Source organism: Polypterus senegalus, chromosome 9, assembly GCF_016835505.1.
Source record: "Polypterus senegalus isolate Bchr_013 chromosome 9, ASM1683550v1, whole genome shotgun sequence".
Classification (NCBI taxonomy): Eukaryota; Metazoa; Chordata; class Cladistia; order Polypteriformes; family Polypteridae; genus Polypterus; species Polypterus senegalus.
This window is the reverse complement of record NC_053162.1, coordinates 119,617,427-119,738,344: the sequence shown is the minus strand read 5'-3', so window position 1 is coordinate 119,738,344 and position 120,918 is coordinate 119,617,427. Positions and strand designations below refer to the sequence as shown.

The window sequence follows — 120,918 nt, the reverse complement described above, 5'->3', positions numbered from 1 at the left end:
CAGCAGCCAGGGTGAATTTGTGTTAAAAATCTCCCTGTGCCACTCTACTCCTCCATATTGCACTGGTTTTATGAGTGGTCACTATTTGTTGGGGCCTCCAGGAAGCCAGTTCAGCCTCGACATTTCGGCACCACATTGCCCTAGCAACGCCCCACTGATTGGGGGTGAGTGGCGTGAAAAGTGTTTAGAAAGCCCCACTGGAAGAAAGAAGAAATGAAAAGAAATGGTTTGTGTATGTATGTGTGTGTGTATTTGAGTATTCGAATGTTTTATCTCCCTGGTGTGACAAGAGGCACAGAGGTGTTTGACTGGCACCTAGCAACGAACCAAAAACTGACAGGAAGTCATTTATTCTTGTGTAGCTATGCTGCTCAGAAAAATAGAGATGGTTATGTGATTCTGTAACCTGGCATCTTCCTGTGTGCCTGGTGGTATACTTTATAAGGGAAATTTAAACACTTTAAAATTCTATAATATTTTAAATTAAAACAAGTATAATTATTAAATACTTCTGCTTTGTCTGGACTATACTACTGTATATAGTGGGGGGTGAGGGGCGTGTTTATTATAAGATCTGCATCTTGACCTCATTATGGGATGGATTCTTTGGCAACTGCACGTGTTGGACATTCATTAGGCAGCATGAGTTACCAAGGCAACAATACCAGTTGCACCCCCCTCCCCCTCACCACACTTCACACTCTTCATACTCCTGTACATTGCCAACCTTCAGAGACTCACTCCTAGGCCTAGTGGGAACCTGGGGGAGGGATAGTGTCATTTACCGATTCATACTGTAAAAACAGGAAGTAGAGGGGGTGTGGTGAGGTGTCAGAGTGGGGGAGGTTGGTTGTCTGCTTGCCAGTGAGGGAAATTCTGCCTTTTAGCTTCCCCTATGCACAGCCCGAGGATTCATTTAAAATTTTTAGTAACGACACCTAGAATAAATTAGACACTCAGGAAAAAGAGTTGTATATGGTAGATGGGACAGTACCAAGGTAAAATTGCATTCTGATAATACCATTCAATGTGGATTGTATACTAAATGCAAGCCCTTCCCTTAAACATACTCTATAGGTGACCCAGTCTCTAATATATTACAAAGAGGTCATTTTGGGTCTCTATAGAGAATTACCAGAGGAAAATGTGGTACACTTCCAAACAATGCAGCCATATTGGGGTGTCCCCCAACACACATTACAACAAAACATTTATCCAGCTAAACAAGGCAAAAGGAATAACAAAGACATTTATTTAATTCAAAAGATCCTCTGACATTACATTTCTATGTAAGGCATTGAAGGTACAAATTCTTTAGAATTCAATCTCTCTCAGCTTTTAAACTTTTCTTTTTGATTTTAGAAGAGGGAACAGAGCCACTGTAACGTGGATCAGCATTGAACATCATGGGATATACTAATAGTGGAATATTATGGGATGAGCTTTGTTTTTGTAATCTGAGAGGGCATATTATGGGATGGCATGTGGGTTGTCTCTTGGGTAACCGGTCAGTTACTGAGAAATATTATGGGATATCTGTGTGGCAGCTGGCATATCACTAAGGGGTGGGGGGTGGGGGGGTGAGTGGGGTTGTGCAATGGTGTTGTCATGGTAACAGACTGACGTTGACATTGGATGTCTCAGCCACTGTCATTCGCCCTCACTCTTTTATATTTTGTTCTTTTTCATCTTATTTGCCTCTCATTCCCCTATACACAATATGCAATGATATTCAGCATTTTCCCATAAGGAAGAATATGCCTAATTAAATCTAGGTTATCAATCTATAATGATTGTCCAGTTGCAAGTACACTTAGTACATCTATTAGATAGATAGATAGATAGATAGATAGATAGATAGATAGATAGATAGATAGATAGATAGATAGATAGATAGATAGATAGATATTTTATTAATCCCAAGGGGAAATTCACCTTTACTCAGTAATCTAATTCAGAACTGTGGAGAGTAAACACCTATCCTAACAGTATTGGGTTCAAATCAGGAGCCCATCCTGGATAGGATACTTGTCATATCCTACAGTTGAAAGATTTTTCAAACAAGTAGCACATTGGATTCTCTTGTTTAAAGAATATTGCTCAAATGGCCAACAACAATTTTGCAGTGATTTAAATCTATCTGGTGTTGTGAAAATTGTGAAGTGGAAGCTTATTCTGGACTGTGCATGTGCAGGCTATATATTGAAAAACTGCATGAACTCAAGTTACAAAAAAGCAAACACAACCTTACTTATCTATTGAAAATTTTGTACCTGAGGGAATGCTACCTTACTTGAATCTGAGTTAAAATCCCCATAATAAAGAAGCCTCCCTTTCACCTTGTTTCATTTACTTATTGCATACTATTGTTTTAACTAAACATGGTTAATAATCCTCAGGGAACAGATGGTTGCACAGTTTGCTTCTTTGCGGGACATCATATAAACTGAACTGACCATGTATTCATTAGGTGAATAACAAACAGATTAGCTAAGTAATGGTTTTATTGAAATAAACTCAAAGAATAATTACACAAAGCATGAATGTAACTGAAACAGACAGAAACATACACCCCACTTACCCACTGCTATGCAGGATTATGGGCTGTCTATCAGATTGGAAGGCTTTATCAATTTGTGATCTACCACAAACACAATAATGTTGTCAAAAACATGTCTAGTATTATTCTAAGTCATTCAGTTTTACTTTTGGATGTATTATTACCACTATTTGTATTAATATTTATTGTAATTAATATTACTATGACATTATCATGCCGCTCTTTTGTTGAGTGTTTTCTTAAAGATGGTTGTCCTTTCTTTGTGATGTTTTCAGGAGCACAGCCATATTGTTGTTAGTAATGATGCTTATTGCTAGTTGCATAAGATAATGGTGACATAATTGCATTATGTCATCATATCACCATTTAAAAAGATGGTGCATTGCAATATTTTGATATCAGTGTTTTGATCAAAGAACAAAGAAGATCTGTGCATTAAAATGACTTAAGAAAGAATAAGGAATTTATTATAGATTTTTCTTTTCACTGTGGGTTTTTCTCTCATTTTGACTTTTCTCAAAATCAGATTGCTTGAACATTCCTTTACCCCTGCCTAACTAACAACAATTGTTCAGGTTTGCTCTGATAAATGCTGACATTTCTTTTATACTAATTATTATAATAGATAATCTGAACTAATTTCTTTTTAGAAGTAACTCCCCAAACACCTCTTATACTCTTTTTTATATTGCTTTGTCCTTGCTACCTGCTTTGGTGAGTTTCTCACATTCTACCACTCCTGGAAAAATTTTTCTCTGCACAAAGAGCCCTTACAAGGCCCTGACTGCTTCATTTCTAATTCCCTGGAATGAAGAGGTGCTCTCCCCATATCTGTGTTCTGTACAGACCCATCTCCTGTTATGTGCAATCCTCATGCTAGTTGTATGTTCAGTGCAGTGCCACCTTTAACTCCTGAATGTAGTAATTTGTTTCATTCAACTAATGGATACACACATAGTAAATAAATACTTCATCTTCACTATGGCACCCACATTACACAATGCATTCTCTCTTAATTTGTTAAATTATATTAACACTTAGTGAAGCAAAGTTATGAACTATGAATTTCTGTTATGCTGGCTTCTCTTAATTTATAAGTTGGGATGCAGTCAAAAATCTGTGTCTGTTAGTTTGTGCTAACACCTATTTTGGCCTGGTGATGCATAGTACAGGTGTTTAGCATCATCTACAGGTTATTGTTATTGTTATAGTGGTACTACAGCTTGTGGTTTTCTATCTTCTGCTTTTCTTGTGGGGCACATCATGTTGATAGACACTCCTATGACTTTGACTCCATGGGTTCTCAAAGTTACTCCTACAAAATTATACTTAACTTTATTAACTTCTGCAGTTGTGTAGGCAGTATCTTAAGATAATGACCGGATGTGTGGCACTCTTCAATCACAGGGTTCTTGACCTCATTGGTTGCTAAACTTAGTACTCAGCTTTTCACCTTTAACAAAAACATAATCTTACTTATGGTATACTGAAGTCATCTTCGATCAGTTTACACACCCCTTCTGTCTCTGTCACCCATATTTTTAGCTCTGATGTTCATTCATTGTTATCACACTGCTCAGCTCCTCATTTAAAGGTACATCTTCATCCTCTGTTAGAGGCAGCATGTGTACATATCCATTATTTATTTATTTATTTATTTATTTATTTATTTATTTATTTAATATGCTCATGCAAATTCCTGATTTGGTGGTTTAGTTGTGCTACACTTACATAATTATTTTATCCCTACCTGGAACAATTATTACAAAAATTATTTATTTTTTTTAAATACAATATTTTCTTTAAAGTATAGTAATTTGTCTATAACTGGTTTTAGTTTTATATGTCTAAATATTTTTGTCCAATGGGCTTCTACAATGATTTTTAGAATTTGTCAAATGATTAATTACGGTTTACAGCATCATTTGATTATTTTTCTTTCGGTTTTCTTTTAAAATAATGATGAAGCCCGATGTATAGCAGTTTCTCCAGGGAACGTCTTTGAAAATAAGCTCTTAAATATATATTTTAGAATTTTTTGTTCAATTATCTTGCGGTAAAAGAGATACAATTATCTTGATCTGAGACCAATTACAAATGAGATGTGCAGAAGTATTTGATTTATGTTAATAATTTGCAGATATGCAATTTTTATATATTTCTTTTAATTATATCCACTGAATAATAATAATAATAGCATAGCATAACATTTCTAAATGGTCTCATCCATCAAAAGGAAAAGAATTACAGAATTCCTTTTCTTTTTGAGTATTAAGAGCCTTGAGCAGTGTACACAGTAATGTAGAACTTTATTAAAGTATATAATGTCTGAAAACAAGGTGCTGTAAATGTTGATAGATTATGAAACTTCAAAGGACTGCAGTTTGTGTTACCTGACAAAGTTTACATATGGTGGTAAGTAGAGTGACACAAAAAATTGGCTTGTACAGTACATACCAGAGACATTAAATGGATACCCATTTATTAGTCTCAACAGAATATGACTTTCTATTCATAAAATCATAAGGAACAAGTAATTTTTAATATAGTATTGACAGTGTAGATACTAGAAATAAAATTATTTAGGTAGAATTTATTCTTTTAGACCACTTACATTTGAGTTAACATCCCTGCAAGTGAAAACGTCCTCCTCATTAATTAACTGAAATTTTTTTTTTTTTGCAATGTGTATTGCATTAGATTTCATTATTTCCAAACCTCTAAAATGATTGCTATGCTGGGCACGTTACAATAAAGACTCAATAAATCAATGAAAGCCTGTAGTCTTGCACTGCATAATCTGTTATTCAAGTAAATCACAAAGTCAATAATGGAAATGTATAAAGAATTGATCCTGATAAAGCTGATTTCCTATTTGCCAGGTTAACTACTGACATGTGCAAAAAAAAAATATATATATATATATTTCTTGGCTGATGTAAGATTATTTTTAAGTGTAAAGTTAAAGGTCTGAGAGCCACATTGAACGTTTCACATACCATAGCCAGCGCTAGAGTGGATTCTTATGTATAAAAAAAGTTTTGACAATCTATGAGTGCACAGCCAAAAGTACAATGTATACAATGTGGCCACAAGGAAAAAAAAAAAAAAACAGGTGTTTTGGATTGAGAAAAAAACAAATATTTCTGTTTTTTGTACTACAACAGATTGAAAAAGTGAGAAACATGGACAGAGACTTCTCCAGAACTCACCATTCCTGAAAAAAAAACATTTGTACAGCCACCAGTACTGTCAGGTAGTATGATAATTGACTGTCAAAATGCAATAAGCTTGTAGCACTTTGGAAACTTCAAAGTGTTCTGTAAAGCCGAGAGACAGTCATGTAATCTGTCATCCCTTGTGGTTGCTAGTCATGAAAGCTGACAATCTCAAGGTGAGGATATCAGCCACAGTATTCAATAACATTGACATGCTCTTAAACTGAAAGTCATGGAGTATGCAGCTCCCCTAAGTATCAATATGTGAGCTGAAAAATTAAGTAGATAGCCATCTAGGGTTTGTTTTTAACCTTGCATTGAGTACTACTTGGACAGATCCCGGCTCCCTATAACTCTATATCATAATAAGCAAGTTTTAAAAATGTAAGATTGAATGATTGCTTTACTGTTAATTTCATCTTTCTGCTGTATTCCTTTAAATAAAATTCAATGCTTTTTCAAAGTTTTTTAAGTTATGGAAACATTTTTTGTCTTCTGATGTGAAAGATGTTTAGAATCAGATGGAAACTATTTTTACATGTATCTCCCTACAAACTACCTTTATATTCAACATAATTTAAAGAAATTACATGAAACATCATTTAGTTTCATATTTCTATACAAAAGTAATCATACTATCAAACTTGTAATCTGTCATTTTTTATCTTATATAATCATTAACAGCATGCACCAGCAAAAGTTATGTTTAAAGTTTTCAAAACAGTATTAAATATAACCATTGAATAGTTCAAAATTAGGAACATATATATAGAAAGGAATATACCACTGGTAGACCCAAGATATACCTGATACCCAACAGACTTTTTTACAGAAAGTGTCCACAGCAGCTTAACAAGTCCAGTGTAGCTATTGTGTAAAATACCAAAACTGGATTTAGAGCAATTGTGAAAGGAACACAAAAGAAGCTTTACAAATATAGCACAATTCAAAACAATGCGCAAAGTAAAAAATAAGGTACAATATATACTAAAAAAATCTTAGTAGAGTTTCCAAAAATGTCTGAAAAAACAGCCGCATCATAGGACTGACTTTGGACACTTCAGAGGCAGTTGTGGAAAAGAGGATGGCCGTGAGGCAGTTCAGTACTTCCTCCTGATGTCCCAACCTTCTCTGCAGTCATAGTCATAGGAGAATAGTACAGGCTTCAATATATTAGTTATTTTCAGCATAATATTTACTGTATTATATGTTTTAATTTATTGTCTTATATTGTGCTTTAGTTGGTATCTTCAAATTGTATGTTTTTGCTGTGGTATGTATGTAAATTTCCACTTGAGGATTAATAAAGTATATCTAATCTAAAGGTAAAATTAAACAAATCTTTATTTTGTTAAATCGAGTGCTATGCAAAGACAAAGTAAAATAGCATAAAATCCCATGAAGGACAATAAACTGCCATGTAACAATAGCTACTCAACAGTAGGTGTCCCTCTTTAACTGTGTCAAAGACATCTCAGTATAGAAATGCATGCCTTTTCTTAACTCTACTTTTATAACTTTTTAACAATTATTCACTCACTAATTGACCCTTTGTGCTGTTCACCTTCAGTGCAGTGACATGATTAGATGCAGTGATACATCTGTGACTGCACAGTTCACTGACAGTCTTCATATGCTTTTACTTAGTCTAAGTGCAGTCAAATATATGTTGATAGAGGGAGAGTCATACAGTATTCCTAATTTAATGTTGTACAACATGCACGACAAAATTGCATCAAAATGTAACGCAGAGATCTCATTAAGAGTCTTGCTAAAGGTGAAATAATGACCTTACATTGTTTTTTTTTCCTTGCTGTTGTTGAATACATTAAATCAATACCAATCTGTTAAAGAGCAAAGCAGAATTTATATTTTATCTGTGATAAGTGACTCTCTTGCTTTCAAGTAACTTTTTTAATTTTAGGTTATGTTTCTCAGCTTCTCCAGCTGATGTTATAAATCATTCTGTAATATATGCAAAAAAACATTTTTATTACTATGATTTTAAAAGTACCAGGAAATTGAAGAAATGGTTAACAGGAACAGTGGTCAGATGTAACAATAGCCCTCAACCCATCGCCTGCAATAAATGAAGCTATAACTTCTTCTTAACTGAAGTTCAACAGATTTGGATGAGGTGTATCATAAAGTCAAGATAATTGTGATTATGGCAGATTTTAATGCAAAAACATTGATACTGAATGGGAAACATTTATTTTTTTGGAATATCTTTACTCTCTGCTAGTGAGAACAGGACTATAAGCAAATAAGGACAGTGTTTTCTGAATGAAAAATGCAGGTCAATATATTTTTCATTCTAGTTTATCATTACAGATCTTTGCTGAAGTGAAAAAAGGTAAAAGATCATTAGTGCAAGAGGTACAAATAATATTTATTCATAGGAATGCTTCATTATTTCTATGTGAAAGCAGGGCAGATTTAGCAGTGTCCTGGGAATTTACCATAGAGCCACTTCTCTGACAGCTGGACTTATAAGGCATTTGTTTCTCAAAATACACACTCTGATGTCCTTATCCTCTTATGCAGTTGCACATCTGGCTTTCACCTTCTTTTTCTGTCCTGGTCAGATCCAATTTGCTCTCTTCTCTCAAGACAGTTATGGATACATTTGTTTGAAATGTTCAATTTCTTGGCAATCTGTCACATGTAATAGCCTTCATTCTGCAAAAAATAAACAAATAAATAATATAGACTGAGATGTTTCTTGAGAAAGCTGTTTTATTTTGTCCACATTTTGAACCCAGAACAGATCTTTAGGATTGTCTGTACCTTCCAATGCAAGTGAGTGACCAGAACAGCTGTTTTTAGTGGTGTTAATGCAATTAAATAGGTTTCTCTAATAACCAATTAGCATGTAAAGATAACTAATGAACAATAAGCAAGTTTACCATTAATAATAATTCTTTGCATTTATATAGCGCTTTTCTCACTACTCAAGGCGCTCAGCAATTGCAGGCTAAGGGCCTTAAAGAGCAGAGTCCCCTTTGGTATTTACAGGATTCAAACCAGCAACCTTCCGATTGCCAGTGCAGATCCCTAGCCTCAGAGCCACCACTCCGACACCTAAGGTGTTCTCACATTAAGACAGTGAAGCCATTTTAAACACTTGTAAATTTTTAAATCAATTTAATGATGCCTTGATAAAAAGGTATTAAATTCTAGCAAAATCATTAAATTTGATGGGTGACCACAAACATTTGACCAGTAGTGTAATTAAGAAAAACAATGAAAATTTGAATTTGCAAAAATGTATTCAATTACAAATGTACACATGTATACCATTTCCATTAGTAGAAAAAGTACACATTTACTTATTTGGCTGATGCCTTTATCCAAGGTGACTTACAACATTTATGATACAATTGGTTACATTTCTTTTGGTTTTCCAATTGGAGCACAGGCAGGTCAAGTGACATTCTCATGGTCAATCAGTGTCAGTAGCGGAATTTGAACCCACAGCCTCAGGGTTTGAAGTCTTGTCTCTAATAACTAGTATTTCCTCCTTTGACAGAAACCTCAAGCAGGAGTTTCCTACAAATGTTTACCTGCCTGTGATATCACAGGCCATTTCAAATCCTCCCACAGGATCTTGATAGGATTCAGATCTGGGCTTTGACTTTGCAGTTCCAGGACCCTGCATTCCTTTTTTCAGCCATTCCTTGTTGTATGTACAAGATGGTTATGTTTAGGGCGATTGTCATGTTGTAAGGTTCTCTTTTGGTGGAGCTTCCACTTTACAGTATGTCAGATATTCTCACATTTTCCTCAAGTGCCCTCTGGTACAATGAAGAATTCATAATAAATTGTATGATGGTCAGCTGCTTTACAGTTGCTATTAGGTTCCTATATTCAAATGCTGTCCTTGGTTTTTGCCAAACATGCCTTCTGGCACTGGTACTATGCCTAGGTGTCCATGGGTATACTTTGGTGTTGCTCTTAAGTTCTTAGAGACTTCTTTAACCTTTTTGAGTTCTGCTCTCGGGCTGAACTTGTCAGGGGACCTGTTCTGGACATGTTGGCAGTGTGCTAGATAGGGGGCGCTCTCGCTCCCTTGAACCCCTGTCCATGACTCCAGACACTAGGTAAAAGTCCAATCCTTGACTTTATTAATTTGCCACAGTGTACAAAACACCTTCTCCTCCACTATACTCATATAAACTCACAATACACAATCAATAAACAATCCTCCAGCTCCCAGACGCGTTGCCACCCTTCCACCCAGCTCAGCTCGCCGTCTGGGAGCTCCCACAGTTCTTTTATATTCCCTGACCCGGAAGTGTTCTCAATCCCCAGTGATCCTCAATCACTTCTGGGTCAGGTAAAAGTTATTTTCTTCACCCCGGAAGCCAGTCGCTTTTCCTATGTTCCTATGACGAACTTCCGGGTCATAGGGCACAAATGAGTCTTCGGTCCTCCCTGCAGCACCCTCTTGCGGCCCCTGAGGTATCCAGCAGGGCTGAGGATAAAAACTACATCGTCCATGATTTCCTGCTGGTCTTCGGGGCACCTCCATACTGCAGGGAGGGCTCCATCTGGTGGCCTGGGGGTATTGGCCGGGATGATAAGCCGGCCAAATATCACAGCAGTTATTTGAAATCTCCTTCACTTGTAGATGATCTTCCCAGACAGTGGAATGGTTGATTTCCAATTGTTTGGAGATGCTTTTAAATCTCTCCCTAGACTCATAGGCATCTGTTTCTGAAGGGTTCAGAGAGCTCATTTGATAAAGGCATATTAATAATACACACACACACAAAAGAGAGCAAACCAAACTAAATGTCTGAGTCTTAAATAAGTCAGGTTTCTCTAAGATCCACTCCAGAAATGTTGTAATCATTTTTCCATGATGTGATTCACCTGATAATAACTTTAGGTATTTGAGCTAGTGATAAATGTAGAGGTAGACTTACTTTACACACATGCAAAATTTGCATTTATCTTTATTTAAATTATACAATGAACCAAAAAATGTAACCTTCTGTCATTCTAACCATTTAAATGAAAATCAAATATTGATATGTCCACATATGTTAAAAAAGAAAAAACATTTAATGTGTGTACTTAATTTTTCAAATTAATATGCAAGTTGTTTTTTGTCATTCATATAATTTGGCAAGGCTGAAAAAGTATATGATGGGTGAGTTTAGCTTGGTAACATTTAGAGTTATTGGTCATGGGCAGCTCCTGCTAATCTAAAGGACAACTTCAAGTCCATATCTACAGGCGTGTTTAAGTTTATTGCCAGCCTCTAACTCTCACATCCATTGAAACTTGTGAAGAATACAAAAAAATGAAACTCATCTTTCCTGGCAGATTTATGTATCATGTTGGGTTTGTGGCTGAGCATCCCTTAATGATACAATAGGAGATATCCAAAGCATATGAATAAATAACATTGTTCCATAAATGCAAAAATGATTCTTCAATGAAATTCCGTATCTTCTAAATATTTAAGGCCATGTCACATTAGATGACTTATCAAGTGATTTTTAGTGGTTGCCTTCATTTGCATAATTTTACCAAGTCAGAGGTAGCCGGTGGCATGCTCCTATGAAGGAAAGTTGTGTAATCTGACATACACAATGATTCATTCCAACTAGTCCACAACTCACCCTGACAAAATTAAACAAGCCTGATTTTGTCTTTACTTGTAGGAGTCAGCTCTAAAATATTTGAGAGGATGGACCAGGAAAGTGAAGATCAACTTGTTTGGGAAAGACAGTATTAAAGAGAAAGAATGAAATGATCCATGAGTGCTGACAACCAATGAATGCTTATTCAGAAGTATAAATCATATATATTTTGGACCTCACAAACAGAAGAGGAACTAATCTGTATAATATCTCATATTTTATGTACCATGGCAGAATGGAAAAAAAGAAAAGGGCAGAGATTGCCGGTGAGCTTGACATACCCTTTAACAGCACCAGCTCCAACAGGTAGCACAGTATTGGCAAACAGAAAAAGGGGAGAGCAAGACTGTGCTAGAAAGACATCACATAGTTTCTAAATTTGACATGCCCAATGATTTCAGTCATTTAAATTGATATGGTCCAATGATAAGATCAAAAATGCAGTCAGCAAGACTGGCACACTCTCCAAGAAGTTGTGTACATCTTCCATAAAACATTGTGCTATTTAGCCTTTCTTGAGATACACCAGATTAATAATAATTTAGACCATCCATGGGTGACCCATCTCAGATCAAATAAGGGTACCACTTGTTAATAGGAATCCAATTCCTTTTGGTGTTGGATCTATAAACGTCTAATCTGCTTACCAAGTCATTGATTACCAAGGCACCATATATACTGTACAGCTCTAGGCTTTAATACTTTCATAAGATCCTACTCAAAGTTTTTGTAGCAGACTTTCCTTAATTAAATGGTATGATTATTCCAGTAAAAGTGCTTAAATGTGTGAGCTTCTGACCAGGTTGGAAAGATACACTGCACTTGTGAAGCAGACTCATGTAAATAACAGCACCACTCTGTGGTAATTAATTCTTAACATCTATCTGCATACTCAGTATGCTTTCTTGTTCTTCATTCGGCTGCTCCTGTTAGGGGTTGCCACAGCGGATCATCTTCTTTCATATCTTTCTGTCCTCTGCATCTTGTTCTGTTACACCCATCACCTGCATGTTCTCTCTCACCACATCTATAAACCTTCGCTTAGGCCTTTCTCTTTTCCTCTTCCCTGGCAGCTCTATCCTTAGCATCCTTCTCCCAATATACCCAGCATCTCTCCTCTGCACAAACCAATGCAATCTTGCCTTTCTGATTTTGTCTCCCAACCTTCCAACTTGAGCTGACCCTCTAATGTACTCATTTCTAATCCTATGCATCCTCATCACACCCAATGCAAATTTTAGCATCTTTAACTCTGCTACCTCCAGCTCTGTCTCCTGCTTTCTGGTCAGTGCCACTGTCTCCAACCCATATAACATAGCTGGTCTCACTACAGTCCTGTAGACCTTCCCTTTCACTCTCACTGATATCCGTCTGTCACAAATTATTCCTGACACTTCTCCACCCATTCCACCCTGCCAGCACTCTCTTCTTCACCTCTCTTCCACAATCCCCATTACTCTGTACTGTTGATCCCAAGTATTTAAACTCATCCACCTTCGCCAACTCTACTCCCTGCATCCTCACCATTCCACTGACCTCCCTCTCATATACACACATGTATTCTGTCTTGTTTCTACTGACCTTCATTCCTCTCCTCTCTAGAGCATATCTCCACCTCTCCAGGGTCTCCTCAACCTGCTCCCTACTATCGCTACAGATCAGAATGTCATCAGCAAACATCATAGTCCACGGGGACTCCTGTCTAATTTCGTCTGTCAACCTGTCTATCACCATTGCAAATAAGAAAGGGCTCAGAGCTGATCCCTGATGTAATCCCACCTCCACGTTGAATGCATCCATCGCTCCTACTGCAGACCTCACCACTGTCACACTTCCATCGTACATATCCTGTACAACTCTTACGTACTTCTCTGCCACTCCTGACTTCCTCATACAATACCACAGCTTCTCTTGAGGCACCCTGACATATGCTTTCTCCAGGTCCACAAAGACGCAATGCAGCTCCTTCTGGCCTTCTCTAAAATTCTCCATCAACATCCTCAGAGCAAACATTGCATCTGTGGTGCTCTTTCTTGGCATGAAACCATACTGCTGCTCACTAATCATCATCTCACTTCTTAACCTAGCTTCCACTACTCAGTCCCGTAACTTCATGCTGTGGCTCATCAATTTTATTCCCCTGTAGTTACTACAGTCCTGTACATCCCCCTTATTCTTAAATATTGGCACCAGTACACTTCTTCTCCACTCCTCAGGCATCCTCTCACTTTCCAAGATTCCATTAAATAATCTGGTTAAAAACTCTACTGCCATCTCTCCTAAACACCTCCATGCTTTCATAAGTATGTCATCTGGACCAACAGCCTTTCCATTTTTCATCCTTTTCATAGCTGTCCTTACTTCCTCCTTGCTAATCTGTTGCACTTCCTGATTCACTATCTCCACATCATCGAACCTCTTCTCTTTCTCTTCTCTTCATTCATCAGCCTCTCAAAGTACTCTGTCCATCTGCTCAACACACTCTCCTCACTTGTGAGTACGTTTCCATCTTTATCCTTTATCACCCTAACCTGCTGCACATCGTTCCCAGCTCGGTCCTCTGTCTAGCCAATTGGTACAGGTCCTTTTCTCCCTCCTTAGTGTCCAACCTCTCATACAACTCATCATACGCCTTGTCTTTAGCCTTCGCCACCTCTCTTTTCACCTTGCTTCTTATCTCCTTGTACTCTTGTGTACTTTCTGCATCTCTCTGACTATCCCACTTCTTCTTTGCCATCCTCTTCCTCTGTATACTCTCCTGTCTTTCCTAATTCCACCACCAGGTTTCCTTTTCCTCCTTTTCTTCCTCTTTCCAGATGTCACACCAAGCACCCTTCTTGCTGTCACCCTTACTACATCTGCTGTAGTTTCCCAGCTGTCTGGTAACTCTTCACTGCCACCCAGTGCCTGTCTCACCTCCTCCCTAAACTCAACCTTGCAGTCTTCCTTTTCCAACTTTCACCATTTGATCCTTGGCTCTGCCCTCACTCTCTTCCTCTTCTTGATCTCCAACGTCATCCTACAGACCATCATCCCATGCTGCTTAACTACACTTTCCCCTGCCACCACTTTGCAGTCTTCAATCTCCTTCAGATCAACTCTTCTGCATAGGATGTAATCTACCTGTGTGAATCTTCCTCCACTCTTGTACATAACCCTATGTTCCTCCCTCTTCTTAAAACACATATTCACCACAGCCATGTCCATCCTTTTGGCAAAATCCATTATCCTGACCTTCTTCATTCCTCTCCTTGACACCATACCTACCCATCACCTCTTTGTCTCCGCTGTTCCCTTCACCAACATGCCCATTGAAATCTGCTCCAATCACCACTTTCTGTCCCTTGTGTACATTGTTCATCACTTCATCCAACTCACTCCAAAAAAGGAAGATGAACAAAATGGACTAACAGTGACATAAATATTGACATTTTCACATCATTACTGTTAATAATTAATGTGTGGAAATTTTATTTATACATTGAAATTTGTATTAAATTTAAAATAAGCTATAATTTGGATTTGTTAATTACAAACACTATAACTGTTATGTCTATTGATAAGAGACTGGCCAAATGGCATAATATTTGATGGGATGTTCCAGGAAAGTGAAGATCAGTTTTGTTTGGGAAAGGCAAGGAATAAAATACTAAAGAGAAAGAAAGAAATGACCCCCAAAACCAAAAGCGTACTAAAAAATCTGTGTCAAAGTATTAAGCCGTAATCTATGCCTTTCTCTGTCTAAACTATGATTGCAAAAAATCATTGAAATTGGTACTTCTGATTCCAAGATAGGGTAACAGAGTGAGTGACCGCCGTTTTATGCAACACCTCTGTTGGCTATGTTATAGCAACGAGAAGCTGTCATGACTAACAATAAGGCCACAACCGTAAAACAGTACCACAAAATGGCAATGTCAATCAGAGAAATGTGACACAAAACAGCAATTAACAAATGAAATTCATGTAGATGTCAAAAAATGCAAAACCCCACATGAGAGGCAACTACATATTAAATAATGAAATCACACCAACAACCTGATATATTGTGATTTCAGAATTTAATGTACAGCATAGTATATTTTCCGTCAATTGTCTGTTGATGAAAATAAGCGTATATTGTGTAATGTTGTAACATGTTTTCTGAAACATGATTAAAGCAAACAACTGTATGGGTGGAATTTAACAGATTATACTCAATATAATGCAAAAATTATGACTGAAGAAATTAAAAAACCACAATTGCACTTGGGCAATTTACAACTTTATGACAATAGCATCCAGCACACTATGCCAACCTTCAATTCTGTGTTGATCAGTTTTACATGTAGAGATATTTTATTATGGCGGCATGGTGGCGCTGCTGCCTCGCAGTTAGGAGACCCAGGTTCGCTTCCCAGGTCCTCCCTTCTTTGAGTTTGCATGTTTTCCCCGTGTCTGCGTGGGTTTCCTCCAGGTACTCCAGTTTCCTCCCACAGTCTAAAGACATGAGGTTAGGTGCATCGGTGATTCTAAATTGTCCCTAGTGTGGGTGTGTGGGCTGGCGCCCTGCCCAGGGTTTGTTTCCTGCCTTGCACACTGTATTGGCTTTGATTGGCCCAAGCAGACTCCCATGACCCTGTAGTTAGGATATAGCAGGTTGGATAATGAATGAATGGATATTTTATTATTGGTTGTGAGCTCCTCAAGAGATTGTTTGTTTTTTTCATATGTTACAGATATGCAGGTTGAAGTTGTGTCTGTGTGTCTGTGGGAACGTATTTGCATGTACTCACCATGCATTTTATTCCATCCAGGATTTATGCTTGACCTGATCCTGTTGCTGGGAGGAGATAAGCTTCAGTTTGCCCTGACCCTGAATTAAATTGAGCATATTATGAAAATGTCAGCTAAAATTTTAAATGATTTTTTTATAGGACAGATAGGAATGGATAAGCTATAAAAGATAAGCTAGATACATTACAGTCCAAGTAAAAGAAGGCTTGGGCCCTAAAAGCAATAAAAAGTACCCCAGTGCTGAAAGTAATCAAAACAGGAAAACACAGAAGGAAAGGGTGAATGTATTAGGGTTAAGTTGTGGAGCTCATAATACTCCCCTGAGTCTGAATACACAAGGTTATGTCTTTAAGAGGAGTGACTTGCTTCTAGACCACTGTCCCAAATGCAGTGTGCCTCAAATACCTCACTCAAATCCTGTTCTTTTCCTATCTCTATCCCACTAGTCTCTGTATGTTTTACCTCCCTGACAAGTGAACTGTTGCCATTGGTCATCTGTTCATTCTAAGTTCAATGGATCCCTGGCTGGTTTTAAACCTCTCTCAAGGTTTACTTCTGATGGTAGTCCCATAATTATTTATTGAACCAAGAATACCTTTTGAAAATGCTGTGTCCATCTTATCAGAACACATCGATAAGTTGTATGCATCTTTCCTTTCTTCAAGCATGGTATCTTTGGTAGCTCTAATAATAAGCAGCAGTGCTGCACTTGTTTTATATTTCAAAGAACACAGTATTTTTGAGTTACTTCTTATTTAGAACTCATTTTCAAATTTTCCTGCTGTTTGGGACTCATTTCAGAATGTATTTTATCCCATCCCATTTTTGTTTATGCAACAAAGCAGGTGGGTCACATGACTGTGATTGTCATGTTTGTTACATCACCAGACTTCTATAAATTTGGCTGTGGCTCCATTTGAAATTATCCTTCTGTGGATAAACATAAATTAATCTTCAGCATTAGTTTCCTTTTCCAAGTAGGCCAAGTGCTAGTTTAATTTGTTTTAATCTCTTTTTGACTGTGACATTTATTTTTGATTTGCCCCAGTTATTTGGTCACTCGCTATATTTTTGATCTCTGAGTATGTCCTTTGCCTGGCACTGACTAGAAATCTGGTTCATGTTATTATCACTGTCTTTTCGTATCTCACAATAACTTCCAGAGATTCTGTTTCGTCTCACTACATGGGTTTGCCCTCTGTATTCATTTATACTTTATCTTCATTGTTATGTTCTTGCCAGTGTCTCACCCTTGGCTCCACTCCTGTCACTCTTTTTTATGCTCCTCAACCCATTTCTTAGTATTTATTAATCATTTGCAATTCGGTGTGAAGCCATTAATGATGGCTTTTCAAATTGAGCCAAGGATCTCAGGTATTCTGGTACCTGAGGAAGATGTTAACTCCTTACAGGCATCTGAATTCTGAAGTGGCATTAGTTGGTTTTTCTGATGTGTTCATTGCCATCAACATCAAACTTCTCTAAAAAAAATATTATGTAGTTCTTTGTCAACGGGTTGGAAAATGGATGGATGGATGGATGGATGGGATATTGGGGATTTTTGCATGTGTTATTTAGAGATATCTGGTATTATTTTGTCAATTAAGAATTGTGGGTTCTCCCTGTTCAGTGATTTTAAAAGCTTTTCTTTCCATCCACCCATTATCCAACCTGCTATATCCTAACTACAGGGTCATGGGGGTCTGCTGGAGCCAATTCCAGCCAACACAGGAAACAAACCCCGGGCAGGGCGCCAGTCCACCACAGGGTGCCCACACTAGGGATAATTTAGAATCACCAATGCACCTAACATGCATGTCTTTGGACTGTGGGAGTAAACCCAAGCAGACATGGGGAGAACATGCAATCTCCACGCAGGGAGGACCCAGGAAGCGAACCTGGGTCTCCTAACTGTGAGGCAGCAGCACTACCCACTGTGCCACTGTTCTGCCCTTATAAACAATAAATGGAAATATTTAGTATTTTGTGTGGCAGGTGTTTTCAGTTGGTTTTGGTTTTTCTCCTCAAGTGCTGGCAAATTGCCACTCCTGGACAAAAACAAAACTGCTTTTGCTGCTGGCAATCTAGCATTTAAGAATTGTAATCTGTTTAATCAATTTTAGATTGTTGTGCAACAAGTATAGTTGCAGGTGCATCCCTGGAGAGTTTTCAAGATAATCCATGTAGTCCAGCTGGGTTCACCCCAAAAATGCTCTCTGGAGCTGTCATTTGTGTTCACCATCCACAAGGCAAAAAATGAAGTTCAGGTGCAGTACCAATCTGGTGAAAGACAACATAGGTGGGACAGACGCAGGCATTCCACACCATGGTAATTAAAAGTCTTGAGATCTTTTAACTTTACTTCTCTGGAGGGGGAAGGACCCAGAACTCATGAGGGAGGTTGGAAAATGCATGTTAAATATAGTTGGACTCACCTCTACACACAAAATTGGCAATCAACTCAAACCAATTGGACTTCTAAATCAAGGGCAATATGTAGAAGATCACTGGCTTGCAAGATGATCTACAATGTGTTCTAACCTTTCTCAAATAGTGCTTCTTTAGGGTAATGTTCCAGCAGGAAAGAAAAAGTTATGTAAAATCTGTAGGAGATCAAATATTATATTACCAGTTCACAAAGACAGCAAAATGCAGCTGCCTGTATTGGTCAAATGTACATAAGGTTCATTGAATATGTGTTTTTATGGAATTACCCAGGAGCAGAGTTATCATTGGCCACTGGAGGAAGCTCTAAGAAAAGGAACCCTGGTATGTTTATGGGCTTCCATCTGGTGTCTGGTTACATAACCATGCCATTTTTAAAAGGGCCTACCATCTTCAGTTAGAGAGTCTGGGTGAGGGAAAGATTAAGTGATGGATCTGTACCAAAGAAGATAAAGGGAGGCTGTCATCAAAGCACATCTGACATTTCAAGAGTGAGTAGTTTAGCTTTAAATTTAAGATAATTTAGCCACTGGTAAAGGAACTTTTATGTTTCAGTTTGAGTGGGGGGTTATAACTCCCTAAGTTGTGTTTTGATTTATGAAGATACTTCTCTCATTTAAGAACATTCTAATGGTATTTGACTTTTCTATTAAAAAAAAACAAAAAAAAACCTTTGTTAAATTTGGTCTGTAGTGGTTACTAAGGATACAGGCTTGGCAATGGAGCAGCTTCATAAGGTTACAGTGTCCATCTCCTGTTCTGAAACTGCCACAGATTGCCTTGTGTGGATGTGGAAATATTCACAGGCTTTTGGCTTTGTGCTGTAAAGACATAGCTTGTTTCATTTGGCTATAAAATTGCAAAATAAAAATGTGTGTTGCAGAGAAGAAATCTTTGTTATTTGCATCTGTGTCCCAAATAACCATTTTGAGTATTTTGCCTTTTTAGAGACATCGAAGGGCACCATCTACTGGGAGACTTTAATGTTTATGTAGGGAATTATGGGGCCACCAGTAAGGGGCATGGTTGGGAGGAACAGCCTTTCTAATCCAAATCTCATGGCTGAAAATTTACTTGATTTGGGTGCTAGGCATGGATTGTTAATTACAAACAACATGTTCAAACACAATGTTGCTAATTAGGGTATCTAGTATAAGAGTACCTTTGGGCAAAGGTCAATCGTCAACATTGTAGTTATATTGTTGGATTTGAATCTGTGTGTTTTTGAAAAGGTGCTGAGCTGTCAGCTGATTACTGGTTGGTGGTTTGCTGGCTTACGTGGAAGGTGTTCTCACTGGAAAGACATGGAAGAACAAACATGTGGTGACTACTAGATAACCCTCTTCAGTATAAGTTAAATCGCCACATTCATCCTTTATGCGAGAAATATCACAAGTTAATGATAGAAGTATCAAGAATTAATGTTAGGTCAGGGCAAGTCAGGTTAGGTCAGGTCAAGTTGGGTAGCATGCACTGGTACAATGGGTTTCTGCACCCACTGCACAACGAAACAGGATCCTGCTTGGCAACCACCTGTACAGACACACAGTCTAGTTCCACCCCCAATAAATTACCATCTATCTGCTGCACCCAGCCCCAACAATAAGGATCCTGTGAGCTGGATCAACCTTGTGGAATCATGTCACATGGTTGTAGTGTCGTAATTAACACTTCCTCACAACGTAGGTAATGTGCCTCATTTGGGACTCTGTGAGAGACACAGTACCGAAAGAGTCCAATACTCGCCTCAGATCACTGGATAGTGTCCATGTCTCACAACCATATAGCAAAATAGGAAGCACCAGGACTCTAAAGACTTGGACCTTTGTCCTTTTGTGAAGATATTGGGAGCATCACACAAACATTTCCAGCGACCTCATGACTCACCCAACCCATGCTCTCCTAATCCGTCTAGTGACTTCATAGGAAGAGTGATCAGAGGCATGAATGTCACTGCCAAGGTAAGTAAACCTTTCTACAATGTCAACACTCTCTCTGCTGACAGACACACTGCTAATGGCTGTCTCCAAGATGTCATTAAAGGCCTGCATCTTGGTTTTTATCCAGGACTCTCGCAAACCCAGGCACTCAAACTCCTCGCTAAGTTTCTCAAGAGCCCCAGTCAGAGCCTCTATTGACTCCGCAAAGATCACAGGATGTCCCACAGGGCAGCTCGATCAACTGAGTCAAACACTTTGCGAAAATCGACAAAGGCTACAAAGAAACTCAGCCGATATTTGCATTTGAACTCCATAAGACCCCTCAGTGCCAGGATGCAGTCAATGGTAGACTTCTTAAGTATAAAAGCAAACTGCTCCAGTCGCTGGTAGGTGAGGAAGTGATCATAGATCCTTTTGAGGATGACCCTAGCAAGGATCTTACCTGACACTAAGACCAGTGTTATCCCCATGTAGTTGCCGCAGTCCAGGCAATCACCCTTCCCATTCCAACTAAGGACAATAAATTCTATTTTCCAATCAGCTGGGGTGATGCCTGTCTCCCAAATGGAACCAAAGTTTGCTTGCAATGCAAGGAGGACAGCCTTACCACCAGCCTGGAAAAGGTCATCCCAGATACCACAGATTCCTGCAGCGTTTCCTACCCTCCACTTGTTCACCACCTGTGCAATCTTAGTGAGACTGGGTGGTTTACAGCTAATTGGAGGATCAGCCTCAAGAACCGTGGACCCACAGTTGTCCAACGTCTTAGCTGAAGGATCAGCTTTAAACAGCTGCTCATATATAGCCAGCCCAACGGGTCAAAACTGCAGCATCATCTGTAAGAACCATTCCATCATCTGCCCTAACTGCAACTCTCCAAGGAACAGATTCAGATATGTGTATTGCTTTTTGATTCCTCTTTAAGCAGAATGTGGGTCACTAGACTGTTGTGCCCTCATCTAAGAAAAAAAATCTGAGAAAAATCAAACAACTAAATGCACCAACAACAAAATTTATTTTTTTTAATAGATAAACATAAATATGGAGGCTATCACACTGCCATAATAACTTGGCAGCATGGCAGTGATATGGTAGTGCCAGGATGTCATTGCCTACAGCACTATACTCCTGGTAAAGCAGGATAAAATGGCAATGATACAAATTACAAAATGGTGGTGTGGTGAAAATATTTCTAAAAATATAAACATAATTAAAAAATAAATTAATACATATAAACAGTAGAAACAAAATTAGGATAGTCAAAACTAAGATTCACAACAGATAATACAGCAGTAACAGAGCATCTGTGTCTTTAATCAGCATTAAAAAAGCAAGCTTAAAATGGAAGTTGATAACCTCCCAGCAGTTAAAGATTTATAGGATTATTTTGGAAGGTGCTTGTAATGGGGGCCTTAGAAGTAACACAGCCACCCATCAATCAATTGCTTGAAACCTAAATTGTCTAATTCGAGTTTGCAGAGTCAAAAGCCTCTCCTAGCAGAAATGGTGTTGTTACAGTTTTATAATGTCTTGAGGTAAAGGTTCATATACAGTATAGGTCCAGATATATTTTGTTTGGAGTTACTAGTCATGTGTGTTTCCCTCAGTATCTATTCTGCTCCCACCTCAGAAAATGAGATGATTCTAATGTGGGATAGAGAGAGAGAGAGAATAGCTGTTTTGCCTGAAAAGTCTGAAATTAAACAAATCATTGGGACCAGATGACATTTAATCTAGAGTTCTTAATGAGGTTAGTGAATACATACAGAAAATAATTATTTGACACATATTTTTTCAAAAAGTCAGTATAGATTTGAAAAGATCTATGTTGTGTTGTTAAAAAAACAAAACAGTGGTCAGGCCTATCCAAGTAACTATAAGCTGGTCAGCTTATACTATTGTAAATTAATGGCAGCAGTTAGAAAAAGATCAAATATTACATGCAGAATATGTGTATTAGTGAACAGTTCACATAGTTTTAGATGGGGAGATCTTGTTTCACTAATATGCTGGAATTCTGTCATGTAGTAACAAAAACATACAATCAGAAATATGCATATAACATAATTTATTTTGATTTTCAGAAAGCTTTTGATCCCATATGCACGGATTATGATCTGACTAAGTTATCATTACTTGTTATTTGGCTGACAACTTTATTCAAGACAATTTACAATATTTGAGAGATGCAATTTATTACAATTTTTTTTCTAATTGCAACACGGGCTGCTGAGGTAAGCTGCTTATGGTCACAAGTGTCAGTACTGTGATTTGAACTTACAACCTCAGGGTTTTAAGCCCATAGACCTAACAGCAATGCCCCAATGCCTCAAAAGAAAAGAATTGCATTATATGTTCATTTTAAAAACTAGGGGGCTTTGCCCCTACTCACTTCGCTTGCCAAACCCCTCTGGTATGGGCCACTTTGCATCTCTGCTGCTCTCGTATGTGGATTTCACTTTCACCAAACAGCAAATCTTTTAATTCTCACGGATATGCCTCTTCATTGGAAAGAAACACTACTTTTCCCTGATGGCAACATGAATTAGACGATCTACAAGTCTCCGACTTAAAAGTTTAAATCCAAACAATATATTCAATCTCTTTTTGCTGTTCTGTTATTTCACTGTTTTTTGCGCTAATGCGATCTTTACTATCATTTTTTTTTGAGACTTTCGAATTTTACTGCTTTTATTATCTCTAACTTTCTATGCATGTGTATCGCGCCAGGATTTTTGAATTCTTTACAATGTTCTACTTTGTCATCAACTCTTTGTCTTCTATTTCCGGCCCCGAGTGTGGTTATATCTCTTGGCACAAAGTTTTGCTTCGTGGCACATGAAAGTATCTCTCTGAAAAAGTAATGTCTCATTCCAGGCTAAAAAGTCTTGTCTCGTCCCAGGATTTTTTTATTATAATAGAGATTATTTCTGCCTTTCCTTTTATATTCCAAGGTATTTCTTTGGTTCTTTAACAGGCTGAGTATGTGGGATCCAGTTCTTTCATTTATTTTCTGCTTTAACCTTATTATTATGATTATATTATTCATTTCTCTAGTGGTGCTGCGTTGTTTTCAAGGGTGTTGCCATTTTGGCAGCTGTTTGTTGATAGTTAAGATGCTGCTGCTAGAGACAAGTGACAGGAAGTGGATGGTGCATAACATAACCTCAAACTCATCCTCATTTAATGTGGATGTTGGACTTTCTTATCCTGTTCATTATTTTATGAACAGGATATCAAGGAATAACAGAGGTTTGTAATGTATTCAGTTTTGGATCATAACAGTTGTATCAGCAAAACATGAGAAAGTTGAAACACCTTGGGTTCTTATTCATGAGTGGAAGTAAAGATGGTCATGAGTTTAAGACATGGATCTGTGCTATAGCAGCAGTTTTATGAATATTGTACTGGACGGTGATACTAAACCTTCAGACAAAAATGCCAGTCTACATTCCCATCCTCCCCTATGATCAACAGCTCTGTTAGTAACACAAAGAATAGATTATGAATACAATCAGTTGAAATGAGGTTTTTGCACAGGGATGCAGGAGCTCAGCAATAGAGGAGGTCAGCTGTTTTTCTAGATCAGGAAGAGTCATATACTTAGGTGTGGCCCACTTCAAGAAGACTGCTGAGCAGACTAAAAACATGCTGATGTTATCATTATATATTTTGTTATTATATTCCAGTGCAACTTATCTTGTAGTAAGTGTCCTGATGTGCTAGTGCAACCACATAGAGGTAAAGTGTCATCAAGAGTGTAGTGACATTTGTTCAAAACATAAAATGGTGAAATTCAGAAGGGAGAGTATTTTGGTGATATTTAAGAGGTGGGGAAAGGGATGAGCCACTTCACCTAGACAGGGTTCCAAGTAACTGATCATATGCTTAATTGGATGGCAAACCTTGGTTAGTTTTATTGTCTATCATTTTGGTACTTTATTTTTTCTTTTGTTTGTTGAACTGATAAAATAATAAAGACATTGTTATGGCAGTGCCTTCCTTGGCAAGATTCCAAGTGTGGAGACATGCCCTCCTCTTCACAATACCTTAGCTCTAAATGCTGACAAAGTATTTGAAAGTTATCTCATGATTGTTTTGCACTGAAGACTATTCTTCTGGACTGAATCTGTATTATGTTTTAAAATGGCTCCATGATTAGAGTAAGGTGTGAAAGGCAGAACGTCAAGTGATGGGGTCCCCTCTGACTTTTGTTTTTAAATGAAATTCTAGTCTTAAAGCATCCATGGCCTAGATTTGGTCATTGTCTTTTCTATGTATCATCAACTTATGGCATTTTAAAAAAAAAGTTTAATGACAGTCTTCAGTTTAGGTTACTTTATTAGGGACATTGCATAAATTATAGATGGTTGGACACCTTGCTTTCTGGTATAGCAGTCAGTAAGACAGCAAGACAGGGTTAATCACAAAATCAAAAACAACACATTTTAACAATATACTGTACGGAAAATGCCAATGGTTGTCTGAGTATTACACAAAATGTGTGCACCCCCTGGCCCTTAAAGCTTCATCTTGGTTTGAATAAACAGCTCATGTTATGAGCACATGCAACATGACTCATGAATTGGACGTCTAGCACATGGTGGGCTCAAAATTGGGATGTGACTCCTTCTCACAGCGAGCATAAATGTGGCAGGTTGCCTCGACTTAGCTGACATGAAAAAACAACCGACTGATCATGCCAAAGGTCTGGCACAAAAGCAGAATGGAAGTGCGGGCATGTGACATGCACATGGCATTGCTGTCAGGAAACAGAACATACTACATGGAGCACAATGAAGTGGCCACTTCGGGTCCTTCACACTGCAAGTAGCGGCACAGACGTGCACTGTACTCACCATGACAAACATCAAAGCCTCAATGACAAGGCCACAACTACACCACCGACCACTACAGACAGTGAGACACAAGACACAAGTTAATGACACTTGAGTCACCTAACGGACATAGAATGCAGCCACAATAAACACTGTCAGTTTCCTGGGCAAACTTACACTTCCATTGCAAAATTAAGTCATATACATCAGTTGACCAAGAAAAATAACAAGGTCTGCTACCTCAGCTCAGCATCAATCCAGAAAAGCAGGAATGGTTCCACTGAAAATATTTGGTGCATACATTTCACATGAGTTGAGATGGGAGAAAAAAGAAACACCACACATGTTTAATAACTTATCATGTACATGCCTGTTCAGGTTAAACTCCTAAGCAAATACTTTCATGGCATAAAAATACAAACATCTCTCATAATTCAGTTAGACAAGTACAGGATTTGATTAAGACAGACAGCCCTTACACCCTAGATTTTAGGTAAAAAGGCAAGTTGAATAACAAGAAAACCTACATGCACAGTCAGATGACAGACTAGTGCAAGTAGTTAAAAAGTGCTTCCTCTCGATTTGTACACAAGACCAACGACATTATGGCACACAGTACATTTACATTTGTTGAGCACAATGTAACTACCAAAAGACATTATAATTTTCTCAAGAAATGCACTGTATTAGTATTTACAACAAATAGCAGTATCAATAGCTCATTATATTTTGCAAATATAGTAGCCACTGTGGATGATATTCCAGGACATGGTGCCTACATGTTTAAAATTCATAATCAAGTTTAACATTATATTGGAGGACGACACCCCTAAAAAGACCAACCTTCAGCCTATGCCATTCTTAACATGTAGATCCTAATGAAGTGCATAGACAATGAATTTATAGGCCTAAAATAAAGACATCTCTCCTCATTTGCTTCAAACGCTACAAGTAAGCTCCAGTGATTAAAAATAGGAGACAAGTTTGAAAAGAAAACAAATAAAAACTATAGACAGAGGGCAGACAAGTTCACAGAGATCAAATGTACTGCCAAATGAATTTACACACAAGACCAATGACTTTACCACATTCCAACATCAAATGTTACTGTTGCTGGTGTTCACTACAAACAATAGATAAATATCATAATAAACAAGTTTAGTCATTTCCTCCCAAGGATTGTTTTTCTCTCCCTTTAATAATAGGAACGGAGAGCCACGTGCTCCAACAGTAAGTAACTAAAAGCTCACTATTTAATCTATTAACATCTACTAAGTGTAAAACTAATGAATGTTGAACTTTCCAGCATACTTAAATTTCAAGGAGAGTTTACTCAATCTTAATGAGAATTAATTTTTTCAAGACTTACATTTTTGCACAAAAAGTATTTCTATTTGGTTTTTCATTTTTACTGATTGTATGACCAGAATGTAGAATGTAGAATGGCGATGTAGATTAATAGTGTACAGCTATCAGTGATTATGACTAAAGAGTGTAAATTTTAGTCATGACAAATTTAGTCAGAACTTATCACATTATGAAATGACTGTATATGATATAGTAAAAAGTTATAATGATTGAGGCAAAGAAAAGTTTTGAGGGAAGAGTGAATAGGAAGTGAGAGAATGAAAGAAATTAAATTTACAGTTGTCCAAGCCATGGCAGAAAGGCAATGAAGATTGACGCATGCAAGTCCTACAACAGAAAACCATGATTTGAAGAAGAGCATATAAAAGAAATTAATAGTGCATCACTGATAAAAGTACAGGCAGAAAAGGATAAGCAGCAAAAGATGTTTTGTTACTTAAGTTCATATATTTCAGGCAAGACCCTCTAAAGCAGCGGTTTTCAAACTGGGGTCTGCGGTCCCCTAGCGGTTTCGGTGGGGCCGTGAGAAATGATTGCATATTTATACTATTTATATTTTTATAATTATTAACCTTTACCATCCGAGGGGAAGTAATGATATGATAAATGATATGAGAGTTGCACTGGCCAAAACAAAGCCAAACATAGAAGAACTGGTTAAGGCAAAGCAGATGCATCAATCTTATTAAAATTTTTACTTAAATTTAATAACTAATATGTACATAATATTTTCTGAATACATAATTGTTTGTCAAAAAATGTTTTATTCAGAGCAGCCTGTACCTATGCAGTGCAGCGCAGTGGGTATGTGACACCCTTGTGCAAAGTATTTGGCGCCCCCAATTTTCTTGAAATAATAATGATTTTTTAATTATTAATAAAAGGGTCAGCAAGCCATCGAACAATTTTTAAAGGGGCCGCCACAGAACAAATTCTAAAGAGGTTTGAGAACCGCTGCTCTAAAGGCAATTGCTTTAACAGTGCTCTGCCACGGATTGTCACTGGTGCCACCAATCCCAATGGGTCAAAGAGGCTGTTAATTGTAGAGAGCACCCCACAGAGAGTAAAAGGCTTGTCATTTACTGCTATCTTAAAAGTGAAGGTGTCGGTGCCGATGTCCCAGTATATACCTAGGCTTCTTTGTTTTGGGACAGCTTTGTTGTCAAGACCCTAAGTCCTTTAACCCGGTAGCCAATCCCTCAGCTGGAAAGGCTTGCATAACTATGAAGCTGTTTGAGTCAATTTTATGCAGTTTTACGTTCCGCTTTACCAGTGATGCCTGGGTGCTCTTTACAAAGTTAATAACCTCAAATTCTTTTGGGAAGCATGAGTCCATCATCTATGTAAAAGTCCCTCTGGATAAAATAGCATGCATCAGGCTCATTCATACTCCTGCTCATCTTCATGTGCAGCTCCTCAAAAACCATAAATTGCTGCCAACAAGAAAATGCTTTTTCTGAAAAAATGCACACCCATGCGGTACTATTGTATCTTTTTGCTTAGGTCATTATTTTTGTACCAAAGAAGTCTTAGTTCCTTAGTTCCTTCCAAACTATGAAGTCATAGAACATTTGTTGGATAACAGAAATTATTGCAGCAAGTTCTTTCCAGAACCTAAGCAACACTCCTATAAGAGTATTGACAGTCAGTGCCAGAGAAGAAGATGCTATTGAGAGATGCCACATTGTTGTGCACGATGTAGGTGATACATCCTGAAAACTGGCAAATACCTAAACTCTTCATTTTCTTAGACTGGAAGCCTTCTATCAGCATGCTTATTTTGAAAATCTTCCCCATAAAGACAACAAATTGCTCTTTCATTTCTAGCCTTTTGTTTAAAGACTGTTGTAGTGAAGTAAGCCAGGAAAAGGCATGCAATCTGTTATATGGAAGCATTGACCAAGGAAATCTAAAAGGCAAGGGGGCAATCCAACTGTTTTGTTCTTTTCTACAGAACTCTTCTTTCTTCGTCATTAAGATGAGCTTGTCCTCAAAGGAAATTGCACATTTGTTGTCATTTTCAGTTTTCATAAATACAGTGTACCCAAGTTGGTCCTCTGCCTTACATTTTTGATCACCTTAATAAAGACTCCATTACTTGACGCCCCACCGTAGCATGGTTTCTCTTTCACTATTCTCTTTCATATCTGGCAAGGAAAAATAAAAGATTTATTCTACAATACATTTGCATTAAAAACACTTATATCTCGCTTGTGAGTTTTATCAATACAAACCTCTCCCACAATTACCCATCCTAGATCCAAACACTGAGCAAAGGATGCATTGTGGGGTCTATTGATTTGTTGCCTCACCTTGTGTACTCTTATCATGTATCTTCCCAGAAAGATTAATATTTGATCATCTGGATCCAGCTTAGGGATGTAAGGTACAACAAGTCTTAAGTGCTCAATAAAAAGGGTCGCCTTTAGTGAAGGAGTCTCAGCTCCGTAACTCATTATTCCGTTACATTTCATACATGGAGAAAGCTCCAAGCACTGTTTACCATTCATTGCATCAATTTGGAAGGCAGTTATTTTCCTGTCAGTTATCACCGCAACACAAATACAAGTCTTCTTTAAATATGGCATCAAGCTATCCTGGATTCCAGGCAGCTAGAAGAACTCAGATTTGGCCAGTTGATCTTCAACGATAACATAGCTTTTGAAAGAGCATTCTTGTTGACTTTGTGGGTAAACCCATAACAAGCATAACTTTGAACAGGATCAAGGAGAGAGGCCTTCTCCATAGACTTAAGTTACCTCTGGAGGAATTCTTTCTTGCTACTCAGTATCTGATTTGATCCTGTGACGTATGAAAGATGGGACAGTGGTGTCTGGATACGTAGCTATGCCTTGTCAATCCTTCTCACACTCACTACATTTTAACGATACTTGAAATTTCTTAACCAAATGAGTCTGAGAACAGCACCTGATAAACTGTATCTCTTGTATTCCTATAGAAGTTTTTTATGTTCTGAATTTGTATTTATTTTGAAAACTCTACATTTAGCAAATGGATAGAGTTTATTGTGGACTGAGCAGTACTTTGATGGACCATTGCACCCTTTTTTCTGCATCTTCTGTGTTTGTTAAGCTTGAATTATTTGAAAACACTTCTGTCTTATTACTAGATATATTGGCCCTCAAACTATCATGTTTTGATAGGGGCCATTCATTTTAGATATGACTACTGCTGCTATTTGACCAAATGAAGCCAGAATCATTCCTTGCTCTGCACTCACTGACAACAAAATTAGTGAAGAAGGAACCAGCAGGGATCCACTTTTCTTGTAGGCCTGAAGGCAGCTTCTCAATTATGGGATTATTCCCACACGGAGTATCGGATCCAGGATCCATCTTCTTGAGGAGATCACCATGCCTCACGATTTTTATATTGCTTTGGTTTTTAATCACCTCTGGTGCAGTGTAACACTATTGGAGTCTCGTCCATGTCAACCAAAGAGCAGCATGAGGGTTGATAATATGGACAGATTGAACCCTTCTAATGCAGTTGGATGATTCTTTTCCAAGTCATTTTACCAAAAGATCTAATTCTTCACTGGCTATTAGATATAAATCCTGAATAGCACCAAGAAAGGAGGACTGTCATGCTTGGAAACTTTTTGGCTGATCATCACACTTTGTGAGTCCTGTGTTTAGAAACACTCTGCAGGCCAGATACTTAGCAAAATCAATCATATTTGCAGTTTGAGCTTGACAGGCATGAGTTGAGTTCTGACGTGTGCATAAACTAGGTTCCCGAGAACAGACAGACTGACCTCATGAGGGGTTTCAATGGAAGAAAGCAATGAGAGGTTCATGGTAAAAAAGTATGCTGCTCAAATGTTACTGGGTTTCCACTCTCATGTGTCCATCTGTGTGTCTTAGAGGTAAAAATATTATCATGATCATCGCTTAAAGGACTTCCCGCTAGAGCCTTCAGTTCTATGAATGATGATGATTGCATTGCAAGGTGAGATGGTGAGCTATGCAGAAGAGAAGCAGTGCAACTGGTGCCAAGTTGAGCCTGTTTCAGACATACTCTTCAGCTTGCCAGTGGACAGTCTGTGGTGAGATAAAGTTTCTTACATTCTATACTTCCTGCAGCTTCTAAAACTTCAGCTTCAGTAAGAGAAGCAGCAGCTTCTTTTTCTAAGTTCTAAACCCTCTAGATTTACCTCTAGAATGGTGTTTTACATATCCAGTCTTGCCCTGTTTTTTTTTTTTTATTACTACAGTATCTCCCCTTTGCAAATGACATTTTGTCATGTACATCCTAAACTACTTCTCTGGCTTTGGCAGCAGCACTGCTGAAGATTTGAAGGAAGAAGTGCATTTAGACACAGTCTCTGATAGTCTTTTCTTCCTTTTTATTAATTTGGGGTTTCATTATTTTAGTATCAAATATATGTCTTTTCCTAACTTTTGTGGCCTCTGTTTGTTTAGCTTTTCATTGTACTATTCTCTCTACATGCTACTTCCCTAGTATTGATGTGGATAAACAGCAAGCTAAACTGTAATGAAAAGTCTGGAAATGAGTATCGATATTTCTTTAATTAAGTTTCCACAATACATAGATGAATAGGAATGAAACAGTATAGAAATAAAAAACAGCAATTAGACTTACAGAAGTTGTCTAATACACATTCGATCAACAACTACACAGCAATATATCTACTACATTATCAGAATAATCATGAAATACTAAAAAATTTAAACTTACTTAAGACAATAATATTTTATAATAATAATAATTAATAATTCTTTGCATTTATATAGCGTTTTTCTCACTACTCAGAGCGCTCAGCAATTGCAGGTTAAGGGCCTTGCTCAAGGGCCCAACAGAGCAGTCCCTTTTGGCATTTACAGCATTCGAACCTATTTATCGATATAGAATGTCAAACATTAAAAAAATAAACTTACAGTCATTGATTTCTGGGCCTGTAACAGGAGGACTGATAAAGATGGTGTCTCCATGCACCATGTGTTTAAAACTGCCCTCCCATGCAAAGGAAAAATGAATCAGAGAAAACTACTTACGGACCTATTCCTGCATCATCAAGCAACTTCAAAACAAAGTACCACACATCAGTAGCAAGTTGATGAAGCACAGTCGTAGGCATCCAAGTATACAGATTCACTTCGAAAAATCAAATGACAATGGTAAGAATTCATTAGGACAATTAAAGCAGGTTATTTTAAGGGTCCATTGGAATGTTATTTTGTCTTTGTTTTTTATCTTTGTTCTGACATTTTCTGACTCTGACCACCTACTTCTGCAAATGATCATTCTTTTCATTAATTTTGGTAGAGCACATTCACCACCTACTGGCTTATACATATTAAAAGACACAGGCATTATTAGTTTGGCTCAAAGGAAGCAAAGCATCTTGCATATATTGGGAAAAGGTACAAGTTGTATAGCAAGTGTCCAAAGGGTATAACCTGGGTGAGATCATCCAAAAAAAGAAACACATACAGGCTTTCTTAGGTCTCATGGGTTCTTAAAGAATGCTACTTTCCCTCTTTTCCAAGACAAACAGTCCAGCTAAGGCAGGGACAACTCCAAGGGTCAAAGGACATGGTGTCTCACAATTTACCTTCAACACTTGAAGCTGACCATGCCTTTATAGACTTAAAATAAGCCCCTACATATATACCCATCCCCAAAGTTATTATTACCAGATATTCACCTTTTCTCTTGGAATATTTGCATCTGAGACAGAACTGTGAGTATGTTTAAAAGAGAATGAACATCATCCTGTAAAGTACCTCAACCAGAAATTGTTCAAAAGGGAACAGTGATGTGCAAGCATGGAATATGAATCATTTACAGTAAAGTGAGCTAACAAGCAACTAAGTTACTACCTTGTTAAAGCAGGTATTTACAGCAAACCATACAGTTTCAGGGTACTTTAATGTAGTTGCTAATAAAGTAATAATGCAGATAGTTTCTTCTTTGCTATTGACTTTGTGGTGGGGCTGCACTAATGTCTATGCAACTACACACATGTGACAATCAATTGATTTCTATATTGACTTCAGGACCCAGTTATTTAATTTTTTGTATCTGCTTCCCCCATCAATGGGAGTTGCCATCCTCCTCTTTCAACTGTGAGGCAAAAGATACTAAGTGACAAACTTAAATGTTGGTGTCATATAAACATTTTTATATTATGGTATATAATAAATTCCAGGGTCACCCAGGACTGATTTCTACTTTTGTGCAGGACCCAAAGATCCCAACCAAGGTTAATGGTTTAATGCCTGTGTGTGGTTTTGCGTGTGTGTGTGTGTGTGTGTGTGTGTAATTGTAATGTATTTATGTAGTGCATATAGGTATACTGTGATTTGATGAAAGGCTTTTCTTAAGAGGAGAAACTCAAAGAAGCTCCACATAAAACACTATGCAACTATATTTAGCTATGTCTATAAATTAAAAAGTCCCATTTGCAAGTTCATTAATTATGAGTATTTAATTCAAAGGCATATCTGACCTAATTTTAACAGCAGCAGTCTTCCTACAAAACACTACTACTGTAGATGTAAATATATACTTTCATGACAGGGCCAAACCCCATTCAGCTACAGAAAACTCACTTGTATTATTTTTAGATTATAATGCATCATACAGTGTACACACAGAAGACTAGATTCCTTGGCTGCTCTTGTGGTCCACAGAATCAGACTAGTACTCTCTTTGTAGATGTCATGTGAGCTAGGCCTTTGAAGACTAAAGGGGTTATTGTAGGTAAATTTAAACTGTGCAGCCTTATGCTGGTCCATTTTCAGAGTACCAGGCAGGGTACACATCCTAGACCGACAACGAGCAAAACAATTACAGTTTGTAAGTGTGACTATTATGGGATAGAAGAAGCAGCACTGCTCATTATGGGATGGGATTTTTCTAGACTGCTTATTATGGGATGTTAACATGTGGAGGGGGTGTGCTTTATATTATGGGATGGAGTCAAAGTTAGGTGGGGCTGATTATCTTTCATATTATGGGATGTCAGAGGCCCGCTTTGTGTCTTTCTGTCTCCAGTAACTACACAGGCTGCGAAGTGGTGTGTGGGGAGGGGTGGGGAGGGGGTTCAGGGAGGCTGAGCTGGGAGGGCTGTTATTATTATGGGATGCCAAAGGATAGGGGAGTCAGAGGGCAAGGTAGTATGGGATAGATTGCTTGTTAATGCATCTAGCTTTGATCAGTATATACAGAAATGTGGGGGAAGGGATTAAATCAGAGAGAAAGCTGGTATGCTTGGATGTTAATTATATGTGGGTTTTTTTTATAAATATATTTATTTATAAACAAACACATCTATATAGATATTTAAATATAAATGTAAGTTATGTACAAATATGGATAATAAATGTGTATATGTATATATGTATGTATATGTATATAGTGTATATATATATAATATAATGTATATATAGACGTTTACTCTGCACTCTATATACTGTATACATATCAATCCATACATTTAGATTTTTCTTAACCCACTTAGTCAGTTTCAGGGTCATAGCAGGCTGGAAGTTATCCCTGCAGATTCAGGTGATTGGTAGAAACCTATGTAGTAAGTATACATGCTAATACAAAGTACTTTTAATATGGTTCGTATCCATACAATTATATATATTATAATGTATGCCATAATCAAAAATACATGTGCTAAACAAAATACCACAAACAGATTTATTACCTTATCATTATAAAAAGTACAATTGGATATTTTTAAATACTTAATAGGCTGGAAAATTGAGAATTTATTGCAAGCCATGATGTTTTTTAATTATTGACAAAGGAATGATTTTCTGTCATAACCAGCTCATGTAATAAATGATTCAGTTGATTTTATGAGTGAAAATAACCACATTTGTTTCAAAATAGAGACACTGAAGTATTTGTACCAAATTGTTTTATGAATAAACAGGTGAAGTTGCAAGGAACGTATAATTGCCTTTTGTTTATCTTTGAAAGGCAATGCATAAAAACCAGCTTGTGATCTTGAGATTGAGTATAGATCTAGCACGACCTTACAATAAGACTAAAGGTCAAAAAGTTGTGATTTAACTCTTTTAGGGCTAATTTTTTTTATTTCTTATCTCCCAGGGCTGAATATTTTTCCAAAAACTAACATTTTTAAAAAAAAGAACACAAAGCAATTGTTTAACATATCAAATCAACAAAAAATATTTACTTTTGACAAATGTTACTGTCTTGCATCTTGTATGAGCCTGCATACTCTATGATTTCACATACATATCACATACATTTTACACAGCAAAGTCCTGTGATGGAACCAAGAAGCAATGAGATCTTTAAAGGCTGAACTTTTGGAAACCATCTGACATAATCACAACAAACTGTGCATGTGATCAGCTGGTTGTCAACACCAGTTGAATTTCAACAGACTTACACCTGGACAAGTAAAAAATGATTGGTTTTGAAAACATGACCCTACTAAAACTTTCTTTTCCAGTTCACCTTAATGTTAATAATATAGCTTGATCGAGAAATGCAGTTATCCAAATAAGTATTGGGAGGTCATGGAAGATTATTAAAAGTACTAACTGAACCTCTTTTAGTGCTATTGGGGATCAAATGTTTCAGGAAAGAACAAAAATGAACTTTCACAAGTATAAAGTTTTATTTATATGAATAAAATAGTAGCCACTATGTTATTTTTTTTGGAAGTTGTATTTGTCTTAATGCACAATGTCCTTATCAGGCCAGGACTGTAGATTATGAGGATAACATCACAAAGCTGGAACACAGGGACCTGTTTAATAAGGCAACTTGGATTAATTAGCAAAATGCTGCATTTTTCCAATTTCCTATTTTAAGCCAGTTGACAGGTGTAAAATGTATAATGTCAAGTTATAAAAGGCATGAGTTGATTGTTGCATTCTGGAATGATACCTGATGGACTTGCATTTTGGGGAGAGTTATGATGCCTGTCATGTTCATTATTAAATCAGACATGTTTTGCCTAGTTGACAAAGGGACACAATTACAACTAGCTCATTATATGCCTCAGTCAGGATTATTATGGACTGTTCCTAGGCCTGGATGCCTGATATCAGTTGGTGTATGGAACGCTGCGGTATTATGGTGTGCTCTTGGTGAATTTGACTCCATGTGATTAACAGGAGGTGAAGTATTATTATGGGATGCAAAAGTGTGAGTGGAGATTATTATGGGCTGTTGGGCCGTGTATCTCCTTGGCAACATCAGTTGCTAGGGCCGAAAAAAAGAGGGTGGGTTATTATGGCCTGGCCGTCGCCAAGGCAACATCAAGACGGGAGGGGGCATTATGGGATGTCCTGCTCCCTTTTTTTTCTTCTCACTCTGTCTGCCTCTCTCATTTTCTACCCCCTTTTCTTTGTGTATGGGTCCGGCGGGGGTGGCCGAGAGGAGAGAGGAGCCATCTTATACAGCGGACTGAGTGAGCAGAGGTGCACATCGGGCAGGGCGACAATTGACCTAAGGAAACTCCAGTTTACTGCGAGTATCTCGGAGGGTGAAATGAAAGAAAAATAAAAGGGAACGAGGCACAAATTGCGCCTTCCAGGAAATGTACTTCATAAGCCGGCTTCTAGACGTCAACTGGGCCTGAGAGGACACGCGCCTGTCGAACATTTGGATAAAACCTAGATAATCAAGTCTTTTCGGAAAAGAAAAACGCTACTGCTGAAGAGACCGGCTTGCACTTTATGATGGTGACTCCTGTTAGTTAAATTAACAGTTTTGTTCGCAGGGACGAAAGACGGAAAGCGGTAGAAGAACGCTTGAACGAGTGGGGAATTAATTGGCATTTTGTATTTAAAATATAAAAATAGAAAACTTATTTTAAGTTAACACTTTCGCCTTCTCGAGGAGCACGTTTTATTGTATCTACTTTCCTCCTCCGATATCGATTTGTAGTGTTTTGCTGACGGGCACTTTAAAACAAAGAACCCCCTCCCGCTCACTTTCTGCTCCCCCCCCACCACCACCAACCCAGCAACACTTTGATTAAAGGCAGAAAATGTCGGGCAGCGAGGACGACATCCAGGACTTCTGTGAAAATGAGGACCGTTCAGGATTGCAAGCAGGTACGATAGCTTTACTGCTTACGTTAAGTTCCGGTACATGCATTTTGAAACTCTTGTATTTACTGTCTGTATATTTTTATTTTGGAACGAAGAATTTTATATACAATGTTCGTAAAAATACACACAAGAATTTATTTTTCATTAATCCCAAGAACATCACGAAAAACATCTGTATTTTGTTTTTGTACTTATTGTTCAAGCATGCGCACCTGAATCCAGAAGTAATAGACTGGGTTGGCGGACGCAGGGGATCTTGGTTGTCTTTCGTATTTAAATGTTCAGCAAATTATTAAAGTGTATTATGTGTGTGTGTTTTTAATTATTTTAAAAAGGCAAAATATTATTAATTCTGGAAAGACTAAGCACTTCGTCGTGTTCCTTGTCTACGGCTAGTGGGGGGCTGTGGGAGTAAGAAAAGCCGGTGTCATTAAGAAGCCGGTAGTTGCTTCAGTAGGCCCAGCTCCTCTTCTGTTGACCTACACATGCGTTTTGTATTGGAATCGATACAGAAGCAGATGCTTCGTCAGTTAGCTGCACGTCTTTTTCATTGCCCGGCTATTAATTGGGAAGGAGTCAGCGGCTAGCCCGTGGCAAAATGCAGTGCGAGGTTCCCAGTTTTGTTCTGATGGGGGGGTTGGGGGTTCTACGGATGGAGTCGTTGCGGGAAATCGCTGGGCACGGACAGATGTTCAGACAGTCGGAGTACCTATCTTTGCCACGTTTGTCTTGACGGTAATTACTTTCCGCCAAATTTGGATTCACCCCAAATTGTCGCCCACCGTATGTTTATAATGCATCATAACTATAGATATTATAGTCTAGCGCGAATAATCAAAAATGCACGCAACACTATTTCCCCCTAATTGGACGATTTTAGGATTACATTATTGGCCTTTTGCAAATATGTTTGGAAAACTAAGTTCTTCTCGATAAAGAAATAATGTATTAGTGTTGTCAGGTAGACCGTCAGTCACAATGGTTTACAGACACTAAATGCCCTTCGGTTGATTTCTGCATGTTATCACAACAGTGAGAGCTCAGTATTATTCAGAATTTATTGTTGACAGAAGTAAAATTCGCATAGTGATGTGCGTGTTTCCAATACCTCAATCGACTAACCCACGAGGTTCTTGTGTTTTGATTTTGTTCAAAAGCCTTTATTTATATCCAACATCCATTAAGAGACAATTGCGCCTTTATATACCTTGAAAGCTCCAAGGCAAACATTTGTTAATGAATCAAAACGTTTAATTTGGAAAATGTTTTCCCACGTTTAAAAATGTATATTATTCATTCTTAAAGTGCGTATGGTCCTTTGGATAACAGTATAGCAGGGATTTTAGAAAATGAGCTTGGCGTTTGTTAAAACTTGTTTAGGCTTTTACAGTGGTTCACCTTATTAAACATCCTTTACAGGCTGTACATCAATATTGCTGAAAGAATTTCCCTGCATTTTATTTTCCCAAACCTGGCTCTTGTGGCAGGACTTGAATTCAACAGTTGTCTGACGTGCAAGCGAATCCAGTTTTCTGCAGTACTTGTCAGACACAAACATTTTTTTTCTTTAACAAAGTTCAGTAAGTTAGATACAGAGTTTGCCGAACGAGTGATTTGAATGTATGGAGGTAGAATCGAGGCTTTGATCAACTGCCTTAAGCGCGATCCATTATGCACAGTTTTGATAGTTCTCCTTTGTGCGCTGTTAAGGATGCCATGGTCTTTAGAGTTGACCCTGTCACTTTGTTTTGTTCGTCCCAAAGTCAGTCCCCTTGATGCACATTCTAATGCCATATTGAGACACACAAATCACGAGAAATCTTGGATATATAAAATGGATATTTGTTCCTTGACTCTTTCTAAGAATGGTCTTAATCCGAAGGGGGGGGTTGGTAGGCAGTGGCTTCGACTGCGTGAAGGTTAAGGTCACTGAGGCCTTACAGCCTTTCAGGCTTAATGGTGTTAGGAGGGACTTAATGTATATATTTAAATCGTAGACGTTGGCCTCGTGAAAATTATTTGAATCACAGATACCTGCCGAGCTGTAAAATTAATGGCAATATTGTGTTGTCCAGCGTAATGTATTTATCTTGGTTATGGGCTGGCGCTTCGCGGGTGGGATTTGGCAGAGCTCAGGTAGCCGCCAGCGTCTCGAGCATGGCGCGAGGCAGCACGGCCTCCATTTTATAACGGCGGGGGTGGACGCGGACTTTCCGGAGCTCAAGGCCGCCTGGGAACAGACGTCAGAACCCCGCCGTCGCATGCCTCTCGCGTTTCTTGTACTGAAGTGGCGTTAAGTCTGCTTCTGTTGTGGGTTTCGAAAAGCACGTGGGCATTTGCAGTCGAATCATAAACCTGACATCTTTGTGGACTGCTTTAAATGTTTTTAGCTTGTTAGCAGATATATTATTCGTTTTATGTTGACGGTCTCCAAATAATACATTTTACTGTAGCGAATTTCCTTTCAACCTCATAAAAGACGGGATTGCAACTTTTGTTTAGTGATCGTTGACCAATCTTTGTGTTTTCTTAGTTCGTAGTGCAAGTTACATTGATGCATGTGAATAATGTCGATCGTTCAAATGTAGCTTGTAATTAAAAAAAAAAAAAATTTAACAACATTATCTTGCAGAGAATGATGACGACCTGGACGAAGAGCTCTCAGAAAGTGATACTCCTAAACTGAAGAAGAAAAAGAAGTCTAAAAAGCTCAGAGAGACAAAGTTACCCAAAACAAAAAGACCCAAAAAAGAGGTATACTTAAATAAAGCTGAATTAGTAAACGTTTGACAGTCAGCTTTTCTTTTTCTTTCTTTTTTTTTTCCTTTTAAATTTGCTTTAAGTGAACCTTTCTTATCCTACGCCAGAATGGGTTACAGTGCATGTCAGTTAAATTGTGTATTCATATAGCCTGTTTATCCATTTAGGTTATGGCAAAGGTTACTTTAGTTAAGGACAGCACTAGAAATTACGTCAATGTTGACAACTGCAAAGAAAGTTTTTATAATTTTGATTTGTAAGTTATTCCCTTTATACAGCCACACCTTAATCAAAGTCCATTGATTGAAGAGGTGCAAAATAAAGATGCCATTACCCCCATTCATTTTTCATTGGCATTTATTGATATGTTGAGGCAAATTTTGCTTATGTATTCACTATCAGTTTATTATGCTGGACTGATTACATTTATTACAGAATGAGGTTCAAAATATTGTTCAACTTGTTCCTTGCAAGCGTTAGCTTCTGTTAGTCTTTTAAAATTGTTTCCTTTAGGAATCTTATTGTAGTCTTTGTATTTTTTTGTTCTAGTTAAAAGTTGTAAAGTGAGGTATTGATGTATTTTCCTAAAGATTATATACTTTTGTATAATACTACAGTATCATTCAGTTTAAATGCTTAATTTTTGGAATAATAGGTAATGTGAAATAATTGTGCATCAGAATAGGTTTCAAATCTAAACTGGTTACATAAAGAGTGTGAGCAAAAATCTTTTTCTGGCTTTCAAGATTTAGATATTTTTCCTTCTGCTCTGGATTGGCAAAATTATTTGAAACATAAGAATTAACACCACTTTTCTGCCATACTGAGAAATGCTTAATTTGATTGTGGTTGTTTGTTGCATGCATACATTATGTTAATCTTGTCTGTAATCAGATAGTTGACTGGTTTCTAATACAAAGAGTTCAATTAATTTTTTATTTCTTTAAATTGTTTGTCACAATGTTGTAAGGTAGTTCATCTTAACTGGTTTTGGTTTGTAGTTAAGAAATGGAACGTAACTTAAATTTGGAGCTAAGCTTAGTGACCCAGTCTTAACTGGTAAATGCCCATCTAGGTTCTTAATTGTTTGCAATGTGTGCTGCTCTCCCACAAGCCCAATATGCCTTGTTATGCTAGGTATAAGTTGACAGTTGTTTTGGCTGTTTTAGTCACATATATTTTTAATTACATTAAGACATGCATTGCAGTTTAAACTGTCAAACATTCAAGATTAAAAAAAAAAAAATGTAAGTTGATTGCATTGTTCATTTGCAGCTTGGGTGCCAAATTGTATGTTAATTAGGCCAACTGGTTGCTTTCCTTCACGGTGACGCAATGATACCAAGTACTACGGCAGCATCTCAAGAGGAAATGATTGAGGAGCTCTTCATTTTGAAAAATATGTAGTCGTGTGGATAACCAAATCAGTGTTTGGATTTGTTAGACTTGATCAGTCTTAAGCACAGATTAAATATACACTCGCCTAAAGGATTATTAGGAACACCATACTAATACGGTGTTTTGACCCCCTTTCGCCTTCAGAACTGCCTTAATTCTATGTGGCATTGATTCAACAAGGTGCTGAAAGCATTCTTTAGAAATGTTGGCCCATATTGATAGGATAGCATCTTGCAGTTGATGGAGATTTGTGGGATGCACATCCAGGGCACAAAGCTACCGTTCCACCACATCCCAAAGATGCTCTATTGGGTTGAGATCTGGTGACTGTGTGAGCCGTTTTAGTACAGTGAACTCATTGTCATGTTCAAGAAACCAATTTGAAATGATTCGAGCTTTGTGACATGGTGCATTATCCTGCTGGAAGTAGCCATCAGAGGATGGGGTACATGGTGGTCATGAAGGGATGGACATGGTCAGAAATGCTCAGGTAGCCCGTGGCATTTAAACGATGCCCAATTGGCACTAAGGGGCCTAAAGTGTGCCAAGAAAACATCCGCCACACCATTACACCACCACCACCAGCCTGCACAGTGGTAACAAGGCATGATGAATCCATGTTCTCATTCTGTTTACGCCAAATTCTGACTCTACCATTTGAATGTCTCAACAGAAATCTAGACTCATCAGACCAGGCAACATTTTTCCAGTCTTCAACTGTCCAATTTTGGTGAACTCGTGCAAATTGTAGCCTCTTTTTCCTATTTGTAGTGGAGATGAGTGATACCCGGTGGGGTCTTCTGCTGTTGTAGCCCATCCGCCTCAAGGTTGTGCGTGTTGTGGCTTCACAAATGCTTTGCTGCATACCTAGGTTGTAATGGGTGGTTATTTCAGTCAAAGTTGCTCTTCTATCAGCTTGAATCAGTCGGCCCATTCTCCTCTGACCTCTAGCATCAACAAGGCATTTTCCACAGGACTGCCGCATACTGGATGTTTTTCCCTGTTCACACCATTCTTTGTAAACCCTAGAAATGGTTGTGCGTGAAAATCCCAGTAACTGAGCAGATTGTTAAATACTCAGACCGGCCCGTCTGGCACCAACAACCATGCCACGCTCAAAATTGCTTAAATCACTTTTCTTTCCCATTCTGACATTGTTTGGAGTTCAGGAGATTGTCTTGACCAGGACCACACCCCTAAATTGAAGCAACTGCCATATGATTGGTTGATTAGATAATTGCATTAATGAGAAATTGAACAGGTGTTCCTAATAATCCTTTAGGTGAGTGTAGATGCCGGTTGGTATTTCGTACACTGACAAGAAAATCGTTGTTCATTACATTCTGTTACTCATGTTATACTTCTGTATTACAGAAGTGTATTGTGCAGTTTTTACTCATAATACAGAACTGATGAGTTCTGTTAAGGAAAAGGGGTTAAATACCTTTGGTCTGCCTTAAAATGAATGATGATTTGAGTTAGCCCCAAGCCTAACTGGAAGTTAAATGTCTAGACATAAGAAAATGTTCTTTTAATGTTCTTAGTATAGAATTTAGATGTAAATGCAGAATATAAGTAACATGCGTTTTAAAAAACGTCGACGAAACTAGTTAAGCATTTGGTTGGTGGAGTGGTTTAGCAATAACTTTTCCCTCTCTTTAGATAATGTAGGTCTTGAATATACTGTTGGTGGAGCTACATGAAAACTTTACAATTTAACCCTCCATTACAGACATTCTTTGAAGCATTTAATTACTGTAAATACTGAAATAATTAGGGGGATCCCTGTATCCTGACAGAAGGTGCAGAAACTAAAAGACCTAGCGTAGAGCACTGAGGGAACCATACTCTTGGGAATGTAACGATGGAGTACTGTTGTCTCATGTCAGTTCACATTGTAAAGTATTTGATAAGTATAAACTAAACAGTACCTTCTCTCTATGTAGTTTTCCAGTCTTTATTATTATGTAGTTGGTGGTTTTAAATATTCTGCTTAAGTCCAGTTGCATTTTAACATTAGAATTTTGTCAGCAGTGAAATATTCTAGTTCAAACATGGGTGACATATTTTATAGTAAATCAGCCTCTCAGTTCATGAGTCCCCGTCTTTGTGGATTTTTCATGTAGCCCACTTTTTTGTATTTCTCTGGAAATAGTAACTTTCCTACTGTATCCTAAGATTGAAAGTACAGTATAGCTTAAGTGGTGATTATAATTTTGTCCTGGTGTGGGAGTGAGAGAATGTTTCCCATTACACTGGTATCCCATCCATAGTGGTTTTGACATAGTGCCTCATACACTGGTATCTTGACACCCTCAGCTGGATAAATGGGTTGAAAAATGGATGGATTTTCAGAACGCAAGTCACTGTAATGAAACAACTTTTAGGGAAAGACAGAAGCATAAGTAGGCTGTATTTAGCAATTTCATTATATTGATATAAAGCAGGGCTGTGCAATTACAAATTCATGCTGGGCCAGACATTTTCAGCGGCTAGTAAGCAGCCTGTAATGACAAGTTTTAAATCAATTTTAATGTATTTTAAAATAAATTATGTTTATTCATTGTTACCCTTTTAAATTTGGTCACATCTGGCATAGGCAAATCAAAAATTTAAAGAAAAAAACAAAGCTATAACTGAACAGAATCTCTGAGGTAGTAGCAATAAGTTTTTCCACTTTTGAAATAAAAAAATAAAGATTTTTCTCACATCTGGCAAAGTGCATAAAAATAAAAATGCACATTATTAGCAATAACATTTGTTTCCCTTTTGAAATACGAGATCCTTCCCCAATTTAAAGGGGTGGTCATGACAGGCAAGGGATTTTTTTTTTTTTTCATATAACTTAAATTATTTCATTCACACAGTTTTAATCACTCATATGACAGAGGTTGCATTTGAGTTCCACAACATCTTTCCCGTGAATTTTTTTTTGTTCTCCAGAAAACTACCTAAAACCTTAAATTTAAGAACAAGGCTGCACGTATAGCATTAAATTGGATTAGTACATTTATTTCTAAAATGTTTTTGTACAGTGTTATGGGGTGTCAAGTAATGAGTCATTAATTATAATTATTACTATTTTTACTTAATCATTTTACATTTTTCTTTGTTGATGAGCTCCCATTGAAGAATTTATTGGTCATAGAACATATTCTGAAGTAACAACTAATGAAGTGGTATTACTTCAGTGTCATTTTAACAAAGTTTACTGTCCGCTGTCAATCACAGAGCAGCCCAGTAAAGCGATAGTAAACCTTAAAATGCAGACTTCATTACATTGCTGTGTATGACAAAACAGAGGGTAGGTGACTACTTGTACCTGTTTACTGATGGGGCAAGCCGTCATTTTGCACGAGGTATGCGTTCAATAAAAAAAGATGCGCAAACACAAGATCGGTGACAATCGCACCTTAATGTGCCTACGCGAAATCTGAAGGGACAACTGAATTCCACGGGGCACAGATATCTTCATAACTGGGGGGACCTGTTTTATGGGCAGAGGATTTTCAAATGTTTTGCCTGCCAACCTTTTGTTTTGATAACTGGTTGCATCTTATTCAGCCTTTTGCATCTGTTAGAAGTTTAAAGTTTCACTGATTTCATTTGCCTCTGGCAAACTAAGTAGAAATGATAATCAGCAAACCTATTTCTGGTCGCATTTGCAATCATTTTAGTTTCAGTCTAGAGCCCTGGCAGGACCACAGGTTGGCTACTTGCTGTTTGCCTCTGGGCCACGTGTGTCCTGTGGGCTGCCATTTGAATAGGCCTGATAAAAGGCATCTATGCAGGGAAACCTGGTTTGATCATGTACTTGTATTTTAGAATTCTTTTTGAAATATATTGTCTTTAATTCTGTCTAGGTTATCATTCAGTAAATCTGAAACTGGTGCTTCAAATTACTATTTTAATTTTGAAAAAGGACATGAATGAAATCTGCTAATGTGATACAGAATAAGGAAACATTCAAAAAGACCACAAATCTAACTCGTATTTCAGTATATATGCATGAATGTCTGTTTTAAATTGAGATGTGCAGTCCTGTTTGGACAACTTTAATTTAATGATGGTGCTAAATAGTTTGCATGCCTACCAATCTTCCTATTTGATTTGAGTTGACTTGCTGGTATAGGAGATAGATATTGGAAGTTTTGTCAAATTTCACTCAAATTCTGGAGTGGGTTTTTTTGTACGTTAGTCATAGGTTAAGTTCTAGGTGCACTATAAAATTGCTGGGAAACTTGTTAGTCCATCATAATTGAAATTTCAGTGTTGCTGAGCTGGTAATGATGATTCCCTACCACAGATTATTAAAATCTCTAGTGAAAGATGGATGCAGCTGGCTAGTATGCCAGTAGTGTATTGGTTAGAGGATTTCATCAAAGTAGAGAATCTTTTTATGGAAATTTTTTGTGATAGTGTTTTATTAGAATCGGTAGTATCTGAATACTTTTAAGTATAAATAAGAACTAATTGTTTCATCTGATTGGTAATTGTTCTTAGTCTGATTCCAGTAGTGCATCATTCTTTTGACATTTTTAATCAACAAAGGAGGAACTTCATCAGGTATTGCTCATCAGTCTGTAGATTGTTGTAAATTGTATACTGATACTATACATTCTATGTGAATTTGATAGTCTATACGTTTCATTTAAATCTGACATTGTTCATTTGAATTTATAGAACTTTATTTTCCAGATGTTAAGGTGTTGCATCTGCTTCTACAATGTTCCACAATGAAATTAATGAGCGAAGAACATCGTGTTATCAGAGGTGTTTTCTTTCTTTTGGCTTTGTGCCCTGTAAAATCAGCTAATGAAGAAGTAATGCACATATGCAAGTAAAACAATTGTAAGAGAATAGAATGTTTCACTTTGTGTGATGAGAGTAGTTGTGGTGCCAGCACTATGGTAGACAGTTTTTTTTCTTACAATTACCGTCCTTTTTGTCTACTATAATAAAAAAATCTTGGGACGAGACTAATCCTGCTACGAGACATGAGTTTTTGGAAGTCACGTGAGACAGACTTTTGCCATGAGATTTTTTTTCTAAGTCAAGCCCTACTTAACAACTATTTTCAAACAAGACCATGGCCATCAGGTGCCGGCACTCAACCTGGACAGACACCAATCCATTAAAGGGCTTACTTATGAACACACACTTATGAAGATCCAGTTTAGAATCACCTATTCATCTAAATATTAGAGCGAGAAATGATGAAGTCAAACGAATTAACGCAAAAATTGTTGATCGATTACACAACAGATTGATTGAATTCGTATCATTAGACTATGCTGAAGCAGTTGGTGGTGATCGTGCGGAAGATGAAAACATCAATTTACAATATCCCATAGAATATCTACAAGTGTTAACACCGTCCGGTCTTCCACTGGCCAAATTACAGTTGAAAGAATGATATATCGTAATGTTCTTGCTTAACTTATTATATGTATGAGTGGTGGACTTTGCAATGGAACAAGATTAGTTGTATTACAAATTTGGTCTAACGATTGTAACAACAAGAAAGGGAATGTAGTACATATTCTGTGAATAACATTAGACACAAAAGGAGATCTTGATATGCCATTCGTATTAAAATGTTTACAGTTTTCCGTGAGAATAGCTTTTGCTACGACAACACCACAGGGACAAACATTCGAAAAAGTTGGCTTATTTATCAGTGAGAAAGAAATGATATTCAATCACAGGCAGTTTTATGTTGCATTGTCACAATATAAATCCAAACACGGAATCAAAGTTCAATGTGATCTTGAAGAAACGTTCATTCCAAATATTGTTTTTACTGAAGTTTTAAAGTAAAAGTGAAAATAATGCCAATGTAACAATTCCCATGAAAATAACAATCTCTTTAAATTGTATATCCAGGTTAACCAAACCCGGGGGTTGGCAAGCGAAGCAAGCAGAGGGCAGAGCCCCCTAGTAACTTAATAGTTAAAGTAGGGTGTTATTGTGGGTGTGTTGCACTCTCCTGCAGTTGTCTTGTTTGCATCATGACATGCAGCCCTTCTTGAATAGTTAAATGGCCGCAAAAACTGTACATGCAATAGGCTCTGAAGGCTGTTGGACATCAAGTACATGATTATATTATAAATATTTCACCTGATTAAAATAAAGAGCAGTTTGCTTTCTGACCATGTTCTATCTCTTTGTTGGCTATGCAGGAGGAAACGTGTGAAGCCACATAATATGTACAATGCTAACATACATTAAGAAATATTCAAAATGCATTTTTTTATTTATCCAATAAAGTTGCAGTGACAAACATTATTCATTATTTTTACTGTTGTAAAGGAGAATTTCAAAGTCATTTCTCTTGTAATTTTGTCCCTTTACATACTTTTCTAACTCTTTTGGAGTTGAGATTTTAACTATTAACTGTGGAAAACGAGCAAGTCAAAAGCCATAATTAAAAAAAAAAAAAAAAAAAATAAAAATAAAAAAAAAATAAATAAAAAAATAAAAAATAAAATCCAGAGACACCTACTGGTGACTTATTTTAAAATATTTAAATATGGAGTATTTTTAATTTGTAGCATCTTTTATATGCTAATAAAAATCCATTAGCTTAGTGCACAAACTACACAATACCACGTACACTTTAAAACGGAACATTAACCCAAAGCTACATTTGGGCCCGGCCAGTACTTGGATGGGAGACCAACCAGTAAAAGCTTGAGATGCTCCTGGAAGAGGCCAAGCAGGGTACCTTACTGTGTGATCTGAATGTGATTCCCAATGCTCCAGTGCAGTGATGGGGACACTGCTGTAAAAATGGCATCCTCCTTCAGATGAGAGCTAAAACAGAGGTTCTTACTCTTTGGTCATTAAAGAAGCCTAGGTATCCTTTGTAAAGTGTAAGGTGAATCCAGATGACCTAGTCATTCTTGCTCCCTAATCATCCCCTGTATCTAAATGGCTTTCCCTCTCACCCATTAATAGCTGATGTGTGGTGAGTGTACTGGTGCAAAACGTCCACTGTTGCATCATCCCAGAGGGTGCTGCACATTAATGATGGCTGATGTGGCTTTCCACTTGCTATGTAAAAAGTGCTTTGAGTAGTGAGAAAAGCACTATATAATGTAAAGAATTATTATTAGTAGACTATTTGTAAGCTTAGTGGACTTGGTTGAAAGAGCACAGTTCATGAAATCATGTTATTACATGCGTCCATCAGTTATTTCTGTTTCTCTCACTCTCTGTATGATGTATTTATTTTGCAGCATTCACCAGCATAGTATGTATTGTATTTGTAGCCAGCCAACTTGTATTATCTATTTAACATACTTTACACTGTAGACAGGTACTTTATAGGGCTAGTGTAAGGTAAGATTCTGTGAGCGGATGCTTGAAAGTCTGAGAAAGGAGGTCGTATTTCAATAAACACTGTGAGCCAGCAAAACTTTACTTGCGCTTTCAAACCTAATTAAGGGAGAAGTAACTGGTCCCCCTATTAAAAGTACACATTATAATGCCACATTTTTATTTTAATGTAATAATGGTGAGCACAATATTTCTTTCACTCAGAACTCATCGTTTTATGTGTAGTATTTCATTGTCAGAAGCCACTAAAGATGCAGTCTAATCTGTTGTCCATGTGTTCGCCATACTAGGCAAATGAGCATTGCTGACATTTAAAAGGGCACTGGAGAGTATAACATGAACATCCATTATCCAACCCGCTATATCCTAACTACAGAGTCATGGGGGGGTCTGCTGGAGCCAATCCCAGCCAGCACAGGGCAGGAAACAAACCCCAGGCAGGGCGCCAGCCCACTGCAGGGCGCACACACTAGGGACAATTTTAAGATTAACAATGTACCTAACCTTCATGTCTTTGGAGTGTGGAAGGAAACCCCCGGAGGAAACCCACGCAGACACGGGGAGAACATGCAAATTCCATGCAGGGAGGACCTGGGAAGCGAACCCAGGTCTCCTTACTGCAAGGCAGCAACGCTACCACTCTGCCTCCGTGCCGCTCTTATAACTTGAGGAGCACACTTGGAAAATAAGCCTCAGAGCTTTCCTAGGTTCGGACACATTATTGTGAGTACAATAAGAAAAGTTTGTCCCCTACATTTCCTTCCACAGTTATTGGTACCCCTGGAAAAGATGAGTAAAGGTTTTAAAGAAAATCACATTTTGGTGAGTTACTTTAATCTTGTACTGAAAACATTTGGAGAAACCCAGTTAAATTTAAGTTTATTTTCAGTAAAAAAATAAAAATTCATCAAGAAGTACTTATTTTGAACAGAACCACATGACACAATTATTGGCACCCCTAGAAATTTCTTACGAGCAAAGTGTAGCTGAAGTATTTTTCCCCCCATCTTTCCTCCTTTTATATTGAGTGTTTTTGAAACAGTAATCCATGACTACCTGTTAAACTGGGGTATAAATATGAGGTGGAACAGAAGACACATTTCCTTATTCATCAGCATGTGTAAGGTAAAAACACACAAGTCAGATGAGAAAAAATTGTGTTGACCTTCATAAGTCAAGGAAAAGGCCATTTAAAAAATGCTATTCACCTTAAAATGCCCACATCCACAGTTAGGGCAATAATTAAAAAGTTGAAATCAACTGTAACCATTTACCAACTTGCCTGGAAACCCCCACAGTAAACAGGATGGTAGGAGAGGTTAAAAAAATAAGAGGATCACTGTTTGTGACCCTGATTGTTTTTTTTTTGTTTTCTGTTTTTCACCACGTCTTTAGAATTACCACTGCATGCCAGCAAATTATTTGGTAGGAATGTCAGGGTTGGAACCTTCCCTGTCATTTACCTATAAAGATTAGTGCTTGAAGTTTGGTAAACATTACTGGAACTTTAATTGTGACCATCTTCAGTGGTTAAATGAAATGAAAATTGAGCTCTTTGGCAATAAACACTAAAGATCAGTTTCGTGTAAAAAGAATGGCTCACCCGAAAAGGACCTGATCCCCACTGTCAAGTTTATTGTTGGTGTGTGGGCTGTGATGATGTGGGGCTGTTTTTCCTCCAAAGGCCCTTGGAACCTTATTAGAGAACATGGCATAATGAACTCCATGGAATACTAGGAGATTTTAAATTTAATTCTGGCTGTCTTTGCTGTGAAACTAAAACTGGGTTGTCATTGGATCTTCCAGCAGGGCAGTGATTCAAAACATGGGTCCAAATCAACACAAAAATCGTTAAAGAAACGGCAAAATCAAGCTTGTGCCATAGCTGTCTGTCTCCCCAGACCTAAACCCCATTGAAAACCTGTGGGGTAAGTTGAAGAGGAGTGTGCACAAGAGAGGACCCAAGATCCTGGGTGATTTGGAGAACGTTTGTAAAGAGGAATGGTTTCTGATTCCCAGTTGTATATTTTCCAACCTTATAATATGTTTTAGGGGAAGACTTGGTGCTGTTTTATTGGCAAATTTAGGTTGTGTAAAGTGTTAAATGGAGAGGTACCAAAAATGTGGCACATTTGTGTTTTTTGTTAAAAATAACTTCTCAATGTGGAATTATTATAGAATTTAGCTCAACAAAAGTTTTTTTTTTTTTTCTTTTTTTAATCTTCTAGTGTGAGATTAAGCCAATTCACCAAAAAGTGAATTTTATTTTAACTCTTGCTTATCTTTACCGGGGGTGCTAGTAATTGTGGACTGTATATAAAGTTTGAGGTGCGTGAGCTTGTGTGGTTGCAATAATTATAACCATTGATAGCTTGACTTGTAGCAGGCCTGCTTTATCTTCATACGTGTAGGTTGGTGATGTGCAGAGCAGTATGTAGTTCTCCCTTTTACTTTTTTTTTTTTTTAAATATAAAAGAAATGAGTTTTAAAAATGTTGCATCTAAAATTAAAGCATTTGTGCTCTCATGGGTTTATGTCAATTTGTTCATGTTTGAGTTGCAACAGGGTTGTCGTTCTAGCCTTTCAAGTGTCCAAGAGCTTGCAACTGTGTTTTGTGTTTAAGTATTTATAGAATAACGTGAATCTGCACTTAATTTGACTGTCTGCATTTTTCTTATTTAAAGGCAGTGGTGTTTCAGGTAGCAATTTAAGAGAAGTGTATATTAGGTAAGTTGTTTGTTTCACAGGTTTCATTTGATGTTTGTTTTAGGGAACTGCATTCTTTATCCCGATATAATAGACTAAAAGTGATGAATGTTTAAATGTAGCTGTGGTTTGTACAAGCCAGTAATGGGAAATAAGCACACTTGTGTGTGTAAACTAAAATCTGTTCTCTGCAGTGCGTAAATAGGTCTGTTTTGGGGTTTAAAGCTAACCACAAGCTACCATTCAGATTCATTTTAACTTAATTGTAAGCTGCCCCCTTTGGCATGGAGTTGAGGGGGGAATGGGGAATTGAGATAAAGAAAGGCCCAAAAAAAGGGGGGGGGGGGCATCTGAGACCCTACTTTCTGGTATTTGAGCATTAACCTGCTCCATAAGCATGAAACTTGGAATGACTAGTGGCGTCTTCCTGTTCGCAAATACAAACATATAAATGAGCTGAAATTTAACATGCTTATTTTGTGCTATTGTAATTTGACATCAAATGCATAATTTTGTGTAAACCTTTTACATGCTTCTGATCTCTTGGATTAAATGTTTATCAATTGTATTTTTTTTTTTATTGTAGCATTCATAGTAAATAAACAGGTCTGTTGTGGTTTGGCGTTGAGCAAAACTGTGGAATGCTTTAGAGAACAGAGGGAATATTGCCTTGGAAAAATTTGAAAATTCCTTAAATGTTAGTCGCATTTCCATAACAGGAGCTTTTGTGTTCAGGAACTAATCAATTCCTGTGCAGTGTGTTTGTTTTCCCTCATTTGTTGCTTGGAAAAGAAACTATAACCTTTATGCAAAATCTGACATGTAAAGAAGCGTGATGAATTGTAGTTTGATTGGAAGTTCATGGGGTTTTCCCTGCCCTAATTTCTTCAAAAAGGGGGGTTTAGATTATGTTTTGATAACAGGCCATGGGGTGGCACACCAGGGAGATAAGTGCAGCACTCCATCTTCTCCCCTAACAAAGTCCCAACTACTAAGTAGATTTCTAAAATCGTGCCAGTGCTTCTGGTAATCTAATCTGCAAAATTCGGCTGAGACCCTCCCACAATATTTTCCAGTTCATCAAAAAGTACATATTCTGGAGTAGGAGTAGCTAAAAACGTACCAGGAATTACAAATGGCTTGAGTTCTAGTGGTGGGAATACTACAGAAATTCCATGGTTCCTGAATACTGTTCTATGTTGGGAAAGTACCTATTGCAACTTTAGTACTTGTGGCCACTGCAAGGTACAGTTGATCTGAAAACTGAGCAAAGTGCATTGAGATGATGCGGGTTCCACTACATGCTCCCATCATCCTTCTGGGAGCCCTTGAACCCTACACTGCTGGTAATGTCACAGATGAGCTGGACAGTGAGGCACTACAATGAAGCAAGGGGATGGTGCAAAAAGTGCAAAGTGCTTTTATTAAAATAACAATCAAAACAGTGTTCAAATAAGTGCAGTGTCTCTCAAAAATCTTCAAATAAATAATCCAATAAAACACTGAATTGTGGAGGATAAAAACAATAAATAAATCCTTAAACAACAAGTTTAAAACAATTGCTGGAAGCAGTCTTTTAAAACAAATCCCGGTGCCTTTCTGCTGGTGACTTCCCCACTTCTCCTGTCCAGGCTAGGCACCAGGGGAGCCACCCTACCTGGAGCTGACCTTCTTACTGCCTTCATCTGCTGGTCTGTATGACTCGCTGATCCCTGGCTCTGGTGGGCTTCACCTGACTGTGACTTGGGCTCCCCAGCATCCAGGGTACTCCTGCTGGGGCTTTCACATCCCAAGTCCTGACTCCTGCTGCCTTCCCGGCCTTATGCAGCGAGCCATCCTGCTTCCAGTCACTCCTGCTCCTCACATGCTCAGCGGGAGCGACCACTACCAACTGCCCCCAGGTGCCAGCCCAACACCCCACGAGGGCTCACTGTCCAGCTGCCTTTTGTTGTCCTGCTCACTCACGCACTGGCTTTCTCCACCCTGCTTCCTGCCTTCTAACCTCCGTCCGTCTTTTCTTTCCCCTCTCTAGCTGCCTTGCGCTTCTATTTATTACAGGGACGTGGATCAGATGTGGTAATTGGCAGCTCCCAGTGCCAGTTACGGATGCGGACGACACCTCGCTTGTGAACTTAAGTGAGGACTGTCCGCATCACGAATCACGCGGGAACCGCTCCGGCCGTGATTATTTATTTTAAAAAGTGGCCTTTTTGACGTGAGCTGTGGACCTGCTACACCACATGCATGTTCTTATTCCACGTGTGCTGGTGTAATAACGCCTTTGGCCATGAAGACCTCAAGCAAAAGAACTGCTTCATCACGTAAGATGGGAACTGTGCAAAGCCCAAGTATGCTTGTAACCTCATAGTTTGGGTAAAACCAGTTAAATCCATTAGTATATGTATTTCTGTTTATTGATGGCAAGTTGAAACTTGTGTGTCGGGTAAATCTTGATAAGGTGGTTCTAAATTTCATAGAACTATATTTGCGAAAACAAAAGCTTCTTTAAGCTCATAGTCGCAGTTTCCAACTCTGTACAGAGCTTTACACTGTCCTATTTTTACACAAACATATCTTAAAAAATGGAAGCTGAAAGAAACCAGATGGTACAAAAATAATGCATTTTATTTATATAGTGTTTCCCATTCTCAAGGCATTTAGTTATGAGAAACTACGAATATTATTTTTTAACCCAGCTAACATACCAGGTATCTTGCAAAAATCATTTAAAAGCCAGTCATTTTTGGGGTGGTTGTTGAATGGCAAGTCTGTTATTTACCTCACCCACAGTACCAAGAAAGTGAATGTGTTTTGTGTATTCTTTCAAATAAATTTGTTCATAAAATGAAAAAAATTGTCACAACCTCCTACAAGAGTCCCTTTATTTTATCCCTTATAGTTCATCAGTATTCTGGAAGTTTAAAGGTTGCCACAGCAGATCCTAAAATTGAAAAACTGGTAAATTTTCTGTCATATTGATCCAACTTGTTCTGTTAAAACCTGGTTTTTGATTAAAATCTTTTATTCATTATTTCATAAATAAAATATTTTCATCCCCTTCATATCTTTCATATGAATGGGATTTCCAGGCAGATTTGTAGGTTGTAGTTACAGTTTAATATTTGCTGGGAACCTAAATAAAGCTTAGGATAAAACTCTTAAACAATGGAAATCGACTTCTGTAATCTGCACATGGTTAATTTTAACAGATGACTAATGTCCAGTGTAGCTGAGCTGATGGTGGTTATTGTTAAACACTGATTGCCTTCAAGCATTTGCAGAAGTTTCCTGTAAAGTGCCAAACTGCAACTGTCTCATGTTTAGCAAAAGTACATTGTAGTTAGGGAGGACAGACTGATCATTTCATCACACACAGTTTGAATGGGATAAAGCAGCTGTAGTACTTTTAAGTGGGCAAGTACCTGAAGCTCTTGAAGCTTCAGTTGGACCCCCTTTGTTCGGTGTCACATTATACACATGCTCTGACCTGTAAAGGGGAGCCATCTTGTGAAAGTAACAAATCGTACACTGTCTAAAGAGTACTGCTAGTATTTTCCACTTTAAGCACTTCTTGCAGGCAAATTTAGTGTCCTGGCTGTGGCACATTAATAAGCTTAAGTGGCTGATTCTGCATTAGTTTTTGGCACTGGCAAGTAAGAGGACCAGTGGACATCAAGCCTATTCAAATTAAAACCTCTTTTGGGGGGGTGGAACAGTCTGTGCTCTTGTCAACAAGTAACAAACGTGACTTGAAGGAGCAAAAGTGCAGAAGTCAAGATAGGGAAGCTGTGCTTTGGAGCTGAACAAAATGCCAGAGCAGGAGTCTGGGCATTCTCCATGGCCATGGCACTGGAGAGGTGGCAGTCAGGGATGTAAATAGTTATAACCTATAACCATTTTTTTTTTTAAATGTTTGTGATTTTAAAGAAGAGTTTTTATTTCCACAATTCAGTATGTTCTTTCTACCCCTGACCACACATAGGGTCGCTCCAATGGGAATGTAATTGTACTGTGTATACATGATAATAAGTCTGAAATAACAGACTGCACTATATATTGTATCCAGTGCCACTGTGCTGTGTGCATATCATACATGTAAAGTAACAATGCAAATGAACACTTGGCTTTGTGTGCCATTTGTGGCATGTTGTTTTCACGCATAAGAAAAGGAAAAATATGTACTATAGCCAGGGCCACAATCAAACAAAGTGCAATTTTTATTCCTGTAATGCAAGCCAATTTGATTTTATTGTACAAAAGATGGTAGAAAGGGAATAACTAAGGATGTCGTGTTTTGAGTGAGTAAAAGTAATTGGTAACTTATAGTTTCCTGTTCCATTTTATGATTAGGCACATCTAATTTTAATGTTTTGTGCCAATACAGCATCATGATTTGTAGCAATTTTAAATGAACCTGGAATGAATCGCCTTTGAATCACCATGATAACATTGTCAAATATCACTACATGTGCTGAGTTGCAGCAATCTGTGAAACGACAAAACTACTATATTTCTGATTTAAAATGCCTCTGCACTATTCTACTACCATCCCTGTGTGTAAGCACTTTCCACAAGTATCTTTATCTTTACACCCCATGCCCCAACCTTGTGATGGCATCGTTCATCGGCAATGTTTTGGAATGACAGTGTGAACTTTTAAGACATTGTGCAGCCCTGTATTATGTTAAAATGAATTTAATTGCGGACATGCACAAAATCAATGCTTTACTGCCTGTATCATATGCAAAATGACCAAATAATAAAATTTCTTGTAATTCCTATGGTTGTGAGTTTTTTGCCATAATAGAGTACTATACCCATTTAAACATTTATTTTATAGTTTAATTCAGTTTTTGTAGATGACATTAAGATGGCTAGGCTAGCACAACATAAGTAAAGACAGATTCGATACAAGAATTGTAAAATACTGACAATGGTATGACTTGCTCTAAAAAGAATCGGCATTGCTGGGCCTTTTTGCATGCAACTTCATTAAAAATCTCTTTTGAGTCTATTAATTGTCTTCAGATATTCAAAAATTTCAACATCTCACATTGCCTGGTCTTAGATGATTTTTTTTTTTACCTTGTGGAAGAATGGTGTTTCTAATATCAATTGCTCTTTAGTTTTTGTAATGTTTTTAGGTGCAGAAAACACTCCTCACTCTGGTTATTAAAATCATCTATCATCCACGACTGGTTCATTCTTAAGTAGGCTTGCATTAAACTGTTTTAATTCACTGCAGCAACCATTAGTGTAACGAAAGAGTATATGTAAAATAGAAAGAACATACCCCTAATGGGATCCTGTGAATGAAAACGGCATGTCAGACAGACGGTCATTTACTTTCTCTCTTTGATTCCAGTGTTAGACTAATTTATTAGGGTGGCTAATTGACTTTAAGTTTAAAATCTTTGACCTGTGAATAAAATCTATTTCTAAATCTAATTGAGTGCCAGTGGTCTTCTGTCTTTTGCCAGAATGTGGAACTGAGGGGAAAAAAGTGTATTTGCAGAATAGCTAAGGTCTTTAATAAAACTTTTTTCCTTCCTAAAGCATTTTGTGCTCTGCATCCTTTATAGAATTAAGCAGTGTATCTGTAATATTCTGTAATCACTTCACCACACTCTTCAGTGCTTTGCATTTCCGAACTGAACAGGTGCTTTACCAAGATGTAAGGCAGTCGATGAAGAGAGGACTCGCCTGTGCACCGGTAGAAGCTGATGAGGATACATGGGTGGAAACACTGGGGTCTTCCTCAGACGTTTGTGGTAGTAAGATGGGCAAGCTACTGAACTTTCTGTAGCATCCTTCAGATATAGGTGAGTGAGTCTTGCCTAAAGTTTATGAGCAGGGGCCTCATGTATAAATGGTGCGTACACACAAAAATGTTGCGTAACCTTCTTTCCATGCTCAAATCATGATGTATAAAACCTAAACTTGCTGTACAACCACGCACATTTTCACGGTAACTAAATGTTTGGCGTACGTAATTTCTCTACTCTTTTTTGCAAACTGGTGGCACCTGGTGTCAAAGCAGTTCTACTGTTCCAGTGTGGTTTCGCTTTCTTTTTTAGATCCACATCCCTGACACGGCTTTATAAATACACAAATCAACTGCATATTGTTTATTAGTTTAATGCATCTGATTATAATTAACCTGTAACAACATAATGGTCCATAGAATGGTCAAACTATTCTAAATACCATGGCTGCTTTAACGTTGTTCCTCTCACTGAACCTTCTTCTTTCAGCTGCTCCTGTTAAGGGTTGCCACAGTGGATCATTTTCCATATTACTTTCACTGCACCACTTGGAGTATTTATATTACTGTATCTGAGTGGGGAATTGCAGCTGACTGAAAAGAGAATTATTGGTGTACAGCATCAAGCACACGTTGCCTCAGCCATGCTGACTATTGATCTGCTGTCATACGGCAAATACTTCAAAGCCTTTCCTCGCGGTTCAGAAACCGTTTCATCCCAAGAACTCTAAACACAGTCGATCAGTCCATGAAGTGCTCCTTGTAGAATGCTTTGCACTTAAAAGTACAATTACGTCACTGTAAACTTGCGATAGTTATAATATTGCACAACCTGAGCCACTAAAGCACGTATTTACACATGACAATATCATTTTTAAGATGAAATGCAGCAAAATATATTATACAGATAAAACTTTAACTTCATTTAAATATTTATTGTTAATTAAACATGTGAGGACACGGTGCCGCAGCGCTAGCAAGGAGCTGGCGCTTCATTCACGGATTGTTCCTGCCTCGCGCTGCATTCTTGCTGGGGCTGGTGCGACACTGGAAGGATAGATGGATAGAATAATTAAACATGTACTAAGAAGATATTTCAATGTTCCTTAAAAGTTTTGAAGACTCTGCGTTTTAAGCTTACAGATGGCTTAACTTCTACTACAGATCTGATTGGGTATTTGGAGAAAGAAAAGTAAGGACGGGAATTGGGGGTTAGTACTTTTGAAAGAGACAGTACTGCTGAAGTAAATTAATTCATTGAAGGTTGCGCATGGCGCAGCAAGCATCTTGCGTGAGGCATGAACAATCACTGCGCCATTGTGTTCCCATGTTTTACTCCTATCATCATGAAAATGATATTAAGTATACATCTCAGTATTTTAATTATTCAGAGAGTTGTAATATCACGAATGTAACGGGTTCTGTTTCATGTTGGAGGAAGAAAAAGCCCACTTAAGAAGCACGGAGTGATTCACACACCCAGAGCACATAGAAAATCAAATACAAAGCATAGCATTTAACGTGCTACTTTAGTTATGATGGGATTTGAGAAACTAGTAAATTTAAGAGATTTTGTGAAAAAGTTTGATGTTCTACTTTAATGACAAAATAAAGTATGTGATTAAAGTGGAAATTTCGAGATTAAAGTTGACATTTTTCTCCTCCTCCACTGTGTACCTATTTTTTATTTATTTTTTTTCTCTGTACCCTAATAAGCTTTCATATGACACTCAGGCGGTGGGCTTCGACTCTCCTTTTCACAGTGACTTTGATGTGACTTTTTTATTTCGGGCACTGTGCTACTTTGAACTTGAGCTTTTAAGTTTCTCTGTCACTCAATCAACTTCCTTTTGCTGTTTATACCACTGTTTAAGTACATTTTTCCTTGCCTCCACTTGGTATTTGCTGAAATTCTTTCATTACCCCCCCGCGTTTGCCATTGCCTTTTCACAGAATGCTGAGCTTAAGGGCTATTTATATTGATTTAAATATTCAAAGAGGCGCAATTCTGAGAGGAGTTTGGGGAGTGGCAGCAGGTGCGTGCATGTGTGTTATGGAGCGGAAGAACGTGGAAGTTGGCAAATGCACAGATTTATGAATCTGGATTTTTTTTTTTTTTTGCTTTTGTCCTTACGCCATGTTTTAGTGTGAATTCTACACACAGCGTTATGCATGAGGCCCCAGCTCCTTGAATAGTCAGAAGTCCGTCTTTTCCGAGCTGTCAAGGTGGTGTTCATTAACTTACTTAACCAAGATTACAACTTGAGGCTTGGCATACTACTCTGTGGCTTTCCTACGTTGATCATACATGTGGAGAAATTGATTCTAACAATTGGAAATACTGTAGTCTGCTAGAGTTTGGAACTCCAAAATACATTTGTAGGAGGAGCCTGGTGATCAATTTTATTGGTACAACAGTGTTCAATAACATCCTGTAGTCTATAAACAATACTAAGTGGTAACAGTTGTGGCACTATGTAAACTGGTTGTGGTCCACACTAGAATTCCTGAAGCCTACAAAAGAAGTTGTAATGCCGGGCCACTTCAAATGCAAATGTGTCAATGAAGCAGCCTGCACTCCCAATACCCCCAACCAACAAAAAAAAATGCTATGTCCCTTGACTGCTATCAGACGATCACGCAGCATTTGCACTTTGACAACAAAGGCACCCGTGCAGACTGTGTTTTTTTTTTTTTTTTTTTTAAGATTTGCAGTGATCTGACATCTGGCAACATTTTGTTGAGAACCGTGTTCTGAGTTACAATCCAGGGCAACATATTGTTGATGAGAAACTGTTTCCAACCAAGGTTCCTTGTCCTTTCTTGTCTTGTCTCTTGTCCTATATCTCAAACAAGCCTGACAAATTTGGCATAAAGTTTTGGACTGTGTCAGACTGGGAGACAAAGCACATGTACAATGTCACTCCTTATTTTGGAAAAGATCCTAGTCATCCAACGGAAGAAAAACATTCTAAGACATGTCATAAAGCTTATGGAGCCATTTCTGGGAAAAGCAGGACTATAACAACAGACAACTTCTTCACATTGCCTTTGATAGCTAATGGACTGCTGCACCACAACACAGCTATGCTTGGCACAATAAATTAAATGGGACATAAAGTTCCATCTGCAGCTAAAGTCATTTTAGTACGTGAGCAGTTCTCCATGCTAGTATGTAGATCTGGCAGTACCGTGCTGAGGGCATATGTGCTCAAAGTCTGCCTGCATTCTCAGTTCTATGGACCCTAACGTGAGAATTGGTCAAGAACAGGTGGAAATGTTCAAATGACATACAGTGGTGTGAAAAACTATTTGCCCCCTTCCTGATTTCTTATTCTTTTGCATGTTTGTCACACACAATGTTTCTGATCATCAAACACATTTAACCATTAGTCAAATATAACACAAGTAAACACAAAATGCAGTTTTTAAATGGTATTTATTATTTAGGGAGAAAAAAAATCCAAACCTACATGGCCCTGTGTGAAAAAGTAATTGCCCCCTGAACCTAATAACTGGTTGGGCCACCCTTGGCAGCAATAACTGCAATCAAGCGTTTGCGGTAACTTGCAATGAGTCTTTTACAGCGCTCTGGAAGAATTTTGGCCCACTCATCTTTGCAGAATTGTTGTAATTCAGCTTTATTTGAGGGTTTTTTAGCATGAATCGCCTTTTTAAGGTCATGCCATAGCATCTCAATTGGATTCAGGTCAGGACTTTGACTAGGCCACTCCAAAGTCTTCATTTTGTTTTTCTTTAGCCATTCAGAGGTGGATTTGCTGGTGTGTTTTGGGTCATTGTCCTGTTGCAGCACCCAAGATCGCTTCAGTTTGAGTTAACAAACAGATGGCCGGACATTCTCCTTCAGGATTTTTTGGTAGACAGTAGAATTCATGGTTCTATCTATCACAGCAAGCCTTCCAGGTCCTGAAGCAGCAAAACAACCCCAGACCATCACACTACCACCACCATATTTTACTGTTGGTATGATGTTTTTTATCTGAAATGCTGTGTTCCTTTTACACCAGATGTAACGGGACATTTGCCTTCCAAAAGTTCAACTTTTGTCTCATCAGTCCACAAGGTATTTTCCCAAAAGTCTTGGCAATCATTGAGATGTTTCTTAGCAAAATTGAGACGATCCCTAATGTTCTTTTTGCTTAACAGTGGTTTGCGTCTTGGAAATCTGCCACGCGGGCCATTTTTGCCCGGTCTCTTTCTTATGGTGGAGTCGTGAACACTGACCTTAATTGAGGCAAGTGAGGCCTGCAGTTCTTTAGACGTTGTCCTGGGGTCTTTTGTGACCTCTCGGATGAGTCGTCTCTGCGCTCTTGGGGTAATTTTGGTCGGCTGGCCACTCCTGGGAAGGTTCACCACTGTTGCATGTTTTTGCCATTTGTGGATAATGGCTCTCACTGTGGTTCGCTGGAGTCCCAAAGCTTTAGAAATGGCTTTATAACCTTTACCAGACTGATAGATCTCAATTACTTCTGTTCAATTTGTTCCTGAATTTCTTTGGATCTTGGCATGATGTCTAGCTTTTGAGTTGCTTTGTGTCAGGCAGCTCCTATTTAAGTGATTTCTTGATTGAAACAGGTGTGGCAGTAATCGGGCCTGGGGGTAGCTATGGAAATTGAACTCGGGTGTGATTTTTTTTAACAAGGGGCAATTACTTTTTCACACAGGGCCATGTAGGTTTGGATTTTTTTTTTCTCCCTAAATAATAAAAACCATAATTTAAAAGCTGCATTTTGTGTTTACTTGTGTTATATTTGACTAATGGTTAAATGTGTTTGATGATCAGAAACATTTTGTGTGACAAACATGCAAAAGAATAAGAAATCAGGAAGGGGGCAAATAGTTTTTCACACCACTGTAGCGTTTTTTCAAATAATGACATTTTCATTAAGCAACATCAGTTCTTACCTCTACACCAGCCAAGCAGATGTATTAACTTTTTATCAATTGATATTTGGGCTTGGGGTTTTACTTAATTGGCAGCAGCATGTAAATTGAATGATTTCTTTTTCTTTGGATATATTCTTGAATTAAAGTGCACTTGTTTTTGTTAAACGTTTTGTGAAAGTGTATTTGATTTTTGGACTTCAGTCTTCACACATCGTACACTTCACATCAGCTTTTTATTTATTAATATAACATGGAAAAACTTTGCTTTAGTTCCTTTCAACATTTCTAGCTTTGCATTTACTGTCATGCTATATTTTCCCAGATTGTTATAGACACGGAACACATATGAAACATGTGTATTCCAAATAACGATGTTATTTACCCCATACAATTCCAGACACCTCACACCCAGATGAACAGACTTGAGCTGGGTGAACTTCAGCTGCATCAGTGGGGGATGGGATAATAGACTGGTTGTGCTGATTGACATATTTGCAAAACATAAGCGCTGATGAAGTGGATACTAGTGTTCAGCATTTAGTCATTAAAATTGTAAATAGATATGGCAGTAATTATTAACTACATGTTTTCACAATGTCCTGAATTTCCATCCACCTCAGATAATCTATGGATTTCACCTTGTTTAAAAAAGGTGATGTTCTGTTATCCTCAGATTTTCATGGCTGTATCATGCGGTGTTGCAGATAATTAGTACTGGAGCATCTTTTGTTATGATTGATTATTTTAAATTTGGGATCATTTTAAATTTTGACATTAAGCATTTGTGTGTGTGTGTTAGGTTTGCATTGGTTTTTGGATAAAAATTGAGAGAGGTTTAGTCATTCTCTGTATCTCAAATGGTTCTTATGATGTCCCACATTGAAAAGCAGTAATTTTATGCTATGAACTAAATTAAACAGCACTTGTTTGGTCATATCTGTAGTTTGTATGCATATTGTCTTGTAAGTAGTATGTTTTGCACAAATGGTGCTCTTGACTCGGATCACTTAGTTTATGGTGTCTTAATTCCTCCTTTCATCTCCTATTTAAACAAACCAATTTGTATTGACGCTGTCCGGAATTACTTTAAGTTTCAAGGTCTGTTCAGATTTTGCTTTGAATAAGTAGCAGGAGGCAGACTTAAGAAATAAGCTTAAGAGGAAAGTGAATGTGAATGCTTTTAAATCTAGTATATACGAATAAATATTTATAATTCATTAGGAAATGGACATCAGCTCTCCAGAGGGAGGTGACTTTGGTGAGGAAGAGGAGGAACCACGGTCAGAAAGTGAGGGTAGTGACTACACACCAGGCAAGAAGAGAAAAAAGAGACTGGCCATTAAAAAGGAAAAGCGAGGAGGTAGTGGAGGTGGCAGCAAGCTAAAGAGGAAGGAACCAGAGGCAGAAGATGATGATGATGACGATGATGATTCCAAGGTAAAGGTGCATGCATACTATGCATAGTTTTTTGTAGTGCGTCTTTTAGTTAACATTCCAGACCCCCCCGCGATAGGTGAAAATCCGCGAAGTAGATACCATATGTTTGTATGGTTATTTTTATATATTTTAAGCCCTTATAAACTCTCCCAAACTGTTTATAAATATTCCCTGCACAGTTTTACAGCATAAACCCTTTGTATTCTCTTAGATATTAGGTAAGATTAATTGAAATTATGTATGTAAACACACTGTTTATATACAGTAAAACCTAAATATTATTTTAAAGATAGTGTCTCCGATATCACATATGTTACAGCCATTACAATAGACAGGTTACCAGCAATAAATACGTACAATGCAAGGAAAATTGTATACAGTAAATGTGTGTACAGTGACACTAAACGTACGTACATGTACTAAGTACTGTAAGTAGAAAATTAATTATAGTTACTCACCAACAATGACACGATGACTTGTCCAATAGCGATGAGTTTAGTTTTACTGCACAACAAAGGAGAGCGTTACAGCTCTTCTAAAGGAGCCTCTTTAGGCATCTGTATATCATTGCTGTTCTTCTTCTGGCAGACTTCAATCCAAATCCCTAAAGCAGATTCCATCCAGACTACTGCCTTATTACATCCACTTACAACTCATTTTGCACCCTGGTTAAAAGGACACTGCGGCTGTAGATCTTATATTCCTTTCCTACTTTTTAAATAAAAGGAATCATAGCCTCATTGAAGCAGGAGCAGATCGTTTTGAAGCCATAATGAAGGACTTGACTATACACAAAGATAAACGCAAAAGAGCACAAAAGTTAACTCTTTACACAGCGAAACACGTTGATGCTGAATGAGCGAGACAAGACTTTTTGGTTAACATCGCATTCAGCACACAGGAACTTAACTGCGTGCTCTGATTGGTTAGCTTCTCGGCCATCCGCCAATAGCGTCCCTTGTATGAAATCAACTGGGCAAACCAACTGAGGAAGCATGTACATGAAGTAAAAAGGCCCATTGTCCACAGAACCTGCGAATCTGTTAAAAATCCATGTTGTATATTTAGTTATGCTTGCATATAAAATCCACAATAGAGTGAAGCCGTGAAAGTCGAAGCACGATATAGCAAGGGATTACTGTACACTTCTTGCTTGTTTCAATTTGTGGTAATGATTTTTAAGAATGTATTAAGTAATAGGTTGGTTACATATTTTGCTGCATTACTTCATAAATATTCAATCCCTAGAAAGAGTAGAAGACTCCATTATTTAATATGAATATTTTTGATTTAACAAAAAAGCAATTGTGATTTAAATATGCAGATGCATAAAGTTAACAGGGTATTTATTTGCTGTGCTCTGGAGGTTTGGTATGGGTTTATTTCAGTGAATTGTTATCTGTGTCACCATTTTGTTTTTTATCATCCAGTACTAACCTGTTTTTTTATGTCTTGTAATAAGGAGCCCAAAACATCTGCTCAGTTGCTGGAAGACTGGGGAATGGAAGATATTGATCATATTTTTTCTGAAGAAGATTACCGTACACTTACTAACTATAAAGCCTTTAGTCAGTTTGTTAGGTAATGAAAGTTGTTTTTCTTTTGGTTATAGTGATTTTTTTCCAGTTTTTTTCTTGTATTTAACTTTTTTGGTATTTAATTTCAGACCTCTCATTGCTGCAAAGAACCCAAAGATTGCAGTTTCAAAGATGATGATGGTTTTGGGAGCGAAGTGGAGAGAGTTCAGCACAAACAATCCATTGAAAGGTAGCTCAGGAGCATCAGCAGCTGCAGCAGCGGCTGCTGTGGCTGCAGTAGTTGAGAGTATGGTTGCTAATCAGGAGGGAGTTAATCCTTCTGCAGCTGCACCTGCAGTAGTTACACCTGTAGTGCCTGAAATCCAGCAGCCCCTGAGAAAGGCCAAGACAAAGGAAGGAAAAGGTTAGATTTAAGTTTTATTTCATGGTTTAATGATTGCTAATTAGTGACTTAAAACTATTTTTCGAAACAAGACTATTTCTTTTGTTTAGGTCCGAATGCTCGCCGTAAACCTAAACCACCGCCTAAAGTTCCAGAGAAGAAAACTAAAGCTAAAAAAGTAGCACCATTGAAAATAAAACTGGGTGGCTTTGGAAGCAAACGTAAACGTTCTTCGGTGAGTGCTACTATTTTTTTGATGTTAGATCATGTCTGTTATTGTAGTTCATATATCTGTTATAAGTATTTTTAAAAGATGGGCTTTTGTCCTTCATAACATTAATTTGCATCTGTTACATTCCAAGAGTGAGGAAGATGATTTAGATGTGGATTCTGATTTTGATGATGGAAGTATGAACAGTTATTCTGTGTCTGATGGCTCAAATAGTCGAAGCAGCCGAAGTCGTAAAAAACCAAAAGCAGTACGCAAGAAAAAAAAAGGTAATGGTTTAAATTATTTACAAATTTTCAATTCCTATTTTATTATTTTGCTTTATTAACCAAACCTCCACCCCCCGCCCAAAAACCCCATTAAAGTCCCATCAGGGCAAATACTGGGGCTGGCCTTTCATTCTACTGTTCTTTTTCTTTCTTTTTCATTTGAATTACTTTTTGGATGTTCCACTCAGCCTCTTATTGTCTACTTCAAATAACGCTTTGGACTTATGAAAATTATAATGTTGCCACTGCCTCTGTGGCTCATATTGATAATTTGGTGGTTATGTAGATGAATTTCTCTTCACATAGTATTCAAGTTTTTAAACGAATTGTTCCAATTCATTTTTCTTCCTTACTGTAGTCGTTCTCTTTAACATGCGACCCAGATAGATGAACTAGTAAACAGAATTTTATATTTTTGCCTTCATCATACACATTTGGTATATTTTTAGATGCTGGTCAACCACTAGTCTGGTCTTATTACTGTCAGTTGACAGGTTCTAAATTGTTGGTAGATTTTTTTTTTTTTTTTTTAAAATAAACTTTTCTTGCGGGTTGTCTTTTTTTTTTTATACAGATAAATGAAATGGTGACACTTTACACAAAATTTGTATGTAGTATGTGGTACTGTTGTGGTTATGACATTTTAAGGAACAATAATTGTGTTAAGATTCTAGATATTGTTTAGTATTTCTATAACATTTGCAATTCTGTAACATCTGTTACTGTCTTTGAGGAAACACTGTATTCAGAGATTAAATTGCATAATTGACTCGTACTGAAAGCTGTAACTGCATATTATAGGTTCAGGTTGGTATGCAAAATGAAAAATAAACTACAAAATGTGCTTTTTGATATTTGGGGCACATGAGTGCATCACCTTTTTAACTTCAATATTTCATTTCGTTGTAGGTGAAGAGGATGGTGATGGATATGAAACTGACCATCAAGACTATTGCGAGGTGTGTCAACAAGGAGGAGAGATAATTTTATGTGACACTTGCCCTCGAGCTTACCATATGGTATGTTTGGACCCAGATATGGAAAAGGCACCAGAAGGCAAATGGAGCTGTCCGCACTGTGTAAGTGGATACTGCAGTGTTTCAGATATTTTGAAAATCTGTTTAATATGTGATGTGTGTGTGGTGTTTTTTGTTTCTTTTAAAAAAATTTTGCATGTCTCAATTTTAGGAAAAGGAAGGAGTCCAGTGGGAAGCAAAAGAAGATAATTCTGAAGTGGAGGAGGAAAATGAAGAAGTAAATGCAGAAGAGGATGATCATCACATGGAGTTTTGTAGAGTATGCAAAGATGGGGGAGAATTGCTTTGTTGTGATGCCTGTCCTTCATCATATCACATTCATTGCTTGAACCCACCTCTGCCAGAAATCCCCAATGGGGAATGGCTCTGTCCACGTTGTACGGTGAGTTAATTAAAAGTTCCAGCAAATAAGATAACCATTGAATCCTGGCTGATGTAGCTTTGTTGTCAACTTATTTACTGAAAAGTGTTTCTTTGTTCTCAGACATGTACTAACCAGAAGATAAGTTAAAATTGGATATTGAAATTTTCCCCTTTTGTAATGGGAAATATAAAACTTTTTTACAGAGTTGCTTACTGTTTAACTTGTACATAATAATAATAATATTATTATAAGCCAATTTTATTTCATAACCTGTAATGTCCATCATAAGAAGTATCGGCTCGGACCACAAAATGTTTTTTCTGTGAAATAACATTTTATTTAATGCAAATGGGCATTTGTGTATCCATGTAAAACTTCACTGCTTTCAATTCTTTTTGTCAATGTGGAATGCATCATGCTAGCACTTATTACACCCATACTGCAGAAGGAACTGTGCAGATAAGCCGATTTGTTTCACAGAAGCAGATTAGTTTAAGGAATTAACTTGCTGCTGTTGCATATCTATATGTATATCTGTATATATAGAAAATGTTAATATTTATGTAAAAATTAAATATAAAATGTGTCTAGGCTCAGTTGTTTATCTTATACTTTTTGTCTCTCTTATGTATCACAGTGTCCACCTATGAAAGGCAAAGTGCAAAAAATTTTAACTTGGCGCTGGGGAGAACCTCCTCCTCCAACTCCTGTTCCTCGGCCTCTAGGTTCTAATGATGGTCTAGATCCCAAACCACTGGCAGGTCGTCCAGAAAGAGAATTCTTTGTTAAGTGGAGCAACATGTCCTACTGGCATTGTTCATGGGTGTCTGAATTGCAGGTTGGTCTTTCAGCCTTGTCTCCTGTCAGTGCTGAATGTGTCATGTTTTTCTTTTCAACCTCTAATTCCATTTAGTAAGTCATTGCAAAATATTGAAATATATATATTTTTTCCCCCTTAGCTTGAACTTCATTGCCAGGTGATGTTCAGAAACTATCAGCGCAAGAATGATATGGATGAACCTCCACCTATAGATTTTGGAGGTGAAGGTGATGATGACAAGAGTTCAAAGAGAAAAAATAAAGATCCACTCTATGCTCAAATGGAGGAACGCTTTTTCCGTTTTGGAATTAAATCTGAGTGGATGATGATTCATCACATTCTAAACCATAGGTATGGCTTCCTACTTATAGACACTGGCATATTACACATTTCTAGATATCCGCTGCCATAAAATTAATTAAAAACAAGCAACCTGAATAACTGTCTGTACAGTTGATAGTGTGTGAATACCACAGACTCCTCCTGGATGGGAAAATAGACTTGCATTTTGTAATAAAAACAGATTAGTATATAAACTATTTTACATAAAAATAAATATTGGTGAGTGTATGTATAGTGGTGTATTTAGAAAGTTGTTTTAGCATAGTAATGATAATGTTCCATGAATAAGGGATGGAATAATTTGGAAAGCTGATCAGTTTGTGGAAGGAGTTGAAGATAGGAAGAATAGGAGTGCATTGAAATTGACTTCTTGTAGGTGGTCTTTGACAACAAAAGCTTTTTTAACTATACTCAAAGGGGGTGGGAGAAGTAAAAGGGGGAAAAGGCTGCTCAATTTCATTCTATAGCAATTTTGCATCTGCCCCCAACACTTAAAATGGGCTCCACTTTGCAGTCATCCACAGATAGGCAGATATATATAATCTTTTGACCATGAGGTAAACAATGGGCCCTCTTGTTGTGCTCGAAGTTGTTTTACATTCCTCTGTTCAGGGAACAGTCTTCCACACCTCTTCTGTCTTGTCCTAGTATATTCTTACAAATTTTAGGTAGACTCTTCCCCATCCTGAAAAGTTGTATTCCTGCAACCATTTCATAGATGATATTTCTGTTTAGGTTTTTTCTAATGGGTTTATATATACATTACTGCTTCAGTGATGCCTTGTGAGGCTTGTAGATCATTGGATGTTTTACCCTCCGTTTTATTGTACTCATAGCCCTGGGTGAAGTTTTTAGTGTTTCCACTTCTTTATATCATTGAATGCCTTTTCTATGCACACAAATAATTGGATTAAAATGAATAACTCGGCGAAGACAGAAACCTGGTTTCTTTACTTGCCCATGTATGAAAAAGCTTCTTCCTTAAACTACACAAAAAAGGTTTAAACATCATCAATCACAAATCAGAAAATAGGCATTTTCTTATATTTATAAATCCGAGTTACATTTAGATTTGGCCAATTTTTCTCATTTAAAATTTGCAATATATTAGTTTTGCATGGGTCATTGCAGTTGAGGCTGTGTTGTCACTGGTAGGCATACTTTTAACTGCTGGTGTGGAGTAGCATAAACTAATCTTCCAAGTCTGTAAGTAAGTAAGTGGTTTTTCAACTCAAGGGGTGGAGGTTGGGTTGCCGTCATTGGTTTGATAGCAAGTCAACTTAGGAAAACCCATGTTTCCCCATTTCTAAGTGACCTCCATTCAAATTTACCAAGAGGGTGGTTTCCAATTGCTGCTAGACAGTCGTCCAAGAATTTAAAAAGGCTGTGTGGGCTGATTGTCTAAGAATGAACCATTTTAGAGCAGAGCCGATGAAAAGCAAATCTTAAAGAAACGTCTTAAATGTCAAACATATGAGACCATGTGATGTAATTTTGATAGATTTATTGCTATGGCTGGTTTTGCCAATTTCCAGATCACTTATTTACCCTACTGTTCACCTTTGGCCGGAAGTATGAATTCCCTCAACTTGGTCGACTGTAAATCTATGCATTACTTCCTGATACCAACTAATACTAAGTACTGAAATTTGATACCTAATACAGTATATTGTGTAACTCAATTAAAAACATTTAAGTAGCAGTTCTGTATGTATTAATTTTAGTCATTAAGTGATAATACTTAATGTAGTTCAATCGTTTATAAATGTGTAAGAGTAAATTTCAGTAAACAGTAACGTATAGAAGTTGAAATCTGGTCCAACAGGTGTTTTTAACATTAATAAAAACAAACACTGTTACTGAGGTAGTACAATAAAATGTTACAAATTTCATTAAATTTAATTAAGCATTGGAGTCTTTTGTAAAAGGTATATGTAAAAATTGAGAACATTAAAAAAAAAAAAAAAATTAAACAAAGATTTAACGTGGTCTTTTGTAAACAATTGTTCAGAAAAGTAATTCAGAAATATAAACCACTAATACTCCTCGGCTTATAGTAGCAATATGTAATATGAATAACCAAGAAAGTGATTTTGCAGTCCTAAATTGCTAGATTTTGATTGCTTTCAGCGCTTCAGTATGCTTAAGAAAAATTGTCTAGCCACTAATCAAAACTTGTAATTTTTTTATACATCCATATTTATACCCAGCATTGATAAAAAGAACAGTGTTCACTATCTGATTAAATGGAGAGAACTTCCGTATGACCAATCTACATGGGAAAGTGAAGATATGGATATTCCAGACTTTGACACTTACAAACAGACTTATTGGAACCACAGGTTAGTATCCGTGTTTGAAGGCTGCATGGTTTTATATTTTTAATTTTCACTGTTGAATGAGAATGCTATGTAATCTGGTTTGTAACTATGCCCTCTTTATATTTTCAGAATATTCTAGGGTGTGTTTTTTTTTTTTGTTGTCAATGAGAAATCTAAAGAAGCATAGACCATGCAAAATATGTTTGATCTCCGGTAGTAGTTAAAATGTAGCATCTTTGTTGAAGCCTATCAAAACTTGTCATCACTTCTATAAAGGTTTATCTTCAGCACTTGTTTGTGGCACTAAAATAGTGGATAATAGGTGAATAAGAATTGGCGCCTTCTAACTTAAAAATTAAAGATTCACCTTGCAAATGTATTTGGTAGCTTTTCTACTTGGTAATTTGTCTGGACATCTTATACAACCAAATTCAAGGATCAGACATCTGTTGGTGCAATTTGTCGAATTTATTTTATATTTCTGCAATGTGCTTGCTGATCATCAGAAGCAATAGGATAGCCAAAAGGAGAAAGTGTCATAAGGATGGGAAAGTGTATATTTTGTGTTTTTATAAAGTTAAACATTGGTTAAAAGGACTCTAATGGAGCAGGTTTAACTGTATTTTAACAAAACTTTATTGGATGTTTTACAGAGCACCTTATCTCAGAACTTGGCAACATACACAAATTAAGATAAAAGTACATTAATTGAAATAAGCATTTCACAATTTGCACATTTTGTCTGGAGGCACTTGCATCTTAGCCAAGGCTTTAGTAGCTATTTTTGGAACCAAAATGTGATTATCTGAATATATTTTTGTAGTTGTCGATACCTTTGCAGATTATTAACATCACTTTGCTGGTCTAATTCATCAGGATAATTGACTTTACTGGTCATTTTTGTTAAATTCAGAAGATTAACATTGGTTTTTGTATCTTAACTGAATGAAACTAATGCATATTTGCTTACTCTCCCTTAATAGTGTGGGTAGGCCTATAGACGAGTCAGTGATGTAATGCATTATTAAAATAGAAGGTCCAAAGATTTCTGTTTGAAGAGTTGTAAAAAAAAAAAAATTTTTACATCTGCAATTTTTATAAATGTAGCACGAGTCCCATTTAGGAGACATTATTCAAAATGAGTGAAGGGTGATGATGGATCGTGTGCTCTGAAAGATTCCTTGCCACAAGCTAGTTCTTTGGTACATTATTATCTTAAAGAATAACTTGTTTAGTATTTCACCATCCACCACACAATTCTAATATACATGGTTCCCATGGTCATGGAAATCCTAGAAAAGTAATGGAAAATGGACATTTTCCAGACCTGGAAAAGCTTTGAAAAATGATCAAATAATAGTTAGGTTTTGGAAAAGTTACGGATTGCATTTATTCATGTTATGAGATCTCGCAACAATTGTGTAGTGAGTCTGCCTGTAATTCCTTCGCCAAAATACAGTCTCAGACAGCTGTTTAAAACAATATTCACAGATGGCAAAATCCCGACTAAATTTTGATATATTGAAACAGAATATGCAGATTTTATTACATTCAGTATTGCTTCTTATTGTAAATCATTGCTTCTCAGAGAAGTGACAAGGTGGCTATGCTGTACAGTTTGAGACCCTTAAACACTCTACTCAAACAAATGGATATTCAGAGTATTTGGAATAGTGGAGAAGTGAAAACTAGCTATGTAGGCGCAGGGCTTATTGGGACATGCAGCTCGAAGTAAAAATTGCACAACGCCAAAATAGAGATTAAACTGAATAATAATGTCCAATTATCCATGTGCCCAGCTAACTGGTAAGTGTTTGATTTGTAAGCAAGATGTTGATCAACTTAGGATCCATGTGGACTTTATGCTCCCTACAATGCATTTCACGATGAATATAGATTGAGTGGATAGAAAGTTGAATTGGGTTGTCCATGAAGATCTTTTTTTTTTTTTTTTTAAATAAGCCGCTGAAGTCCCCTTTGTCTGGCACAAATAAAATTCAGACCCTAGATTTAATGAGATTATATGACAGGCAATTTAAAACATGAATAAAGTATTACTGACAATTTTTATTTTAAATAAATACATTTCTATATGATGACATTCATTGTTAAATGCATTTATAAGAAAAAAAAGAATTTAGCTTTTGTCTGTGCCCGATCTATATGGCTCAGGGAATTTTTCGCAAAGACCCTGAGAGAAGCCGCTTCAACATTAAAGCTCCTCCATGTCCTTTTTCTGGAAACCAGTGAGCAAAAGGTGCAGTGTTTTTAATCAAGACAGATTGTCTCAAATAAGGAGTCTGTGCTCAGAAAATGTGTCCAGCACACTGTCACAGTAAATCAAGAGAATAAGTCAGTTGTTATAATGTGCTGAGGGAGATCAAGGAATTTTTCTGATTTTTTTTTTTCCTCTGAGCACTGCAGACTTTTGTGAAATTGATCCCAAGTCAGAAAGGTAAATGCTATGTTGAAAGGAATTATGGTTCCAAAGCATAGTTCAGAAGTTTGAGGGATATTCTTGGAAAGGCATGGGTGGAGAACAGGGTTCTCTACGAATAAAGAGATGGTAAAGGAGAATCTGAAGGAGCATTCGGTGGTTATACATAGAATCGTCACCGACCTCATCAGGGCTGTTGGTAGCATGTAATGTTCAGATTACAAATGAGCTGCGTATGTCAGTGAAAAGAGCTAGGCAGAAAAGCCATGTGTACCGTGATGAGCGGTAACGAGAGGGAATTAACTTGGAGGAAGAGCCTTATGAGCTTGACATGTTGAAAAGAGTCAAGTGAAGGCCGATGTAAAAACAATTGCGCATGTAGCAGGTTATGCTGTCAAGGCCGAGTCTACAAGCAAATGGACTTACATTGGAAAAACACATAACTTGATTGTGAACATCCAAATATACCCGTTTTCTTTTGCAGTGTGATGGTATTATGCACTAATCATCGACGCTGATCTGATTCTCAAACACCTATCAGTGTTCCATTTAACCACATTCACTTTTTCAGGATGTTATTCATCCCAAAAATAGTTTTGTGTTTTCATACATTTCATTAATGAGAAATGATGTAAAACAGTTTCCTTCCTGTTTTGGCCAATTGTTTGAGATGTTGCAAAATTTTTTAGGAGTTAATATGTTGTTGAGTTTAAACAGTAATTCATTCAATGTACTGTAAAAGTGTTTTTCTAATGAAAGTTTTTTATTTTGCAAAATCTTTCCAAACTGTACACCATTTTATATTGTTTTGTGTACCCCAAAGTTAAACCATGTGTTTGACCTTACACTGTTCAAATCTTTCCTTATGTTGTAGTTCATGGTTGTAACCACTACTTACAAATTATTAATCCCTTAGTGCAGTCATGTGTTCAAGAGTTGAAATGAAGATTTATAGTGCAGGAGCCTAAATATATTAACTAGCAATGTTTTTAATCCCACAAACCTGTTACATCTGTGTTATTTTTGTAGCAGTTGTAAGGGCAAATGCTGCGGTGGGCTAGTGCCCTGCCTGGGGTTTGTTTGCTGCCTTGCACCCTGTGTTGGCTGGGATTGGCTCCAGCAGACCCCATGACCCTGTAGTTAGGATATAGCGGGTTGGATAATGGATGGATGTAAGGGCAAATGTATTGATGAAGTGCAAAAATTAAGTCACAAATAACACTATTTGGATAGAAGCTATGGAATTTTGCTGGTTAAAAAAGCATGGGAACCCTAAATAGTATTGTACATTTTATTGACATTATTTGGTAACACATTGTTATATTCTTCGCAGTGAGTTCTGCAAGGCAGGACACTGAGCCAATAAAACACAAACACTATGGAGTGTGGTGTCTCTGTAGATTCCTCCGACTCAAGCTCATTCCACTCATGTATGTGTTTGTACTGGGAGCAGTGATGGCTGAGACTCCATCGAAGGCCACATCTGGGAGAAGTGAATGTATAAACTGCATGCAGGAAACTGCTTAGTAATATGCCCTGGAATGTGATGTGCCGCTTTGCCTAATTCTGGACAGGAACTTGTTTAGTATAGAGTGGGATGTGTAAATAACTTTATGGTTTTTATTTATTTATTTCTTTTCCAGATACAGTATGTAGTTCATTGTGCTTTGAGTAAAAAGTGTTGCAATGAAAAACCTGGTGATGCTGAATCCATGTCTTAGCAATTTATTCTCCTAAATCTGTTGTATTTGTCAGTGTTTTTCCTCCCAATAGAGTGAAAATTTGGAAGGGGTTTGTCAATTTTTTTGCATTTTTATACTATTTTTGGTAACTAAGTTTAAACATGGCCGTACTTGTCATTTTTGAAAAGGATAACATGCTTAAGATGCACTTGCTTCAATTCCAATGTTGTGTAATAAACTGAAAGACGACAATAACACTGAAAGAATGGCGTCGACATTAGAGGTTTAATACTAAGCATAATGTTATGTCCTTGTATTTGAATTATGTGCATTTAATCGTTTATAGCTTGAAAAATTGTCTAAAGATTTAATAAATTAATGTTTCACATACATTAAAGCGTGATTCGTCTCCTTATAGAGAATTGATGATGGGTGAAGATGGGAAACCACCTAAAAAGCTGAAGTTGAAAACGAAGGTTCGCAAACTGGATAGGCCTCCTGAAAATCCTGTTGTTGATGTGAGTGAAACACATTTTGATACTACTTTGATGTTTTGAGTAAGTATTCTTCACTGTCACTGAGTTTAAACTAGGTGTTTTAGATTAGAAACTTTTCTTTCCATTTGATAGCCCACAATTAAGTTTGAGCGTCAGCCAGACTACTTGGATTCTACAGGAGGAACACTTCATCCATACCAACTTGAAGGTCTTAACTGGCTGCGATTTTCTTGGGCACAAGGCACTGATACAATCTTGGCTGATGAAATGGGTCTTGGAAAGACTGTTCAGACAGCAGTGTTTCTTTATTCGCTCTATAAAGAAGTGAGTATACCATCAATAAAGAGAGATTGTATAATGCATTTTCTGTCAGAAATGAATAATGTATTGTGTAGATGGTGGGGGTGGGTGTGTGTGTGTTATTTCCCCCTGCCCTCTTGCCAACATTTCCGATCAAAACAGTGTTTCTTTTGCAGGGTCATTCCAAGGGGCCTTTTTTGGTCAGTGCACCTCTTTCCACCATTATTAATTGGGAACGCGAGTTTGAGATGTGGGCACCAGACATGTATGTTGTAACATACGTTGGAGATAAAGATAGCCGTGCAGTTATCAGAGAGAATGAGTTTTCTTTTGAAGATAATGCCATTAAGGGAGGAAAGAAAGCCTCAAGAATGAAGGTGAAAATAAGTAACTTTTAAATTGCAAGTATAAAGTATGCCCTTTTAAATTGAGCATCAACTCTATTTTCTCTACAAAATGTAAATTGTTCTGCATCAACAGAAAGAAGCAGCTGTAAAATTTCATGTTTTACTGACTTCATATGAACTGATAACCATTGACATGGCAGTATTGGGATCCATTAACTGGGCATGCCTTGTTGTAGATGAAGCCCACAGACTTAAAAACAATCAGTCGAAGGTATGTGTGGTTTTGATTTTGTTACTTGATATGTGAAGTTGCATTTAGCTCCATATCATGAGTCATGTATTTTTTGTTAAACATGCTGATGTAATTATTTCTTTGTCATGTAGTAGATAAGTAATTGATTACATGAACATTTAAGAAGATATTTCTTCTTAATGTTTACTTGTTGTGGTTAACCCTGGGATACACTCTGACATGAGCAAGACCCTGCAACATTTGGGCTACTTTCACATAATTGTCTCAGTTTTGCATTGCTCAATAAAGATACTCTGTCAGTTAATATCTTTGGAATCAGTGTTGCAGTGTGTTGTAACTATGTTGTGTTGTCAGCACCTTACATAATAGATCATTTGTTTTTTTAGCATTCTTGAGCTGCTTTCCACGAAGAAAGGTCAAGCCACATCTTTATCAGTGCTCCCTATTGGAGCTGAAGGGAATACTGTTGAGTTCCCTGGAACAAACATTGATTTGTTTGATCTTTTGAGGCACAATTTAGTCCACCCAGCAAAGTTCTTTCAATATCTCATCCGTATGTTGGATGTGGTCACTTCTTTCATGGAATTTGCCTCCCAATTCCTTCTTTGCAGTCGTTTTAGTTTGTGGTTCAGTGCTTAACTGAAGTTTTAACTGGAACCATTTTTGTTGATGCCTTCTTGAGAACTGACTAAGTTGGATCAGGTTCACTGCTAGACTTCTCAAGGATAAAGAGGTCCAAGTTCCCAGAGCATTTCTTTGCTCTTCTCTGCAGTTTAATTGTAGAGACCAGATTGTTGCATGATATGGTTTGTAGTGTCCTCTTGATGTATATTCATCCGTTTTTAATAGCTCAGTTTAAAATTTCTTGTTTTTTTTTTTTCTATATATTGCCTGCTGATGAATAATCGCCAACAAAAATCTCTTAATCCTTGTGCTTCCTGTAAGAGTACTTGATAACTTTTTTCATTTGTCTGCATGTAGCACGTTTGCATTAACCTGCCTATGCTCTAAGTCAGCACAGGACATTTCCTCCATGGCAATTGGGACAGTGTGTGGCACTATGTATTTTCTCTATCACGCAGGTGTGCACTGTGACATTTTAGGACACTTCCCAATATGTAAGATGGATGATGTTATTTATAGCAGTACACAATGTTACTTCCACATGTATGTGATGTTCTGCATTCTCGCAGTTGATAGGAAATGACAACCAACCAGAACGATCAGTGGTATGGAAGTGGGGCTTATTGTATAACTTTACTGAAGTGCTGCTGATTCCTTCTATTATGAGGATGTTGAAATAACACTGTGAAATGTAGAAAGGTGATCTTAACATAATGAGTGGGTAATATACCATGTTTTTTGTCATTTGCTGCTAAACAAAATGTAATAAATATTTTAATATTGATTTTTAAAATACTTTCTTTCCAATAAAACTGTTCTGACAGTTTTCTGTGCCCAAATATGTGCCCAGTCAGCAGTATTTGCATTAATGTTCTAGCAACAATAGCAAGAATATTTGTATTTTGATATCCATATACAGTACTATTTAATCAAAATTTATGATTATTAATCAGTCCCTTTCATCTTTTAAGTACCATACTGTAACACGGTATCTGTATGTATGGAGATGAGGTACAAATCATACAATTATATTTTTTTTGTTTATGCATCTCAGTTTTTCAGAGTGTTAAACAATTATCCTCTGCAACACAAGTTGCTGTTGACTGGAACTCCCTTGCAGAATAATCTGGAGGAGCTATTTCATCTGCTCAATTTCTTGACTCCTGAGAGATTCAAGTAAGTGTTTATTATCATTATCGTTGTTATTTAAAATATATTTTGGCACCTGCAGTCTTATTTATAAAACTTGGTGTTGATTCCTGCATGAAAATGTGAGCATGCCATAAAAACAGGAAAATGCATATGCCCAAAAAATCTGATTTGTAAAACCTGGCGTACAAAGATTTCTTATCAATTTACTTTTCGATGTCATAATCGCCTTGTAAATGTGCTTACCTAAACGCGCATCAAATTGCGCTAGTGTCACCTTAGAGCAGCCATACATGGACTATGCTAATAAACCTCATTCACATGTAATTATGATGCTCCGAATGTTCATTAGCTGGTAGAGCAGCCTTGCACCTGACACATCCAGGTGCTGCCAATTGCATTTAATGAGTTCTATTCCACTCACAGCATTATATATTGAAGTGTTACTCCTTTGGGTTATCTGGGTCTGGAAAAGGCTTAAGAGGCCAGCGACTGGTCGGGCAGCCACTATTACCTGGCACATTTATTGACATGAGTGCTGCTACAGTGAATATAATAAGCCATATGAAATTAGTTATAGACCATGTGAAACACACAGTTTTCAGCCAGTTACTTCACCAACAATCCAGGGATCATGTACAGCAACTTCAATAAGACTTCTGACAAATGCTAGTTTGCTCCAGAATCAATTCCTGGGATGACACAGCTATCCAAGCCAAGACCTTTTGCCAGCCTCATATTGGCATCAGAGGTGACTTGTGAGTTAATGTATTGTCACTGCTTGCAGTTAATAAAAACTGCACAATTCTCACTAGGTACACTCTCTTGCAATATGAATGCTTTCATTTGCCACATTTATGTTAGGAAAGCCAAACAGTACTGCAAATTTTCTTACTATGTTGGCAATTGCAACTAGAAAATGCAGAAACTGAATGTAGCACCTTGTCAGTTGCACAGCAGGCATGATGGAGATGATGCTTGGCTTAGATATTCCTGACCTGTCTACCATTTCCCTCTGGTAGGTGCCTTTTGCCAGAAAGCCAGCCATTTTGAAAACCTGTATATGAACAGGTTTAGCCAGATTTTGGGAGGTCTTTCTTTCTAATGCATGGGTACATAGATCAAGTGAAGGTCTCTTGAAAGTCTAAGTCTGCTACTAAGCAAGTCATTGTCAATTGGTAAAATAATCCAACCAGTCCCTAAAAGTGTTTTCTTTCGTAAGCAATGAAACAATCCATGTTATGTCAAACCATTATTAAGCTATGAACAGGCTGTAGCAGATGAGATTTAGAGATTTCTATATGTAGTGAGTGGGTCCGTTCTTGGCTTTTACTGCTCCTTGGCTTCTACTCTTTAGAAGTGACAGCAGGTAGCCAATACAAACTGATGAAAATCCCTAAAAAAAATTTTTGGTGCAAATCTGCAACTTCAAACCCCACACCCCCCAAAGGGTTCTACAATTGAGTCTATACATAATATTCATAACTTTTGAGGATTCATGTGTTGGTCACATCAATGCACATTATAACAAGGGATTTGTGATATGAATAATTATATGCGAGTTGTAATTTTGCTGGTTTAGCTGTTTTTCCCTACTTGATCAACTGCATTTCCCAACTTTTTCAAAATGCTGCTTACAGATAGGTCAGAGCTACCATAAATATACGCACGTTCTTCTGCCATATTTCTTTTATAAATACAGTACCAACTTTTGCTTGGAAAGTTCCGTATGTACACTTCAAGCCTCTTTTTGTGCATATGCAAGTTTTATAAATCTGAGTTCAGGTCTGTTCCTGTGTCTACATATTGCTCCTTTTGAATTTGTTGCCTTTTATAAAGTTTTTTTTTTTTTTTTTAACTCCTTTTGCACAGTAACTTGGAAGGCTTTTTAGAAGAGTTTGCAGACATTGCAAAGGAGGACCAGATCAAAAAGCTGCATGATATGCTAGGTCCACACATGCTGAGAAGGTTGAAGGCTGATGTGTTCAAGAATATGCCTTCAAAGACGGAACTTATCGTACGCGTGGAACTTAGCCCAATGCAGAAGTGAGATTTTTCTTCAGTACAATATCAATGTGTTATCCTTGCAGAATTTTGATAAAAGTATCTTCGTTTTTGTTTCAGGAAATACTACAAATTTATTCTAACAAGAAATTTTGAGGCCCTCAATACTAGAGGTGGAGGAAATCAGGTTTCTTTATTAAATGTGGTGATGGACTTAAAGAAATGCTGTAATCACCCTTACCTGTTTCCAGTTGCTGCAATGGTGAGTTTTGCTAATGATGCTATACCGTTGTGTAGAACAGATGATTTTAATAAGGGATGTTTATGTTCAAGTAAATATTTACATGTTTGCCCTGCTAATAGCAACTAGTACTTGTAACGTTGATTTGGTCAGGGATAGATACAGAACCTAGCAAAAGTATTTGGTTCCTTGATAAAGTCCTAGACTGACCTGAGAACGTAACGGAGGCTACAGATTTTTTTCAGGATATCTGTTTAAAATATCCTGAATTATCTTAGAATTCACTAAGTAAGTAGTCTTTTTCAGTTACTGGAAAGAATGTCAGAATAAATTTGGAATGTGTGCATAGTAAGTAATTAGGTAGTACTGTACATGTTATCCTACTTTATAAACCCTATGCTGAAATCCCCACAAGACTATAAAATTTTCCTGATTTGTTGTTACACTGGAGGATTTCCATAACAATCACACAATTAAAGTACAGCATTGTATTCCAGTTCTAGTTTATTTAAGTAGTCACCCAACAATCTGCTTTAAAGCTTTAAAAACTGTGGCAATGTAGTTTTTCCACAGGAAGTGTAGTGTAGTGGTAAAGTCTTGACATCACCCCCAGATGTTCAGTTCCAATCCTGTTACTGATGGTGTGTGACCATGAACGGTTCACTTGTTCACTTCACCTCCTAGTAAATGTGTTGGCCAAATATATAAATGTACTAGCATCTATATTTAATATTTTATTGCAGAAAAAGTCGGCATATTGTTCACTTTAATAATTGAGATACCTTGTAATGCTATTGAATGGGATTTGTTTTACCAACACAGTATTGATATTGAATATTGTGAAATTTCACTGGTATTGGTATTGAATGCTAAAATTCTGATATTGTGACATCTCAAGAAGTAAGTAAATAATGCAGCTTTGCATGCTTTTTCTTCTTTTGTGTGACGTCCCTGATCATGATGATTTGTTTCTCCAACTGTGTAAAACTGTCTTGTGCATATATTCATTCTATGCTTTCTTCTCTTTATGCCATTGCAGGAAGCACCAAAGATGCCTAATGGCATGTTTGATGGCAATGCACTTACAAAGGCTGCAGGAAAATTATTTCTTCTTCAGAAAATGTTGAGAAAGCTGAAAGAAGGTGGACACAGAGTTCTCATATTTTCACAGGTACAGATATAAAATACATTTGCAGTAGTGCTTTTATTCTGCATTAAAACTAACATTTAACATTTTTGTTTTAGATGACCAAGATGTTGGACTTGTTAGAAGACTTCTTGGAGCATGAAGGTTACAAGTATGAACGTATTGATGGTGGTATTACAGGGGGAATGCGACAGGAGGCGATTGACCGATTCAATGGTAAGTCTAAAACACAAAACAGCACTAGTGTTGGATTCATACCCCATTGCTGACATTTTATCTTGTCTCTCCATTGCCACAAAGGGTTTTATTGTAAGCACTGTTTTCCTTTCATATTTTAAAGAAAGCAATGTTAAATTTAGTATACCTGGTAAAAATTTTAATTTTGTGATTGCACTGTGCTGTAAAATGGTTTTAAAAATAGCTGGATGAGTTTTAGTTAACTGCTTGACTGAGAAAAGATTGTTTGGATTTATTGGTTATTTTTATTTTAATAGCTCCAGGAGCCCCACAATTTTGCTTTTTGTTGTCTACCCGTGCTGGCGGTCTTGGCATCAATCTTGCAACAGCAGACACTGTAATCATCTATGATTCTGACTGGAACCCACACAACGATATACAGGTATAACCATGGCTAGGTTAGGAGCCAAGATTGTATTTCAAATTGAAATATCAATTAATTGTACAATGAATAGACATTGTGATTAAAGTATGTTGCCTATATAAATCAATGTTCTGGATCAATTTATAATTGGTTAAATTTTATTTCAAGGCATTCAGCCGTGCACACCGAATTGGACAGAACAGAAAAGTGATGATCTATCGCTTTGTGACAAAAGCCTCTGTGGAGGAGCGCATCACCCAGGTGGCAAAGAAAAAGATGATGTTGACACATCTGGTTGTACGACCTGGCCTTGGTTCCAAGACTGGATCAATGTCTAAACAAGAGTTGGATGACATTCTAAAATTTGGCACAGAGGAGCTATTTAAAGATGACACTGGGGAAGGCAAGTTTCATATTATAAATGTAAAAGTTTTAATGACTCTATCTTGGTTTTCTTGTATGTTTTGAAGTGACTTTCTTTACTTGGTAGGTATCCATTAAGAGGTTGGTACTAAAATGACATATATGGTGAAACCAGTAGTGAAATTTTAGTTTATTTAGCTGCTAATTAAATCTTTCACCAATCCCCTTCAAATAATTGTGATTCTCCAAATTGCACTTTGTTAAAATTGATTTTATAATTAGTTATAAAATTAATTATAATTGAGTATATTCATCTGGACATAACCATGAGTGAATTTTGCTTAAAACTAGTTGGGAGCAATTAAACAGCTCAGTGACTATCACATTTATAAAACTAATCCAGTGCCTTGTGGAAGCGGCACTCAAAGTAGGGGTGGTGATTTTGAACTGCAAAGAGCAAGCTTCTGATTAGAATAAACTGCCTCCTAAAAAGATCCATACTACATATATAATTGTGTGTCGAATGTGCAGAGTGTTTATTGCACGTGTTAAAAGTAAATATAAGCCATTGCAAGTGAGAGAATGTTTCTGTAATATTGGATTATATATTGGCATTTAAAGATAATGGGCTAGTGGTATGTGTGAGTGATATATTAGCACAGGTATTTTGTTAGTTTTCTGTTCAGTTATGACGATGGTGTAGTAGTCGATGTAAGGCTGAAAGAATTAGCTTTATTTATGAAAACATGAATTGCAAAATATGCATTAGAAGTAAGTGATGTCATACACTGTCAGAAGAGCTGCCATTAAGAGAGCCGAAAACGCAGAGCCTCAGGAGATGCAGGTTTCGGTACTCGAAACAACCAAATGAACATATCAGCCTGACAGCACCAGTAGACACTCTAGCAGTACCACCTCCATTTTCTGCCTGCATGTCTAAAGCAGGGGTCTCCAACATGTTGCTCGTGAGCTACCTGTAGCTTGCAACCCCTTTCCAAGTAGCTCACCAAAGGGTTAATGAATCCTACATTAATTTGAAAACGTGATTAGTCAAATTAGGAGTGGGCGATCTTTCCAAAAAATTATATCACAAACCTTTTAACACAAAATCATGGTCCACAATCTGAATTGCAATCTATCTTTTCAGTGTGGCATACACTTAAGAGACTATCCGGACTCGAACTCATCAAGACCTAAGTAACACTTTATTTTAAATATCAAACAAAGTTGAATTCAATTGTTCTGTCTTTAGCTAGCTAAGCGGAGTTAAGGAACACGCCTCGAAGCTGCTGAGTGAGGAAGGCCCCTCCCCTCAGCCTGTTGCGTGGGTCTTGGATTCACACAAATAAATCAGTAGTGCAAGCAAACTATGATACATAGCAAAATGAGAGAAGTCGGAAAATCAATAGGAATGTTCAAGCAAATTATAGAAAAAAACCTGATCTAAATCTGTTAATTAGTTCTTTCGTAAAAGCAGACAGACATGCATGCAGACAGAGAGACATTGGAGTTTATATATTATATATTAGTAAACCTTCAAAATAATGTGCAGTTAAAGTCTCAACAACATTCTCAGCATTTCTGGAGCTTACTAGAGCCAATTAACTATAAGAATCTTCACCAAGCAGCTCTGAAAAATGTCTGCTTTGTTTGGGTCTGCATACCTCCTGTGAGTCTGCCTTTTCTGACATGAATGTCCTGAAATCAAAGTTCAGAACAAGACTGATAGATGAACATTTAAATTACTCTTAAGAGTGAACCTAAGTGGCTACATTCCACCATACATCTCTCTTGTTGACTCTATGCAGTTCCAGTCATCTAACTAAATAAAAAACACATCACACATACAGCTAGACGTGTGAATACTCTTGTGAAGTGAAACAGTGACATGTAACAAAATGACGAATAAGTAATATGTGTATTTGTAATTGCATTGTTTTGTGTTGACAACAGTGTTCGTGTTTTAATTCAGTAGTGTGAAATGCACTAGCAAATGCATACAGACATGCATAATGCACATGCAGGTGAACTAAATATTTTTTATGATGTTTTAATGCAAAATGTGAGTTGTGGACACCAACATTTTGTAAATGTTCATGCAAAACAAGCTTATTCAGTTTGTTTGGGTTGAAATAAGCTATGAGAATAAACGTTAGAAAACATGAGTAGCTCTCTGCCCTTTTTATGTTGTAAAAGTGGCTCTCGTGGGTTGGTTGGAGACCCCTGGTCTAAAGGAAGTGAATATTAATGTCTAATTGAAAATTGAAACATGCCATGCCATGAATATAGTATAAAATCATTCTGTATTTATATTTGGTCATTGAGGCACATTGGTTAGTGCTACTGCCTCACAGCTTGGGTCACATTTTTGGTCACAGTAGATCCAGCACAGTTGGCAGGTGCATCCGTAGCCCTCAGAAACACTTGAAGGCCCACTGCACCTTTAGTGTTCAGTCCCTTTTTCCCCATTGACTGCAGTGCATGTTGATGAGTTGGCCATAGTATCTGAACATTTCACTGAGCTCTCATCAAAGCGTATTCTCCGGTGTGTTTGTGTTTATCACTGCTGACCATTAATCGTACACTTACTGCACTCTTAGACACCAGAGCTGAGATGATGTTTTTTTTTTTTTCTATATTCTTCATGTTTACATGCTTTGTCTCTTGCCTGTCTCTACCACTTTGACAAATCAATGCAACTGGCAGAACAGCAAAGTTGACGTAATTTCTTCAGGATGCTTATGGCTCTGTTCAGACAGGTTCTAAGATTCAATGTTACAGGTGAGCTCCTGGAGCGTACTTTTCTGTCAAAGAAAAAGTTGGTGATTGAAACAGATTTCTTGAAAAATTTCCAGACCTGAAGTCAATGAGAATTTTTTTAAAATGGATAATTGGAAGATTTTGCTATTTTATTTGGAAGTTCAGAGAAATACCCACTCCCAAATAGGCACTAATTAGACTCTGGAACTATTTTCCTTTTTCACTTGTTTACTTATACCAGTGTAAGTTTTAAATGTGTATTTATTTCTGGACTTCAGTATTCATTTAAAATACAAGGTTATTAATGTTTTTTTTTTGTCTTTTCCCAAATCAATTGCTACCTTGTCTTCCAGGTGAAAATAAGGAAGGTGAGGACAGCAGTGTTATCCATTATGATGATAAAGCAATTGAGCGACTGCTAGACAGGAATCAGGATGCAACAGATGATACAGAAATACAGAGCATGAATGAATATTTGAGCTCCTTCAAAGTGGCGCAATATGTAGTCAAAGATGAGGAAGAGGCGGTGAGTCCTTGTTCTCTTGCCCATTTTAGATATTTTCTGGTCCCAATTAAAAAGATAAACAAATAATAGTAAAACGTCAATCTTTTGTTTGGAAAGTATAGATTTTGGAGTATTGGCAAGTGTTTGTTTTAACTGTGTTTTTTTATTTATTTATTTATTTATTTTTAGGAAGAAGAGGAGGTGCAACGGGAGATAATCAAACAGGAAGAAAGTGTAGATCCTGATTACTGGGAGAAACTGTTGCGTCACCACTATGAGCAACAGCAGGAAGACTTAGCCAGGAACCTTGGAAAGGGAAAGCGTATTCGCAAGCAAGTCAACTACAATGATGGCTCACAAGAGGATCGTGGTGGGTGGAGTACCATAAACTGTTTAATGCTGTGCTTTCATTGTATGTTAGTGTTTGTGTTGTGCACATTTGTTTGTTACAGTAACTATTTGATAATGCTACATTAAAACCATAAATGTGTAGTGTTTTTACAATCATTATCTTGGAACCATTTCCATTTTTAAGCTGTGTGTAAACAAAACCATATTTTTTTATATGTAAATACATCTACATGTATAATTTTTAGTGGTCAGTCTGTTTTTGTGATGCGGCCACAAAATATCAATTCAGAATGTGTGTTTATTCTACTGATTTTTTTTTTTTTTCTTAAATGAGAAGTGCAGAAATCGCAGTATGTCTTTTGAAAGTGTTAGTAAGATGTCTCTGATAATGTTATAAAAGACGATGGTTTTAATTCTAGTTGTGAACCCGAACGTTAAGATATTGGAGAAATGCTTTGCTGGTTTTGTTGGGTCAATAGTTGTTTTGTGAGTATGTATACGTATTTGAGCGGTATCTTGCATAAACTGTTGACTTTATCCTTGATGCACTTAACTCTCTATATTGACAATCCTTTTTTGTAATCCATTTTTTAGCTGATTGGCAGGATGACCAATCTGACAACCAGTCGGATTACTCTGTAGCATCCGAGGAAGGAGATGAAGATTTTGATGAGCGCCAAGAAAGTAAGATTTGTTTTAGTTATGTACAGTATGTGTGCTGCAGGAAAAATCTCAAGGAGAATTGTTTAGTGTAATAAAACTGTAATTTGGTATTACAATACTATTTCCAAGTTTTGCTAATCTTCATTTGCTCTTCCTCTTTCTATTGGTGGGCATAGATTAGAAAAAAGTATATTCCAGAGTGCTGTGATGTGCTTCTTTGTACTTATTCACTCTCTTGCTGTGTATTCTAAGTCATACTTTCTAGAAAGTCTTCTGGAGCTAACCTAAAGACGTGAAAATTTCTTTTATCTTCTGTGATACAATCTGCAGTGCCAGTTTGTACTGTTAGTTAATTGGACAATTGGTTAATTGTACTATTGCTGCTGTTATCTCATCTGCACTTTCTGCATTTTCCCTGCAATCCTAGGAAGCATTTTTGATCACTTAACAAGTAGCTTCTGTAAGTTGTTGGAATTACCCTGGTTCATCTTGTATAATCATTCTTGTGTGTGTGTATAAATAAATATATATATATATATATATATTTATTTATGAGAGAGAGAGACTATATATAATGTGGTGAAAGCATGTACCCACCATTCGCTTTATTGTGCTTGAAGAAACACAAACCCAAGAGAGTCCTACATACAAGACTCAAATGGGTGTACTTCATATGGATTACTTTCATTATGCATTTATAATGTTCAAAGCTTCTTGGCTTGGACATTTCCCCAGCCCCCTTTTCTTGTAGACATCATTATTCTCAAAACGTTGCTACAAATGTTCATTTCTCCGTCTCAGTGGAATTTTGTAAGCACAGCCAAGTCTCCCACTAAGACGCACTGTTCCTTGTTTGAAAGGGCAGAACCAGGACAATTTAGAGATCTGATTGGAGGAAAAGGTCAGTCATTTTGATTTCCTGTTTGGTGATCCCATAGGTGACAACAAGCAAAGGCAGATCTTGAAGCTTAGTTGCCATATCTTATGATCCACAAGGCACAGGAAAGAATGAGTGGTAGCTTTTGAGAGCTGAAATATGCTTTGTTTTCCATAGAAGCCTGCCCTTCTAATCGACCCAGTCCAAAGTTGTATGTTTTCAAATGAGTCCGGAGCTTGCACTACCCAAATTTGATTGTCCTTGCAGGCAGAGAGATGTACAAGACCTTATGCAGCACACCATTTTAAAGGAACAAATGGTCTTTTATAGCAGTAGTTTGGGTTTTTTTTTTGTTTTTTTTTTAAAAACACAGAGTAATAACTATTTACTATGAGAAATAGGGGCAATAGTCAAACTGGCTTTCTCCAGATTATTACTTAAGTTAATTTGTTTCTTTTGCTAGATTCTCGAAGACCAAGTAGGAAGGGTCTGCGGAATGATAAGGACAAACCCTTGCCACCTCTTCTGGCAAGAGTTGGGGGAAACATTGAGGTAAAGTGGATTTGTTAATGGGGTTTAGTGTTCATTATTCTGTTATTCATTCACCTTGCAGAGATTGTTGACCATGCAATACGTGTATTTAAGCTCAGAATGAGAGCCAGATTGCAATTTGTGATGATGGTAGTTTTAAAGTGTGACTTTAAAGAATGTGTACTAATATTAGCCATATTTTTTTATTAATAATGTAGTAATTTTATTAATGCATGTAGGAGCAAATTATTAACAAATTATTTTGTGACCTAATATACCCAGTCATATAACCCATGTTCCTGGTCTGATGTCATTAAGCTGTAAGACAGTGTGGTTTTTTTTTTTACACACAGAATTGCATTTGCAAAGAGCTAATTTTAAGAGCAGCTTTTTATGCTTCCAGAAAAAATAGGGTGTAGCTGTGCCTTCCAGTACCCAGCAACATGCGAAGATCCAAATTTGGATCAGAATCACACAATATTGTCACCCATAATGAAATGGATCACAGACTAGTTAAAAGTGGAGGGGAAAATCCAAATATTGCTTTATTTATTTTTAATTTTTTTTACTAATTCTAAATCCCTGGATTTGAATTTGTCAGTTTGGTGGTGGTTTTTTTTTTTTATTCTCTCCCCTCTTCCCCTGGGCTATTATACAGTGGACCCTTGACTTACGAACTCAATTCGTTCGCAAGCGCTGGTTGTAACTCAAGTTGGTTGTAAGTCGAGACTATTTTTCCCATAAGAAATAATGGAAGTACCCATAATGCATTCCGAACCTCCCACAGCAACACTTAATCTTTTCATAATAAAAAAGGGTTGTATAATGCGCATAATTTACCAAAACGCCAATAATTTTTCTGATGTACTAACTAAAAAGTTAAGTGGCTAGCCTACCAGAAACAACAATTTCATGCTGTACTCCCCATTTAATTTGACATCTTTGGGCTGCAAGAAAGGAGGAGGAGGAGGAGGAGGAGAATGAAATGGAAGGTGGTTATTGTTTAGAAGGAGCCTCCTTATGCAAATCTTTTCTTTGTAAAATTGTCTGGTGAATTTCGACATGATGTACATATTAGCGAGATCGGTCACGAACGCCACTCTCATATTTCTGCACAATTTCCTTCGTTTCGGATCGCTGTTTCTTAAGTTAATAACTCAGTTCAAAGCGGCCATGTTGTGAACTGCTGTAATTAATACACTCCAAAGCAAGCCGGTGCTGACTCAGCCTGATGACATCATCATGGGCCGCGCCAGCCCGCTAGCTAACATCCCTTAACAATCGCTTTCTTTGCCTTCGTTACCTTCTCTTCCTTCCTTAACAATTATGCGTCTTGCTTGCCATGGTCTTAGTGAATTATATATATAGATAAATCACTGCACTGACCAAAATTACGTTCACAAACACATGTATCTGGGCTCCAACTAACGCTTACGAATGCTCTCGGCTGTTTGTTTACAATCGCACAAGCGGATACACGTGACCGCATTCGGGTCGTAAATCAAGTTCGCATGTCAGGCCGGTCGTATGTCAAGGGTCGACTGTACTTTATAAACAAATATTTTAAGGAAAATCATTGCTAGCCTTGGGTGATTAATTCTCTGGTTGTTCAGGGGTTTACTAGTTGGCTTTTCATGTATAATAATTATTTTCAGGCAAGTACGCTGTTTTCAGTTCATACACAGCTTAACATTGAGCAATGATATTTTATTAAGTGTGTTTCCTAAATATTTTTACATAGGTCCTTGGTTTCAATGCCCGGCAACGTAAGGCCTTCTTGAATGCAATTATGCGCTATGGAATGCCACCTCAAGATGCTTTCACAACCCAGTGGTTGGTCCGAGATCTGCGAGGAAAATCCGAAAAGGAATTCAAGTGAGATTGGAACCTTTTCTTGCCCTTTAGCTGATACCTCCCCAAAGTGCCAACAAAGTAGTCTTGAGTGATGGTTCTGTTTTCAGTTATTGTTAAATGTTTGTATTGTTTACAGATGTGTGTTGCTTATTGTGTTCTAAAAGTTTCTTGTTTACTTTGTTGTTTTGAAGGATTACTTAGATGCAAACTAAATTATGTCTTTTATTAAAACATCAAACACCCACCTAGCTACATATATGCTTTTGTATTTTTAGGTGTAATTTGTCTTACTCTTTATCTGAGCCCTTGCTTTTATTGCATGGTGCTGCTAGGGAAGACAAAGAGAAACTCTGTCACTTATAGGAGATGTGTCCCAAGAGATTGGACATTGTCTTAAAGGCACGACAGTACAAAACAAAATTTATGACCGAAAATGAAAGGGAAATATTTGTTTTTGATGTTATCAGAAACCGTTTCATGTACTGTATATTTGTGACAAAATATATAGTTACATTGAGGTGTTATGAATATTTTTATAGGGCATATGTCTCTCTCTTCATGAGACACTTATGTGAGCCAGGTGCTGATGGTGCAGAAACCTTTGCAGATGGAGTTCCTCGTGAAGGCTTGTCTAGGCAGCATGTATTAACCAGGATTGGAGTTATGTCTCTTATACGCAAGAAGGTATTGTTATAATCCAGCTCTTTCTTGTTTCAAAAATATTTTATAGTCTTGCATGAGCATCTCATTGGTTGTAGGTATTTTTCAATCCTTTAAGCCAATGTGCAAACTTGGCACTTAGCATCTTGGCAATTGAGTTGTGTTTTGGTTTATTTATTAACCAATTTTACAGGTCCAGGAATTTGAGCATGTCAATGGCCAATGGAGTATGCCTGAATTAATGGAGGCTGAAGAGAACAAGAAGGCAGCCAGATCAGAATCTCCTGTGCCCAAAACTCCAACATCCAGTACCCCTGGAGATACTCAACCGAATACTCCGGCTACCACTACATCCAGCACAGGTAATTCTGTTAGTAATTCCAGTTAACTCCTAAAGGTTTGATGAAAGTACTGAATTTCATAAAGAAGTAGATTAAGTGCATATGTATGAAAAACGTATAATTATTGCAGAGCATGACCTGTAATTCACATTGGCTCGACCACTGTCTGACTAGTGGGTTAAAAAAAATACATTGTCAGTGTTGCAATATACTTTCTCCAGAGGAAGTGGCATCATCTTTGTATGCAAGATTTTATAAATGATCTAAAAAGAATGGGCAATATTAGAGTTTGAACAACTTCTTTACAGGCCTGAATATTACTTTTTTATAGGTAGTGTTACTATTTTGTTTGTTTAATCATGATCTATTGCATCATCATATGAAATGAGTAATTTTTTCCTGCTCTTTCTTTAGCCTGTCTGAATACCTTGCTTTTCCTTAGTTTCCTAAAAAGCACTAACTATTACTTCGGTCAGGCTGAAATCAGTTGTTGTACGAGTTTCTCAGTGGAGTCAAGTACTCACAAATGCCACATTCAAGTGGCGTAGAAATCTAGAAAGTGGCTGTCTTCAGGGAAAAAAAAGAAAAACAAAACTGCAGCAGATTGGTGACAAAAGTGTGGATATAAATACATATAATTTATTAGTGGAAAGTCCTATCATAAGGGCATTAAAATGACAACTCTATTCGGCCTATAAAGCTTATCTGGTTAGTTAATAGGCAAGTTGTCTCAATATATCACGCAGGTAATGCTTTAAAAAATTTAATCGTCTCTATATACATCAACAAATCCTTCTTTGCAATGTTAGACTCTACTCTAACATTGTGATTTAAAGTAATTGCAGAAAAGTGGAAGCAGAAGGCAGCATGGCACCACCTAACTTTCAGTGCTGTTATTTGGCTGTAAATACTGGTAAAATAAACTGCTGAATTTTGGCAGAAGTCCTCAAGTCTGAAACCTTGGTTAGTAATGTAGAAAATATTGTTCTAACATTTTTTGTATGCTTCACTGTTTGCTCTAGTCAAACTATCATCTGTTCAACAGCAGCTCAGTTGTTCACAAATTACTACATGTATGGAGCAAATATTGGGTACATATTAAGGCAGAATAGAGCCCAGAACCACTGGTTTATCTTTGCAGTATTTTTATTCTTTTTATATATTGGATTTGGACCACTTATGTAGTACTAAATCTGAAACAGACGGGTGCAATTTGTATCTGAGCACTTTTTTTTTTTTGGCAATTTTTTTTGTATTACTCTTTACATACTGTACTGTTCGCCATATCTCTGCGTTGTCGATCAAGATGGATGATAGTCACATGCCTGTCTCCGGGGCATAATCACTTTTGTTACATGTGGCTCTCTACTGTCATCTTGGTGGTTGTTAGAATACTGTGCAGTATCGTGTGTCAGGGGTATGGTTGTATTAATGATTAATTGTTTAAATAGTACATAATTATTTCACGCATATTCACAACCCTCACCCCGACATTAATCCCTCCCATTCTCATCCCTCCCATTCTCTCCCCTCCCCCTCCACACACACACACACACACACACACGTAGTAATAACCATACAGCCACATCACTAAGGTACAGCCTAACAATGAAATCCTTTTCGGAACTGTATATTTGCATGCATTTGTGTTTTTATCTTAACATGTTATTTATAAAAGAAGGAAGGAAAAAAAAACTGAGAACCCGAAATTAATTTGTGGAGTTTCATGATCTTGCCTCATGAAGGATAAGAATATAAAGTTTTTATTTCCTTCTACTGTTCCCACCCACAGTCTAGATAACCTGTAAACACATGTTAAATTTGGGTTGCTGGCAAAATTAATTTGAACAGTCAACCAGAAAAATCGGACATGAGCCAAAAAACAATTTAGTTTTTGCTCCAGTGTGAACATAGCCTAAGAGATCTGCGCTCATAATTTGCAGGCAGGCACTGAAAGAAATGTTCATAGTTTTATTACTTTGAGTACACGTTTAAACACCCTAAAAATGAGTCACATTGTGTGGCAGTTTCAGTAATTACAGCACCACTTATTTTTAGTTATTTTTAATTAATTTTAGAAAGGAATTATGAATATGCAAAAGCCAAGTGAATAGAGGATCAGATGTTTATGCTGTGTTTACGTGCAGTTTAAATTTTATTTAGTCACCACGTGATATTTTGCCTTTCTGTTTGATTCTTTTCATGTGAATTTACAATTTGCATCTTGGTTTCTCCTGAATTTACCACTTGATCAGCTGAAAAATTACTTGTTTGACAATGATGCGTTTGGCTTGCTTTTTAAGCTTGATTCCTCTTGCTTCTAATACAAAACTACCACATTATGCAATTTCTGGGCAAGTTCATTGTTTTATAGGAAAAAATAAAATGAGAGGTAATTGTTGCCTTACAGGTTGACTAATTTGGATAACACAATTTTACCACAAATGTCACCATGGGAGGCCTCATTTGTGAGGGACATGAAGTTTCCATCTGGGAACCTTTTTTAAATCTTAATCCAGAATAGCACATTATTAAAATAGAGTGCTCAAACACTCTATGAAACAAACAAAATGGTGGTGTGTCATCTGATTTTCTTAATTTTAAAAACTATAAACAAGTACAAAATATATCTAATTCCAAAGAGATGAACCTTTTGTGGCTGAATACACTAATGGAAGTAAAAACCACAGAATAATATAGTAACAAGCATGTCATATCTACTTAAGCCAATAAAATAAAGGAAAAATGTCAATTAATATCTATAGGCAAGTTAATGTAATCTTAGTGCAGGAATGCAAGCTCCAGTTATTGCAATGATTTTAGAATTCATTCCATTAATCGTAGTATTGATATTCTTTCTTAAACATTCATTTGTCACTTTGAATAGGACTTTGCAACCTTCTGTTTATATAAAAAAAAAAAACCTAGCATCACTTCTTTTAATTAAAGTACTTGTATTGATACTCAACTTTATTCTGTACTCTTACTGAAGTACTTAGTGTTGGTATGGGGTTTCAGGAAAAAATTGTGCCCCCCCGGTTACCAAAGTAAAATATTTTATTTTTTGCAGAAGAATCTGTAAGAGTTGAAGATACGGTAACATCTTCTGCTGGCAAAGAAAATGAAAAGGAAGGTGAACTGGAGAACAAAGAACCCAAGCCTTCAGACACAGAGGTAAGTTTTAACATTACTTAATTGCCTTGTGAGTGTTGTTCCATTTAGTAACTGTTTTAAAGTACTGTACATATGTGTGACAGGAGCATAGCTTTCTCAACAGTTGCACAATCTTTGTGAGAGGTCTTAATCACTTGAGGTGCATTTAAACTACAAAACTGAATCTAATGGTGAGCACAATGGGTAAAGTAGTGTAATATAAGATAATACTGCCTGATGGCCAAAGATGGTACTGGTAAGGCTGACCAACAAATTCCCAGAAACTCTTCAGGTTCTCCCTTTTACCATTTTACTTGGCAATGTTTTTCATGACCATATTAATACACAAACAGAAACGTAAACATTTTCAAATATTATTTCATGTGATTCTGTTGCAGGTTATACATCATTGTACTGATTTCACTGTGTCTTGGTCTTGTCAGAACCTTTAGTGGAAATGTTTTGTCATATAGTTATAAAATGTATTCAACATGTACATATAATTGTTCTACAAGTTCACCAATAATTTGAACTATTTTTAGGATTCTGGGCTGGTTAATGAAGAAGAAAAAAGACCTGCAGCAAATCCTGAAAAGGTACAGGGACATGGAGCCAGCAGTACTTCCGAATGTGAAAAGGAAACCGAGAAAACTGGAGACTCTAAACTTGAAATCTCTCAGGAAAAAGACACAGGTGAAGAACCCATGCAGACTGATAATAAGGGTAAGAATTTTTCACCTGTGGTCTATTTTTAAAGTTAACGTGAATGTGGGTGAGTTGTAATAAATCTTTGTACTTTTCATGTAGAACTTCAAAGTTTTGGTATAAATATGATAAAAGTTCAGTTCGATGGAAGTGGTGTTGAAATTGGTAATATTTTGGGTATATCGATGTGGCCGTTTCCTGGGGGTTTGGGGGGATTGGGGTGAAGGTTGGAGAACCCTGTACTAATCTAATTTATTTTATACCTCCTGACAACATATGTAGTATATATGTAGTCTCATGAATTTAAGCATGCTTTTTACATTAAATTGTTTTAAGAAAGCTGTGCTTGCTAATATTAGGACTTACCAGAGGTAAATGTAACAACTGTACTTTGTGTGTGTCTGTATGTTATTTAACCATATCAAGTATTCTCAGTCTTTAGTATGAAGAAAGCTGAGATACTTGCATTTTGGAAATAAGTATCTTATTAACATGTAATGGTGTAATTTTTATATTTAGGATTTAAAGGAAAAATGCATTTCAGTGTATTGCAGATCTGAATTGTAACCATTACTGCAATATTTTTTTGTTTTAAGATTTTTGTATTTTTACATACTATATCTGGATAATACTGTATTTTTTGGCAATTCATTCCTCCTAGTGCTATGGAAATTTTTGATTTCATGAAGTAGATTTACTTATCTGGAGGTTTTTCTTTTCTGCTGCTTAAGACAGTAATTTTTTTTTTTTTTTTTGAAGGCTTCATAGTCAGGTTTTACTTTTGGTGATACTAAACTGGTGTTTTGGATGGAAAGTTAAAGATGTCCCATTACGTAAATTCTATATATGGGATATGTCCGTGTTGCCGACCACAGTTTCTGATCTCATTACTGGACCAAGTCCATGTACAAGACTGATCTTGAGGAGTATGATGCATTTTGTGATCAAGTGCTGACCTTCCAGCACAGTCTTGCTCAGCCATTTTTTCAGACAGCCAATAATGTGTTTCCTGATGGAGCTTGTGCTGTACAAAGGGTTAACAGGTACAGCAAGTTCAGTTGCAGTCGGTTGCCTTTTTTCTTTTTCTTTTTTTCCATTCTGTTGTGGTACGTAAAACATGAGACATCATAAAGACGACATTCTTTTCTGTTTGTGAGGTCCAAAACACCAGTGTTCCTTATTCCTCATTGTTGCATTATGTGAGTTGTACTTGTAGCTGAGCATTCTCCTGCATACAGGGCCTGCCCTTCTGACTTAAGACAAATTTCAAACCTGGGCACATCGCATTATGCAACCAGCTTTACAAGGGCGCTGCTGGCTGATTTTGGTTTTGAGTTTTTTTTTTTTTTTTTTTTTTTTTTGGTTACAGGTGATGAAGAGAAGAAAGATATAAAGCAGGCTGATAAAAATGACTCCATCCCTTCTGCTGAGGACAGGAAAGGCAAGTGTGCATTCTAGGAATGGTCATAAGGTTGCCTTTCTTATACACAAATGTGAAATTTACGCCTTATTTTATGCATATATGAAAAGGTTTTGCTTTTAAACTTGGCAGCAGGCACTTTGTTTTACTAAATTAATGGTTGTCACCTAAACCTATTTTAAGCAAAGCAAATGCCTCCAATATTCTTTCAGCTATATGTAGAAGTTTCTGGGAAAACTTTAATTCAGTTTATTTTAATCCCTTTGGAGCTAACTGATGAATATACTGTTATCTTGGATGTATTCTTCTTTAGGGTAAATGTGTGATAGGTAATCATGGAAACCACCCTGAAAAGATGTAAAGTTAAATTTCAAAGATCTGTAGCTAACTTTAAAAGGAGTATGTTAAAGTTCTTTATGCTCTGTATGCTTACAAGGACATGCTTAGTTTGTTCTAAGGAACTTGGTCGGATATTTGATTTCGTGCTTTAAGTGGTTTCCCTGATTAAGCGTGACTTTATAACTGTGGTTAGGGGACGATCCTAACACTATTTTTTTAATTTCTTAAACACCCAATAATTAATTGTGATTCTTCCTACTTAATACAATTGAATTTAAAAAAAAAAAAACATTCAAGTTTCTTTTGTTGTTTAAAAAAAAAAAAAAATACACACCATACACTGATACAATGGTAAATGATATTCCTTACAGCTTGTATAGGCTGGTTTCAAATCATAACTTGGTGTTTCTCTAGGTCGGGTTTCTTTGTTCTACCAATTTTCTCCATTCAACCATTTTCCCAGAACTGTAGTTTTCCTACGGCATTTCAAAGATGTATTGACATTCATAAATATTAAAGTACAGGGCTTAAAGCTAGTTATGGGTTAGACATATGTATTCCCCCAGTGTAACAAGTGTGGCTGAGTTAGTGAATTCCAAGATTATATGAGAGATTTTCATTTAATCAAACTCTTAAAAACAACATCTTGTTAACTGGTTTGTGAGAGTGTATGTATCTCATGTATGGTTGTGCCTTTCAAAGTAATTTGTGTTTTTGTATTCACACCTGGGCACATTAGACTCTGGCTCAATATTTCTTATAAGGCTGGTACTGTTAAGTTTTCAGAATTAATGGTGTGATGCGGACCTGGTACCAAAGTATTGGCTCTTTTTGACACCCCTAATGTTACGCAAGTATAGTATATACACAAAGAATAAAAGCAGAAGTCATTTGCTTTCTTGCTTTACAATTCCTTTTTTTCTAATTTAGTAAGTATTTGAGTCTGTTTTGGCTTTGCAGTAGTATGTTTTGATGGTATTCATCAGCAGGAGCCTGTATCATCTTTTTGTGTGTTGTTGAACAACAGAGATTAAAGAGAAAGAAGAGACCAAGCAAGAGGAGAAAACAGATGGAAAATTGGAAGTCAAGATGCAGAATGGTGAATCAGTTAATATACCAAGTGAAGAAAAGAAAAAAGTGGTAAAACAGAGGTTTATGTTCAATATTGCAGATGGAGGCTTTACAGGTATTTTATTCTGTTTTACATTTCTTCTTAAATATGTAATCTATTCCTTGTTTACTACATATTTTAATAATTGGAGCACATCCTAAAAATTCTGTTTTAGGCCAGTGTTGGCAGCCTTGCATGAACACCCCTTAATAATTTGTTTTATCTTACAGAGCTTCACTCATTGTGGCAAAATGAAGAACGTGCTGCAACAGTTACCAAAAAAACTTATGAAATCTGGCACCGCAGACATGACTACTGGCTCCTTGCTGGGATTATAAAGTATCCTTTCTTACCATAATACTGAATGAGTGGTATTGCAAAAAAAATAATTTTAATCATGGCAAGCATTCTACAAAGATAGACATTCAATGGAAAAGTACTTTAAAAAAATTATTTTTAAAACTGGCCTGTTTAATAAGCACTATTGAAAATTGTTAACAATGTTTACTCATTTTTAAAAACAAAAAAATATTCTTACAAACATTTGACCTAGCTTACTGTTTAGTACTTCATGATGTGAAGAAAAGTAAATGTGTGTGTGTGCTTAGAACAAATGCAAGGTGGAAATGTTAGAGCCCATTATATTGCCCATAAGGTTGAGGGGAAGATACTTGACCCCATTTGTATGCTTGTCTGAAAAGTTTTTGAAGTTTGGAATATGTTGTTTCAGATGGTTGTATTCAACCTTTATTGGACTAAGGGCACTTCCTTGTCCCACAGTAAATATTAAATTTTGATCAATGTCTTTTTAGCCCACTTTTAATTAATATAAATGCAGCTATCTGATTAGTTGGTTAGCTAGGATGTGTGTGTGCGTGTTTGCTGTAACAATTCCAATTGAATATAAATTACTTCAGTTCTAGATATACTTTTGTTTTTCCTTGAGTCTTTAAACTAATAGTCATGGATATGCCCGGTGGCAAGACATACAGAATGATCCTAAATATGCCATTTTAAATGAGCCATTTAAAGGAGAGATGAATCGAGGAAACTTTTTGGAAATCAAAAACAAATTTTTAGCACGCCGTTTCAAGGTAAGAGGAGATAGAGATATAGATATAGATATATATATATATATATATTTTTTTTTTTTTTCCAAGGTGATTATAAATGGTTCTTAACCTCCTTAGCGTTACTTTTTTCCTCAGGGGGAAAAAACAAAAACCAGAAAGTTGGAATTTTAAGAAGATGAAATGTTACAAATAAACATTTAGCTACCAAAACCGCAACATAAATATTGTAGAAAAGGTATTTTTACCGCCCACTACTGTGTTGATCCAGATTTAGTGCATCATTTGCGTGAGATTTTTCGGGACCACCTTCAACACACTGCATAATGATGCAATGTGGACATTTAAAAGTGTAATTCTTTGCAAACCTTTCTTAATGTGTGTCTACTGTTGCTTGCACACGAGTGTGGAACGTTTATAACTAAGTTGCACAAAGAGCCCTTGTACTATTGCACAAGTGATCTGACATGAACATTGACAGTTGCTTTTTGTGAACACTGCTTAGGGGAGCTAAAATCTTTTTCCTTCCACTTTAACGTAATTACTTTGCCTTTTTGTCATGCAGTTACTGTCGCACCATGGTGAAGTTTCACATGACTGATTCAATGGGCTTTTCACGGCAGTTTGTTCTTACAGTGTCGTATCATGCATCCGTTTCACTTTCAGGGTTTTTTTTTTTTTTTTGTAGCATGCTTGTTACTACTTTTAACAGATGGTAGTACAATATTGTCCATAAAGTCATTGGAGCTTAACACTATAATGCAGTGGTTCTTAGAAATGTTTTTTGGGTTTTGGTTTTTCCTGAAGCAACACGTTACAAATCATTCTGCAAACCGTGTGCAACCAGTGTTCAGGTATCACACATCCTAAAATGGGTTGCGACCCATATTTTAATAAACACTTCAATAAAGCATATCAATTACAGGTCACCTAGGGCCTGTCCGTGAATAACTGTAATTGCATAAAATTTCGAGGCCGAATTATGCTCAAGGTTAATGCCAAGAAGGTTAAATATTAATATTGTCGATGTTTGTGATGTGTGCTTTTGAGAGACCATACTGATTGAAAGTTGCATATAGCCAACCTTGCCTTTTTTATAAATGAACCCAGGTATACTTCATATTTTTAAAAACGGGTGCATGAAACGGTGTGATTCAGATATGAACAGATTCAATTTTCCACTTATGGAAATGGCTTGAGTTCAAATATGGTTCTAGCAGCTCTAGTATAATGTAACCAACCCTCTTTGTCAAAAACATTCTGAAATAGATGTTTCCTTTAATATTCTAGCAGCCTTTGACATTGCCTTGGAGAGAGTTTTTTCTTCCCCTTGATACAGAGTTCTTTCAGCTATGAGGTGTGTACTGTGTGGAGAGCCTATTTAAAATTCTCCCCACAGCATCAATGCTACTCCAGAGTCCTTCATTTCCTTTCTTTTCAGTCAATTCTTGGTGGATTACTGGTATGTTTAGGGTCCACCCTTGGTTGAGTTTAAAGCTCAATGTGATAAAATAAAGACCTGATGCAGCAAAGCCTGGCCTGAATAAGTTGGCAGTTATTTGAAATGTTCTCTACTTGTAAGTGGTCTTGTTGACAGTAGAATGCTGATTTCCATTTGTTTGGATATCTTTTTTTGAAGCCCCCAGAGAGCTACTTGTATATAGATATGTGCAGCACTGTTCCGTGGGAGGAGGTGGTTTCAGTGCACATCAGTAGTCTCTTTTTTGCTTACGACACTGTTTTGGCCAAGTCGTTAACTATCTTATAGTTGGCATGCGTTTAAAAGTTCTATGCAGGGCTGCTACAACTCTTTGATATCACTTTGGCCTTGCAAAGCATCATGGGATGCTTGAAAAATGTTTGTTTAAGCTGGCTTTATGACAAATTTCCAGGAAACACTGCATATTTGATAGAAAGAAAGCTTTGGCTAATTTTGCCAATCGGCACTAATCGAGATCAAATCTAGAGACAGTATGTCAACTGTCTGGGTTGGCTCTACGGTTCCTGGTAGCCTGAACCCAGAGCAGTTGTTGGTCATAGACCAGGGATGAGCTGTGCAAATGAAGACACACTACACAGTCTGAAAGAGGAAGTTGCAAGTGCTTTGAACATTTTTATTATAAAGTATACTGTGCATTACAATAATCTTAAATAAAATAAAGTGATCAGTGGTGGTTAAAATCCAATAAATAAGCCTTTAAAGCAAGGTTTAAAGTCCCAAAAGGCAGAAATCTTGGGAGGGGGAAAAAAAAAGAAATGCAAGAGCTACATTGCTTCCAGTAGTACTAAAAATCACAGTGCAAAATCTGCCATCTTCTGCGTAACCTGCATGGGGATCCTGCCGTCTGTGGAGATGTCCTCACAGCAGACACAGCCAATGTACTGTATAATGACAGTCACCCCAGGTTCCCAGCAGGGTTCCACATCTAGCCTTTCTGTTTGGTCTCCTGCTACCTGTCCATGGCCTTATGTGGGAGCACTCTTCTCATACAGTGAGTCGCTCCTGCTACTTTGTCACACAGCCAGAATGCCCTCTTTATCTCTCTTTAAAGCCCAACCACACACTCCTCCACAGGGCTTACTATCCCAGCTGTCTGCCTACTTACCACTTCACATCTCACTTTCTGCTTTCACCATTGTAACCTCCCGGATTGTGTCTCCTCCCCCTTTTCTTGCATATATGCCCTTTTATACATCAATGGAGTGCATGTGTTGCAATCACAAAACTCCAACAAGCACCAACAAGGAAATTGACTGAACCGCACACATCTGCATGTGGATGCACATGGCCAGTCAGTTCACCCAGAGGTAACCTATAGAATCCTGTAAAGTTTGAAGGCTACTCCTCTATGAATTGTTGAAACCAACTGTTGGTTTAATTTTAGGCTAACAGTTCAGCAAAAGTAAAAATGAAATGACATATAAACCGAGGAATGTTTTTAAGCTTCACTAAGATATGGTATGACCTGTTTTTGGTTTACTGTAGCATTAGTACTTTACATAAAATTATTAAAACAGAGTCCCTTAATGTTTAATTTGGATAATTTTATTTTTAAAGCTCTTGGAGCAAGCACTTGTGATTGAAGAGCAACTGCGTCGTGCTGCTTACTTGAACATGTCCGAGGACCCCTCACACCCTTCTATGGCACTGAATACTCGCTTTGCTGAGGTAGAGTGCCTTGCTGAAAGTCACCAGCACTTATCCAAGGAATCGATGGCTGGAAATAAACCTGCAAATGCTGTTCTTCATAAAGGTGAGGAATGTGTGAGATTTCCAGAAAAGATGATTCTGGATTGTTTTTTGTATAAAAAAAAAAAGTGGGTAACCACTGCATGGTTTTGTTTTGTTTTTTTTTTTTTTTATATATAAAGTTCTGAAGCAATTAGAAGAATTACTCAGTGATATGAAGGCTGATGTTACACGGTTGCCAGCAACTATTGCAAGAATTCCCCCTGTTGCTGTGAGGTTGCAGATGTCTGAGAGAAACATTCTAAGCAGATTAGCAAGCCGGGGAACAGAAGCTCAGCCACAGCAGGTAAACACTACTGAAATATTAGACCATAAAGTAAACAAAATTTCCACTGAAATGATGAAGCTAAATGTAAATTCTTTTAGTTTTTTGTATACAGCTGTTTAGAAAGGGCTGCAGACAAGTTTGTCTGCTAGATTGAATTTAGGATCAGCAAAACATTGTTAATGACTTAGTCTTTTGCTGGGGAAATTTTGGCTGTTTTGCCTTGTGGTGGATTGGCATTCCTTCCTAGATAAATTCCTGTCAAACCATACATTCAAAATTTCAACACAGCTTTGTTGATTTTCTGTTTTTCTGAACTGGAGTATGTTTTTCTGACAATAGATTGTTCAAGTTTAGATTGTATGGTGTAAGATGCAGGACTGTTTATTTTTTATTTATTTTTTCCCCCCCTCTGTCTTCCTTTCTGCAGGTAGCACAGCAGTGAAGGTCTTGTGCACACCTTTACCATTTGGACTAGCTAAGAAATTCCAAAAGAATCTTAGAACATTCCTTATTGGCTGTGAGCCAACCAGCTTCATGCCCCAGTTTGTGACCACACCCTCTTATGAACTCTATATGAGAAGGGGGAGAAAAAGATATTTAATTTAATTCTATTTTTTTTTTTCCTCCCTGTTGTTTGTTTACTGATTCTGGTTTTGGACCCAAGTGTAAAGCATATGGACTTTCAAAAAGTAGTAGCTTAATATGGCATTTATGGACAAATATCAAATTTATGTTCCTTATGTACATAAGAATAGTACATGATACATGTTGATTGAAATCTTCAAAAAAATAAAACTACTTGAAACATTTTTTGGGGGGGCGGGGCAGAGTTAGGGAGGTTTTTAAGAGAAACTTGTTAGGTTGTTGGGAATGAATGAAATCTATTTAAAAAAAAGCCAAGCACACATGAATTGTGCTTGAGGAGCCTCCCAGAATGGTTTCTTAAATTTTCTGCGCACACTTGTCTACCTCTGTTGTGCTTTTAGAAATGAGAATGAGTTGTGTACAACTTATATATTAAAATAAAAAAAATGGGAAATATGTTTTGATTGGTGTAAGTTGTGGACTTTTTGTTAAATTTGTTTACCATTTGACAATTGTGCAGAGTAAATATCTGTACAGTTTTTGCAAAATATTTTGGGCTGCATTTTGCTCTTTTCAGTAAATTTACATTTAGACTTTGCTGGTTCGTTTTACATGATGAAAGCACAGCACAGGCAAACCTCGCTAAGCAGGTAGCTGTCTAAAATGACCTTGTAAAGTTAGATTTTAAACTATTGTTAATAAAATTGATTTTTTTTTCTCCTGTTCCTTGTGTATATTATGCAGATTCTTTTGGTTAATAGTAAAAGTGAATATTGCCGTGCAGTGATTCAGCTTGAGGCAGTTTAAGATAGTGCTAGATTAGTTTAAGTGTTTCTGCAGAAGTAGAATTTCAGTTTCCTTTTATAAACCTTGTTTAATCCTGGAATACTATCTACTACAATTAAATATTTAAATACCAAAACATTAAAATGCAAAAATGCCTGTGCAATATGTATATATAATTTGTTTTTGTTTTTAATGTATGTTTAGCTTTTAAAGCATGCAAGTATTGATTAACACTAGAATTACCAGAGTCTACGAAAAAAAACTCGTAGAACCGTCCCATTTTAAATCGCTTCTTAAAACCGTTCTCACCTCTCCGCCAGCTTCCTTTGTCCTGTAAATGTGCCGATAAAAACAAACTGCAAGCAGCCGGCTATTCTATCCCCCCCAACGACTTAGAACGTGCACGAACTTCTCCCAGCTCATGCCTCAATTATCTGGGAGTGAAGTGGAGTTTTAGAGTGGAAATAATAGATTATGTGGAACACACGCATTTCATGTGTGTTCCGTTTCTACAGTAATCTGTGTAAACACAATGTTAAAACAGAAACTTTTTCATATTTTAGTAATAAATGTTACAAAATGTAGGCATAAACTATAAAATGTGTGAAGTCTGAAGGCCAAAGATCAAATAAACACTTTCATAAAAGGATTCAAGTATTTAACAACTGCTTCCGTGGCGTAGAGCACAGCAGACTTGCTGTACCGCAAGAGATCCGAGTTTGATTCCCTGCTGGGGAGAATTTATTTTTAACCTTCGCCGTTCTGCCTGCCTGAACTCCCTGTCTATATAGTAATAACAGTAATTTTATTATTATATAGGAGCTTCCCTGTCTTCCTATTGGAGTACAAAAGAAACACCACCATACAGCAACATGTACAAACTGGCAAGATCAGGGAAAAAAACACGTGGTCAGTGATTACAGACCACAAGATGAATGAAAGAGACAAGATATGTAAAAACATCATCGCACTAATGCAATATTTGAAAACGAACCGCGTCAGATCGGGTTTGAATATGCACCCGATCTGACGCTGTTAGTTTTCAAATAATATTGCAGGTACTGTACTGTTCGTTGAAACTGCTGCACTGAATAAACTGACTCCTTCTGTAACAGCGTCAGCGTGTATTCAAACCCGATCTGACGCTGTTCGTTTTCAAATAATATTGCTTGAAGTGTACTATTTTAGAATAAAACATACATTTGATTTTAGTCAGTCTGTAAGAGCCAGTTTAAATGCATGATAATTGTAAGGGTTAACTTTTTTTTTTTTTTTTTTTTTTTTTATTTCCATTCTCTCAGTCGCCTTCACGATCTCCCCCTCCCCATCTGACACTGCTGTTTTCACATAGACACGCTTTAGCTCAAATGTGATTTGGAGACGTGCTATAGCTTGAATGTTATTTTTATAGGGAAGAAAGTACAGTGTCAGGTGCTCATTCAGTGTAATAGGAACCATATCACAGAGAGATGCGTACACTGCAACAAGCACACGTCGTAAATGTAGGAAGGGTGTGTGGGAATTGTTAATATTTGAATGTGATGATTTTATATAGCATGGATTGGAAATCGGCAGTTCTTAGCATTTCACCACGCAAGCTGTCATATCAACCGCCTACTGTAAGTTTATTTTTTCTCCACTTATAGTCTAGAATAACAGTGCACTTCTTTTGTTGTACTTGTACACCAAAATATGTTCCTGTGTTTCAACGACATGGGCATGCTAAAAAAAAATAGACGTGTAATGCCACGTAAAGTGCATGCAGGCACGTCAGTTTGCAAGCATTGGTACGGGAATGCAATCACAAGTTCGCTGCAGAGCTATAGCGCATCTTTATGTGAAAACATCAGTGTCAAATGGGATGGGGGTGGAATGTGTAGGGAAGGATCCTGAACACGACTGAGAATGAAAAGTGAATAAAAAAAAAAAACAAAGCTAACCTTTACAAGTATCTTAAATTACAGCTGCTGTTACACACTGAAATCAAATGTATGTTTTGATTCTAAAATAGTAAGAATAAGAGCAGTTTACAGTACTTCTCAAAATTGAGTCATGCAGGATCAAACTCGTGACCTTTTGATTACTAGTCAGCTGCTGATACCATTATGCTACCGAGGCAATAGTGGGAAGTGTGTGTCAATGTGGCATGCTAAGGCAACTTTTTTTTCTGCAGTTATATTTTTGAATAAAAGCATACTTGTTCTGTTATGTTTGTACCTTTTTGTTTCTTTGATATTTGGACTTCAGGCTTCATACATTATATAGTTTATGCCTACATTTTGTCATTTACTACTACAATATGAAAAACGTTTCTGGTTTAAAAATGTGTTTACACGGATTACTGTAGAAACGGAACACGTGTGAAATGCGTGTATTACAAATAATCTATTTCCACTCTAAAACTCTACTTCACTTCCAGATAATCAATCAAGGCATGAGCTGGGAGAAGTCTGTGCACGTTCTAAGTCGGTGGGGGATGGAATAGCCGGCTACTTGCCGTTTTCTTTATCAGCACATTTAAATTACAAAAGACGCTGGCGGCGAGGTGAGAACGGTTTTAAAAAGCGATTTAAGGTGGGACGGATCTACGAGTTTTTTTCATAGGCTCTGGTAATTCTAGTGTTAATCGCATTACAGGAGAGAGAGTGAGAGAGGGAAAATTCTAGTTCAAACTTCTGCATTTTTGTGATAATATTCAAAGTCATTCAAATATATATATATATAAATATTCAAAGTTGTATTTAAGTGAATAATATGACTTAAAGTAGATGTGTCCTAACCAATTACATGTTCCAAGATCCAAGGTTGCAAGAGTTCTGGGTTTAACTAGACTTGTGAAGATAACTAAATTTATAACTTGAGGAAAACCTGATGATACCCAAGTAAAATGAGCAAATAAATTCGGAACTGAAGATAGCCACAGCAGCAAATCTAACTAAATTATTGTATAAATACACAAGTCCTCAGTCTTGTTGTTTTAAACACTTAGACTAATACTGCTACTTTAATATTGGCAAATACACTCCCCTAAAGGATTATTAGGAACACCATACTAATACGGTGTTTGACCCCCTTTCGCCTTCAGAACTGCCTTAATTCTACGTGGCATTGATTCAACAAGGTGCTGAAAGCATTCTTTAGAAATGTTGGCCCATATTGATAGGATAGCATCTTGCAGTTGATAGAGATTTGTGGGATGCACATCCAGGGCACGAAGCTCCCGTTCCACTACATCACAAAGATGCTCTATTGGGTTGCGATCTGGTGACTGTGGGGGCCATTTTAGTACAGTGAACTCATTGGCCTGTTCAAGAAACCAATTTGAAATGATTCGAGCTTTGTGACATGGTGCATTATCCTGCTGGAAGTAGCCATCAGAGGATGGGTACATGGTGGTCATGAAGGGATGGACATGGTCAGAAACAATACTCAGGTAGCCCGTGGCATTTAAACGATGCCCAGTTGGCACTAAGGGGCCTAAAGTGTGCCAAGAAAACAACACCATTACACCACCACCACCAGCCTGCACAGTGGTAGCAAGTCATGATGGATCCATGTTCTCATTCTGTTTACGCCAAATTCTGACTCCTACCATTTGAATGTCTCAACAGAAATCGAGACTCATCAGACCAGGCAACATTTTTCCAGTCTTCATCTGTCCAACTTTGGTGAGCTCGTGCAAATTGTAGCCTCTTTTTCCTATTTGTAGTGGAGATGAGTGGTACCCGGTGGGGTCTTCTGCTGTTGTAGCCCATCCGCCTCAAGGTTGTGCGTGTTGTGGCTTCACAAATGCTTTGCTGCATACCTCGGTTGTAACGAGTGGTTATTTCAATCGGCTTGAATCAGTCGGCCCATTCTCCTCTGGCCCCTAGCATCAACAAGGCATTTTCGCCCACAGGACTGCCACATACTGGATGTTTTTCCCTTTTCACACCATTCTTTGTAAACCCTAGAAATGGTTGTGCGTGAAAATCCCAGTAACTGAGCAGATTGTGAAATACTCAGACCGGCCCGTCTGGCACCAACAACCATGCCACACTCAAAATTGCTTAAATCCCCTTTCTATCCCATTCTGACATTCAGTTTGGAGTTCAGGAGATTGTCTTGACCAGGACCACACCCCTAAATACATTGAAACAGCTGCCATGTGATTGGTTGATTAGATAATTGCATTAATGAGAAATTGAACAGGTGTTCCTAATAATCCTTTAGGTGAGTGTAGATCAATGTAGTATTTTGGTCATCTTTTAGCCTTGCTTCAAGTAAGTAGTTCAGTTTGTGGTGGCATTGATTTTTGTGAAAAACAGGTATTCACATGCTGCATATTCTAATTAGGCTGTTTGTAAGCCATTGCAAATTAAGTTTGGTTAATGATATACTTTATAAATTAGAAAACTTTTTAAACATTTAAAAAAAAAAAAAAAAGTTGCCTTGAGTAAAGATGACAAGCAAATGCCTTTCCCATTAGTAGCAGTGAAAGATGACTGCCCTGCGTGTTTATTGTAATGGCCTATAAATTACCACTTTAAGAGCCTTTTTCAAAATCAGGGACTTGTATTACTTGTTTGTGGGTTGTGTTTTTTTTTTTTAGTGTGTTTTCATTTATTAGTTTTACAAGCTGAGCTTAATCTCAAAAATGTAAATTTTTCTTCAGTTTCCACTTTTTTGTCATCCGTCTTAATGCCTTTGGGTTAGTTGCAGTGTGCTCCGAGCTGGGGATGATCTTGTAACAAGACTATCTTTGGAGATTAGGGGTGTTGCAGTGTGTCCCATAGCTGTGGACTAGCCACAGATCAAGACCAAGACTGAATGCAGTTGCAGTGTGGTTCTTGTTGAGTGTTGAAGGAGGACAAAGCAAAGCCACATGAATGCTTAGTCCACCTCTTGAGCAGGTTTAATGGACTTGACACTGTTATGGACATAAAAAAAAGCAAATATTCACCGCCAATCATTTAGTCTTTATACAAAAAAAAGGAACATTTAATTAACAATGATATTTACTCAGCCTACACCATATCCTAGCTTCCTTTTGCATTAGGCCATAGATTTTCATCCATATCTCGCTTTATATTATCTCTTGCAATGTATCTTGGATAAAAAAAAAAAACCTGTGTGTGACTCTACAGTCATCTTTTCACAGGCTGCATTCATTCCTTCAATGACTGTGACCTGAACATTTGAATTATGGTATAGCATTGAGGAATGGAGAGTATGGTGGAAGGTACTCCATGGATATCCTTGGAATCACTCCTGAACTGCTGTGCTATGGTGGAATCTCACTTTGTTCCTTTTCATGAGTTATGTAACTGTTGCTCCTTCATTGTCCGACCATTAAATGCTCTGCATTGACATCTACACAGTCATCTTGTTGTGGGTTGGGTGGGGGGAAATTGGAGGATTACGAAGTTTATGGTAGATGCAGTTCAATTATTTATTTTTTTTGTCCCAGGGCTGAATATTTTCCAAAACACTCAGTTTTCTAAAAAGCACACACAGCAATGGTTTCATGCATAAAATTCAACATAAAATACTTACGTTGTCACTCTCGTTTTATGTTCCAGGAGCCCCTACAGTATGCATATTCACATACTTAATAAACATGTGTTTGTCCCATTACTCATAACCTGAAAAGCACTTTCTGGTTTAAAAAAAAAAAAAATGGCTTCAAGTAGTTGAGTGGCTGTTAATCCTTAGTGTCCACCAGCAGGCCACTTCATTTGGTGAAGTCCAGTTGCTAGCTTGTCGCCCACACATTGATGTCTGTGTAGTCCTCCCAGGGCAAACCTTTTCGTTAGTGCATCAGCTGCAAGAGTGTCCAGCACTACGATCAACTGATGCAGGACCTAACTTTCGTTTTCGATCTCCAAATCACTTGTTTCAAAATCTGAGTTTAATAAGTCAGAATCTGATTCAGCAGTAATACGCAAAAAATAATATGCACAGAGTATTTTACTTTGTGCATTTGTTTCGCTCTAGCCCAGTGTCAATGTCATTTTAAACGTTGTTTACTCTACAATACTTGCACACATGCAGGGTTTAATCGTCAACTAGTCCAGCAGTCCTCTAAGCAAAGAGGGTCTACCTATAACGTAACGGTGAGTTTTTTTCAACATTTTAAAGCTTTCTTTTGCCCACTGCCCCGATATCCATCCTTGACCCCATATGTCAAGAAGAGTCTACATCCACTCTAAAATAGTTAAAACAATGTGCCAGCGCATACTGCACAATAAGCATGGATCCAGTACAGTTTACTGAAGTATACTACAATGAATTGTGGAGTATATACAGTAATGTATTACACTGACTAAATGAATACAATAGAGTATTACTGTATAGCATGACTTCATGAAGTGCAGGCACACCTGAACATAGACACCACAACTCATTTATTTTGGCACTGTCCATTGAAGTTGTACCTTTATAGACTTGCTTCACTGTTACCAAATTCCTCTTCAAAAGCTGGTCAGTAGTAGCCAATCTTACACTGCCTGAATTTTGACTGTCTGCCACCATCATGTAGTTTTTTACCCTGTTGTGTACAAAAATCAGATTTTACATGGTAGTCGCACATTATACAAATGGAATGTACTGTATGTAAATAATTCTGTATGTAGTCGACTAAACTGTAATTGTTTCTTTTTTCTGTGGTAACAGTAGTACTTGGCAACTCTTCTTCTTCAAGACACAAGATCCAATTGTTGATCAGTTTAGATTAGGTTGGCCCCTTTATGCCTACTTCTCCTTAGTGCAGTTTATGTATAAGTAAACGGGACCACAGTGGTTAGTCTACCTTCGTTCTTTTTTTTTTTTTTTTTTATTAATTTTATTGCAATCCATATAAAGCAATCAATTTTTACAAAAAAAAATTAGTTAAGAACAGATCGATCCCCACCCTGAGAGAGAGAGCAAGCCAAATGGCGTGAAATTTAAGGCTTGTAAACATACCTAAATTAATAAATTCTCTGTGCTTTGAGCTTATTTTAAAATATTACTGATTAGATCCTGCCATGTTTTGAAAAAAGTCTGTACAGATCCTCTAACTGAGTATTTGATTTTTCCAATTTCAAATAATATAACACATCGGTTTCCCACTGACTTAAAGAGGAGAGTTTGGGTTCTTTCAGTTTATCAGAATAAGTCTGCGTGCCAAAAGTGTAGTGAATGCAATCACAATTTGTTTGTCTTTCTCCACTTTAAGCCCCTCTGGAAGAACCCCAAACACAGCTGTTAATGGGTTAGGAGGGATTGTGAGTCCAAGGCTGTCTGAAAGGTAATTAAAACTTTTTTGTCCTAGAATAATGTTAATTTGGTGCAGGCCCAAAACATGTGAAGCTGGGACTTGGTTGCAATGTTCGCAGATTGGATCATGCCCTGGAAACATTTTGGAGAGTTTTAGTCGAGACAGATGTGCTCAATATATAATTTTGAGTTGTATAATTGTATGCTTTGCGCATATGGAGCTCGAGTGAATTCTCTGCATTGCTACTTTCCACTCCTTTTCTGATATATTAATTGAGAGATCTTTTTCCCAGTGTCCTCTTGGATCTTTGAAAGGAGGGATTGTAAAATGATTTTATATATTGTAGAGGTGGAGTCTAAGTCCTTGAGATTGAGCAATATTTTTCCAGCATGGATGAGGGTGCAAGATGAGGAAAATCTGGAAGGTTCTGTTTAACAAAGTTCCTGATTTGAAGATAGTGAAAGAAATGTGTAGCTGGAATGTTAAATTTGGAATGTAATTGTTCATAGGATGCAAAGACGTTGTCTATATAAAGATCTCTAAGCAAGTTAATTCCAAATTTTTCCAGATATTAAAACTGCATATGTTTGTGAAGGTTGAAAGAGGTGGTTCTCTTGCAGGGTGCCACAGATAGAAGCTTCTCCGTCTTAAAATGCTTTCTACATTGGTTCCAGATTCTAAGTGAGTGGAGCACAATTGGGTTATTAGTATATTGCCGATAACGTGTGTTTATTGGAGCACAGAGCAAGGAATACAAAGAAGTACTGCAGGATTTTACTTCTATTGCGGTCCAAGCCTGTGTATGTTCTTCTATTTGTGTCCAGGTTCTTATCACCTGTATATTTGCTGCCCAGTAATAAAACTGGAAGTTAGGTAGAGCCATGCCGCCTTTTGTCTTTGTAGGGTCGCTCTTTTGATGCGTGGATGTTTTGAATTCCAAATAAATGAGGTTATTGTTGAATCTAATTGCTTAAAGAATGATTTATTAATGTATATTGGATGTTTTGAAATAAAAAGGAGCTTAGGAAGAATATTCATCTTAACAGTGTTAATTCTTCCAGCTAGTGTGAGATGAAGGGTTGACCATCTATGCAAGTCTTGTTTAATTTTTTCCATGCAGAGGCGAAATTTTGTTGATAAAGAGCTTTATGTTTACTTGTGATGTTTACCCCATGGTAATTAAACTGTTCTGCAATGATAAAAGGTAGGGTATCTAATATTATATGCTGGAGAATTCACTGGAAAGAGTACACTTTTATTCAGATTAATTCTGAGACCAGAGATCTTTTGAAATTCTGTGAGTGCTGCTAAGACTGCAGGCACAGAATTTTCTGGGTCCGATATATACAGTACCATATCATCTGCATATAATGAGATTTTCTGTTCCAGTCCTTCTCTGCTAATCCCCTTTATCTGATCAGTATTTCGACAATGTATTGCCAGTGGTTCAATGGCAATGCAAACAGCAGCGGTGACAAGGGCATCCTTGTCTAGTGCCACGCTCTAGTTTAAAGTAGTCTGAGCAAATGTTGTTGATGCAAACTGAAGCTTCTGGGTTAGTATACAGTAATTTAATCCATGCACAAATGTTCGGGCCAAACCCAAACTTCTCCAATGTAGTAAAAAGGTATTTCCATTCAATCATGTCGAATGCTTTTTCTGCATCCAATGATAATAATATTTCTGGGGTGTTTGATTTAGTTGGTGGGTATATTACATTAAACAGGCGTCAAGATTTGAAGATAAGTGTGGCCCCTAATAAATCCAGTTTGGTCTTGTGATATTACGAGGGAGCACTTTCTCCATCCTTCTAGCTATGATTTTAGAGAGTATTTTAACGTCGTTATTCAGAAGTGAAATTGGTCTGTATGATGCACATTGTAATAAGTCCTTATTTTGTTTTGGAAAACAGTGATTAGTGCTTGGCGAAAGGTTTGTGGAAGAGATTGGTTATCTCTGGCTTCTGTAAATGTTGCTAATAGGAGGGAGCTAGCTGAGCGGAGAATTTCTTGTAAAATTCTGCAGGGTAGCCATCAGGGCCTGCTGCTTTCCCGCCTTGGAGTGACTTTATAGCATCTAGTAATTCTGATAACGCCAGAGGTTTATCAAGTTCCTCCACACTAAAAGCGTCTATTTGTGGTATCTGTAATGTATCCAGAAATGCATTAGATTGTGTATTGTCTTCTTTAAACTCAGTAGTATATAGGGATTTATAGTAGTCTCTGAAAGTGTGCATTATATTTTTGTGTTCATGATTTTATCTCCGTTAGTTTGGTGATTACGAGATTGCATTGCACTTCTTGCTTGTGAATTTGTTGAGCTAAAAGCTTATTAGCTTTCTCCATGTTCATAGTAATGATGTCTGGATTTGTAAATTAGTTGTTCAGTTTCTTTAGTTGTCAAGAGGTTTAATTCTGAATGTAGAGCCTGCCTCCTCCTATGTAGAGTCTCGCTTGGTAGTCTGGCATGTTCTTCATCTATTTTAGTAATTTCGCTTTTTATCTCTGCTACTTTCTTGGCTTGGATTTATTTCTGTGGGAAAGATATGAGATAATCTGTCCTCTTAAGAAGGCCTTAAGAGTTTCCCAGAGTATTCCTGCAGAGATCTCGGGGATGTATTTGTCTCTAGAAAGAATTTGATTTGTTTGGATATAAATTCAGTACAATTCTCGTCAGCTAATAGAAGCGGGTTGAGGCCATCTGGGGTGAGTGTATGGGGCTTAGTAATTTTAGCTCCAAGATCATAGGTGCATGGTCAGAAATAACAATAGCATCGTATTTGCAAGATTTAATCTTAGGCAAGAAGTTATTGTCTATAAAGAAGTAATCAATCCTTGAGTAGCAATGATGTACTGGTGAGTAGAAAGAATATGTTCTTGAATTTGGGTTTAAAAACCTCCAGGGATCTGATAAGTTGTGATCAGTTATAAACTTTGTAATTATCTTTGTGGTGTTAGATGCTGTTCCCCCTGTGGAAGAAGACCTATCTAAAAGTGGATTTAGAACACAATTAAAGTCCCCAGCCATTATAACTTTATGAGTGTTCAGATTGGGAATGGATGCAAATAAATTTTGTATAAATCATCAACATTAGGTGCATAAACATTTATCAAAATCATTTTACAGTTAGATAAGTCTCCCATGACCATTACATATCTCCCTTCAGGATCCAATACTACATCTGATGCTACAAATGGTACTGTTCTATGTATGAGAATTCCCACACTCTAGTTTTCTTGTAAAACTAGAATGGAACATTTGGCCAGTCCAGTCTTTTTGCAGCCGGAACTGATCCTTGCTTATTAAGTGGGTTTCCTGTAAAAATACTATTTTAGCATTTAGACCTGTTAGGTGAGAGTACTTTCTTTCTCTTTAATTCGTGATTCAGGCCTTTAACATTCCAGCTTACAAGTTAACTGTCCCATCATGGAGACACTGATTCTGAGTTTTTGATGTCATTTTATAGTCTTAACTGGAAGTGAGACAGCTTAGGTCTTAATTTCCTATTTCCCCTAGAGTTGTTGCCATGCAGCTTATTATTACGTTGGTAGTTATAATTATAAAGATTAAGAGGATAGATTAGGTATAGATCAAGCCTGCTCTCTTTCTCTCTTCCCCCTTTAATTTTGAGGCTAGAGCCCACTTCACACAGTCCCAGTCCTCTGAGACACCCAGAGACAGAGCACGTCCAAAGCCAAACAAGCCCCATGCAGCGGTGCTTTAGGGTTAAAAGATAAGAGATATCTATTACCAATATAGTCTTTTAAAAAAAAAAAAATTTTGCACTTAATAAAAATTGCTTAAAATATATATATATAATTTTTTTATGATACACCCAGATAATAAACCCGGGGATGGTGTTAAAAATGTGTCCAGAATAAGCATAACAAGTCTTAATGCAGTAATAGCAATAACAATAAACCAAGGGTATGATATTGAACAGTCTCGTTTAGGGTAGAGATGAAATAATTAGAAAAAAAAAAGAGAAAAAAGAAAGTAATTAAGCATAATAAAACATAAATCGTGCACTAGTAATGCTAAGTAATAATGAGAATATATGCTGAAAAACCCGTATTTTAAAACAAATAGATCAGACAGTAGATTATTAATCCTTGCTTTATCATTAACCGCCATGACTCACTATTATGTATCAGAATAGTCCCGGGATCAGCTTTCTTAATTCCTTTTCTGCTTCTTCCTTGCTAGCGAAGACATAGAATTGACCCTGCCATTCCACTTTCAGTTTTGCCGGATACAAGAGGCTGTATTTGACGCTGGCTTGCCGTAACCGCTGTTTAATGTTGTAGAAGGCTGCGCGTTTAGTAGCTGTTGCTGGAGAGAAGTCAGGGAAGATACTAATGTGGTTATTTTCACATATATTATCTTCCTTGTTTCTGAGGAGTGCCATCACCTCTAGCTTAAATGATAATCTTTAAAACGAATTATAAAAGATCTGTGTCTAACGGTGTTTGATCCGCGTACGCGGTAAGCCGCTGCTATCTCAGATTCTGCTTTAAAGTCGTCCCCGATTTATTTTAGAAAAAGTTCAGATGCTAATTTCACAGGGTTTGAACTTTCTCGATTCTCAGGCAGACCTTCAATTCTGACATTATACCTTCTGCTTCCATCTTCCAAAGCAGCCAGTCTGTCTCCGAGTTTTTTGCATCCGGAGCTGACATTTACTGCTTTTTCCTCGGCACTGGCAACTAAATTTTTGGCTATTTCAATCCGAGTCGTGAATGTCTCCTTGAGATCCTCCAATTGATCAGTAAGCGTGCTCAGTTTAACCGAGTTTTCCTGAATGTGCTCTTCAATTTTACCCAGCACCTTTTGCAGCTCAAGTTGAATCGCCTGTTGGAATTTGTCGCATCCATTCATTTGTCTCACCTGCTGTCTCATTTTTTAATTTGCCTTTACCCTTGCTTTCTCATTAGCCTTCTCGCTTTTCTTTATTTCTTGCATGAGCTCAGCGAGCATCACCTGCAGTTTAGACATTGCAATTGTGCTTTCTTGTACCGTAGATGAAGCAGCAGACTCTACTGTAGTCGGTGTCCCCGCTGCTCCCGGCTCGCGTAGAGTAATTGAAGCCGCGAACTTCAAGGCCTTTTCCAGTTTCAGGTGATCTTCTCCAAACGGCGAGCTATCGAGATCTGCACTCACGATCGTACCTTCGCTCCCCTTTTCGCTCTCAACCGGCGATGATGTAGTGGACCGTGGTCCCGAGGAGTCTGTACTTTCGCCCATCTGATCCAGGTCTTTCTCTGAAAGGCCGTATCTTGAACTAGGGCTTGCTGATCTTAGCTTGGGTGTAGCTTTAGGTTTCGATTCTTTCGGACCCCCTTGTTGGCCATGTTTATATGTGCTTACATATACTGTAGCAGTCCCTCTCGGGTTGAATAAATACAGGATATCTCAGGATAATAAGCAAATAATATGAAAAATAACACCGCTGCTAGCGGAGCTCCACTTCAGACGTCCATCTCTCGCATCAGACAAGACCAAATCCCTTCATTCTTATCAGAGCTTTTACATCTGTAGTTACGCTTTAAATTCATGTTTTGCATTTCTAACACCAATGAGTTTGATCTTCTCGTGTATAATGATGTAAAATTAAATAGCAAAAAACCCTCAAACTGATACCGTAATCGGACTACTAAATATCTGTGGTTCTTACTGCAAAAAAAAAAGAAGAATCTTTTCTCACACAGCTGGAGTTGGAAAAGAAAATATAATTGAGACAGAGAACAAAATGTTATGGACGGCCTCGGCCATTGCCCTGCCTGGATGCCCAGGGAATGGAAGGGCTGGAGGAGACAGCATTGCTGAAGCAATGCCTCCCCTGGAACACTAGAGGGCAGCCCTCCTGGGGTGCTGTTTCACCATGGATTCCCACAGGGCACACAGGGAGCCAGAGTTGAGAGGAGGTGGATGAAACTTGCCGAAAGAGGAGTGAAGGCGGAGGAAGAAGGAAAGGAAAAGAAAAGGACTGTCTTTTGGTATTGGCTCTTTAAATTGTATTGATCTGTGTAGAGCAAGGAAAAGCACTTCCCACCTGCGAATAAAATGTGTGTTGTGTGGCAAGCTCGTGCCTGTCTGTGTCGGGTTAGGGAGGCTCTATGTGCCCCAGTGGTCACAAATGTCAATCTGTCTGGCTTTCTGCCTGCATTGGAAACTGTGCCTGGGAGAGAGAAAAATTAATGTAATTGTATGGAATCATAATATTCTAAGACCTTATGCCAATTCAAAATTAATTAGTAAATATCCTCACCGCGCTAACTGAAACTAAAATAATTTTGCACACTAAAAGATGTGGAGGTCTTGAATTGTCAAAATTAATGAAAGTTCAATTATGAGCAATCATGTATGTTTTAATCTGGCTACTGATAACCACATTGGTTTGATGTGCCAAAAATGACATCCCCTTTATGAACAAGAGTGTTGACCACAAGAGGAAAGTAAAACTTCTTTGTCTTTGAATATGATGCATACAGTAGAGATGCACATTCCCAAAATACAGAGCCTTTTCTTTTCTAATTTTAATTCTGTGATAAATCAGTAGCTCTGAAATATGCTGGAGTTAAGAGCTCCTTAGATTTTCAAAGTGGTTATAGTCAAGTGACTGTGGAATCTGAAAATCTGTCTGACTTGAATGCCTTATGACAGAGAGATTAAAAACTGAGGGCCATTCTAGGTTTTCCTGTACCCCAAGTGAGTGAACCTTATCCAGTGTTTCAAAGGCAGTTTTGGAAGATGGAATCATTTCAGTCAGGGGTTTTCAGATTTTACACATAAAATGTGTGCCATGTTAGGAGAATTTTGGTTTATGAATGTTTGTGTTCGTAAATTACATTGTTAATGGAGCTAGGTTACTAGACATGTAATAGATAAGTAAAACTTATTGATAACACAAGGATTACAGAAGACTGGTATATTTCTTTATATCCAAGTGTAAAAGACTATACCACTAAACATTATGCGCTCTCTTAACAGACGAAAGAAAGCCAGACCACATAGATTTATTTGGTGAATTTCTCCAAGGTTCCCAAAACTTTTTTCTTTAGATTTTATTTCCAGTTTTTCTGAAGTGTGCAATCAATTTAAGCAGTTATGGTTAAATGCTGGTTTGATTTACAAAAAAGCCGCCTTTGGCAATTTCACTCTCCAGTGGGTTTAGTGGGGTATCTTTTTTTTTTTTGTTTTTAATGAATGCAAACAGGCACTAGTGTTAACATTTAATAGTTTTGACAAGAACTGATGCTATTTTTAATTGCCAATTTTTTTAGGGACCTTTTAAACTCTTTTTTTAATGCCCTCCTTTCTGTCAGATTTATCTCTGAGATAATAAAGTCTACCTAGCATTACTTGGTAATGTGTTTCATCTGTCAATGGTTATCTGTGGGAAGAAACACTCAGATTTGTATAAAATTTGCCTTTATCTCCATCTGTGATGTTGTGGAGTTTTTGAAGAATTTATTTTAAAATAACATGGTATCTGCTGTACTAATTCACTTCATGATTTTAAACACTTCAGTCAAGTAATTTCTTAAGTTACATCTACTTAAAGTGAAAAATAGTGCGTTCCTTCAGTCAGTCCTCGTTGCCCATACGTCTTCGTCAAGACACTGGTGACGACCCATTTAGCTGTTATGAAAAGAAAACTGGTAGGAATCAGCAGTTGTTGCTTTCATTTGAAGAGAACACCCCCATGTTTTTGAAGAATGTGATCTGCTTAAGTCAACAGCACACTTTTCCTACATGCATTGACAGTAGTGTTATCCTTTTCATATCCTCCACTGTGCACCTACTGAGGCCTTCCTTTAGCTACATTCCAACAACCTTTGCGATGTTGAACAGCACAGTCAAATCCCTGCAAATGAAGGAATCCTCTATTTAATCAATTTGACATCTTGGGGTGTCATAATGGCCGTATTGGAGCAGAATGAATGTTAATTACCCTAAACAGTTTTCTTACACAAATTATAAGGGCTGTCTTTGTTTTTGGTAGACCACTCTAGGAGAAGTTTTGAGTGATTAAATTCAGGTCAATGCAAATGCTTACTTAGAATTGTAGGCAAATTTTGTCTTTTGAGTTTAAGTGTCAAAGATGTTGATCTGAACTTATTATGGGATGTTATATCTACCTGGATAGAAATGGGTAGAAATATGAAAGGTACTGTCCATGGAAATGCAAGTGTGATGAAGTTTGGCGAATAATGCAACTGTGACCTGAAGGTACGAGGACAAGAAAATTGTATTATCAATGTAGTCAAAAGACTTGCTTCATAGTTTCCCCCTGAGGTACAGATTTTTTTTTTTTTTGGTCCCACTTCTGCCAATGTTTTAGCCCATTCACACCTGCTTACTGCCACTCTTTACTGCATTCCTGCTTTCCTCTCTAAAAGGCACTTGAGATGGGACATTTACTCCAGAGAGGGATTGTATTTGTACTTGTAATGACATAGCTCAGAATTTGTTAATAGTAGTTTATTTTCAGATTGATGACTAAAGTATTTAGGGTTAATTGTTTAACCTCTTTCTTACTGCAATGTGGTCACTTTGTAGCTGAATAACAAGTTACTCCCTGTATGAGTAGCAGCCAAAAGCATTGTGTGCCACTGCCAAGAGAAGATGAACAAAAAATGAAGTTCGGTGACTCGGCTCCATCCTTTTTTTTTTTTTTTAACCTGGATATCCAGATCAGGGTCTAAGGAGGAGAAATGAAATAGAAATGTAACATCATCAAGTTTCTCATACATGTCATCCCCCGTCCCAACACAGACCATGCACAGCGCAAACAGATTACCCACCAACCTGGGAAAATACAGCCAGGACCACACAAGGGTGAAAAGGCAGGCTGGAGGTCACACGGTCAGTCTTAACCAGTTTAGATACACAAAGACCTGGATATGGGAGTGCTCTGACAAACCCAGCACCACTGTAGTCAACATCCACCTTATGAAACTGGCTGAGAAATAACTCATGAAAAAATTAGAATAGTTGTTTCAGCTCATAAGCTGGTTGCTCATAGTTGTAATATTTCTGTTTGAAATTGCATCCACACTGCTAGCAACCCTTAACTGTTGGGAGATTTTTGTAATCTTTCAGATTTCTGGGTAAGAAACTCCAGCTAAAGAGACTCAAGTGACACTTGTTCCTATAGTTAACTGTGATGTATTTTGTGTGTTGAAAAATAATGAACAGATGAAAAGAAACGTGTTTAAGGTTTAAAACGTTGTATGTTTTTATTTTTCTTTCTACTATATTTGCCAAATTCCTACTTTTATTTCGTGTGCAGATCCAACAAGGTGTCCTGACGAGGAGAATTGTCTAAACATACCAGACATGCACAGGTGTAATGCAAGGATCAGTGCTGGGCCTTCTACTTTTCTCTGTGTACACCACCTTGCTGGGCTCCATCATCCATTCCCTTGGGTTCTCTTCTCAGTCCGATGATGATGATGATGATGCACAGCTGTAGCCCTCTCATTCCCTCCAGAGGCCAATATGGTATCAGCTGCGTGTCTTACTGATACTGTATCTCAACCTGGATTAAGGACCACCACTTACAGCTCAACCTGGCAAGAATCTAGCTGCATTTGATCTCGGCTAGCCAGTCTGTTCAACTCCCCATCTTTGTACAGCTTGGTTTACTGTCGCTAATACCTGCCAAGTTCGCATACAATCTTTTCTGATTTCTGCTGTTTCTTGTTCACTCTGTACAACATCATCAAAAATCGGACCTTATCTGACAGAGTATGCAGCACATCTGGTCAGATCTGGTCAATCTCTGGCCTTGTCATGTCTGAACTACTACAACTTGCTTCTGGCAGGAGTACCCTCATTTGCTATAAAGCCATTGCAGATGGTCCAGAATGCAGCGGCCCATCTTGTATTTAACCAGCCAAGACAGGCACATGTCACTCCTCTCTTCAAGTTGCTACATTTGCTCCATGCATTAAGTTCAAATCCCTGATGCTTGCTTACCAAGTAGTCAGTGGGTCAGCATTTGTGTATATGGAGAAAATGATGAGGTACTATGCCCTTTCTCGCTCACTCAAGTCTGCCAGTGAACCACGTCTGGTGATGCCACCTCTGTGTGCCACCTAGTCTCAATCCAGGCTCTTTCCTGTGTAAGTTTTCAGTTGATGGAAAAAAAAAGTAAACCTATGCTGTGTAATCTTTTTATATTATTGGTTAATTTGTTGTTGAAGTTTTAATTGCTGTATTGATTAAAATCTATGATTGTGAATTATTAGTTCTTACCTCTTTTCACATGTTACAATCAACATTTA

At 37.3% G+C, this 120,918-nt stretch overlaps 1 protein-coding gene and 1 non-coding gene across 4 annotated transcripts; both read left to right on the top strand.

The window, feature by feature from the left end:
• The first annotated feature begins 36,140 nt into the window (after positions 1-36,140).
• Positions 36,141-120,549, top strand: LOC120535669 (chromodomain-helicase-DNA-binding protein 4-like). 3 transcript variants are annotated; one of them, XM_039763635.1, is made up of 39 exons: positions 36,141-36,899; positions 39,529-39,650; positions 62,995-63,210; positions 64,673-64,791; positions 64,877-65,151; positions 65,241-65,365; positions 65,493-65,628; positions 66,538-66,707; positions 66,817-67,047; positions 67,667-67,867; positions 67,989-68,200; positions 70,402-70,533; positions 75,050-75,149; positions 75,261-75,452; positions 75,605-75,805; positions 75,909-76,046; positions 77,707-77,828; positions 79,674-79,847; positions 79,926-80,067; positions 81,086-81,217; positions 81,292-81,409; positions 81,688-81,812; positions 81,963-82,197; positions 85,271-85,443; positions 85,612-85,792; positions 86,368-86,457; positions 87,777-87,865; positions 89,586-89,719; positions 90,238-90,382; positions 90,552-90,720; positions 93,773-93,873; positions 94,395-94,575; positions 95,927-95,998; positions 97,344-97,502; positions 97,658-97,766; positions 98,389-98,521; positions 101,556-101,751; positions 101,870-102,033; positions 119,922-120,549. In XM_039763635.1, exons 1-39 carry the CDS (start codon positions 36,833-36,835, stop codon positions 119,955-119,957), a joined length of 5,817 nt encoding a protein of 1,938 aa, XP_039619569.1. In that variant the 5' UTR covers positions 36,141-36,832; the 3' UTR covers positions 119,958-120,549. The 3 variants fall into 3 exon arrangements, with proteins under 3 accessions (XP_039619569.1, XP_039619568.1, XP_039619570.1); XM_039763634.1 differs by having other exon boundaries at positions 93,770-93,873; XM_039763636.1 differs by lacking the exon at positions 119,922-120,549 and adding an exon at positions 102,443-103,323 and having other exon boundaries at positions 93,770-93,873.
• Positions 89,981-90,112, top strand: LOC120536143. The gene has a single exon (XR_005635049.1).
• Positions 120,550-120,918: the final 369 nt, after the last annotated feature.

Coding starts and splice junctions, on each gene's coding strand:
- LOC120535669 (XM_039763634.1), top strand. CDS start 36,833: ATGTCGGGCAGCGAGGACGACATCCAGGACTTCTGTGAAAATGAGGAC. Junction 80,068..81,085: donor TGTTTCCAGTTGCTGCAATG/GTGAGTTTTGCT, acceptor ATGCCATTGCAG/GAAGCACCAAAGATGCCTAA. Junction 81,218..81,291: donor GAGTTCTCATATTTTCACAG/GTACAGATATAA, acceptor TTTTTGTTTTAG/ATGACCAAGATGTTGGACTT.